Source organism: Mytilus californianus, unplaced genomic scaffold, assembly GCF_021869535.1.
Source record: "Mytilus californianus isolate M0D057914Y unplaced genomic scaffold, xbMytCali1.0.p SCAF_10, whole genome shotgun sequence".
NCBI classification, from domain to species: domain Eukaryota; kingdom Metazoa; phylum Mollusca; class Bivalvia; order Mytilida; family Mytilidae; genus Mytilus; species Mytilus californianus.
In genome coordinates, this window is record NW_026262582.1 from 58,585,909 (window position 1) to 58,707,776 (window position 121,868).

At 32.8% G+C, this 121,868-nt stretch overlaps 2 protein-coding genes across 2 annotated transcripts in view; one reads left to right on the forward strand and one right to left on the reverse strand.

The window, feature by feature from the left end:
• Positions 1-14,884, reverse strand: part of LOC127718881 (uncharacterized) — a 16,152-nt gene extending 1,268 nt beyond the window's left edge. The window contains exons 1-4 of the mRNA XM_052224943.1: positions 14,870-14,884; positions 12,393-12,791; positions 8,543-8,640; positions 1-383 (exon numbers count right to left, since the gene is read on the reverse strand). The exon at positions 1-383 is cut by the window's left edge and continues 1,268 nt beyond it. Of these exons, the coding sequence (XP_052080903.1) occupies positions 1-383; positions 8,543-8,640; positions 12,393-12,791 (880 nt within the window). The 5' untranslated portion in view covers positions 14,870-14,884. The remainder of the gene's footprint in view (positions 384-8,542; positions 8,641-12,392; positions 12,792-14,869) is intronic.
• An 11,563-nt stretch (positions 14,885-26,447) lies between these two features.
• Positions 26,448-96,071, forward strand: LOC127718903 (uncharacterized). The gene is made up of 23 exons (XM_052224992.1): positions 26,448-26,472; positions 26,985-27,026; positions 29,420-29,467; positions 31,027-31,092; positions 32,495-32,554; positions 60,545-60,589; positions 61,628-61,684; positions 63,587-63,676; positions 67,281-67,352; positions 75,873-75,923; positions 76,506-76,550; positions 77,004-77,051; positions 78,346-78,411; positions 79,860-79,919; positions 81,191-81,241; positions 83,691-83,744; positions 85,511-85,600; positions 88,856-88,921; positions 89,471-89,500; positions 91,220-91,249; positions 93,007-93,167; positions 94,367-94,495; positions 95,932-96,071. The coding sequence occupies exons 9-23, from the start codon at positions 67,283-67,285 to the stop codon at positions 96,025-96,027; spliced, it is 1,047 nt and encodes a 348-aa protein (XP_052080952.1). The 5' UTR covers positions 26,448-26,472; positions 26,985-27,026; positions 29,420-29,467; positions 31,027-31,092; positions 32,495-32,554; positions 60,545-60,589; positions 61,628-61,684; positions 63,587-63,676; positions 67,281-67,282; the 3' UTR covers positions 96,028-96,071.
• Positions 96,072-121,868: the final 25,797 nt, after the last annotated feature.

Consider the following 121,868-nt stretch of genomic DNA (forward strand, 5'->3'; position numbering starts at 1 on the left):
AAAAGAAAAATGGATCACATGGTGCGTAGTTAAGATCACTCATAAGACCCCCAATATACACATGAGGATTGTTGTGTTGTCTTTCGATTTGACCCAGAGATGTTCCTAAAGTGACCTCTCTCATATGTTTATGAGACATAGTTTGTTTATACCCTTCATCTGTCATAAATGATCCAAACCGCCCACCATCTCGTTGTAATATCACGTTTGCAGTCGTATTCCAATTTTTAAATGGCCCAACCTTAATAGCTCCGCGGAGATTTCCAAAATACCGTTCACCAAATAAAACACTTTTTTTGGGGTCTTTCATGTTGTGGTCCAAAGTTGTATCACAGTATGGTAACATAACTCGGGGGTTCTTATCCCAGATTGCTAGCTGTAATCTGCAATGTATAGAAAGGCAATCGAAAGATGAAGTAAACATTATTTTTAAGTTGCTTGTTTGGAATGACAGAAAAAAAAACCAACTCCAATACTGACACCCCTATAAAAATTTCTGAATCCACCACTGTCTGTCAATAAACAATCAAACTTAATATCAAAATTTGCTAGAAATAAACACATTTAGAAGCCCTGAATACAGTAATTTTTATATGATTTGTATACCTACTATTCAACTAATAAGGCGTCACAGTAAAGAGCAAAACCAACAATTTAGGTAATATACAAAATATTGACTTACTGTTAGCCGAAGGCCCAAAATATAGAATTCACCAATCCAGCAACTGGAAGAAGATCTTCCGTTGCTGATGGATGCAGTTCAGGACTATGTCAGAAAAAGCTAGATGAACCACAACTGGAACTTTATCTGAATAGATAAAAGCTGTCCAGTCATGCATTCAGAAGTGTACATTCAAAATCTGCAATGTACAATTAGCACACGGGTTTCTAATCCTTTCAAAGAGCCGGAGATTATCGGCATTTTATTTTCTCTTCACGACAAATTTGTTGTTTCCAACAGACAAAGCCTCATACAATATTGTTTTTACATGCAAAAACCATTCTTTGGAATTTCTAACTGAAACATTTGGAATTCGAAACAAAAACAGAATCCTAATTATACACACCATCAGTCACATAAGAGAAACTTTTAGAAATCACAAATCCGCCCTTCTCTCCTTTGGTTTTAACATAACAAGTACGATGAAAATGTCCCGTCTTTTTACAGGATACCTAAATTTCACAAAAAATCATTATTAGAACGATATACAGCGTCATCAAAGTTTTTACGAATACAGTTCTTACTACCATTATTTCTACAGTAATATATGGCCTTCAGAAATATTTTGATGAGGTATGTTCAATCAGCGGTGTCAATCAGATGTGGATACTAGAAATTCTAAAGATCTACCCCAATATCTTTTACACTATTATTCCCATGCTTAATTGAATGATCGACTACACCGTCTCATTAAACAACGTTTTTTCTACATAGATGGAAATTGTAGATACAAACTTCTTGAAAAGTATTGAAAAATCTTGATACCATTAAAATGCTGGAATATTTTTTTTTGACAACATATTTGTTGAGATTGGTTGAATTGACATTTTAACAGACAGTCAGTATCCCAATGGGTACTTCAATTGCTCCCCTACTGACCGACTTGATTATGTACGCATATGAAGCAGAGTTCATACAAAACCTTCTAAATGACAAAAATAAAAAAGCATCCTGCAATTTTGTTTTTAATTATATTAATGATGTTCTCTCACGCAATAACCCATAATTTCAGCGTGTAGTTGTGTGTCATTTATCCAAGTGAAATTGAGATAAAGGATACTACCGAAACTAGAAAGTCTGCTTCATAGCTTTACTTTTCCTCGGTATTTACAAAGATGTACGACTTCAAACTAGAATAGGTGAGAAAAATGCCATGTTTTATCACATTCTTTGAAAAGAACTATTTTGCTAAAGCCGGTGTCGTCTTAAACTTGCAATGAGGTGAGAGTTTTTTTGCTCCGTGTTGATGGCCTCACTGTGACTTTGAGATGAGAAACAGCAATAAAAGCGCTGTTCCTTTGCTTTTTGTGTGTTTTTTGCTGAGCATGTACTGATTTTGTGTTATGGATGGATACCCCATATCCTTTGTTTTTCTATTATGTAATTAGCTACTTGGTATTTCACTCAGTTTGTACACTTATTGATGTTTACCATTTTACTTGAATATAGACACGATATCCTGAAGTGTAACAGAAGTTCGTTGTTAAACTCGTTTATTACAGTTGATCAATTTACCATGATATACCTGTGACAATATTTCGTTGTTCTGGTTGACAATATCAATAATATCAGAAGAAGAAGTTAGCGATAGGTTCCCATGTTCAATGATATTGTTATTTAAACACAGAAGATATGCTGTCTGTAATCCCTAAATCCAATACTGATCGCAAATTGTCGGGAATCAAATTATTAAAGTGATTGTCCTGGTTGTTCATGGACATTTTTTAGAGGGTAGAATTTTATAAATCTAATACTGAAATACGCATATGTTTCAAAAAATGCTGGTTTATCATTTTTTTTATTTATTAGGTCTGCGGAAGCTTACATATGTTCTTGAGGTCGATGGAAACATTTGGTCCGTGGTTGTCCTACATATTGCATACCACATTTAGGTTTTGTTTAAGTAACGGAATTCGTTCCTGATGAAGGTACATCCAGAAAAGCGATTCAGACGAATAGTATATGTAGAGTGTTATTTTCATGTTTTATAGCACTTGGACAATACACTATCAACTCTGTAGTCAGTAAGTGTAGAAATTAGTAAGAAACTAAGGTTCCAACTCCCTCAGGCAAATTTGACCTTCGATGGAATTGACTATTATTTTTGGTCTTTTTTTGTCAAGTAGCTGTTCACATGTTTCAATTTTTGTACATCCTTGGCTATCACATAGTTGGTTTTGGACGTTCCTAGTGAAGGTAGATCCAGAAAAGCGTTTTAGACGAACACAAAGTTTGTAGAGTATTATTTTTATATTCTGTTCACAAGATTTTGAGTTTTTCATGTAATATTATATTTTTACGTGCTTGTCCAAAGCCAGGAGGTCTGTAATTCAGTGGTGGTCGTTGGTTCATGTCTGTCATATTTGATTCGTAAATTGTATTGTTATAAGTAAGATCGTTAATTTGCTCGTTTGTATTGTTTTCTCATTTTTCATGTGGGGCATGTTATAGCTGACTATATGATATTTGTTTTTCTCATTGTTGAAAGAAAAAATGGCGACCTATACCTGCTCATATTTTCAAAATTTGAACTCTGGTAGATAGGTGTCTCATTGGCACTCATACTACATCCCCTTATTTTTATATCATAAGAAAAAGAGAGATGAAACCTTCGTCCGTTAACTGATGGGGATAATCTGGAACAAGTTTGTCATTTTCTGGCATTGCACGGGAAAAGTTGTGGATATCCAAGTGTATATCGGTTGTATAATGTGGCTGCAGAGGCGTCGATGCTATAGTTGGTAGGGCTTTTATTGCGACGGCGGTTTTTGATTTACGTCAATTGAATTTATGTTTGAAATGTTGTTTTGAAGCAAACATAGAACAAAAAAACTGGCTTTGGTATAAATTTAAACGATCCGGTGTTGTCTCATAAAGCATTCGTTATATTGCAAGCGGCAACCAGTAACAAGCTATCATTCAGCACACGTCGTAGTACTATCTAATGCCTCGTTTACACATACATTAAATTCGAATTGAATTCGAATCGAATGCGAATCGAATTCGCTAATTGCGTTCACACACTCTTCTTTTTTTAATTCGAATCGAATTCGAATTGGCTAATTCGCATTATCCAATTCGCATTAGAAATGCGTTTTCGTTAATGCGAATAAATTAATTCAAATTAAACTATGGTGTGGACACTTCCTCAATTGTAATTCGAATTAGATTATAATTAATTAATTAATAATGCGAATTAAAAGTTAATGTAGTTCGGACAGCAGGGCGAATTTGACGCGCATTGTAATTCGTATTAAAATTAACGTGCGGACGTTTTAACGTTTCGAATGCGAATTAAACTAATTCGAATTAGTTAATGGGAATCGATTTCGAATTAAAAGTGAACGCAGCATAACAATCATAAACGATAACGAGTTCTAATACAACACACTTCTTATTACAAAAAATAAGGAGATGTGGTATGATTGCCAATGAGACAACTATCCACCCAAGTTCAAATAAAGTGGATGTAAGCAATTATAGGCAACCGTACGGACTTCAACAATGAGAAAACCCCACACCGTATAGTCGGCTATAAAAGGCCTCGACACGAAAAATATGCAACAATTTAATTGAGAGAACTAACGGCATAATTTATAACAAAACAAATAACGAACAACAAATATTACAGACATGAACCAACGACAACCACTAAACTACAGGCTCTTGACTTGGGACAGGCACTTAAAGAATGTGGCGGGGTTAAACATGTTTGTGAGCGCTCAACCTTCCGCCCAACATGGGGTCAGTGATATAAGAGCACAACATAAGAACAAACTATAAAAACCAGTTGAAAAAGGCTTAACTCATCAGATTGATACAAAGCAGAAAAACATCAATCAAAAAGACAGACCGGACGTTGCATGGTATTTATCCATCCCTCATCCCTAACAGAAAAAAACCCACTAAGTACAGATCTGAGAGTTCTCACAGTTACTGACAGCTATTTCAAAGCCAATAACAACTAATAAAAAAATCATGTATCTTAGGCTAAAATGTCCACTAGTCGTATTCGAATGATTTCTAATACTACAAATACACTTATTATTGTTCAACCGTCTTAACCCGTAATGAGTTCCAATACAACACTCGTCATCGTGTCTAGTAGTCTTAGCCAATAATGAGTTTTCACACATCGTATTGTCCAGAAATCATAGGCGATAATGTAAAAACTAATACAACACACATCGTTTTGTCCAGTAGAGTGAGTTCGTCTAACAGTCGTAGCCGATTATCAATAACATGTACCATTTAGAATATAGCAAAGTGCTCTCGACCAATGATTAGGATTGGATGCCTCTTAATTGTGAAGAATGAATGTAAATCATGTTCTTAGTAAGGGATTATCCTATTATTTGGGTATTTACAGTTCAAAACAAAGAGTTTCTATAAATGAGTTATAACTGCCCAGAAACACATTTATCAGATTGAAAGGATTTATCACACAGTGAATTGAAACTAACTAAAAGTTAATAACTTCAAATTACTAAAGAATTAAACAATACCAAAGCAATGCAAAAGAAGAGAAAAAATCTTTCAGATAAAAAAATAACCTAAATCTTTAGCTTTCCAAAACTTTGATTACTTGATCAGCGGTTGGGAAGAATAGTTATTTCCAATATTCCGATAAAAAAAAAATTAATTTTGAACATATTAAAAACTTTTATAGGCATTATTTTTGAACATTTCCTTGACATAATGAAATAAAATTTAGTTGTAACTCAAATGCATTAATTGATTTAAATTGTAAATAAAAAAAGGATAATTCCTCACTAAAATATTACATGATTTACATGCATACTCACAATCAGGAAACATATACAATTCCTACCTTTTCTTTCTACTGTTGTGTCACCTAATATATATAACGCATTTCTTTTTTTAAATATTTCCCAAATGATAAGAAAGTCCTTACATCACTAAAACTAGTATATGTAAGAGAATGATAATCCCTTTCTTCATGAATAAGTACGAGCGTTAGCGAGTACTTATCATGAAGTAAGGGATTATCATTCTCTTACAAACTTAGAATATTGTAAAGTGCTCAAGGCTCAAATGATCTATTCAAGAATTAGTTGCATTGTCAGTGCAATGTTTATAATTGATGCATGACTTCCTTTTTCGGCATGTCATTTATGGATAAGTTTTAGTGATGTGAGGACTTTCTTTTCATTTGGGAAATATTTAAAAAAAAATGTGTTATAGATATTAGGTGACACAACAGTAGAAAGAAAAGGTAGGAGTTGTATGTTTCCTGATTGTGAGTATGAATGTAAATCATGTAATATTTTAGTGAGGAATTATCCTTTTTTATTTACAGTTTAAATCAATTAATACATTTGAGTTACAACTAAATTTTATTTCACAGCCAATAAGATTTAGGTTATTTTTTATCTGAAAGAATTTTTTCTTTTTTTTTTGGCATTGCTTTGGTATTGTTTAATTTTATAGTAATTTGAAGTTATTAATATTTTCATAATAAAATTCACGGTACCAATTTTACTGCACCAGTAAACTTCAACTTATTTTGAGATTTTTGTTTGTTTCACAATTTAACTTTTAGTCAGTTTCAATCACTGTGTGATAAATATTTTCAATCTGATAAATGTGCTTCGGGGCAGTTGTAACTCATTTATAGAAACTCTTTGTTTTGAACTGTAAATAGACCCAACTAATAGGATAATCCCTTACTAAGAACATGATTTACATTCATTCTTCACAATTAAGAGGCATTCAATTCTACAATTTCATTGGTCGAGAGTACTTTGCTATATTCTAAATCCATAAATGACATGCCGAAAAAGGAAGTCATGCATCAATTATAAATATTGCACTGACAATGAAACTAATTCTTGAATAGATCATTTGAGCCTTGAGCACTTAACAATATTCTAAGTTTGTAAGAGAATGCTAACGCTTGTACTTAATCATGAAGAAAGGGATTATCATTCGTCGTACTGTACAGCGGTCTAAGTCAGTAATAATTTCTCAACAACCCATGTAGTATTGTTTTACAATGATAACTTCTAATGCGTTCTCATACAAAACGCTTCGTATTGCCCAGCAGTCGTAGCCATTAATATAAGTTATATGCTTTGCTACTGACGCCATACGGTTTCAAAGAGGGTTAGTAAAATCCATAGGAGGTGAGGCCGAAGGCCGAATCTCCTATAGATTTTACTAACCTTTAATGGATCCGTAGGGATCAGTGGTGAACCGTATAACGAATTTATCGCACACGGAACTTTTCCTTTTTTAATATAAGCAATGAAATACAAAAACATTAATCGATGACATCACCATTAATAGTAAATGTGACGTCATGACCCCAATATGAAATCTACTGACCCCCTACGGATCCATAGGGGTTCACCACGTGACAGCTTTAAACCAATCATAACGTCATAATTTACCCGAGGTGCGATAATGAGTTATTATGTTATATATTTCGTATTGTTTATCAGTCTTAGCCTCTAATGAGTTCTCATACAACAGACGTTGTTATCGAAGTCTTCGCGTTGCCAGGTAAACTCAGTTTGTGACAGTAAAACTACCGAGGGACGTCCGCAATTCTTCAAATACAATACAGATATCTCTTAAATCTAAACATAATCCTTAAGATTCTAAAACGACGAATTCGTTGCCATGGTAATAGTTTAACGAACTAGTGTTTTAGTGGTGATACAAGTTCAGGCTGATTATACCACTGACTAAGAGATTTATGTCCGTAAACATTTCAGATGCATATCAAGTAACGTACTTGCTTTTTATTTGTTTAATAATAATGACTCTTGTTACCTTTACAAATAATAATAAAATTGAGAATGGAAATGGGGAATATGTCAAAGAGACAACAACCCGACCAAAGAGCAGACAACAGCCGAAGGCCACCAATGGGTCATTAACGCAGCGAGAAAATCCCGCACCCGGTGGTGGTCCTCAGCTGGCCCCTAAATAAAATTGTGTACTAGTTCAGTGAAAATGGACGTCACACTAAACTCCAAAACATATAAATGAACTAAAATTAAAAAAACATACAAGATTAATAAAGGCCAGAGGCTCCTGACTTGTGACAGGCGCAAAAATGCGGCAGGGTTAAACATGTTTTGTGAGATCTCAACCCTCCCCCTATACCTCTAGCCAATGTAGAATAAAGAAACACATAGCAATACGCACAGTAAAACTCAGTTCAAAAGAAGTCCGAGTCCGATGTCAGAATAGGTAACAAAAGAAACTAAGCAAAATGACAATGATACATAAATGAACAAAGGACTACTAGCAGTTACTGACATGCCAGCTCCAGACCTCTGACTGCCTTGAAGTCAGGCAAACGTAAAGGAAATAAATAGAGTTAAACGGTAGCCGTCCTTGAAGAAAGAATTCATGTCGATTCTTAGCTATTATCACCAAGTCATGTCGTTTTCACCTTTGTCAGGCATGGTGACGTAAAATACTTTTGCCGTTGAAAAACATCAGAATTTTACGAGAGGAGAACTCAGTCGTAGTGATTATGCTTGTGTCATGAGTTAAAAATTCCAGCCTTTAATATAGCTACTCATATGTTGTCTGACTGTAAAGTGCATGTCCAAAGCCAGGATAAAGAAGGAAGGAAGTCTTTATTTTTTAATTGGCGCAATCGTATACTTTATTTTTAAGCGCAAATGATTATATACATTTTGGAAACTAGTGGTGCAAACGTAGCATTGGTGCAAATGTGTTATGGCGCAAAATGACGCATTTTTGGCGCAAACGGATTTCTATTCGTTAAACATCAAAATATAGACAATCAATTAAAAAAACAAAAACAAAATTTATACTCACACCAAATTATATATTCTATGCCATCCTAGAAATCCAGGTCCAAAATGTGCACCCATTATGGCTGCTTGTTGATGAAGTCTTGTAATGGCATCATAGGACTGTAAAATATTTATTCATTTTCGGTCACTAAAAGTATCTATACCTTAACTAAATGACGCTGAAATATTCATATTTGAAAAAGTAAACAAATTAATCCAGAGGACAACTGAAATTGACGAGTATTCTATATGACTCTTCTTTTCTGTTGTAGACATAGCCATGCTCTAATTCCAATAAACATGGGGTGCTCATGCGTTACATCTGCATTATTATATCTGTAACGTCCGTTGTATTTTGAACGTCGTCGGAGATCAAAATGGACATTTCTGCTGGTGTTGTTTGGTAGGAATTAAAAAAAAATATTCTCAAAGAAATTCTATATGTTGTTGTACACGTTTTAATCGCGAAAGGGTTTGTTTCTAGAACGTTTTATCTTGACAAATTAAAATGTCTGAATCACTTCGATTGTAATAGGATAATTTAGAACTTTTCCACTCCGAAGTGGACCTATCATAATCGTTAAAATCTCTATACTTACAGTGTTATGCAATAAGTATTCGTGAAAAACAACGTTTTGCTATATGTTTTATTTAAACTACTTTTTTTTTTAAAACACGCTCGGTTCTTTCCCTTGTCATGAAGGTTATTTGACACCCGGGAAGCTCGAAGGCATGATCAGAATCAAAATGAGACGGACAAATCAGAATGAGTCATTAACAATTGTTTTCACATTTGGTAAGGGCAGTTAACATCTATTTGTAATAGTTTTCTTATCTTTTTAAAGTAATACAACTCTTTTTCTAACTTTTAAAGATATAATGTGTAACAGAAGAACATGATTTGTCCCCGGGGTTTGAACACTTAAACACTGGCACAACTACCCATCGTTCTTTTAAAAAAATTTTTTTTTATCTTTATTTAATATTCAACATTTATATATAACAAAATATAACACAAGAATAACCATATTACAATGACCAAGTACATTATGTCATATATAATCAAAACGCAGTAGAGTAGTTATATATGAGGGTCTGGGTGGGATTCACAGTAAAGAGAATAATGGACAAAAAGTGCAGACTAAAGGGGAAAAAAGTAAAGAATAGATAAAAATAGGCAAAAAAAAATAAAGAATAGGGAATAATGGGTGCTAAAGAAAAAAAAAAGAGAATAATGGGCTAAATAAATAAAGAATAGAGAAAAATGGAAAAAAAAGAAAAGAATAAAGAAAAGAAGGACCCCATCTAGACCCTAATATATTGAATGCAATTAATACGCCTTCTATTTCCCGTTTAGGTATATTGTCCTTGAAAAGTTTTTTTCAAAAACCTTTCTCTTATATCTTACTTTGCATACAAAGGAGAAAAAAATATCTAATTTATAACAGAATACAATCTACGAAAAACAAATATGACAGACGTGAACCAACGACAACCGCTGAACTACAAGCTCCTGACTTGGAACAGGCACATATATAATGTGGCGGGGTTAAACATGTTTGAAGGCGCAAACCCTCCCCTAACATGGGACAGTGGTGTAAGAGTACAACATAAGAACACACTATAAAAAATCAGTTAAAAAGGGCTTAATTCATCAGATCGATACAAAGCAGAAAAACATCTAACAAAAACAGACACCGGACGTTCATATTTTGAGTAAACTTCTTCCTCTGAATACATTATATCTAGCTAGAGAAATAATGTTGCAAGCACTTTTGAATGTCAAATTACTAGATTAGATTAAAGGATGGATTGTTGCTTGCTTATCAAGATATAAATATTATGGAACTATGTAACGGAACATACATTCATACTAGGTTTTAAGATGAAAAGACGTAACCAATTGCGCATCACTGTTGTGTAATTTGTAAATTTTAACGAACCTTTTGTATTCCGTGCATTTAATAATTACTGAATGATAAATTTCTCCTTCCTTTCATTACCGTTATAATGTTACTAATATTGTTTCCCTTTATTCAGTCACATTATAGCCTTGAAAAATTCAAAATGTATATCGATCGATTTGCCTAAAAAACAATTAAAAAAAACCAATATATAACTTTTTTTCAAACACGGGGCTCTCTTTTAACCAGCTAACTTATCATGTTATTTCGTAGAATTCAGTTGCTTAATGTGTTACTCATCATATTGTTAGTAAATTGTGTTTGCATTTTAAACTTTTATTACCAATATTGTTTCATTAACACTTGTGGCTGTCTCCCAACATATTTTTCATCCATATATTTGGAGAAATGGTTTGTGTTTTGAAAAGTGAAAACAAAAATACATTGAAAATGTCAAAATGTTCCTCAATAAATCGTCTGTTATATGTGATAAGGGGAGGGTTGGCGCCTCAAGGTCAGATAAACCAAGCCAGAAATATGTTCTCATTAGTGCGTCGAATATCTGGATTAACCTTCATCTGAAGTACTCAAACATTTGATTGATTGGCGTTTTAACGCCACTTTCAACACTATTGTGTTATTTCGTGGCGGTCAGTTTTTATTGGTGGATGAAGCAGGAGTGCCCGGAGAGAACCACCGACCTTCGCTAGGAAAACTGACAATCCTAGTCAATTAAGATTGCAGTCGAGTGCACCTACCCCGTACGGGATTCGAAATCACAACACCAGTGTTGACTGGCTACTAGTTCAGTAGTTCGACTACTAAGACCACTCGGCCACCGAAGCCCCTCTCAAACATTTGAAAGCTAGTATGTATAACAATGTAGAAACGTTATGAAGAACATGACCAAAAGGGACCAAAACAGAATAGACAAATGCCTTTAGGGTATATTTTGCCTGATTGAGTTGGAACCTTAGTTTCCATAATATTTCTTAGTTCATCAACGACGAATCATAGGACAATATATTGTAAATCATGGCAGAACCGAAGCACAAACCACTGAGCTGATGATAATAATTTCAAAATGTGGCAGTGATTTATAGTATCCTTTTTATGTTTTATTTTGTATTTTAAAAACTTAAACACAGAAACACCGGTATTTGTAGTACAGAAGGCCGAAAAAGAACTTTACACCGGAATTCACTACTGTCAATTGGATTTTTGGATAAACATTTAGGATAAGACCGACACAGATCTACTCCAGATATACCAACAAAACATGAGCGTTCTAAACCAGGAAATAACCCAACAGTTATTGACCATAAGGACAGCGACGACCATGATGATGATTATGAGTATTTCATAATTACAGAAGTCACAGAGTTTTAAACATCTGCATATCGAAAGTACACCCCATACACAAGAAGGAGCTAAACAGAAATGAAATCGAAACTTGGAAAAAGAAAAGTGTTTCCGTTTTCTGAAATATTGGTTTAAAACTCTAGTATGGAGGTCTCAAAAAGGCAACGGACAATGTCCTATCTCTTATTAAGATACCTCAATTTGTTTCATAGTCGAACAACAACTCCGTGTGAACTTAACAATACTTAAATTCATATTCAAATTTAAATGTTTATTGCCATATAAACTTTAAAAAGTAATTTTGTGACAAGTACAAATTAAGTATACAATATAACTGGAATTCACAATAATCTACTTAATGATTTAATTACAATAAATAGTCCGGAGTCCCCAATGCTTGTTTATATAGGACCCCGATTTATTTACTGGTGATGGGAATAAAGGATTGAGCATAAAAAAGATCACCTTTTCTTCAGCAGACAAATCTTGAACAGTAATGTTTCTTTCAAAATTACTAAAAAAGTTGATTCATAGTTCCCTATTAATTATCTAAATAAGAAGGAACATTCCCGAATATATTTTAAAAAATATAATTTTAAGACTTACTCCATCTTTCTTTAAAGCATTAAGAGCAGCAAAATAATCATCAAGCTGTTTGTTTGTCATCGTCCGGATTTCCTTTCTTTCATTATTCCACTTCCATTTAGCACTTCTTTTCCTTCGTTTGTATTCAGACTCCAGTCCCTGCAAACGACGACCAAGATGTTGAAAGTATCGTTCGTTGTCTTCAGTGACCGGACTGATCACATCATTATTCACATTATTATAAGCAACTTGGTAATTTTTACACTCGAACAGGATATCAAATGCTGGTATCCTTCTAGGTGAGACTCCACGGCTACGATCTATTAAGCATTTCTCCATTGGACCAGGGAACCAGTCCTTGTAAATAAGACCTTCGACTCCATTTATGACTATTAGGAAAAGAACCCAGTACCAATTCATCTAAAGTGAAGGAAGGAGAATCTGTTATTCTTTTATACAAAACAATCAACATCAATACTTTATTCCCATTAAGTAACATAGTGTGTTACATTAACACAAAATATAACTTTTATGATACAGTAAAATGAAAATGTAATATATTCTGATATTTTTACCTTTTTTTCATTATAAAATATGTAGCAAATCCGAAGAGTCAAAACGTTGCATCTTTATCGATATTGCATGTTATAGTTTCTCCTTAAAGTCCTTACACACGAGAGAGGTACCGATAAAAACGACATTTGCACGCAAGCAAACGAGAGATAAACAAGATGGCGGAAATAGGCATTGTGTCCCTACTGCTTGAATCAAGGCTGCAGGAATTCGACGAAGTATCATCAATGTGGCTAAGATATTTGGTTCTAACTTCTATATCATAAAAGGGTTATTGCAAGCTCCGGAAAATATTCCTCAATACTAGTGCAATGATCCTTTAGTATATAAAAAATATAAAAGCATGAGGATTAATTATGATAGCTTCTTATCCCGGCTAAGTATATTTCTAGGATTTTGATTGGTTAACGCACGTCGTTAAAAAACCCATAGCCCCGGGTGTTGCTAACCCATATATCCCGGACGTTGTTACCTATTACCCCGGGGAACTTCACGCGCGTTTTCCTTAGTTCCATGGTTGTTCCTTGTGAAATATTGAATTCTGTAGATTATCCATGATGTCTGTAATTAAATATTTAATCCACTTACGATTTTATCCTATTATGCTCTGTCTCTGGATTTAAAACATCTTATATTTGACTACCTGTACGGTTCTACCACAGGTAGTACCCTACACCCAGTAAAAAATATGTCAAATTCTCAAATTTCAATAAAAAATTTTAAATAATGAAAAAAAACATTGCTTTCACTTGCACTTTGTGGTCGAATTTCCCTTAAAATCGCCCGATTCGGACTTAGACTGGGGATAAATTCGTTACCTACGTTCATATCCGTAGATATGGATATTTTAACACCCTTCAGTACCCTGTACAACCTTCGGCTTCGCCTCAGGGTGTACTTGGATACTTCAGGGTGTTAAAATATCCATATCTATGGATATGAACGTAGATAACTTATAATATCGACGTCCGTTCTAACTGGAGACTGACTCATCTGACGTCACAGTCTGTAATACTGAAAGTCCGATTTCCCTTTTTTGCGCTAAACTACGTCGCACTATGCAACATTTTCATGCAGCTATAACCGCCGTTCTAGAACTTATTCATAAAAGAAAAGATTACAGTCTGATAGAGGGTTGCTGCTTACATGAAAACGATTAAACCAAGAGTTCCAAGTGGTGAAGTTAAACTTATTCCTTCGTAAATGTTACGGACGCCATCACGAGTTGGTTGACCGTTACGGAATATCTGTTTCACAGATGACGACGGATATGTTCCAATTGTTGTAACCACAATCCCGTTCTCTTTCACCAGAATATGACTTACCGAATTAGACTAATCACTGGGTTTGTACTTACAAGAGCAGCACGATGGGTGCCACATGTGGAGCAGGATCTGCTTACCCTTCCGGAGCACCAAGATCACCCCGATGTTTGGTTGGGTCGTGTTGCTCAGTCTTTAGTTTTTTTATGTTGTGTTTTGTGTACTGTTGTTTGTCTTTTGGTCTTTTTCGTTTTTTGCCATAGCGTTTTCAGTTTATTTTCGAAGTATGAGTTCGAATGTCCCTGTGGTATCTTTCGCCTCTCTTCTTCATACGCCCTGGTATTTATAAACTCTCTAGTAGATTTTACTCTGTAAATTCTTTCAAATTCATGCTACCGATTTAAAGACGTTAGTGGATGCGTTTTTATCTTAGCCTGCTACTATATCGTATTCCTCATCATTTAGTCAAGTAAAATTAGCAAATATTGTTTATAATGTGTATACATTTGATTATTTATCATTTTATTTAATTTTCCGATGTAAGCAAGTGTAAGAAAATTTGTGGATCCCCTTTCTATATCAACATTTCATTGATAATTATAGTTAATTAGACCAGCTCTATCTTATGTTTTATCAGATCACACAACGGAAAAAAACACGTACCTTTCTCCTGCCTGGTTTCGAGAAGTGAAAGTGAATTAACTGGGATTATAAATTATCAGAGGAAAACATGCATGGATAATAAAAGCAATTGTTCGTAGCATATGTCACCGTTTGAAATTAAAAAGATCACACCTACAATGTAAAAACAACTAATAAACTATATATTCAAAGGTATTATTCTCTGTTTACTCAACCTCAAGTAAACACAATGAAATAGATTTCATACATAAATAAGTTTTACATTAATTAATATAGTAATAATGTGAAAACATCTACTAAGTATTAGAAAATTAGTGTTTATATACCTTTTATTATTTGCGCAAAATGAAAAAAAACCTGAAACTTCCGACTTTTCTTTGATATACAGTGTGAATAGATTTATATTCAGTGTTTCCGTATTATAGATACCATGAATAAGCGTTAATTCTTGAAAAAGAAATCATGAGCCCGGAGAGCGAACACTTATCCATTGTATCTAACCTAAACTATTGTGTTGATGTCTTTTCAAAATTAAAGCCTTTTCTTAATTAGAAGATATTGAAAGTGAGTTTAAATAACCATGCTATCATGTTCAACGATGCATTAATAAATCAAAGTTCACAAGTAATTGGTTAGAGAAATACTAATATAACATACCAGGTCTGTCTTTAAATTATTATGCATCTGAATATTATCCGTAATTTACAAAATAAGACATATTCGAACTTATATCTTAGTATATGTATTAAGTATGTTACCGAAATTTCTAGCAAGAAACCTAATGCTAGGCACATAACGATTTACTCGCAAAGGGATTTGCGAATAAAAATTTGTATAGATATGTAGTAAAACAAATGGACAAATTGAATGTAATCATTTTCTTTTCAAATACGTAAAATAGCCAATAATAATCCAAAATTTAAAAAAAGAAGGAAAATCCTCTATTATAAAAAAAATATCCACAATAACATACAAAATAAGAAAATCGGAAAAACTAAATAATAGGGACAACAAAGAGAAAACAGGGATTCGAACCTAAACCGACAAATTGCAAGTCTCTTCTTATAACTTAACTCTATAACGCATTGATCTTAACCTCGCGGCTACTGACTTATACTATACGATTGTCTATTATGTATATATATATAAAGGTACATGCTCCGTGTGTCCGTAGTACCAGTGTGTATCATATTTTCATTTATATATATAAAAGATAAAGGTAAATTGCAACCCTTTGGTAGCCGAGAGGTTTCGTCGGTGTGTTGATGTCAGTCACACATAACATATTTCAAGGAGGGGTTCGATTTTCAGTGAAGGCATATAAAAATTACATAAGTTAAAGATAAGTTTTAAATTTAATTCCTTTAGTGAACAGACATCAGTAAACTTGATGAAATTAGGCACACAAAGGAAACAATTGAATATAATTTGGTGAGTCAATTTCAGCAACAGATTTAGGAAGGAGGCTTTGATTCTAGAAAAAGAAACCACGGTAAATGAATAGGCTAACGTCACGTCAATGGTTTAAAAATAATTAGAATATAGCAAAGTGATCTCGACTAATGAAAGAGTAGAATTTGGTGTTCCTTAATTGTGAAGAATGAATGTCAACATGTCCTTAGTAAGGGAGTATCCTAATGTTTAGGCCTATTTACAGTTCAAAACAAATAATTTTTATAAATGAGTCACAACTGCCCGAAGCACATTTATCAAATTGACAGGATTATTAATTGAAAGTTGAATTTTAAAAGAAAGAAAAAAAGAAATCAAAATAAGTTTAAAGTTTACCTGTGCGTTATAATTGGTATCGTTTATGTTATTATGTGATTATTAAGAACTTCGAAATTACAAAAAAAAAAAAAATAACGCATTATCAAAGCAATGTGACAGAAGGAAAAAATAAAAAAATAAAAAAACTAAATTTAACCTAAATCTTTAGCTAATACGCTTACCAAAAATCAGATTACTGTATCCGCAGTTCGTGGGTATAGTCATTTCCAATATACCGGTACATACATGAAGTTGAATTACAAACGAAACTTTTGAATTTCTTAAAAAAAACAATTTTCTTTTAATTGTTAAATTTTAGTTACTTAAGTAGTATTTGATGTAAAAAGCTGGAATAAAATTGGTTGTGGAATGCAATATAGTTGTAACTCTGATTTTTAATTTATTAAATTGAACTATGAATAAACAAAAAGATAATTCCTCATTAAATTATTACATAATTTACTCTCATACTCACAATTACGAAACTTATACAATTTCTACCATTTTATTGTACTGTTGTGTCAACTAATGTCTAATAAAGGCAACAGTAGTATACTGCTATTCGAAATTCATAAATCGATTGAGAAAAAAACAAATCCGGGTTACAAACTAAAACTGAGGGAAACACATCAAATATAAGAGGAGAACAACGACACAATAGAAACACAACACTAAAATGCAACACACACAGAAACGAACTATAATATAACAATGGCCATTTTCCTGACTTGGTGCAGGACATTTTAAGAAAAAATGGTGGGTTGAACCTGGTTTTGTGGCTAGCCAAACCTCCCGCTTTTATGGCAATGTTAAATATAACATTAAAATGACAAGATTACATGACAGGACTACAATACAAATAAATAGGAGAACATGCAGGATAGAGGCACACACACAAATAATAGCTATCAAAAGGTACCAGGCTTATAATTTAATACATCAGACGCGGGTTTCGTGTACTTAAGACCCATCAGCGACGTACAGATAAAAAGAGTTCGAAAGCCAAAACAAGTACAAGGTTGAAGAGCATGGAGGACCAAAAGTTCCAAAAAGTTGTGCCAAATACGGCTTAGGTTATATGATAAGAAAATCCTTAGTATTTGGAATAATTCATATTTTTACAAACAGTAAATTTATAAAAATGACTATATAATAGATGTACATGTTAACACCGAAGTGGTGACTAACTACAGAATAAAAACGAATACGTAAAACAACCTAAATCAGCACATAAAAAGGCACAGCCGAACAACGTATTATATGCTAGCCGAAGAGATCGACGCACAATGTGACGTCACATACAAATTTCCAAATAATAGGATAGAGTTCAAGATTAGGTTTGTATTACTGATATAACATGTATTAATAACAATGAAAAGTACAATACTTATTAATATACAATTGTGGTAGTAATTAGATAATTAATTGTATTATCAAGCTATGTCGGTATTTCTTCTAAATCAAACTGTAAACCAAATACATCGTATAAATTTAGTTGACCTTAACTAAAATCTTAAAAAATGAACTGGGTGATTAATTATCTTTACCGTAACACACGAATAGAACAGAAAAAAATAAGATTTACAACTACAAACGATAAGACATTTGACAAAATCCGATGAGAATAACAAATATAAAATCAAAACTAAATGCATGGATTTTGGATAGAAAAATACCGTGACACGTCTTATAGCAATGCGACTTCACGGATGGTAATATTATTTATGTAAATTTCAAGGCATTGTCCTTTGAAACTTCTACATCATCGAATACACGCATTCGTTAAAGTTACTGGTATGGAATTTAATTCTCCTGATGAATATACCAAAACTAAATATTCTGAATACGTACACGGTTTTGTTAGTGATTCTATGTAAGCATACCACTTAAGGTGTCTTCCTCCATCTTGGATTTTGAAGTAGCAGATAACAATTGGTCTAGAACTTTAATGAAATGTTCAAATTTTGTAGTATGTAATTCATGTGTAAGACTTTTCATGTTAATATAGAAAATTATGTGTTTTATCATATTTACGGCTGTATTTTATAAAAAAACACAATATTTTGATTTGATTCATTTTTTTAAAATTTTGTCACATAAGGGGAGATAACTCAGATAGTAGGGGAGATAACTCAGATAAAGTAATTTTTATAATAGAAAGTGTTGTGAATTAACCCATTTTCATATGTAGCAAGAAAACAAGTCCGGTGACCCCATTTTTTCTTTTTCTTATCTGAATGCATGTTATAAGAGCTATCTTCTCACGTTTTATCTTTTCTTTTTATCACACAAAATTGGATTTTCCATGCACAATCTATACAAAATCTGACAATTTTGCACAACCTGTAGCGTAAAAAAAAGTCAGGTAACCCATACTTTTTATTATATTTTGGAAAAAAACATAATAAAAACTACATTTTGACAAATTATTAAAAAAATCTATGGATTTTAATTAAGACCCCATCCACCTTAACGCGATGACAGCATTTACTTGTTTTTGCAACCCCTCTCGACTATGCATTTAAACATTTTATCCAGTGCCCTATATTTTTCGATACTTTTTCAAAAACAATTTGAATATTAAATACAGTTCTAATAAAATTTACCCGCGTATTGAATATACATTTCTTAACTCATACGATATTCAAGAGCTTGCAGCTGCTACTCAGACTTTGTAAAACGTCATCGGTGTCTGAGCAAAAAATTAATGAGCTAGGGTTTTGTCCTTTTTCACAAAAAGTTTCTTCTTTAGTTATACATGTTTTAGATTATAGGTGCTGAAATTGTGTATCTTTTTATTTACTTTAAAGTTTTCCCTTTATTTGTGTTCGTGCAATTATGTTTCTTTTGGTCATATACTTTTGACGTGAGTTGGTATTTATGCATCCCGCTATCGGGTTTTTGACTTTGGGGGTTCCTGGTGCAGGTGGGTCCAGATTTGGGATTCGGAGGCAAGAGGTTTTTACAGTGTTGTTTCTATTTTGTGGACCCTTGTTTTTATATTTTACTTAATTTGTACTTTATTGAAAATGAATGTGCTATATACGGTATGTACTGTCAACTACACAAACATTTTTATAGGAGGGAGTCTTTTTCAATTTACTATCAACTACAACAACTTTTTTGTTTGCGTCTTTGTTAGATTTACTTGCATATTTGTTTGAATTTTGTATTCAGTTGTGTTGGATGTCTGTGCTGTATGTTAACACAGCTGCTGGATCCCAATTATTGTCACATTAACCTATTGTGTCTGTTTGGGATGCTCACCCAATGTTGTAATAAAACGGAACTGTAAACAACTGTCATACAACTGGGAGGTTTGTCTAGCTATATAACCAGGCTTAATCAACCATTTCTTAGGGAAAATTACTATATCAAGTCAGGAAAATGACTGTTGTTTCCGCTCATTCCGTTGGTTGATAACGTTTGATTTTGTCAGATGTTATAGACTTCCCCTTTTTGAATTTACCTTGGAGTACGGTATTTTTGTTACACTTTTTTTATATGAACCTTTAATATATTTTGTTTACAGTTTAAGTTAATTTCTTCTCAGAGACATATTTCTCCTAAAAAAATCCTTTTTTTTCAAATACTTATCTGAGAAATGATTCTTTCTCAAAGACGACCTGTTGAACCTGTATCTTTACTTTTACCATATATTTTTTTTATATATCACGTATTATCATTAAAAAAAAGACGTCATATGGAATGTTATTATTTGGTATTTCAGCGGGATACATTTAAACATCATTTTAAAGAAGTAGATGCAGATCAATTTTCAGTACATCATTACATGGATTTAAGGGGGAATTAAGACCTTGCATTACTTTTTAAACCATTGATGCGTTTGTAATAGTCAGTTTCATCAATGCTTTTTAAGCATTCATGTGAAAAAGAATTGATATGATGTATGTAACTAGGAAGCTAAGAATATACTTATGAAAAGGATTGACACAACATACCTGTTATTTATTAAGACGTATGTCCCGTAACCTTGAATCATCTCCTTAAAGAAAGTGAAAACTAACACATATTTTACTCAATGCACTATTCAATGCCGTCTAAGCATGTTGTTCAATACAGTGGAACCTGTCCAAACCCAGCGCTGTGTAAACTAAAAACCTGTATATACTGCAATCTTGAAACACAAAGGATGACATTCTATCCTCTTATGGTGAAGTAGATATAAGGATGATAGACACACTTTGTATGACTTCATATCTCAGACTTATATGAATTTCTTCAAGATAAATCTCTAAGAATAAGCCATATGGTCAGTGACTCACTATGGTACTGGCATGAAGATACAGAGATTGTTCTATTTAGTCTTTTTTGTTATGAAATTTCGAAATCATTAAGAATTAAAGAATGCATATCACTCATTCATAGCTCCGATTCCTTGTCCAGGCTTGGCTTTACCCTGATCTTGTGACTTATTGTTGTTTACATCCGAGTCAATTTAAATTCAAGTGGATAGTTGTCTCATAGGCAATACTACCATATCTCCTCAACTCTTTTTCGTTGACTAAAGTTACAAATTCCTTCATGCGTTGCATTAAATTTCGAATTTCTGTATTGTCGCAATTTGAATAGGAATAGACACCAACACGGACAAAAATGGGGATGTTTGCTTAGCTTTTACCAAGTAAAATGAATTACAGTCATGTAATTCATTCAAAACATACCATTTAAAAAAATCATTACTTGGTTTATCATATTCTCATCTTAAACAATAAGCAGATTATTATGTCATGTACCAGTGGTGTGAAATTTAACTTACAACATAAGGCACCGGCTATATTGGAAGCGGGTATTGTTTTTTCAAAATAAATTGTTTGATTCTAAAATTTCTTGAAAATTAATTTGTTTCAGAATGGAAGTAAACAAAATATAGTTTGTTTGCATTGGAAAAATAGGGAAAACAATTCAACATTGAGTTTCGAAAACTTAGATACGTTTTCTAGTCATAGAAATAGCAGACATAAGATATTGAAATCACTCCATTGAGAAGGAAACACAGAAGCATTGCATACAAACCTCATAATACTACAGTAAATTACCCTTCACATACAATTATCACCTTAGAAATTTAGATTTAAGGTAACGTTATCAAATTTCTTGTGGGTTGCAGATACAAAAAATATTCAAAACTTGTCTAATTAAAGTCATATGAAACTTGGAATTTATATACAAAAAGAATATGTTTTATATACTTGAATGACTAAGTTTTACTAAAAAAAAACACGTTTTTTTGGACTTTTAAAAATTTTAAATAAAATCCTTCATATTCTCCAAATCTTGAGAAATATACTACTATTGAAATTTAATTATTGTGTTACCGTTCGCCGACATGTTTTCAGTATGCAGTGATCTTAACAATGACCCAACTGACTCGTCAAAAATTGACAACTGCACAGGGAAAGTGCGACGGATTAAACCATGATGAAAAAGGTAAACAACCGGAGTGGAAGGTAGGAAATTAGAATTAAATTAAGGAAGTTCGCTACTCAGTTTCAAAATAACAAACTTTTCATAACACTAGTATATATTGATAGGCGATTAATAAAGGAACCAAAAAAGCAAAATAAAAATAGGTCCGTATGCTTGTTTTCGAGATATTAGCCATTGAAATTTTGGCTGGAAAATGTTCTCTCTTGATTTTTTATTGCTTTATCATTGAGGAGTTTAAGTTATAAAAAACTATTAAAAAGTAACAAAGATTTTATAAGACTTTTACAGTTGACTTATAATTATACATGTAAAAGATTTATAAAAAGAAAAATAGGGTTAGTGGGCAAAATTGTTTAAGGCATTCAAATGGATAAAACCAGAGGATTCCGACAATCTGACAAAAATTCCAAAACATGACGAGCGAACATCCTTAATTGATTCTGAAAGACAAATTTCAACACACCAAATCATTTATAAACGACTGGTATTACAAAGTTTAATAGATCTGAACGCATGGCAAATAAAAAAAACCTAAACAAACAACGCTCTATTCATGTTATTATCTCACTTATTTGTCACGTGTTCCATGATTTAAGTTCATGTTTATCAGGGTCGTTATCGGTGAACTTCAATATGAAAACCAGAAATTTACTGTACGGCTTTCAACAATGAACAAAACTTATACTGTATAGTAAGCTATAAAAAAAGCATAGGAAAGACAAAATGATAAAAAGTTTAAAAGTGAAAAGCAACGGCCTGAAATGTGCTTAAAGCAATGACCGATAACGATTTTGATTTGTGGAATTGTAAAATGTACATTTAAAAAATTGGCTTGACAAATTCTGTATCCATATCTTATTTTCTGTTGTTATTTGTTGAATATGTGTTGATGGCAGATCTTTTATATTGTCCTGATATTTAACCGCAATTTAAGAATTGGATGAATAATGCAGGTAGTATAAATCGTACCTATTGTTAGATATTATTATCAGTTGACCTCTAGATGCCTTCTGATTTATTGTGTCGTTGATTTATTTCCTATTTGACGTATACCTACGTTTTATTTTATTCATAACTTAGTATGTTAATAAAATAAAGTTAAAAAAATGCCGACCTTATTGTGACTTTAAAGCTCAAGGCGTATCATACGCATGTATAATGGGTACCTGGATCTTATTCGATTATTTTTTTTTTATATCAGTTTGATGTCAAGATATTTATAGGTGTATTCTAGTGGGTTCCATCTTGAAGAGGGAGGGTTCCAGCCTAATTTAAGAAATTTAGGGAATTATATTAAATATAGATAAAGGCAATAGTAGTATAGGGGGCACGGTAGTATTTCTTTGCCCATAAGGGATAATGATTGCCTTTTTAGAATTTTCACCACTTTCTAACACTGCCAAAAATTCTACATAAACAGTTAACTGAAGTACTTTCCTTATACTATTCAGAAATGAATTTGAATATGTATCATGACCGTTTACTTTTTTTGATATCTTTAAAAACCTAAGGCCACTAGTGCTTTTAGGTCTTTTATCATGCAGTAAATACAAAATTTAAAAAAAATCTCAAAAATTCATTTTCACCTGTATGTAAAATCATTTCATATTTTTCTACACCTGATTCATCCCTCAGTTTGCGAAAGTATGTTCAGTTGATACTGTATTTTTTGTCCAATCGCACTGTTCAGATACATTGACTTAAGTAGGGTACACAAAAGAGCAACCTAAGTTCTGGAATGCAAATACTACCGTGCTACCTTAACCAAGACCTTACAAACTTGAAATCAGTCATGACACCTATGATGCATAGACTGCTGACTAGGAAACAAATTACAATAAAGAATACTAGTCTGCACTTATTTCTTACCCAGAAATATTAAAAAGTATACCCCTACCCATGCTGGCAGATTTTCACTTTTTTTTCATCTGAACATTTTTACTTAAGGAGTGAACAAAACCCAAATATATGTTGTTTCAAATCAACAAAGAAGTAAACCATGGTGATTCAGGAGGAATTATTGGATTGCCAACTCTATTTGAAGTTAAGCTGACTGAAAGAAACAGTTTAAGCACCAAATCATGACAAATGTTAGTAAAGTCCATTTCACATTTTACAGCATGCCTTACATTCCTTTAAACATTTCCAGATTATGAAGGCAATATAACAAGACTCTTCAGATGGCAGTTAGCTATTATTCAAAGATCTTTTTGACAATGCATGTACTAGAATATATCTCTAAGTTGACTGTTTGTCTATTTCTCATGTATGCATCAAGTTAAATTATGTCCCCTTACATAATCAATTTAGCTTTATTGTGCTTTTCAGGGTCAGAAAATCAAATAAATTAATGACATTTGCATGGAAAATGAATAAACTATTTAATCTTGCTGATATACAATCATAATCACATACTTTGTTTCCAAAAAATGTCTTGTCAATGTAAAGAAACCCCTATTGTTATCTCTATTTCAGCTAAATATGAGGGTTAAATGAATAAGTAAGGACCCCCTAACCACTTACTGGTTCCAAATATGCTCATACTGGTGTCATGTTACCACAGAACTACAAATCAAACCTAAAGAAAACTAGTATAGCTGTACTTGTGTGGAAAAAATTAAGAAATTATGCACTTTATTCATTTCGGTGAAAATAATAGGACGTACAGGCAACTAAAATAGGTCGCGTCTCAAATTTCAGCTGTTGCACATGTGTCAGACACTGCGAAAAGTTAAAGCGAACATTTATGATTAAAAATGTATTGCAAGTTACATAAAAATAATAAAGTTCTACTTTCTAGGTAAATTTTTACATTATTACCCACAGATCAGGCAAAATTTGCTGAATCAGCAAATTTCACTCCCAGGGGTGGAATTTAAGGTCTGTTTTTATTCTAGTTGCCCTTAATCAACTTTTTATTGATAAACTTACAAATTGAATAGGTAAAAAAAAATACCTTTAGTGATTTAGTCTAAACATATATATCCAAGTTAAGGGGGCACGGTAGTATTTCCTGGCCCATAAGGGATAATGATTGCCTTTTTAGAATTTTCACCACTTTCTAACACTGCCAAAAATTCTACATAAACAGTTAACTGAAGTACTTTCCTTATACTATTCAGAAATGAATTTGAATATGTATCATGACCGTTTACTTTTTTGATATCTTTAAAAATCTAAGGCCACTAGTGTTTTTAGGTCTTTTATCATGCAGTGAATACAAAATTTAAAAAAATTCTCAAAAATTCATTTTCACCTGTATGTAAAATTATTTCATATTTTCCTACACCTGACTCATCCCTCAGTTTGGGAAAGTATGTTCAGTTGATACTGTATTGTTTGTCCAATCGCACTGTTCAGATACATTGACTTAAGTAGAGTACACAAAAGAGCAACCTTAGTTCTGGAATGCAAATACTACCGTGCTACCTATACCGCTGTTCTATAGTCATAAATCGATTTAACTGAAACAAATCCGGGTCACCAACCAAAACCGAGGGAAACACATCAACTGTAAGAGGAAAACAACGGATCAACAGAAAAACTCTGACTGAACTGCTACAAAAACAAACGCCAACATACATAGAAACGGACTATTTGATAACAACTACCATATTCCTGACTTGGAATGATACTCAATTATTTGTATATTTCCTGATAAATAAAGCATTATTGTGGTGTGCTGTAAGATATTGTTCTTGGACAATACACTGAACAACTATGATAGACCAATGTCAACTGTGTCACGCATTTAACTGAGCTCTGCAGATTTAGTGAATTGTCACGATTTTGATAAGACCTGTCGGAACAATGACAAACATGGGGTTGTTTCACGTTGCTGTTGGTAAGTTTGTTAAGATCAAATCAAGTTTAACTTATCAGTCATGTAATTCATTCAAGCCTTGTTATTTTATATCAAATTTAATTTGAGCAAAATGCACTACATGAATTCCTTCTTCTACAACAAGATTATTATATAAAGCTGATTTATTAGTACATTTGTACTGTGATTGGCATCTGAATGCATGCAGCATAAGGCATTTATAATCCACTGTTGTATTGACAGTATAAATGAACCCATTATGTGCGATGAAACAGTGCCATTATCTAAAACTCTAAGTGTTTGCTTTGATTTTATGTTGCAGGTGAACTGATTTGCTAATGATATATACGCCACCCCTATTTTGTTATATTAAATGGAGAGATGCATTGATTATTCGTATAAAATGGGCATTTTCAACGTAGTTCAGAACATAATTTTGGAAAAAGTATAAATAATATAAAAATGTATTACGAATAATTGTAAAACATTGTCAATTTGTATCCTTATATATACTATATAAAAATTAAAGTAACAATCTTTTTTATTGCAGTTGCCATTTTTTTGCAGTCACTTGTTCAAGGTATGTTTTACTTTTGAAATGTGTAGGGTATTTGAAAATCTTTTCGAAATGTTATTTAGAAATCATTTTTATTTTTATCTTTGGATAATTTGTAAATTTGAGAATGATCCTGAATCATAAGTTTCCAATTATCTGTTAACTTCGAAATACTGGAAATTGCTTTCTTTATATTTATTGTAATCCAACAGACCATGAGGCACGATTAGCTGTCATTTCTGAACAAGTACAATCAATATTTATAAATTGTAAAACAATACTACAAAAAGTGAGAGCCATTCTATACAGAATTATAAGAGACTATTAAAATGCATAGATATATTACATTAAACAATATGAAATAAAGTACTACTTGTAATATATAAAATTTCTACGTCTTCTTAAAATCAAATAACAGGTCAAATGACTTAAAAAATGTAACTAAATCATTAATAAACAAGTTGAAAAAAATACACGTAAGCATTCCAATACGCTAATTGTATTTTACTGCTTAACGAATGTTTTCTTTTTTACAGCTCAAAGGCACAATAGATGCTCCGATTATCAATCATATAAAGGTTATATTATTTTATGTATATAAGAACCTTATCAGTGGTTATACGTAGCATGTCATATCTTAAATTTGTCTTTATTTAGATATTTGGTATCTTTGATTGTTTTTTTTTTAAATTATAATTAAGAATCAATTATTTCTTTTTTTATACATTAAATACATTAAATATCACTAAAACAGTCAGCATTTTTTTTTTTTGAGATGGTGTATTTATTTAGTATAAGCCCATGATTAATATATCATGTATATACCACTGTCTTAGTTTATAACAAATAACAATTAACATAAATATATAGATTTTACCACTGCATCGAGTGTGATACGATATTTATCCACTCGAGACAGTTAATTTTTCAAATTTAAAACGCGAGGCTCACCGAGCGTTTTAAATATTTAAAATTTAACTGTCGAGAGTGGATAAATATCGTATCACACGAGATTTGGTGGTGGAATTTGTTTCTCTAATGATTTTCAAACAATATGCAGGCAAACTTATTCCGTCTTTTCGAATGATCTGTAAAAAGATGTTTTCTTTCTATGTGACGTCATCAGGCATGGTCGCCTTTTTTCATGCCATCACAATAGGAAATTCAGAGGAAAGCAAGTGAATTCGACGTAATAATCGGATTTTAACCAATGAAGAACTGAGATCAAACGAACCACACGTTGATTAATTTTTTTTATACAATGGGTACAGAAAGGGATAAATCGACGAAGAATTAGAGAAATCATAATACATCAACTCGGTATTCTCAGTCTTTGCATGTTTTGGTGATCAAACAACTGAAAAAAAATTGGGTCAACGTATGTTACACTCAGCTATCAAATGCATGCACTTTTTTTAATAGATGTAACATTCTGACGCAAAACTGCAAAGTGTTGTTCGGCATATCTTGAAAAGTGTAGCACTAGTACACATTTAGTATCATAACGTTTTTAGAAGACATTTCACAGTGTCTTATTGAGTAATTGTGTAACTTTGTGTCAGTATCGAGTTAAGTTGTAACATTGGGGGACAATAAAACACACGATCGTGTCGAGTTAGGTTTAACATTGAGACACATTTCTACATACGATTAAATCATGTTATCTTGTTACAATTTAATGAGGTAGTTAACAAGATTGTACCGAGTTATCGCGTGTCAGTGTGAACAAAATTACTCAGGATCGTTTCGAGATATAGTGTACAATTCAGACACAATACATTGGATCGTATCGACCAATCGTGGATTAGTCTGACATAATACAAAGCAGGGTCATATCGTGGTATCTTGTAACATTATGAGACAGATCTATACATGATCGTATCGAGTTAAAATTGAATCACATTGTGAGAAATACTACGCCGGGCGTATCAAGTTACAATGTGTTACAATATTATAGTAAAAAGGATCGTATTGCGTGATCGTGTAACAATTAGTCAAAACAGGACTCAGTATCGACTCGAGGTATTTTGTAACGATCTAACACTATTCTACATAGGTGTACAAAATTGGCTTGTAACATTATGTCACAAAACTAAACATCATCGAACTGACCCAATACTACAACGATTTATCGTGTATAATTCTGACTCAAAACTACACGGACTCGCATCAAGTAATCGTGTAACTTTGTATCAAAATGCTACATATTATCTTATCAAGTTATTTTTTAACGTTCTGACACAATACTGTACATGATCGTATCGAGCATCGATTATCACTGTGACACAAAACTAGATATGATCAAATCGGGTTACGCTGTTACAATGGAACGATCTGTCTTTTCGGGTTATTCTGTAAAATTTTGTCACAATACAGCATCATATAGAGTTAGAGTGATTATGTGCAATTCTGATTAATAATAAATAAAATACTGCACTTTGTTTTATCTGGTTCTGATAAAATTGTGACACTATGCTACACACAACTGTATTGAGTTATCATTAAAAATTGACATTTAAATTTTGTGTCAGAATAGTACAAAGGATCATATCGTGTCGTAATCGAGATATTGTTTTACATTATGAAACACTTCTATTATTTTTTCCTTCTTATTATTAATGAATATTTTGAATGAAAATCATAATCAACAAATCAGGCTTTGTCTGAAAACTGCATGGTTATTTCGATTCTGTTATATAAGACCTTTTCCGTTGATAACATTAATTTAAAAAAAAATCACTTTTTACAAGAAGAAATTGTTAGAATTGCGCACCATGATTTTTAAAGGCGAATTCTTTATATACAGATAAAATAGAACACAATTGAAACTATTTAGAATAATGAATTTCACTACCTGCTAAAAATAAGCAATTTGCACTTCAAGTTAAATGCACCAGAAGAAAAAAATTACTAGGAAGATGTCACTAAAATCATCATGTTCAGAATTTTAACAGTTTTATTTTATTTACAGACTTGTTTAATGCTATTGAGAGTAACCCATGCTTACCTGACTCTGAAGGTAACAAATACCTTATAGAATAGATAACTTAAAATGAAGTTATAGATAGGTATTGACGAAAATATTCCCAAGATATGATGGATGCGGCAAATTTGTAATAGTATTCTTATTTCACAAGAATATGAAAATAAGGAAATGTAGTATTATTGCAAACGAAACAACTATCACACAAAGACTAAAGAACAATGTACTTCAAACAAACACTCCATACAAATAAAAACATATTAAAACGAACAAGAAGACTTGCATACTAGCAAGACCATCAACATGACTAACACGAACTAAAAAAATATAAGAAACTGTGCTGTGTTGACCTTTTGGACTCTTTGTCACAGCACTAAGAAATTTAAGTATTATTGTACAAAAAAGGATATAGCATAGAAGTTCAAGAGACAATTATTCAACGAGACACAGCGATGTTATGGCCGGTCTTCAATATCTCGAATAGAGTGACGTTTTACAGAGCGAACTCCAAACAGCATAATCAACTTTGTCTCTGATAGCGTTCACAAAAGCAGTTCTATATCTCGTAAAAAACCTCTATATTATCATCGTCATTGAAGGAGAATGTACAGAAGTAATTAATTTGAAATAAACGGACAGTCTTCCAACAAAAATTTATTTATTTCAGACGTTGTCCGATGAATAATCTCATGAACTTAACAACAAATACTTTTAAGCAAACAGAAGCTGTATAAAGACCCTTCTGAAATATTTTAAGTTAAGCTAGTGCTGAAATAGACTATTCAAATTTTTCATGTGTGCATTAATATGATAAAGAGTTTTTCATGTTGCAATAAGATCAGGCGACACCTTGATCATCCTTTACCAAGAGCTTGTTGATTAATATTCCGTATCAACTTCACAAATAATACATGATGGTCTTGAAGTATAGATTCTAGGTACTTACGTTATTTATCATGTTAATTACGTGTTATAGTGTTCTTTTATTTGTCTTTGCATATTATTAACCTTTACTGTTTAGCTCCGTTTTTGGTAATAATCTCTTTGCGTGGCTCGGTACTTATACACCCCGCCAATCCATTGTGTTTGTGTGCTATAATCATTTTTTGTATTCTTGTCTTTCATTTTTGCTTATGTGCTTTGTCTATATGCCATTTTGTTTTTCTTTGTTGACATATTAGTTTATTTTTATGATGATTAAGATCATAACACAACGTTGGCTGCTGTACCCCTATTTTTGACTTCTTTACCTATTATGTCTGTTTGTTTTGTTCACATTGTTGTCAATATAATGAAATTTTTTATACGACTGTCATACCAGTGAGAGGTTTAGCTAGCTATAAAGCCAGGTTTAATTCACCATTTTCTGCATAAGGAAATGCCTGTACCAAGTCAGGAATATGACAGTTGTTTTCCATTCGTTTGATGTGTTTGAACTTTTAATTTTGCCATTTTATAAAAGACTTTCCGTTTTGAATTTTCCCTGGAGTTCGGTATTTTTGTTATTTTACTTTTTAATATGTTTCAATTGTAAGGTTTCGGTGATTTTTATGTATATTTATATTTCAGTTAGTTCATTCATATTCATATTTCAGTTTGGCACCTATTAAACGGCATAACTTATACTAGTTGCAAACATTATGCGGCACAGAGACTGTATGGTATGTTTTGTAAATTTTAACTGTCTTTAAAAATTATGATTAAAAGACATAAAACATTTACACACACACACAATACGAATCAAAATATACATCGCTTAAAGAAGAAAATAAATATCGTAATAATGGTTCATGTTTCTACCTATTTAGAATCATTTCCTTTCAGAACGATAGATATTTCTTTTAAACAATCAACCCTGACGAAACTAACTTTCACTGAAATGTGCTTAAGGGTAAATAATGACCTGTGTATGGTCATTATTTACACTGATTTAAAAGCCACACACACACACACACACACACACACACACACACACACAGTAAATAATTTTTTTTCATTTGATTTCACATATAGTTAGCATGTATTGAGGCTAATCGGTGTTTTACTGTACACATTTTATGTCTTTAATATTCTTTTAAGGTTAAAGGTAGAAACAATCATTCCCTCCATATATATATACGACCGAAATAACAAAAAAACACGTCATCAACGTACAGTTTAACTTTCGACACACAAATAATGGGATGGACTGTCATTTTTTTATACAGTCAAGTAACATTACCTGGGATAAATTAGAAATGTAAAATGTTTCATAACTCTTTAAAAACAAGTTCAAAAAATTTTCACAAATCATGTGTAGGAATGTCATGAAACCAAAATATATAAGATCTTGCTAATTAAAACCTTATTGGAAATCGTATCTTATGGTGTCGGATTGTTCCTACGGTCGGTAATTTATTTGTTTAAAACTGACACCCCTTGATGTGTTATACGACAACAAAACCTTGCAATATGCATTATCTATAACCTAACTCAATATTAAAGAGGTAGAACCTATTCCCTTAGTATATGTTTCATCGGGTGAGAAATAATCAGAAAGTTACCAAATCTTCTACAATGTGACTATTATAGGGTCGACATAATTTGCTAAAAATTTCAGCAATTTTGAGAATGTCTTAACGTAAACTATTGCTGTGACGTCAGCCTATTCGTTTAATGTGGTTCCATTTTCTAGAATGAACGCTTCCTGAATCTTTTGCTGAAATGGACAAACCAAATTATATTCAATTGTTTCCTTTGTGTGCTAAATTTCATTAATTTGAATTGGCAAATTTACTGATTTCTGTTCACTAATGAAATAAATTTTAAAACTTACCCTTAAATTTTGTAATATTCATTTGCCTTCACCGGGAATCGAACCACATGCTTTAAGTTTGTCATGTATGACTGACATCAAACATATTGACGTAACCCACGGCTTCCAATGGGTTGTAATTAAGATTTCTAATATATATACATATATAATCTCAACATATATTAAGATTTGATGTAGCGGCATGGTAATTAACATTATCAGCACTTTGACGTTAGCAATGATACTCTCCTTTTCTGTTTAACTTGTAGGCAAATATCAGCACTTTGACGTTAGCCAGTGTGGATGTACAGGACATTATTCGAGCTGGCGTAAGAATGTTAAATTTATTTTAATTTAAGTGTTGAAACTATATACAGAAGCGTGAACGTATATTTTTTTTAAAGTTGTTTAAGACTTCCATGTATTTCTTATTCTATCGATCGAGATTAAGAGGGATGGAATTGAAATCATCAAAACAAAGTTTGATGTATATTTGATCCACTCCTTTTCAATGTTTGACCTCTGAATGATGTTGGATAGCTGTCTCATTAACAGATATCCAACATCCCCATTTTATCATACTGATATTGAACTGAGTGGCATCGAGAATATCTGAAAATCAGTCGCTAGATATGTGTACCATCTTTTAAAAAGTAACAGGGAAGTTAATATGTCATCGCAAGAACGAAGAACTGCATTGATGAGTCTTATGTAGACGAAACGCGCGTCTGGCGTATCAAATTATAAGCCTGGTACCTTTTTTAACTAATTCAGCCGTTTTGACTTTTAGTTGTTATTTCTATAAACCCTGTGTTATGAATTTTTCCATTTTAATTTCCGTTTTATGACAATCAATTCTGTTTTGAGTATAGATATTTTAATCGTCTGCCTAAAAAGCATAGAAAAGGCAACAGTACATGTAACGTAGTGACTGTAAATGTCATCGAAATCATAGAGTAAAAATAAAGATATGTGGTATGATTGCAAATGAGACAACTATCCACTAGAGTTCAAATTACGTGGAATTAAGCATTCAAAGGTGTCAGACCAACAATTCAAATTCCCTATCTATTCAACCAAATTTTGAAATTTTCACAGCTTTCTAAATATTTTAACTTACGTTTAATTTCATAGAAACCAGGTATATCCTGAATTGTACATGTATCACCTTTCTACATGCCAATTTTAAACCAATGTTTAAAGTCTTGTAGCAAAATATCACCGTTCAAGAGTCAAGTACTACTAAAAAAATCTGGCTTTCTGGAAATTCAATTGATGAACAACAAATATGACAGACACGAACCAACGACAACCACTGAATGGTTAGCTTCTGACTTGGGACAGACACATACAGAATGTGACATGGTTAAACATGTTTGTGGTGTGAATGTTTTAGATATTACACATACACTTGAATAATTTACACAGCAAAGATCAGTCGAGGCAAATAGGAAATTGCATAATATTATGAAATATCCTAATTAAACACATTATTATGAAATTCAATAATATTAGTTATTCGAATAATTTTGTTGCTATATTATGAGATTTCGTAATTCATAAAATTATGGAAATCCATAATATAAGAAGAAATTTTGATTTTCAATTAATTTTTTCGTTCGTTTTTTGGACCCCTTGACTATTTTTGGGAAATTCTTCGGAGAAAAAAGTTATTTCTGAGTGGCGTTTATATCAGGGCGTTAGGAACAACTGTCAGATTTTCTACGAAACGCCTAAAATTTTCCCGAATCCCCGCTATATGAATTATTTCGAATATTTGACAATGGGAGGTAATCCATATCGACTAAATGGGCAAATTGCGGTTATTGCTCTTAGATAATTATATTTTTATCTTATGTTGATGATGTGAATTTTTAAAATGTCTTTATTACTTTGCAGTGATTTACATCTGTTTACATCTGTTTACTTTAATTACTTTTATTCATCTTAAATCATATAGTTAGGCCACACCAATTAAATTCCTTGTTCGACAGACCAGTCCCCATAATATTTATGTCTAAACAAATTTTTTTTTTTTTTAATATTCCCGCTTCCAGCATCTGGAAATGTAACTGGGTGTATTTCCCGCGCCTGTTTTTTTGTAAACATTTAAGAAATGACTTTAATATGTTTTCTGTCTATTCGAAATAACATAAAAAATGTGGTGCACACTAAAGTCATTTCTTAAAATTTAATTCTAAAAAGAAGTAAATCATAATAAAAACATTGATAACGTCTCGGTCGCATGACAAAATTATGTCTATGAGCTGAAAGACAAAACACTTTCAGCCAATCAGAAGACGTGTTACATCCAAAATTAAATTATTACTAAATTAATTAGCGATCATCAGAGCGTTTTAATCGACGTCAAATCGCGATCCTTTAAACTGTCTCATGCATAAACACATATTTCTTATCAAAGTCACGACGAAGAAACACACAACCAACATACATGTATAACACAAAAAACTAAAATGTATACACATTAACGAACACAATAAATCCCTAAAACTTTGGGTGAACTCAGGTGTTCGGGAAGGATAAACAACTCCTGCTTCTTGCAAGACATCCGCCTTGTTTTTAATTATAAGTCAGGTCTTGTGAATGAGGAAAGACATCTATGAAAGTTCAATGAAAATCATTTAAGACAGTTAAAATAATTATTGAATTATTCAGTTCGATATCTGATGTTCTTAGAAAGTAACAGTAATACAAGAAACCATAAATATGATGCAATTAAAAGTGGGCATTACATGTTGGTGAACAGAAAAAAACACATCAGCAGTTGATATATTAAACAAATGCCAAAGTTCAAGTTGTAAATCAAATTTCATACCATCTTGATCAATATTGTATGAACCTATGATTTTATTTTTCAAAAAAAAATATATATAATTGGTCGCCTTTACTTTTGAAGCTTCTCTTCAAAAATTTGTAATTTTTTTTTTTTAATTTTCAAATCGCTCGCTCGCACTAATTTCTGGAGTGGAAAAATCCGTAGAACAAGAAATTAAATTGTTGTGGCCTTAAAGACGTTAAAAATTAAACGTAATTGTTAAGACTGTTGTCATTTTGAACAATAAAACATTGATAAAATAATAAATACATTTGGTGATAATGGTGTAATTTTTCCAAATAAAATAACGACAATTAACAAATGAATTTAACAGTTAAAAGTATATTTTGTTATCAATTTTGTATATGCAGATATTTACTTTATTTATTGCGTGTATAAGACACTCTGATAACAACAAAATAACGATAAAAATGGTTTCAAGTTTAATTATAAATGACATTGCCTTTTCCCTATTTTGTTGGGGTAATACATAACCTTTTGTTAAATGAATCATTGGTTAAACTAGGATTCACACATTTTGAGGAGATTCAAAACAGTTTTCAATCAACAAATAAAGTTGTAGACATTTTTCTTGTACATGGAAGAATCCTAAAATATAGCTTTGATTTATCGATAAACTCCAGATTTAGCATTATGTCTTTTTTTTAAACTGAGCCCTATCCGTGATCAAATGATTTCCTAAATAGTATGCAGTTGTCAAATTAATGGTCATAATGGAACGTTAAGAATTAAGACACATACAAAATGCAGGGTATTCGTAAACGAATAATTATCTTCTGAACGTACACTATCTAAATAAAAATCTAATCAGATTAAGTAGACACACTTCTGTATAATATCATTCCGAGTGATAAGTTTATCCGACCAGCCTACAGTTATAACATCACAGTTGTTTGAATTATTACAAAGAGATGTCTCACTATGCCTGTGATCTTGATTTAAAGCGGAACTAGTTAATATTTTTATCGTTATGAAAGTGTTCATTATACAAAATATAAATATTTAACTTAACAAATGACAAGAAGGGATACTGTGCAACGATTAAACAAATTAACACCGTATAAAATCGATATATTAAATTATTTCATATATAATGTAAAATGTAAAATGTATTCAGAAAAAAGTTAATCTCTTAATGAAATTTATTTTAAAATTGTTACTGATAATCTTATTTTCACAAAGTCTTAAGATTGTTAACCACAGTGTGTTTACGCACACCGGTCTATTCACTTGCATCAAACTTTTAAACAGTTTTAATGTCCTTATGAATGTTATAAATTGAAACTAATTCTGATCTGGTCTCCAAGATTATTTTTTTACGAAAGCATTATCATGATTAATCATTTAAAACTGATTTTAACAATAATCAAAACACTAGAGGTTTTCTTGATTTGTACGATTTATTCATATCAATTATTTATTACTTATATCCAACAAACAGGCATGATGAAACATCATTGATCCTGTATGTGTTCCAACAATGTTACAAAAGAGTGTGCGTTCAATAAGCATGATAAGTGATAGAACCTTTGAAGGACAAAATTAATGTACCTGTCGGATATTTTTATTATAGAACAAGTTGTCGTTGTGATGCATCGTTCTTTCATCACATTTAAATAAAGAAGTTATTCAAAACATCTTCGTTAAACCTGGTTTTACAGCTAGCTTAACCCCCCACTTGTATGACAGTCGCATACAATTCCATTATATTGACAACGATGTGTGAACAAAACAAACAGACACAATAGGTAAAAATGTCAAAAATTGGGGAACAGCAGTCAACATTGTGTAATCACTATAAAAACAAACCAATATATAATAAAGAAATACAAAAAGGCATATAGACAAAGCACATAAGCAAAAATGAAAGACAAGAATACTAAAATTGACCATAACACAATGACGGGATGTATAAGTACAGAGCCACGTCATATGTAACAAAGAAACACAAAAAGACATATAGACAAACAACATTAGCAAAAACATGATAAAGGAAAGACAAGAATACAAAAATTTACCATAGCACAAAACACAATAACAGAACGTTCCATCTCTTTTGAAATTCGTCTGCGATATCCCTCAAATCATTTGGGTCAGTTGGTTATGAAATCACCTCATCTTTATATTCTTCAACTATTGCTCGGCAAACCTCGGGTAAAAATTTGCTTACAGTATTCCGAGCAACTCTTAAGTCATACTGCTAGGTAGAATACTTTTCACCAGTAGCTTATTGTCTTAATGTGATGGTAAATTTGAAACCAGGCGACAAGGCTCTTCTATATAGAGTATCTGTCTTCTTGATTCTTGGTTTAACTTTTTCAAATATAATGCATCGAACATCTCTGGTGGCATTCTCAGAAAATTAAAGAAGGAAGGTTCATCCTCGAATCGTAACTCGTTCATCAACTGACCATAATGACCACACTGGAGCCTCCTTTCGGAGGAAAACTAAGATCAACCCCAACAGGCCTAAAAGTCTAAAGTTTCTTTTTATTCTTCTTATTCGCTTTCTCAATAACAATATCATGGCCAGGTCGTTAAGATTGTGTTTCTGTGTTAATGATTGAAGAAGAATAACTACATTTACATGGTCTTGTATTTTCATGGTTCAAATGAAGTTGATGTTTCAAACAAAACCTGGAGAGCTTTTTTTATATTTTATCTGACAATGACAATGAGCATGACTAGAACTCGAAATGGTCGTGGTATGAATGTATAGTCAGGTCGTAAGAAGAGCGTGATGAGGACGGCATGGGCGTGCTAGAATCGTACTATGGTCTTGAACAAGGTGATATAAACGTGGTAAAGTCGTAGTAGAAGCGTTGTTCGGTCGTGGGGAGAGTGTGATTGTCGTAGTAAGGTCGTAGTAACGTCGCTGTGAGATCGTAGCTCAGTCTCTCCGACTAGAATCACGCTTTTGCTACGATGGTACAGCAACCTGTACGATCTTACCACGACCTTACTGCGCTCTCACTACGCTTCTACAACGACCTGATTTCTCCACGACCGCACCACGATTGGGTTGAACATGTTCAAAGTTGTTCCACGCTCATCACGATTATGAAAACCTTACCACGACCGTCGACATTTGAATTTATTTTTCAGAGATCGAAGTACGATCTGGTCTAGTGTGACGGAGGTTTATCATATTTTACTATATATATATATAAGTGATAACAAATATTTGCCACTGGACGTTTGTTTAATTTCAATCACTTGTATAGTCAGAATAATGTTTAGGGTAATTATGAACTCCCTACAAGAGACCCAATGACCAAGAAGTTAACAACTATACGTCACCGTTGGCCTGCAATAATGAGCCCACACCGTTTAGTAAGCTACAAAAGGCCCCCAGATGACAAATGTAAAACAATTCTAACGAGAAAAAAAACGGTCCGATTCATGTACAAAACAAGGACCAAAAAATACATTTTATTACAACTACAAACGACTACCACTGAAATACATGCTCTGAGTATACTGCATGAGACGGGGTTAAACTAGTTTTCTGGAGCCAAGCCTTCCTCCTAACCTGAAACAGTGATGAAACAATACAGCATAATAACAAACTATAAATGTTCCCGAAAAAGGGCTTAAATCATTAGATATGAAATTTAGTTGATAAGGGCTTTGATCGTTAGATCATTACAAAACAGAAAAAAAAACATCTTAACAAAACACAGACCGGACGTGGCAGGATATTTATATATACCTACAACAACAAGAAAGTCACTAAGAACAGATATGAGAGGACTCGCAGTTACTGACAGTTTATTCAAAACCAATAACAACTAATAAAAAAACATGTTTCTAAGACTAAAATATCAATCAGTACACATCCAACATCTAATCTATTTAGTGTAAAGGTGTCATTAACAGTCAGAAAAAATCATGAATTCGTGAAATGCTGAGATACAGTGAATGTGCATAATGATATAACAATTATATTTAGATTGGTTTTATTTTAGCGGTAACAAAATCACCAATATTCAAACAACACAGCTGTCTTTTAATACGCCTATGCCAGACCCAAAGACCTCTAAATTTCTATTGGCACTATCATTCAAATGGTTTCTGCTAGATTGTCACAAACTGACCTTGTTACAAGAATAATAAATGTCGGTGTATCGCAATATTTATTAATATGGTAATACAAGTTTCAAGAAAGAGTTTGTCAATAGAAATGGATGTTTAAATATCAAAATCTAATTTCATTGAATTTTTAAAGTTTCATGTTTTTTATATGATTTCTTCAGTAGTTTTAAAATTAAAAAGATTTGTACAAAAAAAGTGCCAGACAAGTATACGACAGTGAAAATGCAATCACACGACGCCGAATAACGAAAAATGTATGACGAGATTAATGCATGAGTGTCTACATTAAACTAATGTTTATTATTAATAACTCAAAAATCCAAATGGACAAAACATGATTGACAATGTGACAACTATCCACCAAAGTTTAAATCAAGTGGATGAAAGCAATTATAGGTAACCGTAGGCAGGGTTTATATCCCTCCTTTTTCTCTAATATCAAAAACAGAGTTTCTATTGTTCCGGCTAAAAATCTATGAAAATGCACTGATATGCCTGGACTGGGAATAGGATAACAGGGTTGGTGTAACCCCTCTTCCTTTTTTATTCTGTTTTTCTTTGAATTAAAAATAATGAATGTTTTTTCTCTGTTAGATATTATCGTGAACACAATCTTACTTTTGAGACAGGGTTACTTGTGCCTACCATTTTCTCTTATTTCCTACATGTATGTGTTAAAAATCACAGAAATTTTAACTGAAAAATCGTTCAAAGTCATTTCACGACCTGATTTGAACCAAACTTCAAGGAAACGATAAATTCAGGAACCTCTTTGGGAATCAGATATTTCCATTGAAGCCATAAGTTAGTGGCCTGATTCGTAACCTTGCAGGAAACGGACTCATAGACCAACAAAAAGGAGAGTGGTTTTTGCCCCCCCCCCTCCTTAATTCTTTTAGAATAAAACAAATCTGGATAAGCTGTATACTTTGCAGTAAATTAATTTGCATTTTGATTTGCTTTAATGATAGAATGGAAACAATTTGCACAGTTGTTTTCCTCCAATACTAATCATGCTAATAGTGACTTTAATTCAAAAATGTATTTGCTGCATATCAATATCTAGATGTTTGTATGCTTCTTTTGATCTCATTTGAAAAACAGTTTATTTTGAGGGAATCGGTGTTTTTCATGGATTAACCAGTAGAGTATGGCCGGAATAACAGCATATAAGCAGAGTAAAGCTATCCATCCGTATGGCCAGAAGAATAGACATTTTTGCTATTTTCCGGCTAACCGGAAGAAAAGCCACTGCCTAACAAAAAAGACACTAAGTATAGATCTGAGAGTACTCGCAGTTACTGACAGCTAGTTGAAAGCCAATGACAACTTTTAATAAAGCATGTAAACATCCTAAGATTATAATATCAGTACATATCCAACATGCAATGGATTTAGTAAAAGCCGTCATTAAAGTCAGAGAAAAACCGTGTGCCATGCAAAAAAATAGGTATCGACAGAAAATTTTAGTGATAGCATTGGAAACATATAGATAACTCGAATGTCCTAGATTTTATTGTTTACAAAAGGTCTTAAACAGCCTGAAAAAATACAAACAAACGTCGTGCTGAGTTACTTTAGTCGAGCGCATCCGTGAATGTGTACTTAAATTGGTCCATTTTTTGTTCTTGTTACCAACTAATATTTCTATTTAAAAACTTGTTTCGGAGAAATTATTTCTTGCAAAAGCCATGCAAACAAATGTATCAAATCGAAAGAAAAGTAAAATAAAAAGGAAATCAGAAAAAACAAATACACAGCTGATACGAACCAACACATTCGTTAAAATAAAAGAATTCGGGTTTGTAAAGTAGGAGTGAAACACAACAGATTTCTTTCCTAAATTGTTAAAAAAATTTAATTTGTAGTAACCCCTGGGGAAGGACGAGTGAAATGAATTGAGTTTTAGGGGTGATCCGCTGGAATCAGACTTTTTCCGATGCTATATATATAATACATGATATGGGTGCACAGTTCAGGGGCAATATACCACAAGGTCAGATGCGGATCTGTAAAAAGGGGGAGGAACCCCGACGAGACAACGTTCGGAGATAAACTCAGAAAAACAGTAAACAGTCTGTATAATTATAAATGTAGCTAAAAAGGATGAGCTGGGGCACCCTGCCCCTCCCCTCTCCCATAAACCGCCTTTGAAGGTTAATATTAACACAAAAGTATTAAAAACTAGAAATCAAGTTTTCACATGTATAAAGATACATGTCAGAAATCGTTAATTGATCAGATATTTGTAAAATTGCATTACCAACTCAAATTATATTTTAGTATTATATATTGATATGGCATTATATCAGAAGCGGATTCATGCGGGGACGTAGCGGGCGTGCATCTCCCCACCTAAAATTTGCAAAGCATGGGTTGTCTTCAGCTTAATAAAAGACCTTTCGATAATTATAACTTAAGAAAATGTTCGCATCGCTCCGCTCGGCGAAAGTTTAAGTTTGTGCCCCCCTCCCCCTCACCTGATCCACCAGTCTTATCTGCCTTTTGTAAAATAAACCACATGCAAATACATTTTAAATATTAGAAAAAATATGATACGGCTGCGATAGCCTCGAGGGGAGGGGGGGGGGGGGGACACTTCAATATTTTTTTGGTAGGGGTGAGCAGCTGAGACATCAAGTACCCCACCCTTTTCATATATTTTGTTTGTCAAAAATATATACCTTGTCATATATCAATTAAAAAAAAAAAAACCTATAGATATATTTGGATATTTTTCATCTTCTGGTACATTAGTATAGAGATTTTTTTTTGGTCCCGCTCATCATCAAGTTTATGTTAAGAAGCAACGCAATTGTACACACCTTGCTTTTCAGTTTCCTCTATTTGACCCTTTTATATCTTTCATTTTGAAGAAATTTCAATTTCAATAGACAATAAAATTTGTTTGGTAAGATAAATGTGGTAACACTCCCAGAGAGTTACACTTTCACAGGGTTTTATATTATATAATGAAAAACTGATAAAAAGTTACATTGCTCTTGACACTATGGAATTTCTTTTAATAATTGTTATCATGTTTCATTCATACAAACCTTTGAATGTTAATTAGGTGCACATGTCAAAATGGTCGGATTTATAGCATCTAGCTATATTATAACTGCATGTACCATCAGTGGAAATACCACATTGGAATAAATAGAGATTAGTGGATTGACAAATAACTGATGCATTTACGACTCTGATTTTACCGCACCGAAATTAAATACTGACAACTGATTAGTTTCAAATACTTATGATATAATCAAGCAACCTATTGATATATTTAATCTGATTTTCTCACCCTTTTCATATATCATGGAGCATGAAATAGTGACCTATTCCAGCGGCTCATCCCTAACACTCATTACATAGTAAGTGCTCCCCCCCTCCCCACCCTAATCCTCTTTAAAACTTTAAAAACACAGTGTCATTCCTAGTAAAATCTTACAATCCCCAAAGTACAAACGAATTAAATAAACAACACAAAATTACTAGAAGACACGTTTTTTTTAATATATTATTCAGTTAATTTTACACATATTTAATTTTTTTCTCTCGAAAATCAATCAGCTAAAAATTCATTTGATTCACGGCAAACTATTGTTGTTTCAAATTTATGTACAAAATATGAACGAAAAACAAATATGTAACACATCAACATCTTTTTTCATTTTTAGTTGGACTTGAGACTTGAAAACAATGTAATGATTGCAGAAGAAAATGTTGTTTTTTTCTTCGTCGTAATAATTATTAAACAACGTCAAATAGTACAGTAGCGACATTTGGTAACGAAAATAAATCTAGTATTAAAAACAAAATTAATATTATGTTAATTTTGAAAGAGTTTCCATGAATATCAAAATTAGAAATGCAAGTAGGCTACAATTGCAATTACAGTTTCATATAAACGCCTCGTTTTGACGAAGGAAAATTTTAATGACTTGTTATAGTTTTTTCCAGATTTTATATAGCTTGACATATGATATAGACTAGATTACATTCACTTCATTTTAACTTTGATGGATAGTTGTCTCATTGACAATCATACCATATCTCCTTATTCTTTTATAGGACTCTTATTAAAGACCATTTCCTAAAGATACTTGATAGGTTTTTTGTTTGCTTTTTGTCGTTGGATTGACTTCTTTTTTCATATAATTCATGTTTTGCAAATCTTCTTGTATTCATACCCTGAATTTTTCAGATTTAAGACTTCAAAGATCAATGTTTGCCACTTTGTGATTGATTGATAGATTTGTATTGGATAAGGCCACATTCAGCACTATTGACTATATCTTGGTGGCCGGGTTGTTGTCTCCAATATTGTATTAATGGAATAAACACATGTTATTTACTCTGTAACGCCGACATAATCTCATGCGAAAAAAAAACCCTTTCTATTGAGGGGCTTCCGTTTATTGTTCGGGATATATAAAAGAGGGACAAAAGATACCAGAGGGACAGTCAAACTCATAGATCGAAAACAAACTGACAATGCGCAGCAAGGAAAACAGTCAGAATAAGTTAAATCAGATGTCTTGTACAGAATGCACTTGCATGTACTCGATCGTAGTTATTACTCTTTGACTGATCGGAGATGGGCCGGCCGGTGGCGAACCCCTCACTGGTTGGGGACAAACCACGGAAGCAACAGATTTTACCTCATGAACCTGTTGAATCCTAAAAGTTCACCGGACAACAGTTACCGATAAATCAATAAATGAATGATATATACTCAAATCCGAACGGATGCCTACAACTTTCAAGTGTTTACTAGAACCAAGCCTAATTACCAACTGTGAACTGTGAATCGTGGAAATGCATGCATTTTGAATGTTCTAAAACAACTTTAAGTTTACATTGTATTAATCTTCAATTGTTTAAACCTATATGCATAATTCTAATAGTATGGCAAATTATATAACCGAATATGAAAAAAGCACAAATCTACAACGATTGTATCTAATATGTTACTTATACTATCCTAACGTTGACTGATTGATGACTGACCGATGACTGATCGCTAATTCTGTTTTACTAAGTACTAAAGGTTGCCACGGTTCTAAGCGTATAGACCATTTTCAACAACTCATGTAGGTGGCTATTGCAGAGCAGCAGGTCCATTCCTGTAAAACTCTTATGTATACTCTTTTTAAATAGCAGTTTTTTTGTTCCCCGAAACGCCTGATTTTCTCTAGACAAACTGTATTAAGGGAGTAAACACATGTTACTAACTCTGTAATACCGAAACTCGGTCAACTCCGCTATACAACATAGAAAGTTACTATTCTTCCGGTCAGCCGGAAAAATAGACAAAGCATAGAATAAAACAGACTAAATAAAAAAAAATGACGTAGATATGATTTTATCATTTCTCTTTTATATAAAAACAGAAAATGTCAGCAGATTTGATAGTTTCGTGTAGAATTCAATTTTGTTTGAAATGTTGCTTATGAAATACGTTCCCACCGTACTAAGTTCAATGTATATTTCTCAAATAGCTGTATACTTCGTTGGAACACGCCGTTTAAGGGGTAAAAAGTTTTATTATACTAAATACTAGAAAAAAACCGCGTCTTGAGAACTAATTGAAATGTCCAGTTAGTAGCTTCTATCTCTGTGCTACACAGGTGCTCCTAGAACGGAGGAAATAACTCAGGGAAAAAGACGACAACCAAAACACTGATGATTAAAACATTTCTCAGTGGTGTTAGTTCGTAGTATTTTTTATCTTCGAAAGGTGCGCGTCAAGTTCTGTCTCTGTGTGATACGGGTGCTCAAAGAACGGAGGAAATAACTGAGAGAAGACCATGATTTAAAACATGTCTTCAGTGATGCGAGTGTGTTGTATTTTTTTTTTTTCGAGTGGTGCGAGTTTTGTCTCTCTGACATGGGTCCTCCAAGAAAGGAGGAATGTACGCACAGAAGAAGAAAACAATTTAATGAATAAAAACACATTTCTTCCGAGTTTGAGTGGTGCGAGTTTGTGATGCAACTTGTAATAATTAGTAAGAGTGTTTGAGTATAGCGAGTTGGCCGTTGGCCGAGTTGTCATAAATTTAAAACAAATTGAATACAGAAACATTTCCGCCTGCTTACAATACGTAGACGGTAAGGAACCAGCTACGGAACTTTATTTGGGGTTGAATTAATTAAGCTACGCTAATTAGATAATAATCTATATTGTCATATAAACAAATCAAAAGATATTACTATATGAAGTTATAAAGTACATTACATACACTAACTATTTATTGTTATATAATACTTCAGACGATCGCCGGCTCGGAGACAAACCGGCTAAAAACATTTGTTAACAAATGTAATAGTTTACATGCAGATAATTATCATATTCCCCATTTCCATTCTCAATTTTATCAGGAACAGACCGAAACTTAATCACTAGACCAATGTGTTGTAGAAGCTGTTCATTTTAAGGGCATATAAGTAAATAAACATTAAAATGAGGGGACAACAAAGCTAACAATGCACTATTTATTTTGATTCAAGAGCTACACGATCTTCCAAAGGTAATTATTTTTCTATGTGAAACAAGTGTTACACGAGCTTCCGAATGTAATACGTACATGTTTGCTTTATTTATCATTATGCATGTTATACTTCGGTATTCAGATATGTAAATATTCGGGGAAATCGTATGCTCTAATAAAATAATCAAAAAGGAAAGAAACCCCGGAAAGATTCTCAGAGGAAAAATAAGTTTCGTTGCCAAATTGTTTAAGGTCTGTTTGAAGAAGATTTTGATAATTCATGTACATGATAAGAGTGCACATCAGAATTCAGATGAAATTTGGGAAAAGGTTAATATTTACATTATATTCCTGGTATACGGAAATGACCCTATATATATGTAGGACTCTGAACCGCGATGGTACTCCGAACTGCGATGGTCACGCTGAAGTGCGATGGTTTGACGCTGAAGTACGTTTTTGATCACGCTGAAGTGCGATGGTGGCATTGTGACGCTATCTTGTTGATAGCTACGCCGAAGTGCGATGGTGGTTACGCTGAGGTGCGATGGATTACACAACCTTTATTGTTAATGTGTCCCATGTCGACGAAAAGGTAAACTTGTTTGCTAGAAGCAGTGTTTCATGTTTATTAAGTAAATTATCGAGAACAGTAACCTGTTTAATTAAAAACAGTCATAACTAGATTTGTAATTGCGAGCAATAACGGATGGCACCCTTCTCCCCATTGCCACGGTAACGGCAGCCATTTTGAAAATTCGAAAGTCAAAGAGCGCATCTACACATGCCAATAACATTGTTGTAAAGTTTCATTAAGGATGGAGCATTTTGAAAGTTTAGACATTTTTGCTGTTTCCATGGTAACGGCAGTCATCTTGATTATGACATACCCCGATTGCAAATCTGCACATGCTGGTTAACATTATGGTATAGTTCCATGACAATTGGTTCATACAATTCCGAGATATAAGCTGCACAAAAAAAGTGGAAGAAAAATAATAAGAAAAATAAGAAAAAAGAAAAGTAGAATAAAAATATGTCACCCCGACTCCGTTAAGGGTGCCATTATAAATATTTCCAGTCATAATTGTAAAGTTGTAGTTCGCTTTTGGCAAAAATAGGCCAACGTTCATACAGTCATTCAAGACGCTACATACAAGATTATTTTCCATTAAAACCAGTGTTAATTTCAATGACTGATATTGTGATAGCTGTTTAAGATGCAATTTAATAAGGGCCTTATATTAGTTTATTACCGTCGGTGTTTTTTTCTGCAACTGAAGAAAATATGGAATGTTTTTGCATATTCAACATGAATACAACTTGTATTTTTTTAATACTACCGAAAAAGGGATATAATTAGTAGACAGGGAAAATGTAAATATGATTCTTTTTCGAAATCTATAGAAGTTTTGTTTTTTTATGTACGATGGAGCTTTTAATTCTCCAACTACATATGGGTCCGCAGAGTTACTCCCCGTATTATGATATTACGGTTAACGTGAAAATCATGAGAGCTGAGAGTTGATGTTACTTTCAGTAATCTCAGATGAGAGGAACAAAGTAAAGATAAGTTGTTAACGCAGAATAATGTCCTAATGCAGCAAATTTAAAGAAAACAATCTATCATTTAGTATGGAACTGTAAAAGAGAGGCGAAAGGTACCAGAGGGACATTAAAACTCATGAGTCGAAAATAAACTGACAACGCCATGGCTAAAAAAGAAAAAGACCAACAGACAAACAATGATACACAAAACACAACATAGAAAACTAAAGACTGAGCAACACGAACCCCACCAAAAACTTGGGGTGACCTCAGGTGTTCCAGAAGGGTAAGCAGATCCTACTCCACATGTGGCACCCGTCGTGTTGCTCATGTTAGTACAAACCCGGTAATAAGTCTAATTCGGTAGGTCAAATTCGGGAAAAGGGGACAGGATTGTAGTTACGACATTAGGAACATATCCGTTATCATCTGTGAAACGGATATTCCAAGTAATGGCTTATATAGACCACTCGGCGGAGACCATCGCACTTCAGCGTGACCATCGGACTTCAGCGTCCCCATCGCACCTCCGAGTCCTACATATATGTAAAATTTATGAAAAAAGGGAGCGAGATTTACTGTTTATTTTCATCTGTCAGTACTCATGCTTATTTTTTTCCGAAAATTTATTTTCAATTTTATATACACTATATAAAAATAAGGAGATGTAGTATGATTGCCAATGGGACATCAAAGTTCAAAACAATTTCCGGAAAACAAATATGACAGAAAAGAACCAACAACAACCACTGAAATACAGGCACATAAAGAATATGGCGGGGTTAAACATGTTTGAAGGCGCCAACACTCTCTTTACCTGGTATAGTGGTGTGACGGAACAAAGCAGGAACAAACTAATTATGCAAAATAATAATAGATAAACACATATTAGAAACAGCAAAAAATGACATTCGACGATTTATAGGCTTCTGATTTGGGACAGGCACATATAAGGTGTTGCGGGGTTAAACATGTTGGAAGGCTTGCACTTAAATATCAGTCCTGTTGACTATAGTTTCTTGCATTGTGTTTTGTATAATATTCTCATCCCGCCTTGTGTAAGATTATTTATTTACAGTTCTTACCAGGCCGGCAGGATATTCTTTTCACCCCCACCCCAAATAAAATTAGTTGGATACACACTTCGGAGGTATGAATGGGTGGGGAAATATATAAAATATATGGTAAAGTTTCCTTAAGTGTGATATGAAATGCCCTGTAATTTTCTTGGTGTTAAGGCTGTTTTTTTATTCACAAATTTCCTTTCTTTTGACACTTTTGTATTCCACTTTTCCAACGCACCACACACGAAACCCAACCAATATTGATCAATATGGGAAAAGGTTACGTTTCTAAAATCTCAAGTATTAAGAAAAAGGTAGAGCAACAAAACCCCAGCGGCACCAACTATCAATAAAGTATAAAAGTGCAACGTTACCCCCCCCCCCCCCCCCCCCCCTTCCCTTTTCCCCAAGGTACACACAAATTGACTAAAAACTAATGATCGGATGTAAAAGATAGTTAAGTCATCTGAAATTATTCGAGATTTCCTCATTTTCCTAACTCAAGTAATTACGTTATAATATCTTATCTATATGAATGGCATACGGCTATAGGTGATCTTATGTCCTTTCATAAACCCCCTCCCTCAAAATAAAAACAAACAAAAAACATAAGATAAAAAAAGAAAAAAAAGAAAAAAATGTTTCCCTACACGCCAACTAATTTCATACATTTTATATCGTATGTTTTTTTTTAGTTTAAGAAATACACAGAATAATAAAATGCTCCGCTGGGCGCAGCTTGATACGACCACAGAGGTCGAACCCTGAAAAGTTGGGGCAAGTATGGACACAACATTCAAGCTTGATACAGCACTGAATTTGGATTGTGATTAAATATTTGACACAGCATAGGTTTCTGACACAGAATAAATGTGGTCTAAGAACTTAAAAAAATTTAATTTACCTATTCAAACCATATCATTATTATTTGCTTTAATATATAAATCAGAAATAACCAATTTAAAATGGAACATTTTAAAGAAAAAAAAAAGGAAAAAAAATCCCCCCCCAAAATTTTTTGAACCCCCTTATGATTCATCACCCCCAAACTCAATCCCAGCCTTCCCTTTGTGGTATGGTACCTTGCAGTATATTTCATAGAGATCCATACACTTGAACACAAGTTATTGTCTGGAAACTAGAAAAATGCTTGTTTTTGGCCCCTTTTTGGCCCCATATTCCTAAACATTTAGGACAATTACCCCCAAAATCAAACCCAGCTTTCCCTTTGTAGTATTGGACCTTGTAGTACAATTTCATAAAGATCCATTCACTTACACACAAGTTATTGTCCTGAAACTAGAAAAATGCATGTTTTTTGCCCCTTTTTGGCCCCTTATTCCTAAAATTTTGAGGCAATACCCCTAAATCAATCCCAGCCTTCCCTTTGTGGTATGGTACCTTGCAGTATAATTTCAGAGAGATCCATACACTTGAACACAAGTTATTGTCTGGAAACTAGAAAAATGCTTATTTTTGGCCCCTTTTTGGCCCCTTATTCTTAAACGTTTTGGGCAATTACCACAAACTCAATTCCAGCTTTTCCTTTGTGATATGGAACCTTGTAGTACAATTTCAGAAAGATCCATAGACTTACACACAAGTTATTGTCATGAAACTAGAAAAATGGTTGTTTTTTGCCCCTTTTTTAGCCCCTAATTCCTAAAATTTTGAGGCAATTACCCCCAAAATCAATCCAAGCATTCCCTTTGTGATATGGAACCTTGTGGTACAATGTCAGAGAGATCCATACACTAACACACAAGTTATGTCTGGAAGTTACAAAAATGCTTATTTTTGGCCCCTTGTTGGTTCTAATTCCTTAACTGTTGGTACCATAACCCCCAAAATCAATCCCAACCTTCCTTTTGTGGTATTTAACCTTATTGTAAAATTTCATAGAGATCCATTCACTTAAACTAAAGTAAGAGTGCGAAAACCAATGTGTCTTCGGACGACGACGACGACGCCGGTCGACGACGACGACGCCGGTCGACGACGACGCCAACGTCATACCAATATGCGACCACAAAATTTGTTTGCGGTCGTATAAAAAACTAAAGTTGAGGAACAAAATTCTTTCATATAAATGCAGGGGAAGATGTCCATAATATCGTAATAAACTAATTGAAATATTCATATTTTTAAGTCTCCCAAACGAAGTTTGGGAAGACTTATTGTTTTTGCTCAGTTCTTATTATTATTATTATTCTTCTTCCTCTTCCTCTTCCTCTTCCGCCGCTTTTAAATTTGAACTTGTCCGAACCCGTTCTCCAAAACTGCTTGTCAGATTAACTTAGGGTTTCACAATATGTTAGACTAACATGTCTAGTGGTGCAATCAGGGTTTTGTTTGTGCAATGGGGTTTATAAAGGGGTACTTTGAGGGGCAAAAAGAAAAGAGGGTTTTTCTATAGAACCCTATGGGATTTTATTTTTTAAAATTTTCAAATGATTATAAATTGAAAATTGTTTGTGATAGACACAATCTTTTTAATTGAAAATGTTCTAAATGATAAAACCCATTAAATGAAATACAGGGTTAGACCCTAGGGGTCATCCCCACCCCCTGCCATTTAAGAAAGTTCTAATACCTTGTAAGTGGTCAAGATCCCCACCCCTAAACCATATATATTCTGGTTTGTCATGCTAAGATGGTTTGAATGATATACAGGGTTAGTCCCCAGGGGTCATCCCGACCCCCTGCCATTTGAGAAAGTTCTAATATCTTGTAAATGGTCAAGATCCCCACCCCTAAACCATATATATTCTGGTTTGTCATGCTAAGATGGTTTGAATGATATACAGGGTTAGTCCCCAGGGGTCATTCCGACCCCCTGCCATTTGAGAAAGTTCTAATATCTTGTAAATGGTCGAGATCCCCACCCCTAAACTATATATATTCTGGTTTGTCATGATAAAGCACATGAAATGAAATACAGAGTTAGTCCCCAGGGGTCACCCCCACCCCATGCCATTTAAGATAGTTCTTATATCTTGTAAGTGGTCAAGATCCCCACCCCTAAACTATATATATTCTGCTTTGTCGTGCTAAGATGGTTTGAATAATATACAGGGTTAGTCCCCAGTTCTGGTTTGTCATGATAAAGCAAATCAAATGAAATACAGGGTTAGTCCCCAGGGATCACCCCCACCCTATGCAATTTAAGAAAGTTCTAATATCTTGTAAATGGTCGAGATCCCCACCCCTAAACCATATATATTCTGGTTTGTCATGATAAAGCACATGTAATGAAATACAGGGTTAGTCCCCAGGGGTCATCCCGACCCCCTGCCATTTGAGAAAGTTCTAATATCTTGTAAATGGTCGAGATCCCCACCCCTAAACCATATATATTCTGGTTTGTCATGCCAAGATGATTTGAATGATATACAGGGTTAGTCCCTAGACATCACTAATGCATATAACTTTACTGGACCAAACCAATTTTCACTGGACTTTGCCCAATGTCAGGCGACCCTGGGAATTACAATTATGGGAGCTTCGTTTGGGAGACTTCGTAACAGCATCCTGTTACAATCATTTCTTGTTATTATTAATTTTATATTTTTTTCTTATGATAAAAATAAAATTTATAAAAGTTTTCATATTTGTTTTCAGAAAGATCTGAAAATACAATGAAGCAAGTAGGAATGACAGAGACATATTAATTTATACAAAACTTTTTATGATAAAGACAGTTGAACATTTAGATTACTAAGTCAACATCTGGTTATAATTAGTGAACCATTGAGAAAGTGTGACCACATAATTTATCTATAACAGATTACTGATAACATGCTGAGATAAAATTGTAGAAATATATTAGTAAATCCAGGCTAATGTCTTAGAGTGATTTTAAAAGTAACGAAATAAATGAACAGTTTGCAAACGATCATAGTTTCAAACATTTTATTTTAAAGTTAATTATATATATATATATATATATATATATATATATATACATAAGTATACTTTTCAAAACTGTTTTCTGCTATAAACTCAACTTTTTAAATGTAATTTATCTTTTTAAGCGCAAGAGAGAGAGAGAAAGAAAGAAAAAAAGGGGAGGGGGGTGTTATATCATTCAAAATATGTGTGCATCATTCTTCTTGTATAATTTCTTTTTTTTTTATTGTATCAATAATCAATCCATCACTTTTGCAGAGGATTCGTTGTATTTTTCATTGTGATTTCTTAAAATTAATAAATCAAATGCGACTGCAAAATACATATAATTTTTGTTCTTTAGAGTAACACAAGTACATATAGTGTGAGAATATCAAAGTCAGCAGTTTATCTTGATTACATCAAATTAATCAAGTCAAACTTGTTGTAAACGTATGCATGGGGTTTTTCTAACCACAAAGATATCAAATGCCAAGCCTATCCTTGATGTAGAAATTCTGGCGGGATCTATTCAGTAGAACAACTTGAAGTACAACTAATGATTTATTTTTTTATTTACTAATCAATTTAAAGTAGATATTTTGTAATGTTTTGGTACAGATTCATTCGTGTAATTTAACAATATCATAGCTGCTGTGCACATATTATCTTTAAAATTAATTTTGTGTTTCCTTGTAATTGTTAAATCATACTTTTCAAATTGGAACACTCACAGTGAGTGGACGACCATTTGATATTCTTTTGGGTGGGTGGGGGATGGGCAGAAAGACTGATCATTTACTTTTCATGTGTTAAAAAATGTACTACGAATGTTTTTATTATTAATTTTTTTTTTTTACATTAGTTTCCAGCAAATCTTTAAAAAAAAATGTCATAAACGACAGACTAAGCCTATAAATAAAAAGACAATGGCGCATGCATTAACAAGACAATAACCCAATGAAAAAAAGAATGACAAAGGAGCAAAAAAATCAGATGAACTATACAGTTAATAGATAAGAAACTACAATGATTTGTTTGCATTTCCACTTGATTACAATATCAATATTATTATCGATTTAGTTTTGTTTAACACGTTTATAGATTTTGATCTCATATTAATTTTTATAATAAAAGACGTGTCCATTACCAATCAAGCAACATTTTACATAGAGCGCGCCAAGTTTTTAATTATATGTCATAGATATTAAATATAATTTTCTATTTTGCTATAATATTTTGATTGACTATATGTCAGTGTCTTTCCCACTCAAGTGTTTCGGATCTCAATTTAGGTCAAAACTGTCGACCAAGGCCGTTCATCCTCATCAGGTGCTGTAGCCTTATAATTATTTGTATATAATTGTTAACAAATGTAACTAAATATGTCGTTCTAAATATGCATGCAATATTTGCCACTGGACGTTAAGCAACCAACAATCAATCATACATTAAGGAACATAAATGTGTGTCTCTTTTGTTAACTAAACGAACTAAACGTTCCTTTTTTGGGGTTGAGGTTTGGTGGTGGGGGGGGGGGGGGGGGGGGGGGGGGGTATTCATGCAAAGCTGGCCATTATATTTCTCCTGCAATCTAAATATTTCGTCAAATTAAAACAAAAATAGACACAAATATTTCTAAAATCCAGTTGACTGAATGAATATAAAAAATCTAAAGGAAACACGGGACATCTAAAGCACTTGTTTAAACCATTTTAACCTATTTACGTATGTATTTTAGTAAGGTATATAAGTAAACAATTGCAGAGACATTTGCCTGTGATGACATCTAGCTACACAACTGTAACTTTCAGAAGATGAAATCATCTGAAAAAGGCAAGGTGACATTTTGCATCTCTTGACAAATACACACAATTTTCAAATTGTAACGTCGAAATAAAGTTTTGTACTTTTAATAAATTTAATTTATCTATGTCCGATATAAGTTGGACGCAAAATAACTGTCAAGGTTCTTAAAAACTGTGTTTTTTGTCCGTAAGTGAACAAAAAGTAGGACGATTTTGCAATTTATAGCCTTTTGACCAAACGAAAATGTTATCGAAATGAAAATGTCAGTGACTTGATTAGTTACCCTCATTTTATTAAACATTACATGTATTCAAGAAACCTCCGACTAGCTTGAAACAAGGCCATTCGTTATTTAAAAATAAGGATTTGTGGTATGATTGCCAATGAAACATCTGAAGTGAGTGTATGCAATTATAGTCAACAACACGGCCTTCAAAATTGAGGAAAACCCATACTGTATAGTAGCTTATAGAATATAATTTATTTTAAAACTAAAAACATGAAAAGAGTATTGTGTTATTACATTACTGTAACATTACTGTAACAACACGACTGTCACTGGTTGAGGGAGGATGAAGCGTTCGAATATGATTAACAATGCTATATTTCGTATTATGCCTGTCCCAAATTAGCAGTGGTCGTGAATTACTTTTTCTTTGATTAAATTTTCGAGATGCATTTTATTTTTCAATTAATCGGAATTAAGTTCGTGTTTGAAACAGCAAAGTGTCTTAAATTTCCAATTAAATGTTAATTATTCCTGAATAGCAATCGATTTTGTTTACATTATTTTCTGAACTAAGTCTTCTGGACGTCTTACGTTCTGGTATTAAAACCGTGTGGGATGGATAGATACGCAGCCACGTACGATCGGAACGTGTACGTTAAATCGGATGGTGCACGAGTAAGGGCCCTTGATGGGTTGGTTTACATGCTGGTGAGTTTTTGCCCTATCCATACCCTAGTGCTTTTGCCCTATCCATACCCTAGTGCTTCAGTGGCAGTCTCTAATTCATAACATTCATACAGATCAGCTCCTACTTTGTAAAAACAACATATTCAGCATTTCGTATCTTGTACATGCATGACATATTTGCCACTGGAGGTAAAACCACCAACTATCAATCTAGAATTGCTGTAGCGTACACATCAAGTAGAACAATAAATGAAGATTGGAACGTAACGATTTCATTGGGACATCAACATTGTTTTTATCACATATATATTTTCTCGCATCTTTCTATTTTCATATGGTATCTATTGTACAAACATTTTTATTCGTGTATTGTTTTGAAGGGTTTCTTTTGAACTATGGCCGATGCTGAATTATGACAGATATAGTTGTTCATGAAATTAGAAAAAAACGTCTTTTTTTGCTGTATTTTTATCCAATTTAAAAAAAATTGCATTGTTGACTTTTTTTCATATCTTAATACGTAATTAAACCAAATGCCATTTTTAAAAGAGGGGTCAATGAACTCGTTTTCAAGTTAAATCAGAAAACTGCATCTTTTCCCGATATGTCACAGTTTGAAGTCGCGAAAATAAAAGTTTACGTTAGCAATGTCATTACCTCCCCTGTAATTGTGTCGTATGCCCTTAATACAAAATTCTGTCTGATTTCTGTCGGATTACATTTGGTAGAATCGGGACGCTGTCGGGACAGATTCGGTCCTTTTCTACCATGCGAATGATAAAAATCGGATTAGAATCGGATTGAGAACGGGATTGTCGGGACAAATTCGCTTGGAAACGGTTGAATATCGACGCTTCCTGAATAATATCTGATTGTTGTCGTGTTTAAATATATTTTTTTTTTTACAAATTTTAATTTAAGTTTAGAATTTCCATCCACGATTCAGAGGATTTTGATCAGACTTTTGACAAATTTTAATCGGGAATGGTCCTGTTAAGGACGGCATTAAAAATCGTAAATGTGTGACCTTAGCTTAAACTGAAAGACAAGACAAGACTAGACAAGACATATCACATACTTTTAAATTATATATACTAAACACAGATCCGCTTATTGAAATGATGGATTAGTGAATTATTGCAAACATTACATGAATAGCATGCGAAGGTCACGAATTAATATGTAGGTCCGCAGAGGTTAGCTAAACACCCGACAGTTGGGTGAGTTCCGTGACATTCAGGAAGACTCAACTGATATTATCTATAATCGGATTACAATCGTAACTTTGTCGTGACAGTTTCTGCTGTATTGGATCGAAATCGTAACAATCGTTATTATGTTCTGTGTTTTCTGGACGGTGTCCTGTTGAACGGACATGATCTGGAGAAATGTGTCATTGCTGTTTTTTGCCGATTGAGTCCAGATTGCAATAAGATCTTGCCTAATGCGAACAGTCTTTGCCAAAACCGTTCCGGATCAGTCCCGTTATTTATACGAAATTTGGCAATAATACCCACGGATATATATCTTCCGTCAGCGTCGGTTCACTGTCTGGTCACTCTCTGAACTCTGTCGGATCACATTCGGTATAATCGGGATGCTGTCGGGACATATTATGTCGTTCTTTACCATGTGAGAGATAAAAATCGGATTAATACTGATTTAAAACCGTATAATCGGGACAAATTCGGCTGGAAACGGCCGAACTTGGACGCTTTCTGAACAATATCTGATTGTTATGATTCAATATATGTTTTTACAAATTTTAATTAAAGTTTCAATTTCCAGCCCCGATTCACAGAATCTTGATCAGACGTTTGACAAATCTTAATCGGGAATGGTTCTGTCAAGGACGGCAGTAAAAATCGTGAATGTGTGACCCCAACTTAAGGCCGTTAGTTTTCTCGTTTGAACTGTTTTATATTTGTCGTTTCGGGGCAATGTGTAACTTACTATGCACTATTGGTTTTGCTCATTGTTGAAGGCCTTACGGTAACCTATAGTTGTAACTGCTACGTCATTTGGCATCTGTTTCAAACCATATCTTCTTATTTTCATATCGTAAATCGAAATCAGTCAAAATAAACTGTATCAACCAAATCATGAATGACTGTATAAGTTTTATACATATACGGTCAAAGTGTATGAACACATATGTAGTACATGGATGGAAAATAGTTAAATTTAGGCAGCTTAAGAAACGTTTAAAGGAAATGGCGCCTTTGTTTGTTTATTGTCAATAGGTTTAACAAAAATTCCAGAAGAACATAGGCATGAGAGAGATGGTAAAGTTTGTTAAATAGTTAAATGATTAGGAAAACGTTTTCCTTCATTGACAAATTCATTAGTAACTAATAAATAAGATTATAAATGAGATTAAGTTCAGACATGTAGTTAGTATTAAGGAACAGTGTTTTGATACGTCTTACTTGACACGTATGGTTTGTTTTTTTTTGCATTCAACTTCAGATCGGGATACTGAGTAGTAACTATATTATGTTTTTAATCTTCAGCTGGAAATATTTAGATGAGCATTTATCTAATCTTTCTAAATCTATTGAAACTTCTTATTGGACGGTGTTAAAACTCTATTTTACGTTATTTTGTATTGTGTTGTTTGATTTGTTGGTCTGCAGTCGAAATAATATTTTATCTTCAAATCATTCTATGATTTCATTGATCAATTATTTTTATTAATTTATTCACTATAGCTATGCTTTATACGTGTATTTGAATATTTTATGTTATTCTAGTGGCGATACTTTTTTTTTATTTAATCTGAATCTGCAAACTGTATAAAAACTTATAAACATTGTGTGTGGACAAATTATTACTTTGAAAAATGCACGGTATTTACATTTCAAATAAAACCCTACGAGTCATGTTATGCAATTCATGTATACCTTCAAATCTAATTTCTTTCAATCTTTTCCAATGTAGATTATTATACTATTCTATAAAACTGCACTAGCAGTAAGCCTGGAACTGTGTCACTGGTTATTTATATATTTTGTTAAATTATCAGGAAGTACATCTCTCCCAGCAGGTGCCCTTAGATAAGATTACCAACAAACACAGATGTGAACCGAAGAAAATTGTATTCCAAATTATTTACATTTCACATTATAAATTGTAATATGATTCATATCATGTGACTATTTCTGCAAAGGTTACTTAGTAATGTATTTAACGCCTTCAAATGTTTACTCCATTGTGTTGCAGAACCACAAATATGCATATGAAGGACGAATAAGATATGGGTCCCTTGTTCATACGCATTCGTTTTTTTTCCCTTCTTGTTGGAACACTTTTTTAATATTGTGTTTTTTTTTATTTTTATCTTAAATGACTGCGAATTATTAAATTCTCTAACTTAAATTCTAATGAATGAAATCAAAATATGAAAATCATTTTAATTTAATATACTCGTGACCAAAGTATCTGATCCAAATGATGCCATGCTCTACTCGTAATCGACAGAAAAGGACTCCCTAGCCACCCACCCCACTACAATAACAGTACTGATTATCTCAGATCTTGTTCTGACTTTTTTTTAATTTTAATTAGCTTGAAGTATCACTTTGACTAAGATAATTCAGTTTGCCTGGTCAGAAGTCATCAATACGTGATATCCTGAGGTGGGATTGCCGTGAGGAGACTTTATGACCTTACTTATGCTCTGTTTTTAACTGATGTATACGTAACTGTTTTGAATCAATACTTTTCAGTTTTATCTTGCTTTAACTTAAGCATTTGTATACAATCACTTCTTTCATATAGAAATATCTGACAAATGTACGTAGAAATATGCACATAATACGCATTTAAATGTACAAATAGTTTGACATTCAACTGGAACCATGGTGAACAAATTGTCATCGATCAATTTATGCTGAGTAGTTTCTTTCCAAATAACAATAGGTTATTTGCCAAATGTGTTTTATCTCCATGAGCATGTGCAATTAAAAAAGATTAAAGGTATAAATATTCTTTGTTACAATTAATTCACCTCAACTCAGAATTCTACGTATATATAACATATTATGGACATTTTGCTGTTTGTTTTTAAGCTTTTGGTGAATTTATTTTCTTTATCAGATAGCCAATGTCCATCATTTGGACATTAATAATTTGCTATGATGCAAAGAATTACTTTTCAGCTTTGTAGATTGTTAATGTTGTAATGTCAGATCCGCATCAATCGCATAAATGTCTATGCTTATTTGTACACAAGCTATTGACAGAACGTAATAATTATTGTCATAGTTATCAGTTTTTGTAAGGAATTCAATTGTTTGTTTATCTCCCGTTGTTAGATTTTCAAACATATTTTACAGTGTTTTTTTTTTTAGAAATATTTTTCTGTGATTTCGCATGATTTTACGGTCTTTAATTTGTTTACATAATAAATAAACTGTAAATAAATTCGCAATTGACCTCCACATGCATGATTTGCTATGTCGGAGACTGATAAAATAATAATAAATATAATGATTCTTTCTAGTGCATTACACCAGATTTTAAATAATCTTTAGTCAAGTTTGATTTATCTAGAGTTACTCCTTGTGTATAATAAAACCCATAGTTCGAACACAATTTAATAAATTCCTAAATTGTTATACAAATTTATATTTTAAATGTTAACTTTTTTATAATAATGAGTTGTCTTCCTTTCGACGTCGTTTAAGACAAAAGTTGTTATCTCCCATGTCCATTTTGACACTAGGCGTCTAAGAAAGACAACTCCACTTTGATCCAATATATCAATAAAATTATGAAATTTCATAATATTATGGTATTTCCTATTTGCCTCGACTGAAGATATTAGTTACCCTTTAAATATCATATCAATAGAATAAGAATTTTAGTTGCTATTGCATATGATTCTTAAAAAAGATTCGTAGGACAGGTTTTTGATAAAGGGTAATTAAAAAATCAAATTATTCAGTATATTTATATGTATATTTTTTAATTTTACATGTTTGCTTTCATCAAGGGGATATTCAATTTGCTTTATTCTATAATAATTATAAAATTATAATTATTAAATTTGCTTTATTCTATTATAATCATAAAATTATAATTAATAAATTATAAAACAAAATTAACACTTTATAGATTTGATTCGTCCGAAACATTTTGTTGGATATACCTTAGACTGGTTCCCGATCGCAATATTCAGTATGTTACACACTAATGCATGGAACGTAGTACCGGGAACCAGGATAGATATACCACCACCAGCAACGTTCAAACCCAAACATTTGAAAACCAAGGCAGTATTATACATTGTTGAATAAATGAGAAGCTATATGCCAAACAGGGACCTTGTAAGAATAGAAAACTCCATATAAGGTCAACTTTTCCCTAGAGAGTTGGCACCTTATTTTTTTCTAATAATTTCTTAATTTCTAAATTTTCAACGGATGAGGATGATTTCAAGTCAGTACCGAAGCACAGACTGACTACTGAGCCGATGATAACCTCGGAAAATTAGAGTCCACAAACGGCTGGTATATCCGAAGCGCTGCTCTGGATTTACTTTCATCAAGAACGCTACATAAAAATTGATATTATAATTATATTCGATATACATAAGCATATGCTCTAGTTAATCGTTCATATATCTATTTAACTTTTTTCTGTAGATTTCCAATTCTCCTCAAGTGATCATTGTGAAAGTCATTTTCAAAGTGAGTATTTTAAAATCAAATTAACAGAAAAACCAGAAAAAAAGCTACCAACATATATTTTTGAATGCACAATTAAAAATAAGAAAGAAGCCTGATACAACTTTATAGAGAGACATTTAAGGCCATGAACTATAATTGTTTCCTGCCTCTTTTCTTACTCGACAATGTTATGCCTATCCTAACTCAGATTAATTATAAAAATAAGATGAGGTATGATTGCCAATGAGACAACTCTCCACAAGAGACCAAATGACAAAGAAATTAACCAGTACAGATCACCGTACGTCCTTCAACAATGAGCAAAACGCATACCGCATCAGCTATAAAATGCCTCGAAATGACAAATGTAAAACAATTCAAAGGAGAAAACTAACGGCCCGTTTAGGGTATAGCACAGTTTAAGTATTCACATTTTGGCTAAGCACTGTTAGAGTCTAGAACATTTTGTATTGTCTACTGTGGATTCATTAATATATATGGGATACCAATTTTCGTCGATTTGGTGCGAATAGGTAAACCACGAATTAAGATATCCAACTAAATGACAACTATCTATAGGCTTGTATGCAGACTTAATCGAAACCACAAACCAAAAATCCACGAATATACAATTTTTACTCAATCCAAGAAAATTGGTACCCACGAATATAAACGAATCCACAGTATTTGAAATATTTAAAAAAAAAGATTGTATCTGACGACTGGCACAATTCGGAAAATCTCGGCAGATTCCGCTGTAAGATCTACTGAGGTGCGCCGAATGAGTTATACACTTGAAAATTAAAAACGTAAGGTAAGCACTCAACTTTTTCTGTTTAACATAAATAACGTTACATAATTTCAACGACTTCGTAAATGGCTTCTTGAGTAATCAGTAAATTCAAAGAAACTGATGCTGTTAAAATGCAACATAACTTTGTTATTGGTATATATCGTTACTGACAGTTAGATTTAAACAAAAACATTAAATCTTTATTTGGAAACAAATTCATTATTATTGAAATATTTACTAATTCGTATTTTATATATCGTTTACAGAACTCCTTGACCATTATGGAAAAGCACATCAGCATCCTTGTCAGACTCATCATTTCTGTGAGTATTGGTTACGACCATGCCAATAACACAAAACACACAACTTTCCTTGCCATCATTGTAGGACAAGTGTATCTGGCAGTGTGATCTCAAAACTTATTCATATATCAAATTATAGTTCTCATTCAACAGATTGAAAAAAGAAAAGAAAAAAATTATTTCTCAAAATTTGTAAAGAACAGCAGTATTCATGTGAATGCTGTGGGGTTTTACAGCACAAAACATTGGTTTCGTGTGAATAAAAAAACTCCAATGTAAATTCAAAAATGGGAAATCCATAAATGTCATATACCTGACTTGGTACAAGAAAGACGAAAATGATGGGTTAAACCGGGTTTTATCATAGTTCTTTTTTAGCTCACGTGGGCCACGTGAGCTTTTCTCATCACTTGGCGTCCGTCGTCCGTCGTCGTTGTCTGTTCACTTTTACAAAAATCTTCTCCTCTGAAACTACTGAGCCAAACTTAACTGAACTTGGCCACAGTCATCATTGGGGTATCTAGTTTTAAAAATGTGTGTCCGATGACCCTGCCTGCCAACCAAGAAGGCCGACATGGCTGAAAATAGAACATAGGGGTAAAATGCAAGTTTTGTCTATTATTTTGAAAACCGTTAAAAATAGAGAAAATCTGACTGGAGCAGAAATGTTCAGGATGTTGAGCTTACCAATTGTCGATATACGTCAAAACTGTCAGACGACTTTTTGTAGGAGTTATTTCCCTTAAATGACAATTTTTTTTCTATTTATGCCTATTATCTTGAAAACTATAATAGATAGAGAGAAACTGTAAATTGCAAAAATGATCAGCAAGACAAGTTCTACAGATAAGTTAAATGTACGAAATGGTCAGCCGACTCCTTATTAGAGTACTTACCCTTTGATGATGCTTTTTACCAATTTTTTGCGTTTTTGTCTTATATCTTAAAAATTATAATAGATAGATAGAAACTAAAATAAGCAAAAGTGATCAGCAAGACAATATCTACAATTAAGACAACATAGAGGAAATCGTCCAACGACTCCTGATAGGTATTATTGCCATTTAATGACGATTTTAACCAGTTTTTTACGTTTTGCCTTACATGATAAAAATTATAATCGATAGATTGGCACTTTAAATCACAAAAATGATCAGCAAGACAAGATCTACTAACAAGTCAAATTTTGCCGATATAGGTAGAAGACTGTCACTCTTTATAGGAGTGATTGCCCTTAAACGAGGATTTGTTTTACCCTCTTTTGTGTTTTGAGCAAAAACTAAAGAAGATAGAGAGAAACTAAACAGACTAAATGATCGGCAATACAAGATCAACAAAACAGAGATTTTTGTCATGAATTCTATTCTCGTCTACAATGTTGGAGAGTGTTCTTTGTTGAATATGCACATAGACAAAGGTGATCGACACTCTAGTTATGTTTCTAATATCATTTTTCATGTCAATGATACGAACTCCTATGCGACCAACAATGTTCTTATAGGGAGGTTCGGGGATTGCTTAGCGTTAAAATATCTTATCAAAGGCATTTAAAAAAGTAAAATAAAGTAAAATATTGAGACATTTTTGTGCACTCTTTGACAGTTTTAATAAAGATTGAGATCCGGAATTAAAAGAATATCCAGACTCTCCCTCTCACTTAAACCATGTTTGGTGCTTTATACAGTTATATCCCTATATGTGAGTACCCTAGTACTGTATTCGTTAAGAGATCTCTTACTCTAAATGCCATGTTTATTTGTAATAAACAAAAAAGGAACCAGCAACCTTACACCGACATTAACAGAATGACATAAGATAATAAATAGCAAAATCGTTAACTTTCTTTATTTTAAATAGACAAAAAGAAATGCAACCTTCGATTTTGATGATATCATGCCTAAAATTATATTGTTTTTTTCGTAGTATGGAAAGATCTGCAGCTGATACCGACTGACAGAAATGGTCAATACGATCACGCTTGTATAAATGATTTGACAAAAACATTAGATAGTAGTAAGTATTTATGCTATAAGACTTGAATACTTAAGAAAGTCATTATTTTCTGCCAGAGAAAAAAAAAAGTTTTTGCGTTTTAAACTACATAAACGTTTTCTGAGAGAAGTCTTTTCAACATTCAAATGTATTGCTTACATTCACGTCAGTTGGTCTCTGGTGGATATTATTTCTTATTGGAAATCATAACAAATCTCCTTATTGATGTACTAGTATTGTAAAATGCCATCACGCCATCGAGATTTCACTTCACAGTGACCAAACTCCGAAACAGTGGTAACGTTATTTTTGCTATGTTATGCTGACTGAGTGAAGCAAAGCAACGTCATAGCTGTTTGGGAGTTTGCACAGGGACCTACCTAGCTGACTTTCCAATTACGCGGAACAGGATTGTTTCTTTCAAGTTATTGTGTTGATAATAGTGTGTGATACGATTTTTTTAAGAGAATTAGATGTTTCCTTTACCACGGTTCACAAATATAGATTTACATTCCGCAGGAATTTATTCTTGGTACTCATTTGCAGATAAAAATTTTAAAGATATAAAAATAAACCCAGAAAATCACTCTAATATTAATGTACCTTTTAAACAATCAAAAAAGTGTTAAAATGTAACTTAAAAGTGTGTTTCAGAGGAATATGAAAAAACTACTTTAAATAAACTTTCAAAATTGGATTCCTCATCCAAACTTTGTCTTTATGGGAATATTTAAATTGCAATAATTTTATACATAGGCAGTTACTCTCAAAATTTGGACTTAGTAATCATTCCCTAGGCATTGAATTGTGTAGATATAGAAACATTCCAAGAGCACAACGATTATGTAAAAAATGTGGAGTCCTAGATGACGAATTTCAAATCATTTTGTATGGTGACATTAACATAGCATTGCGTTTAAATTTTTGTGCTTATCTAAATGTACCATTATTTCAAAATCTTGATGCATTTAATAAACTAAAACTCATTCTAAACCCCACCCCTGAACTTGTTTGTCATATTGGAGTCTTCATTAAGCAGTCTTTAGAACTGAGGGGGTCAGACCCATGTCAGACAAGTTTATAATTGTGTATTTTACATAAATTTGTTAATTGAACTCTTTCTTAAAATATGTTCTATTGTATTGTATTGCATTGTATTGTATTTAATTGTATTGTTTGTTTGTATTGCTTTGACCCTTATGGGTGTTATTTTGTAATAAAGATTATTATCAACTAAACACACGTAATGTCAATACCACTGAATTGATTAGAATAAGATTTTTTAAAATAATTTCTATATATGTGTGTTATAATTATTAATACATCAACGCTTTAATAATACGAATTTGCAGTATAAAGTCAATGCAGTTATTGACTTTTCAATATCAAACTTTCTATGGCCATAATATGATAATGAAAGATCGAAAACCCATGTTATAGATATGTTTCGAATGACGTAATTTAATATTTAGGTTGGCCCTTGGCCGCCATTTTGGAGGGATACACGGTTGATTTTCTTATTTGACTATCCCAATTCAAACACGCGATACGCACAAGTCTGATAATCTGATAAGAGATCACTACTAGATCGTAGCGATGAAGTAAGCAAGACTAAAAGAATTTAAATTGTTCAGAAAAACCCTTTTTATAATGTCCAGCGGTCAGTATTACAAGTTGAATTTGGCTGATTTATTAAGGACTTTACGCTATTAGACCTCCAATATAGCGAAAAAAGGGAAGTAACTATTGTTACAATTGTGCCGATCAAAACCTATCTATAAAGGTTTTTGTAATTCTATCATTTCGTTTGATTGATTACTGTTTGGTTGTAATTAAAAGAACATTTTTTTTTAAATCTGTCATTTTCTCCCTACCCAATTTTCCGCTAACACTGATTCAGATATGAGCTGGTCATTGTTATTGTATCTTATGCAATTTGATTGGATCAAACTATCATTGCTTCAACTTTTCCGTATATTTCATTATGGCAACATAAGCATAAAGACATGGATGGCAACTGTAAGGTAAAAAAAATATTTAGGAAATCATAAAATTACTTTTGTTTGTCGATTACCAATTGGCTATGATTTGCTTTTTTGGTACCTCATCTATGAAATGTACAAGTCTAAGGAAATAACGCATTGATTTACTGTGTACATATGTTACTACCAATGTTCTTATACTTGATACGTCATGATTTAATCATTTAACTCTTTTCAAAGTAATTTGAAAAATTTAGACTTCATTAACAAAATTGTATTCTGTATATGAAAAACTTAATATTTAAAAAAAAAAAAAGATCAATTTGCAATCTTTTTACACGTGTAAATTAATCAAATAGACCTCCGAACTGGACACGAGTCTAGTTCATGTATGTGTTTGTCAATAATAAAAGTTCCCAGTTCTTACTATCTCACAAAAATTACAGAGAATATTAGAAATAGCACATTTCAAAATGTTGAGAAAGTTTACAGACGATGCGTTTTCATTCTTCGAAATTGTAATTACTTTAAAAAGGAAAAATCGAGGTATTTATCTAAATTGCATAAATTGTCAACAAAATATTAAAGTTTTAATGATTAAATCCTCTGCATGAACACATATTGAGCACATTATGCTGTATACGTTCTGTATAAAGTAAGTTTGAAAAAAAATTAATTTACTTTTTTTTCTCCCCGATGCCATGACTATAGCTAAAACTTACTTTGCAGTATAGGTATTGCTCCGGGAAGGTTTACTGCATACTCTGAAATTACCACAGAAAAGAATCTCACCTGTAATATTAACATTTTATTTTACTTTGGTTTAGTGAAAATATATTGTTATTTTATCCCACTCACTGAGTCAATGGTTACTGCAGTCACCTTATCTGTCAGTTCGTCCGTCCTTTCATCCAACCAAAACTGTTATCACATATATTTCTCAGCTTATGTAATGTTTAGGAAAGAGTTTATATTTGGTCTGTAACTTACTATGATATATTGACTCGTTTAAGGAATCTTCAGATCTGCTGGGCAATCACTTCCTGCGTGACAACTTTTGACATTTAATGATGGCAACTGATCTTGATATCTTTTGTAACATATTTCTAAGCTTTTGTATAAAGGAAGGATTTGATATTTTTCTGAAACTTAGTTATGTTGAGTTGTACCATGTAAGTGATTTTTAAACCGATATTTATAACGTCACAGTAACGGCACAGGTGACATTTCTTCACTTAAGTAAATGAATTAAACACTTGATAATTTTCGTGCGCCATACGCGCTTTTCTGGATTAAACTTCATCAGAAACGCTCAAACTTATACATTTGTGAGCCATGTGTGTTTAAATACAGCTATATGACGAAAATAATCTAAACATAATTACTAACTTCATCATACATGTAATTAAAGGCCTACGTTGGCTGTGTTAAGTAATAAGACAAAACCATTTTATTCAAGATCAGTTATCAATGATAATCATTTCAATAAACTAAAATAATTTCTTTTTGAAATTAACATAATTTTGAAAGATTGAATAATTTTTCCTTTTTTTTCCTTTTTGAAAATTCTTCATTTTTACATTTTCTTTTCTACAAAAACTACTACAATAATAATACTTATTTCCATTTATTTTTTCAACCAGCTATGCGTGCATCACGTAGTAATTGTCATTGCGTGGAAACTGGACATCATGGACAATCTGGACAACAAACAGGTAAGACATTTTCACACAGGAAAAAAAGTTGCAGTAATTGAAAAAAAAAAAAAAAAAAACCAGGAAGAAAAATATCACATTCAAAACATGCATACTTGATTTTGTCTGAATTTTACCTTTTCAATATACAGGTAAGAGCATTCGTTCTAAGTGCGAAAACAACTTGACGCATACGTTCCAATATATATTGATTTTCTCTCACTAAAAAATGCAAAGTTTGGTGACTATGTTGAATCATGGAAGTAAATTGAAATATACTGAGTGCCAATGAAAACGCAACACTTGTAAATTTCAAATATTTAAAAAAATGTAAATATATTTTTTTTAAATGATTACCTATATCGGTTTGAAAATGAATTGTCAGACTTCTTTCGACAACTTTACGCTTGAATGATTTAAAAAAAAAGTTACGTGCTTGGTTACAGAAAAGGGGGAGAGTCGAGTGCACCGCTATTTTACGCACGAGTGATTTTCTCATGTTTGTTTTGGAAAGCCTTGCTTAAGAAATGAAATTTCTCATCCTCTTTTGTAAGCCACTGCAATAAACTTAAGCGTAGATGCCAAGACTTTCAGTCTACCAGAGACATGAAGTTTGGGGCATGGTGCAGCAAGGAGGCATTTCAAGTCGTGAAATTGCACGCAGAATGCAGTGTTCGGCCTCAACAATTACCAGACTCATCCAAAGATTCAACCAAACTGGGTCTTTGAATGATAGGCCACGTTCCGGAAGACAGAGAGCAACTACTGCCCAACAGGACCGATACATTGGTCTTCAGCACCTGCGAGATCGTTTCCGTACGGCTGTCCAATCAGCACGAGAGACTGTCGGTGTCCATAGGAGACAAATTGGAGCAAACACAATAAGACACCGTTTGCGCAGCAGTGGATTAAGGGCACGGCGGCCTTTCCGTGGTAACATGCTGACAGCAGTACGACGCCAAAATCGCCTTAGATGGACACAACAGCGTCAGAGATGGTCACACAGGCAATGGACAACTGTCTTATGGACGGACGAATCAAGATTCCATCTTCGCCGTAGTGCTGGACGAACTCGTGTGTGGAGACGAAGAGGAGAACGCTATGCAGATTCATGTATCCAAGAGACAGATCGTTGGGGTGGTGGTAGTGTCATGGTATGAGGAGGAATATCGTTCAACCATAAAACTCCACTCATCACTATCAATGGCAATTTAAACGCCCAACGCTACATTGATGAAGTTTTACGGCCGACCGTTATACCGTTTATGGCTAGGCATCAAGATGTTAATCTTTTTGACCAAGATAACGTTCGTGCACACTCCGCACGACTCACAACTGCGTTCATCAATAACAACCATGTTCAGACATTACTATGGCCATCCTTTTCGCCGGATTTGAGTCCAATTGAACACTTATGGGATCAAATTGGACAAGCCGTAAGACGACGACAGCCACCACCAGTTGCGCTGCGCCAACTTGAAATTGCATTGCGGGAAGAAAGGACAAATATTCCACAACACCGTATCCGACTTCTTGTCAGGTCAATGCCACGTTGTAGAGATTGCGTTGCTTCGCGCGGTGGAGACTGTGAGTTAGTGAATTGTAGCGTTGTGTTGCATGAACGCATAGCATTCGAATCGTGGTAATTGAACATTTTTTTTTGACTTTTATCTTTAGATAAACTCATTAACTGTCATTAACAATTACTGTAAAGAAAATATTATTTTGTATAAAAATGTTATTTTTACAAAAACAAAGTGTGGCGTTTTCATTGGCAATCAATATATAATACTTCCATGGTTGAATGCATCTATATTATCGAACTTGAATAACAAGTTGCTTTCTTTAAAAAAAGAAATGCAATCGTGAACCTAAATGCCTGGGCTCGTATGCATAAAACTTCTTAACTTAAGTGTTCCTTAAACTTAGGTTTCACTAAGAATTCCCTTAGTTAATTAAAATTCTTAAGTGGTATGCATAAAATTACTTAAGTCATCACTTAACTAAGGAATACTTAAATCGGAACCTTTCTCTAATTACCGTATGATATATGTTAGCTCATCGCATGTACTCATCCGTGCAAACCTTAACGTTTGTTTTGATTATTTACTTTGATTGAACAATAAATACTTTTAATAACTGGTTTTTAATGGATGTTGGTGTGTAAAACAATTAAAAAATACGTAACCGCTTTAAATGTCCGAACAAATAAAAAATTGGAGCATAAGAGAACAAATATTTATAAAGCAAAACTTCCCCCTACTGTTACTAAAAGTGAGATGAAACGAGCTTGACAGGAAATTGATTGATTTATTGATGTTTCCTAAAGTCCAATGGCAAATATGTCAGGCATCATCAGGACGAGAACAAATTACGAATACCAATATCTCTCTACACGAGGCATCGGATTTAACGTCCCAATTCTGACCGGACGTGGTTGCGTACTTATACACCATGGAAAAATGGACGCCCCATTTTGAAGAGGGTTTTACCGCTGGTCGGAAAAAGACCAAAGTAACCGTATTTCTATACGCCAGTCACTCTTAGTGATAGAAGAAAATAACAAATATAAAGCAATATAATAAGTAGGGAACATTAAACGAGGAGAGATTTTTAAGAGATCCAAAGGAAGTGGGACAACTTATGCATGGCGTGAAAAATGTAAAATATCAACAACAAAAATCGAATTATCCACTAGCAATTTTGTTTTATAGCAAACAAAACTTCAATTACACGAGGAGTCTCTTAATGGATACTAAACATTATCCTGTAGCCAATCATCTAGCTAATAATGATATATGATAGTAAGATCTTCATTTAAAAAAGCTTCCTAGTTGTCGTATTTATCAAACAGATTTGTTCAATCTCTAAGGCACCGACCATTCATCTGTCATGGGTGTTGCTGGATGGAAGGCATGTTTATTTTCTAGAGACAACAATACATTTTTTAATTCTAAAATACATGATAAGATATTTTGAAATCTATTTCGATTTGAAACTTTTTTATCGCTCCCTTTTTACAACAATAAAAAAAGAGGGTAGGATCAATTTTCCACGAAATCATAGCAAGCCAGGGACCTTTTTCAAAAGCCCTTAAATTTTTTACTAAAACACACATTATTAGATTCATATGTTTTCTGTAAGGTATTATCAACATCTTTGCGTATTTCCAAATATTTCACTTGAAAGTTATCAACGCGAAAAGATAACTCAAAACTGCATGCATTCTTGCTAGATTTTAGAAAATTTGAACAATTATCAAAAAGTGGCGAGAAGGATTTTCTTAACCAAAACCAAAATTTATTGGAAGTTATAACATAAATTTCTTTCAGATGCATCAAAATTTATTTAAGTTAAAGTCTTCCTTCTATGCAAAAGTTGCAATATTTTCAATATATCACTGAATATATAAGGAAATACAAAAAAATATTGAATACGGATTAAGTATCATGAATATATCATATATATAAACTTTGAATTCCTCGGAGTAGGTCTTAAAACGTTTTGATTTTGTCCCAGTTAGTGAAACAAATTCAGGGGAAATTTGCCAAATATATGTAGAAAAAAACAATATAATTGAAAATTAAACCGATGTCCCCCCCCCCAAGAAAACAGGATTTTGCATGCTGAAAGATCCTCATCGCTTCCTTCCTTCATACAGTTTTGTACTAACAGTTACAATCGATACCAGACGTTGTATATTATCAATCTAACATTTATGTTATTTGTGTAAGCAGGCACGAACAAATCAAAAGAAAAATAATTGCATGAATTCCATGCGTGTAAAAACTGTGAGTACTTTTCGGAATACACACCAACAACGAGATTGAGAAATAAAGGTAGAATGAAATTATAAAACTACCATCTGTTATCTCTTGATTTTGTTGATTATAGGTGATTTTATGAAAATTACAATGATCGTTAATATTTAGAAATAAACAAACGAAATATTACTGAATATAATTATTATTCAATTAAATAGGAGCTAATCTATCAATGTTGTGCAAAAAACGCATACATTCGACTGATTCTATATATTTTAGAAAAGTTAAGGTAGCTCTATGGGTACCTTATACTTAAGTATAATCTTAGGCGTGTTCTTAGTATAAGGGGTTTTATGCATGCCACTTAAGTTGTGTGGGCGTGACTTAAACCAACTAATATTTTACTAAGGAAATACTTAGTTTAAGATTTTTTATGCATACCTCTTAGGTAAAAAGGGCGGAGTTTCCTTTATTTAAGTGTTTACTAAGGAAATTCTTAACTTATGTAGCTTTATGCATACGGGCCCTGTTTTGGCATGAACGATCAGATAGCTGATACATACAGAAGCATGATTTTACCTCATTTTTAAATTTAAAATGTAAAAAATTAAACTGATATGGATTTTTAATGAAGCTACTGTTCTATGTGGGGTATAATTTTCTTGTTAAAGAAATAATTTCTCTCTCTCCCCTCCCTCTCTCTTCCGATCATACCATTACAACATGCAATCTGATTAAAACTCAGATCTATCTTAACTCGCGTGCTCGTACATATAAGCATATGAGGATAACGAAAACATCTATATTTAGATTAGATTGTGCAACATGCTAAATAAGAGGCAACCACTGATGGTTCCATTTGGAGGTGCTATTTTGGAAATTAGAGGTAGCTTCATGGCTAAAGTCGAAATGTAAATGTGAAAACAGTCTGTGTTTTGAAGAAGTTTGTGAAATGAATCATGATTATTTGTTTGTAGCCAGTTTGAAAATAGTTCAAAACTTCTAAGCTATATTCGTATTTGTCAATTCTGAAATAAGACCGTTTTGGAAAATCAATTACACTGGTTTATATGGTTTGGTCATTGGCTATTCGAGAAATGCTTGATCTCAATTTATTTATACCCCAGGCAACAAACTCAAAACTGACTTTTAGAGTAGAAACAATTTTTAAACCTCAACTTTATACAAAATTAGTTTTCACAAAATTTCGTTTTATACGGATATTGATTTTAAGAAATATAATTTTTTACTAAGTTGTCGCCAAAAACGCTCTAGACCTCTGCAACTAAAACAAATTGACGGAATTCCCAGAAACTTCCACTGATTCCTCTTTAGGTGGGACATGAATTTGTGCACCAGCTACTTCAACTTTTAATCTGATTTTTTTAGGGGAAGGTGGGTTGTTTCACATACCGAAAACAAAAGAATTGACTTTGCCATTTATAACTATATATATATATATATATATGTTTTGGAGAGGGAAGTCGACACACGTGTCCTTTGGAAAACTCACACATTATCCTAAAAAAAATTAACATACGCATCTCTAATTTTATAAAAAAAAAAACATGAATAGATGATACTCATCTTCCTGTTATTATAAGTCTTTGGACAATTGCTAATCTATCCTCGCAAACCACATACCGGTAGTAATTTATGATAGTTTTCAATGCCAAACATCGAGGAATATATCAAACCTCAAATTGTTTTATTTCATTGACCATAAGTTTTAAATAAATAGTGAGTCATCGCCTCAACTCCAAAGAAAATCACTCAGTTTCTGTAAATCTTTTCTTATCTTTAGAATTATTTTAAGGTCTCAAACGCATATTCATTTCAGAACTGTTTCGATGTGACTTGTAATTTCTGAATTTAACACACATAAAATGTGCCTTTAAATTTCGTCGTAATTTCCAGAGTTTACTTGTATTTTAAAATAAGATTAAGTATGGTTTCTAAATAAAAAAAAGAGACCACGTGATGTAGAAGTTAACAGCTATATGTCACCGTACGGCCTTCAACAATGACAACAATGAGCAAAACCCATACCGCATAGTAAGCTATAAAAGGCCCCGAAATGACAATGTAAAACAACTCATACGAGAAAACTAACTACCTGATTTCATTTAGTTGTCATTTATTATAATTATTGCTTTGTTTCCTTATTTATATTTAAGTTTGAAAAAAATGTAGAACCTTAATTACTATAAATAGAAATTCATTGTCTTATCTCTGACTGTATCTATCATCACTCAGTCTCCATAAAAGACATTTGTTATTTTATTTCTGACTCTGTATTAGTATTAGTTTCACCACTGCTATTGCATATGCATGATAATTATTTCTGTTAAACGACATCACAAACATCAAGCCCAAACATTTAATTATTCTTTCAGAATCGTCAAGACACCGCTAAAATATATTAAAAAATATTTTTTTTTGTAGCATCTTATATCTGCATTTTTCACACCTCAACGATTCTTTTAGGTTCAATTTGTTTTTCTTTGACTTATTTTCTTTTTGTTTTAATTAATTTTTTTCCAATATTTTACCAGTTTAATAATATGTGATTATAATAATTCCGTTTTTGTTATTTTAATCAAACTAGGAACAATTTTAGAAACACCTTGATTGTTCCCACCTTTCCTGGACGTAGAATTTTAATTGCTGCTTAAACGGACTTACTCTTTTTTTTTAATTTCGCTAAAATGGCTCAGTTTGAAAATCGTAAAAACGCCCTATCCATTGACCGTCACTATTTCGCTTAAAATCTACTTGATCTCCAATGTGAACGCAGCTTGTATTTCAGAAACCTTAACATATGCGACTCTAATCTAATTATCTATTGATGTACGATATTAATCAGTCTCGATTAACACTTATCTCTATAGCAACTGTTTAATACATAGTCATTAGATCAATTCATTACCTATTACGCAGGTGGCCATAGAAAAGAACAGATGTATTCCGAAAAGACAGTAGGCATTTTCGGTATTCCAAAAGACTACAGCATAAACCAATATATATATGTGAACCCTCATGGTTTCACACAAAGAATACAACACATACACTTAGGTCTGCCTCTTATCTTGACCTACATAAAGAAATTGACAATAAAGGTCGATTGAGAAGAAAAATTAACGACATAAGAGATAATTTCAGTTTCCCAATTGTGAACTTTCAATTTCAGTGTAGCAACATTCTAGAAGCGCCTGCATATGGAGTATATATCTCCCAGTTGATACTATATTCCAAAGCTTACATTTCCAACTATGATTTCCTTTGATAGAGGGTTGCTACTTACGAGGAAGTTATCAATCAAGAGTTTCATATGATGAAGTTGAAATAATCACTTCGAACATTTTACGAATGCAATCACGAGTTGGTTGACCGTTATGTAATACCTGTTTCACAGATGACGCCTGATAAATTTCAATTGTCTTAACCATAATCCCGTCCTCTTTTACTCCAATTTGACATAACGTATTAGAGTTATCTATGGGTCTTAACTTACATGAGCCACATGACGGGTGTCACATGTGGAGAAGGATATGCTTACCCTTCAGGAGAACCTGATATCATCCCCGGTTTTTTGGTTGAGTTTGTGTTTCTCAGTCTATAGTTTTCTTTGTTATGTTTTGTATACTGTTTGATTTATGAGTTTGAATTTCCCTTTGGTATCTTTCGCCCCTCTTTTTGCCGTGTGAAAAAAAAATAACAAAATGTACTTTTTTCGGAAAATAGGAGAAATAAGAAAATATCAGTCTTAGGCCAGTAACTGTAGAGGGTTTTCATTGTGACATTTATTTCTTTGACATATATCCTTGAATTCAACAAAAAACAGTAGTGTTAGCACGTACACATTATCTCTTTTGTACGTCTGAAGTGCATTTATGGTTAACGTTAACTCGAAACCAAAAACTAGAAACTGGGGATGTATAAATACCTCAACAGATATAGGACAAAAAGTAGTTTAACCCCGCCACATTTTGTGCCAGCACCAAGTTATGATATATGGACACAATTTTGGTGGTTCTTTTGTTTGTCTCTTTTGAAGGCGTAACATTTCAATTACTTCACAAATTGTGTCCATATTTTGGTGGTTCTTTTGTTTGTCTCTTTTGAAGGCGTAACATTTCAATTACTTCACATATCGCCATTAACAGTGGAATTATAAAACGATAGCTCTACAAATGAATTTAAAGATTTAAATACAACATTTAAATGACAAGATGTTATTTTGATACGATATTGATCAAAAACTTTATTCTAGTTAGGGATTATAATGGTGTTGTCCTTCGGTGAAATGCACATGCATTGAGCTTTTCATGGTTTCGCTGAACATAACCAAAACGAAGCATTTAATACGATACACAAAGTACACATAATTGAAGTTACTTATATAAGCTGTTTTTTTTTCTTCTTTGCAAAATATAATTCCTCATGAACAGATAAAGGATGGGGAAACTGTCTACGTAACTTATCGTCTGAAAAGCACGAAAAAGGGATTTTTGTTCCGAACTTTTATTGTGCCGTGATCACTGATTGGCAGTTGGTCAGGGACTAAACTACAAGGATTTTTTCTGATTCGATTCTCTCAGGTTTTTTTAAAAGGAAAATTTCTGTTAATAAAACCCTTTTGTTTTTTAATTAATGCAGTTTCAAAACCTTCCAATCAATGCATATTCCTAGGATTGAATGAATCAAACTAATAAATGATAAACACGTTCTTTGGGTTTGGTTTCAGTACATTATATGTTTTTTCTTCAAATTTCAGATCAACCAACTACAAGCGCTCCAGTGTCGACTATGTTTAATATCAAACAAGGTAAATTAAAAATCTGGATATTCTTTCCATATGTTTTATACTTGACGATGGTAAAAAATTAAATGTTTTTTATTATCTTTCATCTACCTACGATAACATAAAAGGCTGGCGTATAGATAAAGGGAGTTTTTGTGACATTGTATAGACAACATCATAAAACACACTTTTCAATATATCGTGTGAAATGTGTGTAGGCATCACAAACAAGACCAGTTCTTTTTACAGAAAAATACGCCGTATTACTATCAATTTTTGTAACGGTTTAAAATTTTGGCAGTCGTTACAAACAGTACTTGGACTGATTTGAAAGCAGATGTCTGATAAACTTTCACAAAAAGTGCAGGAAAAACGTTACAATGGGATATGACAAATACAATTTGAAATACAAAAAGTCTACTAATTAGGACAGAAGGTCATTATGGTCATTATTTTGTTCCAAAGTGACAGCATATTGAAAAATCACTGGTATTTAAATATTTGCTACAAATAAATAAAAGACCAATCAAAGTGCAGAGAAAACTTCTGCTTTTAATATGTACACTAATAAATTGCGTATGTAAAGTTGAAACTATTTTTTTTCAGTATACGATGGCTGTAACAATCACAATGCGAACGGAAAAATAACAGGTAAAATGATTTATTTACCTGAAGTCAAACTACAGCTAATTTCATATCACCCAGTAGTTTTTGTGAAAATATATAAAGAACCCTTTGACGGCATTATCGTGTGTAAGTAATAGTGTATATAAGCAGGGCAAATGATATGCAATCACTAAAGAATGGAAATTTTGATAAAAAGTAATATATAATCGTCGCGTTTGTCGCTAACGTACTATAAAGTCCTTAATCATCTTTAATTTCTCGAAACGATTCATCTTATAATGTAGTGCGTGTGGGTGTGTATGGACCCTTTCATAACCTACTTAAATGAAAATAATCTGATGTCAATAAATTTAGAGAAGAATTACATCATAACAAAAACTTTTCATAATGGCGCACTCTTAAATCATAAAAAGCTTGAATAATTTTTTTTTATTGAATTATTTTAGGTGTTTAATATCTTATTTGCTATCTTTATAGAATTGTTAAATGGCATTAACAGTAGTCCATGCATGCCAGATACTCAAGGTATATTGAAAAGTATAGAGGGTAACTTAGAAAATGTGTTTATATCATAATTCTCAAACGCAACTGATTTACATTCACATTATTATATCCCTGCATAATTAACATAGCCATTATATTGATTGATTGATTGATCGGTGTTTAACTCCGCTTACAACAATATTGTTCTAGTTAATGGCGGTCAGTTTTTATTTGGTGGAGGAAACCGGAGTGCCAGAAGAGAACCACCGACATTCGGTAGAAAAGCTGACAATCCTAGTCAATCAATATAAGAATCAACGCACCTGCCACGTTCAGAAAGTCATTCTCGTAATCTCGATGTATTATAGTTAGATAAGAGAAAACAACTTTTACGGGAATCTTAATCAGCTTTATTTTTTACGCACAACTTTTGGTTCAAACACTTTTTTTCAAAATGTTGCATGATGTTACCGGTTATTATAAAACGATAAATGTGATGCACATTTTACATCATATCACATCTAACAAGAAGAAACATTACTCATTTCACATTATAGCAAATCTAATCTGAAGCACTAAATTATGCATTCTAAATTTTATTTTTCATCAGGGAAGTCCAAAAATATCAGTAAGCAAAATAACCCTAAATGTGCACAAAAGGAATCCAAAGTAAAGGATATCATATTCTTAAAACAAACCAAAAACGAGAAGTATCCGATTTAAAAGATAAATATTTCCCAACTGAACGACAGACGTTTATTATCCATTGGATAACCTTGATATACAGGACTGGCACCATAATTTATATATACTTCGCCTGAAATTGTATGAAGTTAGCTAAACAATGTTAAATCTAAAAAAAAAAAAAACTCTTCAAAAATACCAGGATTATGATTTTGTTCGAAAGATGTTCAGCGGGATTCGAACCACTCCTTGTCTGTCATACAAGTGAGCGGTTTAGCTAGCTATAAAACAAGGTTTAATCCACCATTTTCTACATAAGGAAATGTCTGTACCAAGTCAGGAATATGACAGTTGTTTTCCATATGTTAAAGGTTTTGATTTTTTCATTTGTTAAGGGACTTTCCTTTTTGAAATTTTCTTTGGAGTTCGGTATTTTTGTTATTTTACGTTTTGTTTCAATGACGTTGTGGCAATACAGGTTGTACTGTGTCAAGCGGCCTACTATAGCTTCGAGTAATGCCTTTCTTTGTCGGCTTTATATATTTATATACATGAATATTTAGACTAGATAATGTTATGAACAAAACATCATGGTTTTCTTCTCATGAAAAAATTGATAGATATATTTAATAAATGATGACTGTTGTTTTAGTCTGGGACTTGATATTCAACATTCGAAGGCCGGAATGCAGGCATGTGGCAGCACAAATAGTTAATGGTATGTTTTACTTGTAGTTACATTTAAGTGCATTCTGATTAATTTAACGATTTAAGTGCAAATTTACTCAGAAAAGGACGATCGCAAGTTGTTAATACCACCATTTTGAACATGGTTGCTTATGACAATAACAAATTAAACAAGTTATTTAAGATATTTGCTTTTCGTTTACATTTGACTCATCATTGATGCACGATTAAAATAACACTTTTTAACAAATCGCACAATAACCCAAGTATACTGGAGTTGATTAACATGAAACTTAATGATGTTTTTGGGATTAGTGAAGAAAATCCCTTTGAATTCAACATTTTTTGATTTGTTGTTCCAGAGACACTTGTCAGATTAAACTAACGTTTTCGCATGTCACGCATTGACTAGAGTATATTTGTACCATTTTACATCAAACTTAACAATATTATTGGGGTTGACAAAAGTAAATGTTATGCTATGTAAGAGTTGACTTTAACACTCATATTTAGGTAGATTTCAAATATCGAGCACTTACTCGAGTACGCTTGAATAAATTTAGTTCAAACCATGTATGGATTTGTGAAAGTAAGTTTCTTTTTGATTTTGAAGATCATCCAATTTGTCATTCTAGAGTTATAAGACTTTCAATTACCATTGAAATGGAATTACTCATTTACCGTGCAATATGATTATATCCGAGATTATGATTAGATTAATTTATCTGAAACTTTATTTTTTTCATTTTTTTTAGATTAGTGAAAGTAGGCTCCTTCATGATTTTGAATAATTTCGATTTTTTTACATATATCTTATTTGGTGTTAGTTGAAATTGGCTTAAAATATCTTTCCGTAAATACGAGCACTCTTATATAGTTCTATATAGTTTTGTCTTAATATTTTTTTTATGATTCTGATTCGCGCCGATCTTGTGATTACAATGTCGACCCTCTCGATTATGAATTTTACCTAATTGATTTTATCATCAGCTTTTAGCTAGATATAAATTAACTCAACGTTTTCCACCATTGAATCAGGAACGTCTTACCCGTCCAGAGGATGCAAGTTTCCCCTCTATTTCGCTTGGGTTCCCGTTGCTCAAATTAAGTTTTTATGTGGTGTTTGTTGTTTCTTCATTTTTCGTCTGGTTGTGGTGTTGTCCATCCTGGTTTGAATCATGTTTTTGAATGCCTTGGCCTCTTCCTACTCCATAAAAACAAAATATGACAATACTATTTCATCATGGTGATAAACATAGACTGTTGGAGATTGACGCTGTTATAAACCTATACTGTTGGAGATTGACGCTGTTATGAACCTAGACTGTTGGATATTGACGCTAATATAAACATAGACTGTTGGAGATTGACGCTATTATAAACATAGACTTTTGGAGATTGACACTGTTACAAACATAGGCTGTTGAAGATTGAAACTGTTAAAGGAATTCCTGATTTGTTTCTATTTTGTCGTTCCAGACAAATTTCACAAATTTAATAGAGACCAATGCGAATGCAGTGGTTCATACACCCACTGGCGTGAGTATAACTTTTACGACTTTAACAATTTCATATGATAGCTATTGTGAATTGAAGCAGTCACGGTTTGATAATCAGTTGTATAAATTTTGTAAATTATATTTGTTAACTTAATCCAATAAAACACTTACAAAATTTGTATTTGATTCAACAGAACATTCGTGTTGATTCAAGAAGAAATTTATTTTGCCAATGGAAGAACTTTTAGAAATATCTAAAAATCTTTGAGTTTATTGTCAAACAAAATCACACTATTACGAGATATATAAAGTTAAAATAATTTGGTATATTGAACTCTTAAAAAAATGTTTACAATTACATGGTTATATTTAAGGGTTCTGTTTAGTAATGATATATATCAAATACAATGACAGAGTTAAAGGAGCTCAGATATGAGAATCGGACATTTGAATTAGAATAAGAAACAGTTATCATTTCATCTTCCACTTCATACCGGTGCTAAGGGCCGTCTTAAAATTGCTGTGAGGTGAGAATTGTTTTCCTTTGTGTTGAAGGCCTCACTGTGACTTTACGATGAAGAACAGCAATTAAAGCACTGTCCCTTTGCTTTTTGTGTGTAATTTGCTGTGCATGTACTGATTTTGTGTCATGAATGAATACCCCATATACTATTTGTTCTAGTGAGGATGAAATTATTAAGATAGTTGTTATCTGATATAAAATGATACTTTTGATGAATCACCATAATGTTCCTTTATGTTGAAGAATAATAAATTACATAAGCATAACATTCGTTACTAAACGTAAAAAAAAGAAAATTAGAATTATCATTCCATGACAACAAGTCCCATTCGAATACAATTGAACTTATGTTATTTTAAGATGTGCTTCGATGGCAAAGCTTAAAAAACATTTTCGATATCGTATCAACCCTTCCAAAACTGTATTCTACAGCAATCGACTGCTTTAAATAACATTTAACTTTATGTTTATAAAATATATAAAATTGTTGTTACATTACAAAACCTTTTAAAATTCATGTTAATTTTTTTCTGACTTAATTTGAGCACTTTGATTTATTCTTTATGATACCAAACATTTTGATTCTTATTTATGCATGTGAACAGATTACAGTTTAAAAACTCATCAAAGATTACAGGATTATATGTTTTTACGCAAGACGCACGTTTTTCCCACATAAGACACAACAGTGGACTAAAAAATGAAAGGTCAAATCAAATATGAAAACATGATCTGACCGAAAAGATTTTAAATTGAATATGTGTTACATTTATTGTTTTCCACTTTAGCCTTACGATCTTACAAGTATCAGTCAGATCATTGTGAAAGACACTTTGGTAGTAAGTATCAGCATATCTAGTATACCTAATAACTTCAGCGGAGTCTTAAGAAATGCTGTTTAATTTATCTTGTTAAATGTGATTAATCTTTAATATGACTCTTCTAGTTTTGTTTAAGTTTGTTTATTTAAAAAAAAAACACACAGTTGCATGTGATTTCCTGATTTTCCGAATAGCAACTAATCATGCCATCATTTGTTTAAAATTGTCTTTTGAATTTGGTACGTTTGTGTCAACAGTTTTTATCAATATACATAAAATTTTCCCAGGTTCTTAATTGGAAATATATCTCCCTCATGCAAATCTCTGATTCCTTGCTCGGCTTTTGACTATACATTTTGTTCTTTTGGTTTGTTAGATCTTCATTTTTTACTAAGTTTTGGATTTTCAAAATTTTTGCCACGAGCGTCACTGAAGAGATATTTAATTTCGAAACGCGCAAATGGAGTTTCTTTTAGGTCACTATTAATAGTGTTTTCAATTACGGGAACAGCAAACATTTCCCTTCACAAAGAGCGCTTTGATCAAAAAGAATTACTGTCTTTGTCCTATTAGAATAGAAATAATTCATTGGGGCTTGAATTGATATTGAATTTACCACGGGTCAGCCCTTTATGCTGATATCTTAATTTCGAAACGCGCATCTGGTGCACAAAAATTGGAACCGTTAATGTTGTTCTTAGTAACACAGATTATATTATTTCTGTTTCACGACAATGTATAAAAGCATTCGATGACACTGACACTTACAGATGCATTTCTGTCTTATAGAGACCTCTCAACACCTCGATTTTTTGTGAGGTTCGTGTTTCTCAATCTTTAGTTTTCTACTTAGTGTTTTGTGGAATGTTGTTGTCTTTTTGTAATATTTTACTGCCATGGTTTTGTCAGTTTCTCTTCGAAGTATGAGTTATTTATGTCCCCTTAGTATCTTTCGCCCTTTTTTCTCCTTTTACCAAGTGTTACTCCCTTAATAATTGCAAAAAATTAATTCTAATATGACGTATTTCAAACGCTTTGAGTACACACTCTTAGTAAAACCTGAATATATTGATATGTCAGCTGATCGTCATCGTCATTGATTGTTTGGCGCGGTTCCAATCTTACTCCCAAGTCGCTCGCTTTTTGTGAATGACTTACCCCAGGTCAGATGGTGTAAATGACGTCATTGGACTAGAACGTTAGAATGTAAACTTTTTACGGGAAAAAGTACGAATGGGAAACTGAAAGAGATATTGAAAACCAATCTTCTTAAATGAAAGTAAGATATCTAATTAGATTCATCCTATCTAGTATGTTATTGTAAATCGTTTAAGCATGTCACTAATTCATATTTCTTCGTCTTTTTGGTCAATATTAATAGTGTGTTCAATTACGGGAATAGCAAACATTTCCCTTCACCAAGAGCGCTTTGATCAAAAAGAATTACTGCCTTTGTCCTATTAGAATAGAAATAATTCGTGGGGACTTGAATTTATGTTGATTTTACCACGGTTCAGCCCTTTATGCTGATATTTTAATGTTTAGCACAAAGGGCCAAGCCGTCGTAAATTCACGATAAATTCAAACCCCTATGAATCTTTCTTTCAATAACACAACATAGTAAAAACAATTCTTTACATGTTGATATGAAAATAACACTTTATAAATTTCGTGCGTACGAAATGCACTTCCGGAATTACCTTCATAAGACACGCTTAATCAAAATCATTTTAAAGCCAGCGACTCTTTTCACAAAAAATCTTACGAGTAAAAACACTTGTAAGTCATGATCATTTCAGTATAACTTACGATCAATTTTAGTCGTAAGATTTTTTGTGAAAAGAGTCCCTGGGATGTAGGAAAGCGTTCAAATGCTAGGAGCTATATTACCAAAAGGGACTTGCTAAGGTCAACATTGCCTGAGGGTGTTTCGAAACTTAGTTCTATAGTAATTTCTTAATTTTTCCTCAAGGAAATTTTGAAAAGTATGTATAAATCATATCAGTAGCGAACCTTGATGACGTTACTGAGCTGATGATATTTAATCAGCAGTGGTATCAATCCCGTGCTGGTAAACGAAAATATACTTTATGAATAACGTAAGCGATTTTGTTTAATTACCTGCATCAGGAGCTCTCAAATCAAAACATTTGAAGAGCAGGATTTTATGAATGCACAATTAATTATTGTCATCTCGAGTAGAACATAGATCTGATTATAAAATATTGATCGCATATTCATCTGCGATTAGTTATGTATAAGTTTGAAGAAGAATATCAACGTTATACAAGCAACGACGAATTCTGTAAAAAAAAAATCAAGATATTAAGCAATGAAAAACCTCACCGAAAACTGTGGCAAATACAAGCTCTTCGAAGGAATAAGTTCTTCATGCTCGAATATTGACACTCGTTGCTAGAGTTAAATAATGTAAAACAATTTATAATTATTATAAACACATTTGCAGGTCTTCTAGCGCATTATACAAACTGGAACCAACATTGTCATACACATCTATTTGGTAAGTATCATATATGGATCATCTACTTCCATAATCTACTCCTCCGCCTCGGTATCAGCATCTTCACCTTCAGCAACACAGTTTGCAAATCTTTCAAAAATGTTAAAGGTTGAATTTATCCATGCAAATACAAATTTAAAATCTAAGCGGAACCAAAGATTACTAAGTTGTCCACAAATACAGGGCATCGAACAATATCGTGTTTACATGTCAATTACAACAAAGCATTTACTTGATTTGCATTGGCAATTCAGTCAAAAAGACAACATACACAGCAACAAAATGTACTAAAGAAGTCATTTAGACGAAACCATGTAAGTTTAAAATTCTTTTGGATCTTCCGTCTTGAATCTTTACTGGATTCGTGTATATTTATGTATTCACAATCAATTCAATATTGCTAGGTCTGCAAAAAGGTCCAATAAACCTCTGTTTAAGTTAGTATCAACATCAATTCTATCGGCAACCAAATTACTTAAAAACATCTACTTTAGGCGCGATGCGAATTGCCAAAAAAAGCAAAGATCAATAAAGTACCTTGTCTCATGTAATATTAAGACAAACTCATGAAATATGCCAGGCTTTTGCATTTGTACGCCAGACATGTGACTTCTCCACCATTCTTTATATCAGTCTCATTCTTAGATGAAATGCAGATAGAAAGAAATCTAAACGTTCAAACGTATATTCAAAAAGATGGGTCTTATTCAAATAACATTTTCTCTGAAATTGGAAACATCAAAGTCTTTCACTTTTTTTAATTGGTTTTGCAAACACATTTTTTAAATATTTTGAACGTGTTTTTTTTTATAAATAAAAGTTAGTTTTCGCAGTAAAGTAAACATTGATACTCTTCTCATCATCATTATCCTTCATACATACGAAGAAGATTTCATACAGGGGCTACTTAAGAGCAATGAAAAACAATTTAGGACTTTCCACAAATTATTCGAAGTTTGGTGACTATATTGATCTCGTCTGTCTGTCTCGTGGAACTTAAAATACTGGAAACCATAGATGCAGCTTGGCTTCACACGTTCAAGGCACATCAAGAACTCGACATGAACTGAGTTATTTACTATTTGGTGACTAATCTATGCTGATCGCATATATTTTATTGAACTTATAAAATGGGTATCACGGATATATTACGGTCTAGCATATTAAGTTATAAGCCTGATATATTTTATGATTTTTTTTTTTCATACCAATACTTTCACCTATAAATTGACAACGTTACTGATGAAAAACATGATTTTTTTTGATTTTCCTGATGTGAATTTACCATTTTTATAATCAACATTTTAATAGCGCCTCCATATAGACTACTGTCTCAAAATATATGCGATATTGCAGAGCTTGCGTTTAATATAATGCGGGCTATTGCTTACAAGATGCTCATATGTTCTTAATTGTAAAGTTGATGTAATCGCTTCGTTTTTACGGACGCCATTGTGACATTGATCTTTGTGATTAAAGTGAACACGATTTGTAAATTATGTTTATAATTATGTATTCAGTTGGACATATCACGGAATGATTACGTATCATAAGCAGCATAACAGGTGTCACTAGAGGAACAGGAACTGTTTGGCGATCGGGGGGGAACATTTGACCTCGATGGCCCGTCGTTCTTTTATTTGTCTTTCTGGTCTTCCTATGGTTATTACTTTTTCACTTTATTGGTTCGCACTTCCAATTTTTCATTACAGTTACAATTTGTCTCGCATTGTCTCACATGTGATGTTTTTAAACTTTTTTTCTAGTATGGAATAACTTACGCCAGATTCCAACTGATCATCAGGGTCAATATAACTATTTGTGTATTTATCGTTTAGCGGAAGAAATAAAAAATGGTAAGTCTTTAGAAGGAAAATGTAAATTTGTCTGAAATTACTTTGTTTTGATGTAACGATAACACTATACTATATCAATGTCGATAGCATTATTACAACATTCAACACAAAGTCAAGCGCAAAAATAAACATTAAAGCAAAAGACAAGATAAACTATAAAAAGGGAAAACATATCAGGCGTTTGAAAGAGAAACAAAAAATGTTCTGCGTACTCAAAATGATTTTAAATTATCTTTTTAATCGAGTTTTATTAAAACGTAACACCCACATGTAAAGAGAAAATGAGAAACATTCAGTTTTAACGTGTCAAGCTTTGGTTAATGCAAAATATTTAGTAAAAAAAAATGTTTCAAAACTTCCTAACAGATCTTTTTTTATTTGGTTAATGGGAAATGAAGATAAAAACATTTTGAAAATAATTTGTCAATTATTATAGGTTTTAAATAAAAACAGAAATACAATATTAAATTAGATTACTTTATAGTTATAGATATATATGATCATATATATGCATTTACGTTATTTACATTTGATTTAAATTAAAATAATGATAATACATAGTGGTGTGCTATCCAGTAAAGGATCCAGAATAACGAACAATGGGTCACATTATATATTTTTATTATTACAAATAACTTATTTCATTTACTTTGATATTAGATGTTAATCAATTAAATCAAAACTAATCATGTTATACTTTGTTTAACCTATTTGTGGTTTACTTATGTCTAAAAGTTCTATTGTAATTATTCTGCTCATTTTGGGCGCCATGATTGGTAAATAATGTATGTATTGTTGTTGTTGTAAAGAGAATTATCAGATTATACTGGATTTAGTTCCACGTTGGCAAAAACAGTTTTACTGTTTGGCAAATTAGATTTATTGTCGCTATAAAGATTCGGTAAATATAGCATGAATGAGCAAGTGGTGAAACTTATTATGAGAATAGACAAAATAAAGTGTACATACTCCATAAAGTTTATACGTGTAAAGAACAGTTACAAAATTAAATTATACCGTAATTATTTTGATGTCTCATCATTGGTGGTGGAAATCAAATGTTTGGAATGTGAAAATAAAAAAATTTTTTTTTTAGGCATTCCAAAAAATAAAAATAAAAAAACATGAAAATGACAATTCAACACCAACTCAAAAAACAAATGTGTATCCTGAAAATAACTGGAATTTAGAAAAAAAGAAATCTGTTGAAAACTTGACTGAATATTTGGGAAATGTATTGTAGACAGATTCAAACTCTTTTCGCAGACTTGTTCAAATTCAAAACTAAATTTGGCTTCTTAAATATTTTGGTTTCGAGCGTACCTGTTGAATATTGTCGAAAAACATGTCTTTAAAAAAAACAATGATATCGTATGATTTTTTGCTGGTACAAAAAACACATTTCTTGATAAAAAAAAATGGTATCATACGGTTTTACTATTTCCAATGTTGGTTCGAAATAACGTGTCTTGCAGTGATACATATAGAATAATGCATAGCAAAATCTGTATCGCCTGCTGTATCACCAAGAGGAACCAATATCAGTCCCGAGGGCTAAGATGAAATTTGAAAAAAAGGCAGGACAGGAATTTTGAGTAAAATAAAAGGCAGGATGAGCAACTTTGCAAAAAAAAAGGCAGGATGACAATTTATGTAAAAAAAGTCAGGATAAACTAATAAAAAAAAAGGCAGGACCGAATGGAGTGAAAAATAATAAGGCAGGACAGAGATTACAACTAAAAAAATGCAGGACACAATTTTTCATCCTAGCACCATCTATTCAAAGAGTAAGGACAGACAAACAGAGGAATTCCTATATATATATATATGAACTCCACATATTCGACATGGTACCAATTTTGCTGCACTAAATATGTGTATACTTCGAACTAAATATTAGAGTTGGAATTTCCACAAATGAAACTATGATGCTGATACTGATGAATAAATATTAATGTAACCACATTTTATTTTTGATCTAATAAACAGAACAACAATATCATATCAAGGATCATATTCTAAAGCAAAAACAAATTAATAACTAAAAGAGAAATCTAGTCATTTGTTAAAATAATCCATCATTAGAATTTCTAGTCGTAATCTGGCATAAATTACTTATTTTGTTTAGCAAGTATTTGGTGTCAAAATTTCTTTCCTACCCTCTTTTGGATGCATGTAATTTATAAATTTGTTTTTTTCCCATTTGGAACCTCATAATGATACATGTACATTTAATTTGTTAAAACCACTTTTAATATTTACATTATTCAAAATAATTGAGATTTTGAAGTGAACATTGCTATTAAGGAAAAGTATCAATGTACATACATGAAGTATTGCTACTTAATACAAAAGGTATAGAATAGTAAATTATAAATTCCATACTTTTATTACCTCAGTTCGATTGCATCAAAGTTAACACATGTACATGTAGTTTAAACAAAATAATAGTGGAGAGAGAATGGGTCTTTTGATCATTTTCCAAATTTCTAGTCTGAATCATTGTCATAAATGACCCATTTTCTCTTGCAGGTATTTTTCTGAAATTCTAATAAAATGTGGTTACATTTCGTATCATGCAAGGAAGTACGCCAACTGGACGTCATGTGTCCAACTTTGACGTCATTCGATATATGACGTCACGCCCGGTATGCGATACGGCTTTAGCTATGCGATACAGGGTATGCGATACGGGTTTAGCTATGCGATATGGGGTATGCGATACAGGGTAAATGATACAGACTGGAGAAAAGAACCTGTATCAGATATACTAAATTGCTGTATTTAGTACTAAATATATGATAAATTGGCATCCTACAGATATAAAAAAAGTAAAAAAAACAAAAAACCGAACTCCAAGGAAAATTCAAATCAGAAAATCAGAAAATCCCATATAAAATGGCAAAATTAAAAGCTCAAACACATCAAACGAATGGAAAACAGCTGTCAAATTCCTGACTTGGTACAGGCATTTCCTTATGTAGAAAATGGTGGATTTAACCTGGTTTTATAGCTAGCTAAACCTCTCACTTGTATGATAGTCTCATAAAATTCCATTATATAAACAACAATGTGTGAACAAAACAAAACAGACATAATTGGTCTATTACTACGATCTTATCGTTCTTTTGGCTTTTTGATTTTAAATTACTAAGTGTACATGTACCAACCACAAAGTTGCAAGTGCTTTGGTATAATAGGATACTATTCAATTATATTCAAACTGATCATTTATGATTGTACTTATTTTTACAGCAATGCATTCTTCAGTAAATACATGTCAATGCTGGAAAAAGAACATTGTTACCATTGACACAACAGGTAAGATGTGCACAAGTATATAAAAATCCATCGCTTAACTTCCTATTATAATCTTTTAAGATCCAGGAGTGTCCAGATTGAATCATTTTGTGAGATAAAAATAAGGATGATACCAACGCTGTAATAAAAAAAAACTATACATCGCCAAGACAACGACATCATGTCGCAATAAAAAAAATGATAACACAAACAACAGTCCACAAACCACTACTGAAATTTGGCAACATGAACCTAAAAACAGGGAATAAATCAGAGCCATCTGAAAGAGTATGCAGTTCCTGTCCTTCTCGTTACACCGCTCTTTCTACTCATCTTAAATATAAATCCGGTGATAAGTCATATCTTGTAATGTAGAAAAGACATAGAACGCCTAGTCCAAAAAACAAATGGTAAAAAAATAAAAGATTGAGGAGTAATAGCTCAACCAAAACCCGTTGGTGAATTCCATGCTTAAGCAGCAGGGAATAAGCAGTTCCTTCACCAATACAATTTTCCATTGGGTTGCTCACGTATGAACATGTGGAATGTATATTTTTCTTTGTGTTGCAGTTCCAATCACTACCACTCAGACAACTCCAGGTAAATAACTTATTATATTTTATGAATGAAAAAATTATGCGTATGAAAGCATTTGTATGGTTTAGATTAAGCTATCGGGAGACGCATTGAATAGCAGAAGACACTTGACCTATCCGTGCATCCGGTCTCGATCCGTCTTTCCTTAAACTATTCCGAGCTTATCTGAGTATAAATTTGTTTAGCGATGTTCAAATCAAATAAATCCTTTGAAGCAGATACAAATCAAGATTTAAACAAAGCTTTAGGAGATCGCATTAATTTCAAACGGATCGTATCTTGATATGTATGCATCAACTTTCATGCAAATTAAACTGGATTAAACGTCACAATAGTAGAATAGAACACAAGTGGTAAATGTACAGATCAGACGACTATTCTGGTATCTAGAATTCGTTATCATACATATCATGTCATTATTATTGGTTTGGGTACCCTAGTTCTAACAATCCGGGCAATCGGGCTTCCTCCACCAATAACATCAGGCCACCTCGATATAGTGAAGTGGCGTTGAACACTACCAATCAATCAATGCTATCATTATTAAAAGTTTGGTAACGATGTAGATCGTTTCCGTCATCTTGACCTTGGAAGAAAGATTTTAAGTGATTATCATAATTTGACTAACATCTAGAAATTGACAAGGAGGGTCGGTTGAGAACGTAAAGACATAGAGATGAATTTCATTTATATAGCAACATTCCAGCAACACGTGCACATGCAGTATATTATATACATTGTGAGAAAAAAAAAGCTAAACATAGAAAAGACAACCGCAGCATACCTCAATGGAAAAAAGACGATCACATAAACAACAGTCTACAGTACGGAAAACTAAATATTTTGGCAAATGAACCGCCGGGAATGAAATCAGAGCCATCTGAAAAGAATTCAGTTACTGTCCTTCTCTTTGCATCGCTCTTGTTGTTCATTTCAAATATAAATTAGGTGATAATTCGCATCCTGAAATGTCGTGGATAAAAAATAGAACACCTAGGGTGAAAGACATATGGTAAAAAAATAAAGATTGGAGAGCAATGACAACCAAAACCCGCAGGTGAATTGCATGCTGAAATGTCTGTGAAATGTCTGTGAAATGAAATATGTCATTATTTGTTTTGTAGAATCTACTACATAAGCTGTCCTTGAATAACAAAACAGAACCTTTATAATTACCCATACCGTATTCCTGGATTTAACAGCTCTGTCATTATACATTACAAAGTTTTCTCCTGATACATTTTAAACGAAACACGAATATGAAGATTGTATATTTTTCTTTATGTTGCAGTTCCAACCACTATACCACTCAAACAACTCAAGTTAAATAATTTATCATATTTCATGAATGAAAAAATTAATCGTATGACAGCATTTGTATGGTTTGGATTAAGCTAGCGGGAGATACATTGAACAGCAGAAGATACTTGCCCTGTCCATACATACGGTCTCGATCCTTAAACCGAAGCGTCTCCTGATATGTATGCATTACCCGTCATGAAAATCAAAACGGGTTTAAATGTCACAATAGGGGATAGAACACAATTGGTAAATGAACAGATCAGACGACTATTCTGGTATCATACGTTTTATATTATCATTATCTGGGCAATCTTCCGCCAATATATAGTTTATATACCTTAAAGAGACACAGTTTTGTTTGTAATTGTTAGATGTTGTTGCAGAAACACACGTGCCAATATTTTTTATTTATTTTTTCAGTTCCAACAACAATAGCCCAGACTATAGCAGGTAAATAGATTATGATATATTTTCATTGAACAAAATAAACGGAAGTCTGGTCTATGACTAGCCGTTGCTGCTGGACTAATCCGATCGCTTTTGTATTTTTCATGATCATGATTATTTCATGATTTATTGTGGAAATGATTTAAAAGAAATTTTACAGTGTACAAAATGATACATCATTTTTTAATTTTCAAGGTTATCTCCGAGATACACGAGTGTTCCGCAGCTTAATTTAGGACACTTTTGTGTGTTATTTTTGGTTTGTTGCTCTTCGACGTTTGCACCTTTCGATTACAAATACTGAGCGTGACTGTCGAGTAATGAAATTGCGAAGTCCATTTATTATGCCTTAAATAAAGGCAACAGTAGTATACCGTTATTCGAAATTCATAAATCGATTGAGAAAAAAAACAAATCCGGGTTACAAACTAAAACTGAGGGAAACACATCAAATATAAGAGGAAAACAACGACACAACAGAAACTCAACACTAAAATGCAACACACACAGAGAAACGAACTATTTTAAGTTGCTCGTGATTTTGAAGTGAAAACCAAGTTTTTTTTTCGCTCGCAACAATGACCAACCACTTCTTGAATATAAGAATTATCCCACATATATATAGAGACGGACACCACAAAAATAATATAGAAAATGAAAAACAAGAATTACCACAAATGTAGGACAGTACACAGGTCACGCCAACCACCAACATCTGAACCCTTCAAAACAAAATAAGCATATAAATAAAGACAAATAACGAACCAACATTGTCCAGAAAGAAAGTAATGAACTCTACGGTCCAGTTTAATATAGTGGTCAAGAAATCAATTTGTATTTTGGATATGCGTTTCTAGTCGCCTTTGAAGCTCTTATCAGTAAAAGGGAATGGAAAATTATAAATTGCGATTTTCCGAAGAAAGATTTCCGAAGTATTATTTTTCACGCATTGGAGATTGTGAATTGGCATTTTCGAACTTTCACTTTTTGATATTTTTTTGCCTGTCGCGCATGGCGTCTTACCGTATAGATTTCATTTCCTTTTTCTTCAGTTTCGTTCAATTTATTGCTGACATAGTCATTAGATACTTAGATATACACATAAATTAACAATTCTCAAACACAAATTCCAAGATTGTATATATGTTATACTCATTTTGAATATAAGAAGATGTGGGATATACTTCAATGATACAGCAACCCAACGAGACAACTCAACGACATCTAGAGGTGTATTACATGTATGTGTGTTAACACGGATGAGAAGTAACAGTTATAAGGCGAAAGTTTTACGCATATGCGTAAAACAATTGTTTATCAGAATTAGATGCCATGATAAGGATGTCATGATTCCAGCATAATACTTATTGGACGCCTGTTTTACATCAGTAAAATGTTTGTTTGGTCACTGGGTTTTACGTCATTAGCACATAAGTTCAAACGTAAATTAAACACATGTGTTTATCTTTAAAACGTTCGCTATAATCAGAGGTCGGAAGGCGAACTTTTGAATGTTGACGTTTAACTAGTTGGTTGCACTGTTTTATTTTATTATCACTATATGATTTCTCATCAGAAACCAATGGCAGTACTGAATAGAATATGGATTTGAATAAAACAAAAGAACGTACCCATAAATTTAACTAGATATGTGTAGAAACGAATTTGGCAAAGAAAGGCTAAGTATAATTGATAAGTAAATTGAACATTCATACTAGTAAATACACATGTATATACTAAACATTGTCATGTATCTGCAGCTAGCTGCGATCCTGTGAAAACGTTGACTGGTGTTGCTCACAATACGGTAGTTGGACAGACCTCTAAATGCCAAGATGGCATTCATAGTCCAGCAATTTACTTTGTTCAGTCTGCTTGCAACTTAGCCTATCGTTTGACAGATTTATCACCAGGTCAAAAGGTGAGATTTTTTTTTATTGCTCTAATTTTTAAAGAATGTTAGAATAATTGAATATAATTTCCAAATAGTTTCATTAAACCAACAACTATTAATCTGACCATGCAATGATGCAGCACAAAGCCCTAGAAGACCAAATGATACATAATGTTTTACAAAATATCAAGTCCATGAAATTATGCACCAGACTATATTTTCAACTCCATGGGACAAATTTTAACAAAGACGTTTTTTTACTGTTTTATTGAGGCCTTTTGGGGTTTAATACTCGCTAACGTTTTGTACTTTTGACTATCAAAACTTTCGGACATGAGCTTACATGATTAAAGGTATTCTAGGGACATCTGTTGTCCGCAAGGAAATCTAGTCATTTGTCGTTTTACTATTACCCTCTCTGAGTGTGCCTATTTACAAGTACTTCGGTATTTTAATGATTTTAATAATTATATAAATGTATTTAAATCAAACCCTACTATGATGCAATCACATTGTTAGTCCGTCCGTCCGTTCTTCCAACAATCATTTTCCTTACACTTTTCTCAAAAAACTACCAACATGCGGCACCATGACCAAACGCCTAAAGATATGGGATGAAAGACAACTAACAATCAATAAAAAAAAACAACACCTTGAAAAATGACACAAAATGAACGACACAAGTCCCACCAATAATCGGGGGAGGGGATTTCCTCAAAGCGTCAGCAGTTCTTGCTCTCCTTGTGGGAATCGTCGTGTTACTTCTTTCAAAATCGATTGCTGATACATATCCAGTAGAGGTATTGCCTCACACGAAAGATGATTGGTAAATGTCTTCTGGCTAAGACAATACAAAAATTATTGTCCATCGGTAAGTACATGATCTACATTTAAGTTATATCACTTACATACATGACATAGAGGTCCTTAATTTCTGTATTCCTTGAATTTCTTTTATTAATATCTTTAAAAATAAAAATAACGCTTATTTTGTAAAATTCTCATGAAATTGATTTGATTTACTATAATGAATTTTTCTGTTATTATAGGATTTCTTTTTTCTTTACATCATTCATTTCTGTAATCAGTATTGTATTACCAAATTCTTTTATCAACCACAACCCATTATTCTCTATTCTTTAATTTATTCATTATTGTTTTTACCATTATTCTCTGTTCTGTAAACCCCATCCAGACCCTCATTATCTAACCCTTTTTCCTTTTAGATGAAAGATGCGTGTCAGAATCTCCCACACTACACTGGAGTAGCTCGTTTTGTTGGCAAACTTTTAGACACTAGCCAGACCAACAGCGATGCTGGAATATTTATTGGATGTGGACCAGACCACTTCAAAGTAAGAAATGTCAATATTCAGATTGAAAATGAATATTTACTGGTATACAAATTGGAAGATGTGATATGATTGCCAATGAGAAACTTTCATCCAAACAAAAAAGTACAAGGATTTTAAAAAGAAACCACGGCATTCTGCAGCAAGGTGCAAATTCCATACAGTATAGAAAGTTTAAAAAGAAGCTTGGATAACAAAATGTGAATAAATTAAAAACAATACAGTGTATAAGCAAATAGCATTAAATAAAAAACAATCAGTATGTCAGACAGCTACAAACGGGACTACATGCTCCTAGCTATCAACCGGGACGCAAAGAATGTGGAGGGGTAAACAATATGTTTGTGAGAGCTCAATTCTCCTCTTAACCTTGGACAGTGGTGTAGCATGACAACATTAGAACAAACTATAAAATCTGTTGAAAAAAGCTTGACTTATCAGTTCGGTGGTAAGCACAAAAAATCAAAACAAACCAACAATAAACGAAGTTCCGATCCAAGAGTACTCGAAGTTACTGAAAGGTAGTTCAAATCCCAAATTCCAACTAATAATAAGACCATGTTTTCACAGACCAGAATATTATTCATGAAAACTCCAATGAATTTAATGTAATACTTGGTCATTTAAGCAGTTTGAGAAAAAAATATGACCTTGTGCAATGCAAAACTATCAATATCGACGGCGTGGATAACCCTAAGAGTGAAATACTGGATAGCAATTTATGTTTAGTTATGTATTTGACTTATTGAGATCGAAATCAATGTTAGCACCAATAAAGACAATATTTTAAGATATTTTAAAATGTCATATTGACAACTTTCGAGAACAAATTTATTCAAATTCTATTAATAAGTTAACATGAATCGTATCAGTTTACTTTAAGATAGTCAAGATGATTTTTTTTTCTCTACATTACATACGGTCATACAATTTTGAGTAAGACTCTGAAATCAATGTACATAGCGCCACAGTTCCGGGATATTCCACACTCCGGCACCGGAGTCTTTCCCGTAATCGGAAGAAGAAGAAGAAGAAGAACCAATCACAATACTTGGTTTGTTATTTCGATAACCGGGATATTCCACACTCCGGCACCGGAGTCTTTCCCGTAATCGGAAGAAGAAGAAGAAGAAGAACCAATCACAATACTTGGTTTGTTATTTCGATAACAAATGACTCTAAAAATCAAACTCAGTACTCGATATTTTATATTCTTATTTTCATTAAAGTAAGAGAATAAGCATCTTTTGCTACGCGTGCTTCAATCGCCATACATTCTCATGTGTTACGATATCAAGACAGACTAGAGACTGGCCGAAGACCGTATGTTGACCTCTATATGTCTTGGTTTTTACTGTTTGGTAGGATACTGACTTATATTAATTAACAGTATTTTCCACATCATTTTATTCATATTTATTATCTGTGTTTCTCTTCAGGTTGTTACAGAAAATTGCACCACTAACCTACACGTAGAGCACATTCTATTTACCGACCCTAAAGCAGACAGTTACTATGTAATTAATCATCCATAAAATCTGATATATAAATTGAAGAAATAAATGGCAAAGATGGGAAACATTTTAGTTGTTTATTACGTTTTGCCATCGGTGTTACTTTGCTTCCCGTGAACCCCATTATTCAGTTTTGAACAGAAATGTTCCAATTAACTATGGATAAATATCGGCATATTGGTATTCTCGATCATCCAGACGATCCATATATCATGTTATTATTTGTAGGAAGAACAATATCGCTGGATTAAGAAGACCAGCATTTAAACATATATTCTGTACTTGGATTCCCGGAAATGTCCACTTGTAATACTTTAGTTCCGACAAAGACCGTTTTTCTGTGTTCGATTTCATTTTACACACAAAAGGCACGTGAGAACGTCAAAAATTAGTGTTGGGATCAATAAACGTAGGAGGGATAAGAAGGGGGGAAGAAACGTGTGGTCAATTTTTTTCGGTGGAGTGAAAATTTATTTAAAACATTCCATTTCATTTCAATTATTGCCACATTAACCTATTATGTCTGCTTTGGTTGCTCACCCAATTTTGTCAATATAACGAAACTATAAACAATTGTCATACAAGTGGGATGTTTTGCTAGATATAAAACCTGTTTTTCTAGATATGAAACCAGGTTTAACCCACAATTTCTTTATAAAATGCCTGTAACAAGTCAGGAATCTGACAGTTGTTTTCCATTCGTTCCGTTGGTTGATATAGGCTAAAGTGTGATTTTGTCAGTTTTTATGGACTTCCTCTTTTTGAATTTACCTTGAAGTTCGGTATTTTTGTAAATTACTTTTTTTATACAATTATTTTGAGTTGCAGTTTATAAAAGTTTTGAATTACTCAAAAATATTTTTTTTAAACTCCAGGCATCTATCGCCTCGGCCGAGTGTGGCATTCTTTTGCAGAATTCTTTACTTGCAATGCTCTGCAAATTTGGTTGATTTGGCCTTCACACTTCTTTGTTTGAACGCCACTGATGAGTCTAATGTAGACGTAACGTCTGGCGTTTGATTTCTTAAACATAATCTGTTGTTGTATTGTCCCCGGAAATCGACCAGTACCTAACCCTTTTTCGTAACAGACTATTTTCATATTACCGACTTTTGACTCCGGAGTTTACATTTTTTTCGACAGGTTACCTACTATGGGGTAGGACATCCTGGTACTCGGTCAAGTAAGAGCAACTTAAAGAGGTAAAATCAATCAAGCTTACAATCGGTACAATATGGGGGGAAATTAACTGTTACATGTTTTCTAAGCACAACAAAATCATCGGAAAACAGCAAACGTTCTCCCTAAATTGCACCAATTATACGTTTGATTTTACTATTTTTGGTCGCTCTCACCTGACAGAGTACCAGGATGTCCTACCACAGAGTAGGTAACCTGTCGAAAAATATTAAATTCCGGAGTCAAAAGTCGGTAATATGAAAATAGTCTATAGAATAATGTCATGTGATATAGGTTTTTCAACATCAACATTTCAGCAACTATTCCGGAATTTTCTTATTGAAACGGATGTTTTATTTCGTAACAATTGTTTCGCAAAGGTAATTTTGTTTTAGTGATCGAACGTAATTTATTTCTGTTTAGTTAATACACTAAAGATCGTATGATTTTTCCCCCTGCCCCGTCCACGGTGGTCAATCCACTGTGGCACATACGTCAACCCAATATATAAATAAGAAGATTTATAAGGACTGCCAATGAGACAACTCCATATTAAGACCTCAGATTAAGGATCGTAACAATAGCTCAAACCATCGAACTGTTGCGGCTAAAAAACGAACTTTATAGAAATGTTGAACACAAAACTAATGTTTGTTTGTTTATATAAGAACAAAATGTTGTTTTACGTTTTAATTATATAAAAACAAAAACCAGATGAAACAGCATGTCCTCTCAATAGACAGGGTGGAAGTTGTGTGGACGGATGAAAAAGAGCAAAATCCGCCTCATCTGTGATGTACCTGTTTTTTTTATTTGTAAAAAGTTCGAGAAACATAAACAGATAGGACCAGTCTATTACATATGTTATATGCAATTATCAATTTATTTGTAATACATGTTCATAATAATTATTAAATCAAAAATAAATACAATTTGAACAAATTTAGTATGAGATATAATTCCTAAGTACTCATAAAAATCAAACCGCCGTGGTGGTCTCGTGGTAGGATGCTCGCCTCAAGTGTGGAGGAAGTCGTTGATTAGATCACTACGTATCACGAATTGTCTCCCTTATACCACATACCAATCTTGACGATCGCTGTTCGATTTCTTTGAAGATATTCTGCAGACAACAAATATCCCATTGTCTGTCTTTATATTCAATATACGTACATAATCGGAAAATATAAAATTCATTTGTACGAGCTTTCGAAACAGGATAAAACGCTAGACTGGTCGAGTTTTTCTCATGTTCCTTACGAGTACAAATACCTATATACATGTATATATGTAAGAAAATATGGTATGATTGGCAATGAGGCAATTATCCACCAAAGACCAAATGATGAAGAGTTTAGCATATATAGGTCACCGTGCGGCCTTCAACAATGAGCAAAACTCATACAGCATAGTCAGCTATAAAAGGCCACCGTACATGACAAACTTTAAAACAATTCAAACGAGAAAACCGGTACCAAAAAATACGAAAAACAAATATAATATATAGCGATCAACAGAACCAGTGAATAGCAAGTTCCTGACTTGGGACAGGCAATATTTTTTATTATCCTGAAATTTAACATTGACGCTTGAAGGTTTAGATTTCTAATTCACAATCGTTGTCTTTATTTTTTCAAAGAATAAATCGATATTGTTACACGCGGACCAGTTAGAGGTCACCTTTTATGAACTGTGATTATTAAAATTTAAAATTAAAAATTAAAGGAAGTTGTGACAATACAACAGTTCATCAAACACTGCAACAAGTAAAACTAATGTTACAAACACCACCAAAAAAGTGAGAGCGAAATCAGGTGCTTCGAAAAGGTAAAAATCTGATTGCAAATTTATTTGCTGCAACTCATATTAAACCTTCTTTTGTAATGAAAAAGATAAATATACTATACATATTAACTGTAACTGTGGTAAGATGATTAAAGCTTTAAACTCTTCCTGGTTATCATCTATGTATGTTTCGACTATAAAGTTCATCAACAGCTATGTTGTAGGTATTATTATGGGCATCAATTTCGTCTCTTTAATAGCAGACGTGTTCCTCTATTGATTTGAAACACAGTGTATGGCCGATCTCGGTTAAAACCAGTCTAAATTCCATTTAATAACAAAATGTATGACTCTGCTACCTTTATAATATGTCTGCTTTAAATGATCAACAGTTTTCTAATTATAATGCAGATATTTACCCCAAGGAACTTACTGGGGCCATTGCACAAGGGATTGCTTATTACGTCTTACATTAAATCAGTTGGAAGTGTACTGATTGACATTTTTGTCTAGGAGACATATTGGTTTACTTATTAGTTCATTCATCCTATTATATCTGTCAGTCGATACTAAAGATTCGTCCTGAATATACATGATATACAAAAAAAATGTATTTGCCACTAGAATTAAACAAACATTAATTAATCAATAGAAACGGAAAAAGATACAGAGAGAATTGCGGAAAAAAATCAATCGAGGAAAAGTACCTTTCTCAATTATATCGTTATTCCAGATTCTAAATAACACTGATTTTCTTCATGATTACACCTTATATTATACGTATGCTGGATTTTGATTGGTTGATAGTCAATGTTTTCTTATATCTGATGAATATCGGTCATTATATATTTTACAAAGATTGTCTTATTAGCTACAGAAAATGGTAAATTTAACTGAAGTCAAGGTACCGATCAATGAGGATTTCACAGACTTTTATTAAATTTTGTACCCAATTAAGGTATATTGAACTTGAAACGGAAATCGAAACAAAATTGCATTCGACTATTTCATTTCCTGAAATATTAGTAAAAAAGAGGTCTTAAAATCTTATCTTATTTATATCTCCTTAATTATTTCTACTTACAATTTACAGTATAAAATATATATAAAAAACATTGTCTTGTAACATAAACTTGATATGAAAGTTACCAAGTTATCGTGAGAAAAGCGCGGAGTAGAGTTCTCTAAAAGTATACTCGACACATTTTTATTCAATGTTCTCTCAATTGCCATATCAGGGTCCAATACACCTTATCGCTATTTAGTCCAATCTGGAAAAAAAAAACAGTCACTTAAACAACGTCATGTTTGGGTCCAGTGACGCAACAACAAAGGCCATCAATAATGAGCTGAGGGCGGAAAACGTGTAGAAAGTGAACATTTTGAAATTTGTATAGTTTATGATCCAATTTTTTAAACACAAATTAATGTTAAAAAAATGCTTTGTATGAAGTGTTTACAATGGTTTAAACATAACTCTTTGAAAATTTTTATGCACAGTACATTGTTTAAACAGGGTCCCAGATAGCTTCAACTGGTTTGAAAGAGTTGTGTAATTTTAGAACTTCTAGATTGGAATAAATAGCAGAAAAGGTGTATGAAATCTGCATGGATAATATTCATAAAAGCGTACGTTGAAAACGTTGTACTTTTTTCACAACAGTCCAACCAATGGCGTGACAGTTTTTTCTTCATTTTGGGATACCAGATATGATATTGCTTATAGTCCTTTAGAATCTGAAACAACAAAGGAGTGGGCCCAGTAAGACTCCTTTTTGGCCCCAAGATATAGCAGTTTTACCAAATTGTTAAAATGTAAACTATTAGCTATTTATTGGAAAGTAGAATACTTCTGTTTCATAAATATTGGCTGTTTTTCACTATACAATGCACATGTATCGGGTACTAGCATCATTAAGTCATGCTAAATTACTGAAATCTTCGAAATTTTAGCATTTTAATTAGTTTTTAGACGATTTCCGTCTGAAATGGAAGTGGCCGCATTTGTGTTCATTCTTGATATTTAAATGTAAGTTGTATTTGATGATAATACATAACATATACAAAGGTTGAGAATGAACACGGATGCGGCCACTTTCATTTTTGACAAAAACCATCTGAAAAGTGACATATTATTGCATATTTGATAGAATTTCATATTTAAGCTTGAATTTGAGCGACATTAATGACTAAATCACTTCAAATCTTTCACAAAAACAAATTGAAACGACTGAAGTAGACACCTAAGTGTTTAGAAAGTGTCCAAAATCTTTCATCAGATGAACCTGAACTTTGAGGCCAAAATCGGCCCTTACCGGACCTACTCCTTTGTTGCAGGATTTTCAATTTTGATTCTAAAAGTATTCTGACGGGGATCAACTCTTACCAGTTTATTTAATTCAGATAGAGGACGAGCAAAATCAATAAAAAAAATCTATATACTAAGGAATCCAAAGTCGTTAGCTTTTTTTTTTAAAACATTTATTCGGTTGACGAAGGCTGCCTTGTTGTAAAGCATACGATTTCCCACAAATTTGTATATATCTGATTACCCAAACGTATTACGAAATTGTTACGGACTTCGTCTTCTATAAAAGGAAACACCTAACCGATATTAAGGCAAACGTTTGGGTTTTTTCGTCTTGGTGATAAGTTTTTGAAAGTTTGGGGTGAAATAAATAACACAAAATATTTTAGAAAATCTTTTGAAAATTAAAAAATAACTTTTCAAAGGATAATCTCGAAGATAATTCATCACAAAGTGGTCTAAATAAAAGCATAATTTTCGCAGTTTATTCGTATGCTGTGCTGTTACACCACTGCCCAAGGTTAGGGGAGGGCTGAGCGCCCACAAACCATGTTTCACACCGTCACATTCCATATGTGTCTGTCCCAAGTCAGGAGCCTGTAATTCTGTGGTTTGTCGTTGGTTGCTGTCTGTCATATTGTTTTTCGTTTATTGTTTTGTCATGAACCTGCCCGTTGTTTTTTTCCTGTGAATTGTTTCATATTTTGTCATGTCGGGGCCTTTTATATCTGACTATACGGTATATATATATATATATATATATAAAGTGCCTATAAAATCAACCTAACAACGTTAGAGTAGATATGCGGGGCTGGAACCTGTACTTTTCACTTCTCACTTATACGACAACACCGCCTAGCATTGCGCAGACGCCTTATCCCCTCTCTAACTATAGCTGATAAAAATCAGCTTTCGTTTCGTGAGGTGTTACCTTCTCGTAGGAATTAAACAAGGACATCTAACACAATACACGAAGTATTTTTAAGTGTACAGGAATGATCATAATATATCTGTGTGTGTGTTGCTCATTGTTGTAGGCCGTATGGTGACATATACTTGATTAAATCCACTTCATTTGGAATCTGTAGGATAGTTGTCTCATTGACAATCATACCACATCTTTTTTTTAATATTAGAAAAAACCCGAGCGAGCGCGGCTTGAAGACTACTTGAAATGCTTATGGTGACACACAGCTTGGGTTCGTGTTTCTCAAACTGTTTTTATGCACTGATGCATTATGTTGATAGTTTTTATTAGTTTGTCAGTTCTTCTTCCATAGGAGTTTGAATGTCCAATTAGTAGCTTCTGTCTAGGTGTTACACAGGTGCTCCTAGAACGGAGGAAATAACTCAGAGAAGAAGAAGACAACCTAGAACACTGATGATTTAAACATTTCTCAGTGGTGCTAGTTTGTAGTATTTTTTTTTTCGAAAGGTGCGAGTCAAGTTCTGTCTCTGTGTGATACGGGTGCTCCAAGAACGGAGGAAATAACTCAGAGAAGAAGAAGACAATCTAGAACTCTCTGATGATTTAAAACATTTCTTCAGTGGTGCGAGTTTGTAGTATTTTTTTTTCGAGTGGTGCGAGTTCTGTCTCTGTGCGACACGGGTGCTCTGAGAAAGGAGGAATTTACTAAGAGAAGAAGAAAACAATCTAATGATTAGACACATTTCTTAGAGTTTGTTATATTTCTTTTTTTTTTGAGTGGTGCGAGTTTGATAAAGTGATGCAAGTTGTAATAATTAGTGAGAGTGTTTGAGTGGTGCGAATTGGCCGTGGGCCGAGTTGTTGGGCAGTACATCGACTGAGCCTGCGCGAAAGCGTATAAGACACGGATCGATAACGGTCTCCGAATTTAGATATATTCTCAAAAATTGGCGTTTTCTGTGGGAAAAAGATTGTTTCAAAGACAAATAGGAAGTACAAAAAAACTACATTTTTACGTCATATCACAAATATTTCCGACTTTGTATGGTTTCAGAGGAGTTGCGGCTCAATGAAATCGGTCTCTTCCTTTAGTAGTATATATTTGGACTGAAGTTTGCTTTTTTATCAATGATTATTTTGACATTAGCCCTTGAGTTTTTAGATCTGAATTGTATTTCTATGTAAGTTATATTGCTATAAACAAAAGTATGAAATGATGTCCCTTTTGTCCGATTGTAAACATATGCTTATTATGAAAAAAGTCTGTACAGCTGTTGTTAATAGTCAATAGCAAACAATTTAAAACATTTCTTCAGTGGTGCGAGTTTGTAGTATTTTTTTTTTCGAGTGGTGCGAGTTCTGTCTCTGTGTGACACGGGTGCTCTGAGAAAGGAGGAATTTACTAAGAGAAGAAGAAAACAATCTAATGATTAGACACATTTCTTAGAGTTGAAAGAAGTTTGCTATTTTGGTCGAGAGATGATATTTTATTGTCATATATTTCTTTATATCTTTGCTGAAATTCATTTTTATAGAATGTTTTACTGAAATTCTTACAGTCCCGTTTTTGTTTTTAGTTACATCTTTGGGTTCACTCCAAGTCAGCGAAAGCTTAGCGCTAATGTTATCTTCGCCCCCAAAGAGCTTTATGAAACTTAAGGGAAATTTTATTACAGTGCAGTCCAAAGTAAGAATTTAACCATTAAATTCTGCGTAAAATACTAATACCGTTAGAAGCCTGTTAAGAATTTATTTTTTTTCCCCGCTTCTATGCGAAAGGTCAAATAATGGATGCTTTGAGATTATTTTCATACCGGGTTGGTTAAATATTTACCGTAAAATAATGGCAGTATAAGATTATGCTTAGCATTGAATATGCCGAACTGAGTAGCCAAGATTGAATGCAAAATGTAAGACCCGAAGTGGACATCCCTGACACGGCGTTAATCAGTAATCAATATATTAATCAATCCCCTATGAAATGGAAAATCTACAGAGCAGCCCTTTATCATGTTCTACTACAAACGATGATATTTCGAACGATAGAATGTTTTGATACATATATTTATGGTTTCATTGGCCGTACATATATTTAATGTTCTTAAATGTACTAGGGAGAACATGATTTATCTATTAGTTGTAATTGGTTTCGAACTAGCTTTCAGTAACTGCGACTTATTTCGGTGCTTTTTGTCTACTGTTTTGTGTTAGTTATTTTTGTGCCTCGTTTCGATCTTTTGAGTTATAGACAATTGCAACTGATTTTTACAGTTTGTTCTTATTGTGTGCTGTTACACCTCTGTCCCATGTTAGGGGAGAGATGAGCGCTCACAAACATGTTTAAACCCGCCACATTCTGTATGTGCCTGTCCCAAGTCAGGAGCCTGTAGTTAAGTAGTTGTCGTTGGTTCATGTCTGCAATATTTGTTTTTCGTAAATTGTTTTGTTACACAATAGGCCGTTAGTTTTCTCATTTGAATTGTTTCACATTTTTCATTTCGGGGCCTTTTATATATATTTATTAAAGCACAAATTACACCCACAAGAGGGCCAAAGGCATGACAATTACATGTAATAACAACAATATAATGATGACATTAAAATTTACATAAAAAATAAAAATAAACCAAAACATTAAACACAGCAAATGACCTCAAGTGCCCCCTGTCCTCAGTTCCATAGACTGTTTAATAAAGGAGCCTAAAGATTTCACTTGCTGACTAGTGGTTGGATTTAGTATATATTTCATTTTGTTATCAGAAAAATCTTTGTATTGAGTTTTTAAATCATTAAAAAAGACATGTCTTAAATCATCATTTATTTTACATATTAAAAAGAAATGTGATTCATCATCCAGAACTTTGCACTTATTACAAAGTCTTTGAGGGCGTGGAATATTTTTATATCTTCCAGTTTCAATTGTTAGGGAATGATCACTTATTCTAAATTTGCATATAAGTTTTCTTGTATCAAGATTAGGGTATTTCAAATAAAATTCTTGTTTATATTCAGCTTTTATTTGCTTAAACAGAAGAAGTTTGCTATTTTGGTCGAGAGATGATATTTTATTGTCATATATTTCTTTATATCTTTGCTGAAATTCATTTTTATAGAATTTTTTACTGAAATTCTTACAGTCCCGTTTTTGTTTTTAGTTACATCTTTGGGTTTACTAATATTATTATCGGACCTAATATGATTTACATATGAGTATATACCTTGATCATGAAGTGATTTAGAAAGAGAGTAACACTCTTTAAGTAAATCAGATGAGTTTTCACTCAAAAGTCGGTCTTCATATAAAAGTGACTGTGTGGCAATGAAACAAAAAAGGGGAAATCTTCCTAATTCAGATCTAGAGGCAATATTACTAGCACATTTCTTAACTCTAAGTGTAAATTTGCAAAACTTATTGTGAATTTTTTCAGGAGGACAGCTGACTATACGGTATGGGTTTTACTCATGAGTAAAAACCATACCGTATAGTTGCCCATAATTGCTTAAATCCACTTCATTGGAACCCTGGTAGATAGTTGTCTCATTTGCAATCATACCACGTCTCTTTATTTTTATATTAATAATTTCTATGTTCCTTTTGTTCAAATAGCTCCTAAAGGTTCTACTTATTTACAGATCCCATAAGCTGGCTTTCAAATGTTTAGGTTTCTGCGTTCCTGATGAAAGTAAATCCAGTGAAAGTGCTTCGGACGCACGACATATATACAAATGATTATTTGGAAAAATCACATTTCAGGAATCTAAAATATATTCTTGGTGTAAATAAAAAAAGCCTCAAATTTGGCAGTGTTATCAGAGGCTGCAAGATTTCCTCTTTATTTTTCTGTCATTATATCTATGGTAAAATATGTACACAGGCTTAACAAATTGGACAATGGGTTACTTTATGATGCTTATGTTTGTAATAAAATTTTAGATGCAGGAAACATTAATTGTTGGTATTCATCTATGAGATATGTCCTTCAATCACTTGATATACAAAATTTGAATACAAAGCTCAATAAATTAATTAAATTTGTAAAATGTAAACTTTGTAACAGTTTTAAAACATTTTGGGTGGTCAAAAGATCTGATACCTTATCACAAGGTAATAGTAAATTAGAAAATTATTTCAACCTCAAGACTGACTTCGTAAAGGAGGCTTATTTATCAATTAAAGATTTTAATATAAGAAGAGCTATATGTAAATTGAGAATAAGTGCACATGATCTTAAAATTGAGAAAGATAGATATAGTAAAAAATACATAGAGAGAAGTCAGCGTCTATGTCATCACTGCCTATCACATGGATCAAATTCTATTGAAGATGAAACCCATTTCACAGTAAGCTGTCCTTTATATAACGAACAGAGACAATTATTATGGGATAAAGTAAACAGTTTTTGTAATAATTTTAAAGAATTACCCAAGGATAAAAAATATTTCTGGCTGTTCACAAATGAGCATTTACCAACTCTTATGTGCCTAGGCAATTATATTATTAAGTGTTTAGAAATAAGATCCAGGTGGATACAAAATATATAAAATAATATTTAATTGTTATGAAATTATTGTTATAGTTATGTAAGACACATGATGTGTTAGGCTCTGATCCTGTCCATAATATGATAGTATTATATTAGGATCTAGTTTTTCTTTTTTCCAATCATATTGTGCTTAATATTGTTGTAAATGATGCCCTTTATGGGTTCTTGATTAGATTAATAAAATTCGTATCTTATCTTATACATGTATACAGTGTTTTTCTTTATTCATTCAATGATATTTGACACATTTTTTTTAAATTGTGAATTAGGAAATTTTACTATATTACATGATTGACCTTACCCGACGGAAATCGCATTTACCTCTTTGATTAAAGATGAAAATGATACCTTCACATACAAAGCGCTATATGATTTTATTACAATTACGTATCAAATCTCAAATACACGTTACTTGTCAACATTTTTCCCATAAAAAGAAATCTTAAACTTACAATTTTCACCAATTAAGAAAGATTTTTGACACAAAAACACCCACTGTGCGCTTCTTTCATGTTTCCGCAAATTTTCCGGTTCGTAAACAAATTAGCATTTAAACTATCTCTGCCATAGCTAATTATCAGCTTCACACAGGCGCTTGCCGAGAGCAGTGTCATTCTATGGTATCTCAGCAGGTTTCTATTTCTTGTTTCAGTATTGAGAGCCACTCGTGAGTTTTCGGTGTATCGTTAAAGTTTGATGTTACCGTAAATGTTCTAATTTCAGTGTAAAATTCTGCAATTTTAACAGTTACATAGAACTATCGCGTCTCTCTGTTTTGAAACGGTTTTATCCTTTTTAGGAATTTGGAGCTCTTCGAGCGTCTCTTTTGAATCAATTCACAGATAAACGCCAGTCCATTGTATGCCCCACCTAGGACATTATGTTTGTCGGTCTGTACGTCCGTTCGTTCGTCCATTCGTCAGTCCGTCTGTCCCGCTTCAGGTTAAAGTTTTTTGTCAAGGTAGTTTTTGATGAAGTTGAAGTCCAATCAACTTGAAACTTCGTACACATGTTCCCTATGATATGATCTTTCTAATTTTAATGCCAGATTAGAGTTTTGAACCCCAATTTCACGGTCCACTGAACATAGAAAATGATAGTGCGAGTGGGGCATCTGTGTACTATGGACACATGTTGTGAAGACTGTAGACAACATATTTTAGTTTAAGATGGTTTATACTGATGTGGTTGCTGTCTCATTAATTGTCAAGTTCCATGTTCGCTTGCGAGCAATGCAAAAGAGAACTATGAAAATTGTTTCATTGTTTTGAAGTTTTAGTTATGTGTTTTACTACTACTTTTACGTCAAATGATTAAGAGAGGCAAAGGGGAGGGTTTTTGCGCACCAGCGTAAAACCGGTTGAAATTAACCACACTGTGTTTGTAGTCATTTGTTGTTCGTTGTTTTTGTCTTTGTTTGTACGTCTATTTTCGTGGAGGAGTCTGGTGTTTGTGGTTGGTGTGCATTGTCTGTTCAGTTTACTGTTCAGTGTACTGTCGAATGTATTTGATAATTCCTTTTATCCTTTATATGTGTATTTTTTTCAGCACTGCAGTAAAAGGAACAATCACTTATTCGTGAAAAAGGCACAAAATAGTCGAAATTTTTATTACATTTACATACAGTTACTGACCATCGTTCGATAATCTTAAAAAGAGAATAAATAAAAAAAATATTCTATCTATAAAGTTAGAGATTGACCTGCTGCCTCTGTCTAGTCCGAACAATGTATCTATCTATACTATAGGTTAGAACGGCTGTAGTTTTTTAGTTTCTACAGTGATATAGCGACCATGATAACTTATCTACAATCTTTTCTTCTGTAACATCATTTAAACTTCATGATATGTAAATGGAAATACATATTGTATTGTATTGAGTGTCGTAACATCATCCACGACTCACTCTGTGCTTACTGCTCGAAATGGATAAAACGAGAAAAGCTGATAAGAAATCCTTAGATTCTTTTTTTAATTCAGTAATGAACATAGTTGATATACGTATACAACATTGTAAAGAACATTTTACTCCTAACAACAACCATAATAGTCCTATTTCTCGTTTCAAACATAAGCTAAAAGAACTCGTCAAGGAATTTGTTTTTGTCCCTGCTGATAAGGCTGCTAATAATATCATTATTGTTTGACGTAAATTTTACATTGAGGTCATGCAAAAGGAAATCACGAATTCACCAACATTTCAACTGACTCCATTTTCGGAAAATGACATCTGTAACAAACATAAACTTTTAGCTACCTCTTTACAAGCAGAACCAAATACAATGAAAGTTCCAACTATGTTCTGGTTTCCGAAGCTGCACAAAACACCTTACAAATATAGATTTATTTCGTCTTCAAGCCATTGTTCCACTACTAAATGGTATATTCTACTTACTAGTACACTTGGTACAATCAAAAACCTGGTAATAAATTATCCAAATAAGGCCTTTGAAAATAGTGGAATTAATTACTTTTGGAGTGTCAAAAATTCGTTGGAAGAACTTGATAAATTGCATGCTTATATCGGTGATTTCGAATCTGTTCAAAGTTTTGATTTTTCTACCCTATATACCATTTTGCCTCATAATCTTATTAAGAAAAAAATCACACACCTAATTAAATGAGCATTTAAAAAGTCAGAATGCGAATATATATGTTCAAACTCTTTTAGGTCATTTTTTAGTAACAACAAACAAAAGAACTATGTCAATTGGACCCGCTTTGATTCTATAACTGCCCTTGAGTTTTTGCTAGATAACATTTTTGTTCGCTATGGAGATTCCGTATATCGTCAAGTTATCGGAATTCCAATGGGGACTAACTGTGCACCACGTATTGCGGACCTGTTTCTGTATTGTTATGAGTTACAATTTATGACTAAAATCAGCAAAGACCATCGAAACAACATCTGATACAAAAATTTAATAACACTTTTAGATATTTGGATGATATATTGGCTCTCATTAATGACGACTTCAGTATGTACAATAAAGAGATTTATCCTGCTGAACTGACTTTAAATAAACCTAATACTAACAATGAACACTGCCCTTTCCTAGATCTATATCTTTAACGGGAAGCTAATACCAAAATTTATGATAAAAGAGATGATTTTTCATTTCCTATTGATAATTATCCATTTTTAGATGGTGACGTTCCCTTGTCACCATCTTATGGTGTTTATATATCTCAACTTGTTCGATTCGCTCGTGTATGTAACAACGTATTTGATTTTAACGAAAGAAATCTCTGTATTACTGAAAAATTATTACACGGTTTTCGATATCACAAACTAGTCAAAACATTTACTAAATTTTATCATCGGTACAAGACATCATTCGTAAATATAAATCAACATGCAGACATCTTATACGTTCAGGTATTTCACATCCGATCTTTTATGGTAATATTCTTTACAAAGCACAGAAATGTCGGCATTCACCTCAAAAGCTAACCAAACATTTAAACAGACTTCTTAAGAAGGGATATAGTTACGATACTGTTGTCAGGTCATTAAAGATGGCATATTTTGGTATTAATATTAATTCACTCATAGGGTCTTTGCATCGGAAATAAACACATTTCTTCTAAAACCAGCTATTGGTATGATACGGGTTATTGTTCATTGTTAAACCATTGTGGTGACGTCAGCCTATTCATTTACCGTGGATTCTTTTTCTAGAATCAACGCTTCCTAAATCTGCCGCTGAAATTGACTCACCAAATTATATTCAATTGTTTCCTTTGTGTGCTAATTTCATTAAGTTTGGATTGGCTAATTTACTGATATCTGTTCACTAATGGAATTAATTTAAAAACTTACCTTTAATTTTTGTAATTTTTATATGCCTTCACTGGGAATCGAACCCTTCCTTGAAATCTGTTATGTGTGACTGACATCAACACATCGACGAAACCTCTCGGCTACCAATGGGTTACACTATAGATGTCTATTTTATATATTTAAATGAACATCTGATATACATCGGTTAATCGGACACACAGGGCTTGTACCTTTATATAGACACAATAGGCAATCGTATAGTATGAGTTGGTAGCCGCGAGGTTAGCATGGTTAAAATCAATGAGTCAAAGATAGGGATTTGTCGGTTTAGGTTCGAATCCCTGTATTCTCTCTGTTGTTCCAATTATTAAGTTATCCTGTATTTTTTCTAATTTTGCATGTTATAGTGGATATTTTTTGTAATAATAGCGAGTTTTTACCGTTTTTTTATTATTATTGGCTATTTCACATGTTTGAAACAAAAATGATTACATTCTATTTGTCAATTTTTGTTTTATAAATATAGTATGATTTCATCTGTTTTACTACATAATTTAACAAAGGTTTGTTCGCAAATTCCTATGCAAGAAAATCGTGATGTGCCTAGAGTGCTAGAAAAATTTCAATAACATACTTATTATTATATATACTTTATATATGCTTTTTTGTCGGGTTGTTGTCTCTTTGACACGTTCCCCATTTCCATTTTCAATTTTATTAGAAATAATTTCGAATATGTCTTATTTTGTATAAACAGATAATATTCATATGCCTGGTAATATAAAGATCTTTAAAGGTAGAAGTGTAATATTTGTGTTTTGTCAACCAATTAATTGTGATCTGAGAGTTATCAATGCATCGTTGGACACGATAACATGGTTATTTAAACTCACTTACAATACCTTCTAATTAAGAAAAGGCTTTAAGTTTGAAAAGAAATCAACACAATAGTTTAAGTTATAGATACAATGGATTAGCGTAGATTCATGAAGAACAAACCATTCGCCCTCCGGGCTCATGGTTTCTTTTTCAAGAATCCACGCTTATCCATTGTATCTATATAACATAATTTTCTATGTTTTCTATGTATTGTGTGCGATTTTGTCCCATGTACATTTACTCCATATACTTTTATTTTCTATATGTTCTTCTCATATATTTTATGATGGTATGATACTAAACCCCTAACGGGAGGGATGTTGCTTGATTTTCATATGATGAAGACATAATCTTTCAATCAGTTTAATTGAGGTCTGGAGCTGACATGTCAGTAACTGCTAGTAGTCCTTTGTTAATTTATGTATCACTGTCATTTTGCTTAGTTTCTTTTGTTACCTATTCTGACATCGGACTCGGACTTCTTTTAAACTGAGTTTTACTGTACGTATTGCTGTGTGTTTGTTTAATCTACATTTTGGCTAGAGGTATATGGAAATGGTTGAGATCTCACTAAAATGTTTAACCCCGCCGCATTTTTGCGCCTGTCCTAAGTCATGAGCCTCTGGCCTTTTTTAGTCTTGTATGTTTTTTTAATTTTAATTAATTCATTTATATGTTTAGGAGTTCAGTATGACGTCCATTTTCACTGAACTAGTACACATTTTTGTTTAGGGGCTAGCTGAAGTCCTCCTCCGGGTGCGAGATTTTCTCGCTGTGTTGAAGACCCATTGGTGGCCTTCGGTTGTTTTCTTACTCTTTGGTCGGGTTGTTGTCTCTTTGACACATTCCCCATTTCCATTCTCTATTTTATGCTGTACAGAAAGTTGAATATATATAAAAATAAGAAGATGTGGTATGATTGCCAAAGAAACAACTCCACCAGAGACCAAATGAGATAGAAGTTAACAACTATAGGTCTTTAACAATGAGCAAAACCCATACCACATAGTCAGCTATAAAAGACCCCGAAATGAAAAAAGTAAAACAATTCAAACGAGAATACAAACGGAAATAATATGTTACAAAATTGTGACTCATGAGAACCCATTTATATATAATAATTAATTCTTCCAAATATGCATGCTAAATAATTTGTCTTTAAAAAATAAAATGCAATATGTGGTTCATTTTGTTTTTAGGCATTTATAGATATGAAAATGTCGTTGCAAGGGGTATGTAATTAAAATGTAATTCAAACAAGAATATAGACTTTATGACCCTCAAAGAGTTTTTAAATATCTAATTTTGTAAAATATTTAGCTTTTCACAACTTTTTCTTCAATAAAAATGACATATTTAATCTACTATAGGTACTCTGTTTACACAGAACTACGGTAAATAATTTATTTATTGTCCTATTCTTCTAAGTACTGTCACAGATGTTAAAAAATAAACGGCATTATAAAAGGGGCGTAACCGTATTTAGCGGAAGCATTGTATTACAAGAGCTAAACGCGGAATGGGTCTGACATGTTATTGTCGTAAATTGTTGAAGCATGGCTAATAAGACAATCTTCATTTAAGCCGGCAAATCTTTGTCAACATAGTTCAACATTCACGTTAGTAGACATTTCGGTTCCTTGCTGTGAAATGTGTTGTGAGAAAAAAAATGAACTTAATTATCATGATTTGGTAAATTTACTAGTACTTCGTGTACTATATTTCATTCGGGGTCATAAGATACAAAAGTTTATTTAAAGTATGCATTTGTATATGTCTATGGGGAGGGGTGTTTTTTTTTTCAAATACCAGGATTCTATGGTGTTATTGTAATGATCTATACTTAACTTGAGGTGCAAGACATATACCATTATCATAATCATCTACATATCAAAACAAATTCTGATTTATACGCATCCCTAAAATGAACCCCCGTATCAAGTTGTTCCCCTATTTTTCTGCCGTTTGGTTTTATGTTTAGCAATTGCATTTTATTAATTCATAATACTGATTTATTGAATTATTGAAGTTGTCCTGTAAAATGTTTATGCCATCAATGGGTCCATTTATTTAATGCAGTTACAGGCAGAATACATACATGTGTACTACAAAATAATAAAACAACAAGCGATCAAACTTACAAAGTACATTATATTGTATATATGATATATGCAAACATCACTACCACACAGGAGATTACATTGTTTATGAAGATAATATTTTATCAAGCGTCAATATTCTTTAATCAGTGACAGAGTTCAAGTATCTTTACCAACACAAAACATACAGTACAGGTCAAGTGAAAGATATACATATAACCCAAACATCAGCCCGTCGCGCAGCTTGGACCATAGCGTTTCGACAGCCGAGTATTAACTTGCACCAGGTTTGTAGTAAGTTATTTATGCTGACATCTGGTGAGCTGTATCACCATTTCGCCAGTCGAGTATTTAGCTTGCACCAGGTCTATAGTGAGTTATCTGTGCTGACACGTGGTGACCTGTATCAGCATTTCGCCAGCCAAGTAAATAACTTGCACCAGGTCTGTAGTGAATTATCTATGCTGACAACCTGGTGAGCTGTATCAGCGTTTCGCCAGTCGAGTATTGAACTGTACCAGGTCTGAAGTGAGTTAGCTGTGCTGACACCTGGTGAGCTGTATCAGCGATTCGCCAGTCGAGTATATATTTAACTTGAACCAGGTCTGTAGTGAGTTATCTGTGCTAACACCTAACGTTTATTTTATCTGATATCTATATGAAATAATCATTTGATAGCAAAATGATTATTAATTACTTATATACTAGTTCTGTATACATGTACATGAAATAAAGATATGAGGTCTGCGATAGTTTGTAAAATTTGTAAATCTAAATAAAATTTGTGATCTTTTAGTGTTTTTTTTTGTCGTTGTGATGCTGTCTCATCGGCGTATACCCCACTTCCCTTTTTAATTATATTTAGTTTTGCTAGAAAATAAGGTACGTTTTATTCAAAACAGCAATCCAAGGAAGTGAATCAAGCAATTTATCGAAGAAATAGGGTTTCATCGCTGTTCTTCATCTAAGAGCAACCGGAAGACATTTGCCGTGTAGATAATTTTGTAGTTGGTTTACTGTCTAATTGACATATAACCCACACTACCTTACATCTCCACCTTACAGTAAGCTCGGTGCTTATGTGGCACTATATGGTAGTTCTTCTTTAAACTTTGTTTGTTGCGGTTAAACGCCGCGTTCTTCATACATTTAGCACAATATCGTTAATTCAAGTTTTATTTATATTTTTATTTTTATGCAGGAAAATAGTTGAAAAAAATAATCGTTCAAAACCTGAAACAGAAAATTTGGTGAAGTTGAACCACCTTTTTATGAGTGTAAATTAGAAATGCATTTCAGACCAGAATTAAAACGAGTTGAAACGAGTGCAAACGATTTTCAGACAGAATGTTCAAAGTTTTATTATGTTTAATATTTTCTGTACACATTTGTTCAAATTTAAACAAAATCTGTTTGAATTAAATTTCGAATTCGGTTGTGTACACAGGCTAAATTTACAATTCTGTATAAGACTTTATTTAAATTAGTTAATGAAAGTGTCACGTGACTTTTTTGAAGGGTTTGGAATTGACATTAAGTGAAAATGTTATAAGTGTTTTTGTAGAATGGGAAGTGTTTAACAATTTAAAACTTCCTTTCGCAAGGTTCAATGTGTTAAAATGTTTTCACGCACCACTTTTAACAGGTTAAGTGTCTCTATTTGTCGTCTTATTATACCTAGTACCTTGGAGTATTTTGTCCTTAGATTATTATATATTTAGATGTCAATATGCCATTTTTATACTCTTATATCTATTGTTAAAAAAGCAAGTAATATTAAGTACTATATAGTGTGCTTTTTTTACTCGTTTCAATTGGTTCACATTTTGTCATGTTTGGTCCTACTACTAGTATTGAATCTACTGAATATATTTCACTAAACCGTTTTCATATAATACGTTTTCATCCAAAAGATGGTTTCACATTTCAACTGAAACAAGAGGAAAAATAAATTTAAAACAAAGCAAAGTCTAAAAAAAATAAAACTTTACACCGAGTCTGATTTACCTCAATATTTTTCGATTTTATTTGAGTTTTCTTATGAATCTAGGATTGACTGGTAACTTCTAAATGTCGAGAGCGAAATATAACATGGACAACAACATGTTTATGCAAGAAATATGAATAAATTCCGCCTCTTTACATGACATATATGTTTCATTTTTGACGTTCAAATTCACAAAAAGACATGTCACTGTACTCGGACATATTATTACTATTCTGACTTTGTGTCGAACAGTATTTGCTCTTCCTCCTTATAAGTTTTGTTTTACATTTCATACTGTACTTAAAACGAGGACGTTACCATTGGCCACTGTGGCGGTTCCTCAAAATCTACGATATTTGAATGGTAGATTGTCTTTGTGTAATGTATCAATGTAGTTGCACCTATACTTTGGTGCATATCAGGTTTGCGAAAAACAAAACAAACCAAACTGAAATCCTATTGTTTCTCACCTCATTTGCATGCTTAGTGTTCGATTATACGTTTTCATTAAACGTGCGTCCTGTCAAGTAATACTTGGTTGTTAAAAAACCGTACTTACTCGACTTATTCGAATATTAAAGAGTCTACTAAATATTCTTTGAAAAATTATCCTTAGAATCAAAATGTTTGTTGTGTTATATATATATATATATATATTGCTGGTGTGGGCAATATTACAAATTTTTTGGTTTTTTATCTGAAAGAACTTCATAGAATATCATCCCGTAGAATTTTGATTCTGATTAAGAATGTCCTTCTCACACATTTTTGATAGATACTCAAATTTTGCCAAAATCTTTCAATATTGAAGTGTTCAGGCATTTATATTTTTTTTCAAATATTAAAAAATGCAACAAAATTGTGAATACAAATCTATGAGTACACATATCGATCTATGATACTATATAATATAGAAATTTCAGTAGAGATAGGATGCTTTTCAGAGATAGCCCTGCATGGTGTTAAATACGTTCTGGTCCTAATCTTTATTCAAACTGAAGACTTAGTTTGTAAATAAGGAATTAACATATGGCACAGACACAATTGTGAATTAATAAAATTTAGGGTTGAAATAAAAAAAAAGGTGGTTCTAGCCTAATTATCGTCTAGTTTACGTTATTAAAGAAATTTTCCGAAGAAAGCGGTAGTTATAAACCAAGGACCCCTCTGTATCCGCCCATGAGACACAATACAATAGTTGAAGACCGTAAGATGACCTATACAGGTAAGTTTTTTTTCAAGTTTTTAGGTGTCTCAATGACGTAAACATCACAAATCCTTTAATTCATATTTGTCCATTGTTGAAGCTGAGTCAAACCCAAAGGTATAGAAATGGGATCATCTTCTGTGGGATGTATAAATACGCAGCATACACGTCTGGTCGGAATGGGGATTTTTAACCCGATATCTCGTGTATAGGAACAGTGCCACTCTCTATACATCAAAGAACCAATGAAAAAACCTTAAGAGGGGCCTCATGCTGGTGTCAAATAAAAATATCTGATAACTATGCATCGTACCCTTATTTTACAGTTGTTTACCGATATCCTACCTATTGCATTAATTGTTAACTTGTTTTGGTCCTGAATATGCATGCAATATTTGCCACTGGACATTGAGCAAACAACAATCGATCAATCAATCAATCAATCAATCAATCCATGTATTCTACTTTAATTCATTCAAACAATTTGATTATTGGTATTTAAAATGAAAAGCTCCAGGGTGTAACGAAACGTTTTGACCAGCACCAAATTTTCAACGATAGAATCCGAGAAGTTTTGTAGAATGACACAACTCATTAACGTATCTATTAGTACTCGGACCATTTGTTTTTAAAAATAGGAGAATGTGACTATAAGCTGTTAACAAAAAAAGAGATCTTAAATTACCTTTAAATATCCCAAAAAATTGTAGACAACCTTCTTACTCCATTCAAATTTTTTGTCATTAGCAAACATCATTAACTTCCCGCCTTTTTAATTAGTCTATAGGAACTATTGTTTATTAAAGATCTGTCTTATTTCAACTAAATGCCTTTTAATCATGCATTTGCAACAATTAAAAAACAATTACTACGCGAATGGGGAAACATACACTATCTACTTACAAATAACAACAAATAGTTAAAACGATAACCTTGCACAAGTTGCAAAATTAATTCTGATGCAAGATATTTTAGAAAATGTTGAGAGGGCTATTGCAACTATAATTTAGCGGTATCTCCTCCAAAATCAAATCCACTTGCAATAAAGCAGATGGTACTTGTATAATGTAAAAGGGTCGTGTAATGACTGATTGGTTTGATATCTAGATAAAGAACAAAAGAGAACATAGAACGACCGCCATCTTTGTTTTATTTCCATTTAAAAGACCTCAAATGCATTTACTAGTATTTTGTTTCAACATTTGAAGCGTTTTCACCAGAATTTTTTCACTAATTCTACGTTTTTCTGTTTCAAATGAAACCATCGATATTTTTACGATTCTTTCTTTACTGGTAATCGTCGATATCTTTACAATTCTCTCTTTCAATGGTAATCGTCGATATCTTTACGATTCTTTCTTTAATGATTATGGTCGATATCTTTACGATTCTCTCTTTCAATGGTAATCGTCGATATCTTTACGATTCTCTCATTCAATGCATGACAAGTATTTTCTCTACACAGCCCTCTTTCAACTATTTCAATGGTAACTGTCAGGTAGTTTTACTATGCTTTTCTCTGTCAATATAACTGTCAGATAGTTTTACTAAGCTTCTCTCTGTCATTGCTTACTGTCAGGTAATTTTATTAAGCTTCTCTCTGTACATATTACTGTCAGGTAGTTTTACTGAGCTTTTCTCTGTCAATGGTAACTGTCTATAATTTTACTAAGCTTCTCTCTGTCAAAATAACTGTCAGATAGTTTTACTAAGCTTCTCTATGTCAATGGTAACTGTCAGGTAATCTTACTAAGCTTCTCTATGTCAATGGTAACTGTCAGGTAATTTTACTAAGCTTTTCTCTGTCAATGGTAACTGTCAGGTAATTTTGCTAAGCTTCTCTCGGTCAATGGTAACTGTCAAGTAGTTTTACTAAGCTTCTCTATGTCAAATGGTAACTGTCAGGTACTTTTACTAAGCTTCTCGGTGTCAATGATTACTGTCGTGTACATGTAGTTTCTCTTGTTTAAACATATTTTTATTTACAAAAGTAGCAAAAGGGATTGGACACGTTCAAGTTATGACAACATTAGTGACGTCCTCTCCCTACATACTTTCTCTGTGTATCTCTCTTTCGATGGTAACTATCGGATAGCTTCTCTATGCATCGTTCTTTCAATGGTAACTATCGGATAGCTTCTCTATGCATCGCTCTTTCAATGGTAACTATCGGATAGCTTCTCTATGCATCGTTCTTTCAATGGTAACTGTCGGGTAATTTCTCAACTGTTACCACTTCTCTCTAAAAATGGTAACAGTCGGATAGTTTCACTACGTTGCTCTGTTTCAATAATCACTGTCATGTAGTCTCACTACGCTTCTCTCTTTAAATGGTAACTCGGGTAGCTTTCAATATGCTTCTCTCCTTCAAAGATAACTGTCTGATAGTATTTCTGTGTGTCTCCCTCTTTCAAAGGAAACAGTTGGGTAAAGTTTTTTTCTCTTTTAATGGAAACTGTCTCCACGCTGCTCCTCGTTAGCGCGTTAGCGGTAACTCTCGGATGTCTTCACTTTTCTTTGCCCTTTGATATTTGATAAAATAATTGAAAAAAATGCTATGATTTCACATGAGAAAAACAGATGTACAAATAAAGACAGTTATATCAAGTTGACAGTCAAAACGAAATGGAGAGTAGCTAAAAAATAGAGAAACGGCAAGCGTAAGAACTCAAATTCTAAGTTGAACTTTGATTCGACTCGATGGATAGTAACACCTTTTAAAAATTGGATTCCCCTGAGAGTGACCTTAACACAACTAGAAGTTCATGTTATTATCAACATTTTTAGTACACTAGTACTCTATTCGATTTGCCTGACAATATGACTGTTGCTATGAAGGTGTACCTGTACCAGGTTAGGCTATCTGGGTCGTGCGTTGTTTCGTGGTTGTATGCCTTTGTACATGTATATGCATTTGTTAAGGAGTCGGATGATGGTGGTGGGTGTGGTCTTATATTTTTGGTAAAAACCTATTATACCAAGCTGTCTGTCAAATGCATGTTGAAATTTCACACTGCGCATATAATATTATTTAAAGTTAACCAATTTACAACAGATCATATCGTATGTTTTACGGACTTTACGGATGCAGTCAGGTAAAATGTTAAACATATGGAATGTTAAATTGGTAATATAAATCTGAAGAGCATTAATTTTGTTAAGGAACAAAATAAGCTAAAAATATTATGGAACTCCTTTTCGAGATATTTATTTTTTTTTTAAATGGACGGGGAAAGGCTGACTCGAACTTTTACCTTTTATTTAGCATTGGCATTATTTGGGTCTCAAATATGGTAATACATAATGCCCTTGACTTTGAATGCAGTGATCTCAAAACCAAAAAAAAATCTTCCTCTTATTATTTGTGACCATATACCCAAGTATAGTTTCAATTCCTTGTGCAGTATTTGACTTAGCACCCGGAAACCACCTTATCAACATCTTGCAAAATGTCATAGGAAGCCTTATTAACGTCCTGTAAACTGTCAAAGGAAGCTTAATCATCTTCACCGTCAAAGGAAGCCTCATCAAAAGCCTGCAAACTGTCAAATGAATCCTTATCATCGCCCTGCACACTGTCAAAGGAAACCTTATAAAAGTCCTGCAAACTGTCAAAGCAGTCAAAGAAAGCCTTATCAACGTCCTGTTTACTGCCAAAAGAAGCCTTATCAACGTCCAGCACAGTTTCAAAGTAAGCCTTAACAACGTCCTGCAAACTTTCAAAGGAAGCCTTATCAACTCTTGTAAACTGTCAAATGTAGCCTTATGAACGTCCTGCAAACTGTCAAAGGAAAGTTATCATCGTCCTGTTTACTACCAAAAGAAGCCTTATCAACGTCCAGCACAGTTTCAAAGTAAGCCTTAACAACGTCCTGCAAAGGAAGCCTTATCAACTCTTGTAAACTGTCAAATGTAGCCTTATGAACGTCCTGCAAACTGTCAAAGGAAAGTTATCATCGTCCTGTAAACTGTAAAATGAAGCCTAATCAACATCTTTCAAACTGTCAAAGGAAACCTTATCAACGTCCTGCAAACTGTCAAATAAATCCTTATCAACGTCCTACTCACTGTCCAAGGAAACTTTATCAACATTCTCCACAATGTTACTGGAAGTCCTATCAACATCCTTCAAACTGTCAAAGGAAACCTTATTAACGTCCTGTGAACTGCCAAAGAAAGCCTTATAAACGTCCTGCAAGCTGTCAAAGCTGTCAAAGGAAGCCTGATCAACGTCCTGTTCACTGTCAAAAGAAGCCTTATCAACGTCCTACTCACTGTCCAAGAAACCTTTTCAACGTCCTACTCACTGTCCAAGAAACCTTATCAACATTTTTTACACTGTCAAAAGAAGCCTTATCAACGTCCTGTAAACTGTCAAATAAAGCCTAATCAGCACCCTGCAAACTGCCAAAAGAAGTCGTATCAACGTTCTGCACATGATAAGTAATTATCTAACTTCTTTCAGTTTGCTTTCGGTTAATGTTTATTAATCTATTTGTTTTTTCTTCTTTATTTATCTATTTTCTATGTTGCAGTAAAATATACATTTTGTTATTTCTATAATTGAGGTTATAACTGAGAGGTTTGAGATCTGGATCCGCACCAATAATTGTATTAGTTTTATGGATCTCATTTGTCATTTACATAATTTGGGTTGATGACAGAGATCTTTGACAGTTTCTGTTTCATTTTTTTCTCAACCTTTCTTGACTCTGAACGATTGAGTGATTGACATTTTTATATAGACACTTGTCTATTGTTTAAGTCCTTATTGTGACCTGTAGACAGTTTTTTTTATTGTGTGTCGTAACCTTGCTGTCTCGTTAGCGTATACCCCTACTTCTCTTTGTTCGTCTCAGTGCTGAGGGCCATATCTCATTTTCCCTATGGTCTGCTTTTACATTGTTATGTTGGGATGGTTTTCTTTGTTACCATGGTTACATCTACAGTATTATCTCCGGATTTATAATTAAAATGCAAAATACTGCAACAATTCATTACTAAAATGACTTCAAAATAACTTCCCGTATAAGTATGGGATATAAACGAAAAGTTCTAGTGCTCTGTATTGATAGTGGCTTTTGAAGAATTGCGTTGAAATGAAATATCAAATGCCAAAAGGAATTCGTTTATCTTTCAGATATAACTACAGGCTCACATGA

What these genes read in the sequence shown, in the direction of transcription:
- LOC127718903 (XM_052224992.1), top strand. Translation starts at nt 67,283, where the DNA reads ATGCGTGCATCACGTAGTAATTGTCATTGCGTGGAAACTGGACATCAT. An exon ending in TGGTTCATACACCCACTGGC is followed by an intron (nt 79,920 to 81,190) that starts GTGAGTATAACT and finishes TTTCCACTTTAG; the next exon opens with CCTTACGATCTTACAAGTAT. An exon ending in GTGGACCAGACCACTTCAAA is followed by an intron (nt 94,496 to 95,931) that starts GTAAGAAATGTC and finishes GTTTCTCTTCAG; the next exon opens with GTTGTTACAGAAAATTGCAC.